Source organism: Sylvia atricapilla, chromosome 1 (assembly GCF_009819655.1).
Source record: "Sylvia atricapilla isolate bSylAtr1 chromosome 1, bSylAtr1.pri, whole genome shotgun sequence".
NCBI classification, from domain to species: Eukaryota; Metazoa; Chordata; class Aves; order Passeriformes; family Sylviidae; genus Sylvia; species Sylvia atricapilla.
In genome coordinates, this window is record NC_089140.1 from 17871383 (window position 1) to 17993278 (window position 121896).

The window sequence follows — 121896 nt, forward strand, 5'->3', positions numbered from 1 at the left end:
CATTCATCCTTGAGCCTTTGTTTTCTGCCAGCCTCAGCGTGTCTCTATTGCCTCCTTCATGTTATATTTTCATAGAGAACAGCCAGATTCTCAGGACAAAACCACAGTGCTGGTTTGTTCCCTGTGATCAGTACAAAAGAGACACACCTCCAGGTGACATTAGGCCACATGCCAGAACATGCACAGGATGTGTTTGGCACCATGCTGCAGAAACCCCTCTCTCACAGGACATGACAGAGCCCAGTGCTAGCTCAGGTAGGAAACTACAGACTCTCTGAAACCCATGCATGTGTCCCATGGGACCCAGCCTGTCCCAGTATGAATGCAGCCAGCCCACTCTGGTCACTGGTACCCATCAGTGTGGACAAATTGTGGCATAGCTTAGCGCTGTGACTTCCCCCCTGCAGCAAAGCATTTCAGTGGTGTGTGTCTTCTGTAGTGCGTGCAGCATCTTCATTGTCTGTGAAATGTGCAGGATTTACTAAGACAGAATGCCACAGCACACAAATAGAGGGGAAAGGCTCAGGAGCCTCTACTCTAACAAGGGCTGTCAGAGCTTCCAGGGTCCCTACCATGAACCTAGGAACTAGAGTCTGAAATCTGCAGGAAAAGATGTGGAAGTTGTAGGGTTTATAACCAGAGGCAGTTTACATGTGAGTGGTGTCTGGAATGGCAGAATAGGAGAGCCTGAGTAAATGCCATATTAATTAGTTCAGTATGTTCTTGGTGGTGTCTTTGCCACTGTTGTAGGGATGAATCAGACAAATGTTAACTTCAGATTTATAGAGTCCTGAAAGATCTATTTAGTCATGTAAACAGTACATTTCATTCTTTCCAGGATTTTTTTCCAGAAATTCAAGTTTATTTCAAATTTATCTGGACTTATCCAGAACTTTACTGAACAATATTTCCCACCAACTGCATATTCTGTTGTAATTCAGACAGTTCTTTCCCTTTAATTTTTTGTCTCCACAACACAAATCAGAGGTGTGGGAATGCAGCGATTCCTGTCCTACAAATGGAGAACTGCAATGAAGACACATCCATCACACAGCAAACTCTCTGTATTGAACTTCATGCTTATTTCATTTGATCCAATATCTCTAAGGTCAATGGATGGTTTCTCAGTAAATTTAGTATTCATTGAAATTGGCCCCAAGTTATCTTCTCATTTGAGAATGGTGAGAACACACTTTGTTGTTGATTATATAATGACAATGTTATCAGTGGTTTTAGTTACAATGCAAGTCTCTTTAGAAAAATAAAGTTCTATTATTCTTGTCAGATCTACTTTAATGAGCGTACACTCTCTTACCTGGATAGGTAGGTCTTTTTTAACGCAGACCATTAAAATTTTGGTTTAATTAAGAGATAAATGTGTCATTTTATACATAGGTAATATACAATTTAATAGAAATAGAATGATTTTCATGAAAAGCCAATAAATAGACTAATAAATTGACTATAGGAACATCCTTATTTTTCCTTCACTTTTTTCCTATGGCTTGTTAAAGAACCAGGCAAATTATTTTTTCCCTCGCAGCATGACTATCTGGGCAGCAGATATTCCTCTGATTTTAGTCTGCATATTGTTATAATTTCATTATACTCATTAAAAAAATATAAAAAATATGTGAGCCCTCTTGTGGCCAGAATATCTTCTATGTGTCTTATGAAATCATCAAAAACTCTGTGGCCTGGTGAAGTAACTGCCTCAAAATATCTAGAGAACACTCCATGTAAATTTTTTTAGGTAATGCTTCTAATGTCAATTCTCTTCCATTTATTTATAACAATGAAATCCATTTAATTTTTTAAATATCTTTCTTGATTCACTATTTGTAGCTAAAATGCCCGGGAACTTCTCATTTTATATCAGGGGTTTTTACTTTAAAGTCATCATTTGCATCAATTATTTCAATCATGTAGGACCAAATATGACCATCAGTCAGAACTGTCTTTATTTATTACTGATCTGGAGCTGAACTCTGAGGTGATTTTGTGGTGGAAGAGACTTTATTTCATTGCCACTCATCACTCTTCCCTCATGAATTCAAGATTAAACATGAGATAAAACAATCCAAACTACATATTCTTATTTAAGAAAAATTCTTATAACCTGATGCAACATTTTCCATATTTTTGAGGGATATTTCTCTTCCCTTCATTTAAAAGACCTGTTTCTGCAGTGTAATGCATTTCATTGAAAAGAAAGAGGAAGAATTTTACAGCTGTTCAAATTAACTCATGAACTGGGCCTTGAGAAATAAGGTAGTAATTTTCATTGATTAGATAAAATATCAGCACTCTGTAGTTAAAGTTATAGTAAATTTGAAGGCAGAAAAGGGATGGTATTATAAGTTCAAACTCTGTGTTCTACTCCACACAGATTTTTCCACTGCATAAGGTCTGTTACTGTGCTCAAATATTTTATGTAGCATAATAATGGCATTTTAATGTGTATGTGTCCCAAACATTTACTGATTATTTGTTTTAATTCTGCTGACCAATAGCATTTGCTTAGTCATTTCCCTGAGGCCTGAAAAGGAACCAGAAACAGACTCTTTGTTGTAACTGGCTATTTTAAAGTTCCACTGGAGAGTCTTGATTGCAATGTCTTCATCTTCTTCTCTATCACAGTGTTTGTGGTACTTGTGTACAATTATTTATTTATGACCTTGATATATTTATACATATGTTCAAGAAATGGAAATGTTTGTATTTTTCTCATTTATTCTGGTATTTTATTTTTGATTTCCTGTATTTTTATTTCCTTCTATCACAATCATTTTAGTTGTCTGGAATCAGATTAATACTGGAGTGTATTTTTTAATTCTTGCTCTGTTACTCAGTACCTATTTTTTTACCTAAGAAATGTAGCATCCTTGGTACAAATTCTTAAGAAACTCTTTGCCAAGAGTCACTGTAGAATAAAGAGAAATTAAGACTTCTGATACCTGATCCCCCAGAGAAATTATATACACAGGAAATATACAGGAGTCTGTAGAAAATTTGTCAGGGAAGAGGCAAAGATTAGTTAATTAAGTGAGGAGGGGGAAAAGCCAAACCTCACACTCATTAATGGTGAAATTAGGCAAGTTTCTCATTTTCAAAATTTGGAGGAATGTAAACATTAATTGGGGAGAGCTGTGGGTAATAATTCATAGATTGATTGATTTCTTTCACAAAGTGAGATTCAGCTGCAGAACTTTTTGACCAGAGCCACTTCTCATATGAGATTGGTTGAGGCTGCCCAGAACGGAGATGTCCCGTCTATGTTTAAGAGTATCTCATATTTACAGCTCCGAAGAGAATATCAATCAAATGTCCATTTCATTACAGTTACTTTGATATTTGGGAATTCCATTTCAGTATGGGTTTAATTATATATTTTAATTCTTTAAAATGACACCTAGCTGATATAGGTTACTTTAATACGAAAATGTTTTCTACCTGCATGTGGTTAAGAGTTACATTTTTCTTGAAAAAAACCTACAGCACCAGTTACTAAGCACTCAAATGTCCATGTCTCAGTGAGACAGTAAGTAAAGACAAGGCGTCTGGTTTATTTTATTTAATGTTTCTTTCTATCAAAAGAAACCTTTTTGATGCATCGAGATACAGAAGCTTGCTCATGCCATATGACAATAGAAATTATAAAACAGTAAGTCCAACAAAGGCAGACTGTCAAAGCTGGGTATAGTAAGCTGCATGCAGTAAAATATTGTGTACCTCATTTGTGTGTACAAATTGCACAGAAATTGAGCCTTGGCTGGGTAAACAAGACATCCTTCTGCATTATATGAATGAATCATAGGACCATAGAATGGTTTGGCTTGGAAGACCAAAGACCAAAGACCCATCCAATCTGGCACTGAACACTTCCAGGGACCAGGCAGCCACAGTTTCTCTGGGCAACCTAGTCCAGTACCTCATGACTTTCTGAGTAAAGAGTTTCTTCCAAATATTTAACCTTAATCTCCCCTCTTTTAGTTTAAAACAATTCCTTCCTTTTCCTGTATCTGCCTGTGTAAATCTCCCACTTTTTTAAAAGCCCCCTCTATGTACTTGAAAGGCCACAGTGAAGAAGGCTGGAGCCTTCTCCTCTCCAATCTGGACAATCCCAGCTCTCTCACCCAGTCACTGCTGAAGAGGTGCTCCAGCCCTCTGATGGTCAGTCCTCCTCTGGAGCCACTCCAGCAGGACCATGGTTTTCCTCTGCCGGGGACCAGAACCCCCCCAGGTGAGGTTTCACCGTGAACCATATGATGATAACTCTTTCAGCCACTCTCTGAACTCAGACTCAGACTTCATGGTTGCCCCTTACAGAAGGTAGGGAGATCAGGACTATGAGGTTTGGCATGTGATTCTCTCTGTTGGTTGCTCATATTTCAAGTGCTGGCACAGCAGGGGAGAGCCACCCCTAAAAAGCCACCTGTCTTTCTGTTGTGCAGGTGGGTACAGCACAGCAGGCCAGATTGAAATTAGGGCCCTGTTTTTTTCCCAGGGCTGTTAAATATAGGATAATATGTTCTCATCTAGATGCAGGATTGGCACAGTCTGCTTACTCTCAAGAGCAGGGCAGAGGAGTCCATAATGACTGAGTCCTTTGGCGTTTGATTTAAATGCTCTAGATTTCAGAAAGGTTCTTCAGTCAATCCTTTGGATGGCCATGGGTAAACACAAGTCCATATTGTCCCTGTCTCTATTCAGTTAGAAATACACTATGCCTAGCCTGGACGGATTTAACAAAATTGTTTTATCAAAACAGAATGATATTCAGTTTTAAAATAATTACTTTCATGTCCTTCATGCAGAGTTGTATGTCTTTTGTGCCCCTTGGGCTGTTTAGACATCATAGTAAGAATTTCAGGGAAAATTTGCAAGGATGGAACTTCTGAAATTGAAAACATTTTGAGTTTGCTATCACCAGCATATGAATGTCCAAGAACAGAGTTGCATTAAGTAATACGTGCCGTTCACTTTGTTCCTGATCAAAATCATATTCAAAATGTGCTAGCAAATACATTCAAATCTTAATGTAAAGGATATACAACGCAATTTAACAGTCAAGTTAAAACATATTCCCCTGATATAAGAATGTTTATACAGTGGCAATTCCATACTCAGTTAGAGTCAATAAAATGCTGCATGTTTTTGAAACCTTTTATTAATAGATATAAATAGAATTTCCCTTTCCTCTTCAATATAAATTATTACGTACGTTATTGTTTATTTTTTAAATATTGAACATATTCAAACTTTCTAAGGGTTTGGAGTTTTTTTTCAAATGCATGCAATAACAATTCTTCTTCTGTTTTAAATAAAGGTGGTTGCAACTGTAACCATCTGGATATGAACTGAAGTAGTATTGTCTCAGCAGATAGTAAGGCCAGTGTGACCCTGATTCCTCCAGTTCTAAAATAAATGGGAAGACCAAAATTATTGAATGAGAAATTAGTGAGTTCCTGATGTTACGAACACCACCTTTGGCCGAAACAGTGAGAATTGAATTTGTCTTGCCACCTCATAAACCTCAATATCAGTGGGTAGATTACCAGCGGACGGAAAATTCTATACCCAGTTTGTGAACACAGGTAGAATCTTTGTGAGAAATTCATGTCTCTCAGCTGAGATTATTGTTTGAAATTCTGCTACATAATGTGAACATAAATGCCTTTATTATATGATTATTTATTGATGCCTTGAGGGGTTAACTTGAATCTGGGTTCTAGAGGCTACCTAGGACAGAGTTAAAGGAATAAAGTAGGTATTTATTTAAAAGGCCTGCAAAGGATACACCTTGGGCAGTACAAGAGCCTGGCTGAGGCTCCATCCAAGGTGGACAACAGGTCACATGTTTTCACACTTTTATAGGTTTTGGTCCATTTACATATTTGGGAATTGTCCAATTACAGCTTCAGGTTATGAAGTCCCATCCTCGCAGTTTGCTCTCCTCAATTTGCTGTTGTTTGTACCTTTTGGGCCTGAAGCTGCAACAGTGTCCTTGGTTCTCAGCTTGTTTTGTGTGACTAAACTGTGAAGAGAACTTGCTAACCCTTTATATGAAGTCCAGAGTTATAGCCTAATGCAGTACAGAATCTGAAACATATGAAAGCTAAAACTCAAGGCATCATTATGACAGAAGATGATGGGGATCCAGGAGCCAATATAAAGCCAGAAAATTTTCAGGTGGAAAAAATTACGTTGAAGCAAAGGCTACATAAGAATAAGATATTGTTCAGGATGCCATAGGTAATTACAGAAAAGCTATCAAGGTTACAAAAATAATGAGCTTTCCATTTTAACCATCCATTTGGATAAAGTGGAAAAAGGAAAATTTTCAGTGAAAAGCACCCTGAAGTATCTCTTTTCAATTCTCTAAACAAGTCTCTGAAAATAGAAATGGATTAATTGACTTTCAGATGCTTCTCTAAGAAGAGAACATGAAAATACCTTAGCAATTCTTTAAGAAAAGGGAAATTATTTGAAAGGAATATTAGTTGCTTTAGTGCTTTAAATTATGGCTATTAATAGACTATATGGTGTGTCTGTTTCTAGCAGCAGTCTGATTCACTGTGAGTGCATGACCTGCTTTAAATTATTGAACTGAATAAAGCTGGTTCTTAGGCAAGATGGCAGAAATGTGCCGTAAAGCAAATTGTCAGTCAGAAATAAATGTAAGTATAAATATAGATTATATAGACACAGATAAAGATATAGATTACATAACTACATTTATAGATTCATATATTTATACAGAAATCCACTTTTCTGTATATACATGAAATTACAACAAGTTCTCATAATTTAGTGAAAGTATTTATGCTCATTTTAATGAGTCAGGGCCTCATTAATTAAGAATTAAGTTTTGTTTAAATACTTCTAGTGCAGGTATTTCCCAGGAGGTTTTCTTCAAGCACTCAGCAAAGTTACTAGGTTAAGCTTAGTTACTAAGCTAAACAGGAGAATTGTTTATATAAGTCTCATTTCTCTATTTTAAAGTGTTTTATTCTTTCTTTCAGAACAGTTTTAATTTCACATCTTTTTCCTGAGTTGCAGATAAACCTAACTATAACTTGGCTTTTTTTGTCATTTAGTCAACAATAGTTTCTAATCAACCTTGATAAAAAAGTATTTCTCCTCTAGCCATAGAACCACAGAATATCCAGGCTACAGAAGAACAGAATAAAAGACAAATATTAACTTCTTGGACTTCCAAATGCAAGAAAAATGGAGAGTGTCCAAAGACAGTGAATCTGAAATTTTTGATGCATAGTAACATACTCTGAAGCTGAAGTATTTCTAACTGCTTAGCATGTTAAAATCATACCATTTTGGAGTGCAAAAATAGCATGGGTATGGCTTTTTTTAAAAAGAACAGAAATGGTTATGTTCAAAAGGACTTGGTGGCGTTTGTGCTGTCAGTGACTATTTTATCTGACCTAAAATCCTAGCGAAGGAGAGATTTTAGGAAGCAAGCCAAAGAATTCTTTGATCCCACATTTTGAGTTAAAGAACAGTTGTCTCAGTGGCAAAATTCTGTTCTCTAAGACACGGGATCAGAAGGTTTGGACGTAGCCCCTCGGAGAATATTTTACTTTGTCTAGCTAAGGAGGGGTGCTTGGGATGTGTGTTTGCGACTCATTGTGAATGAAGTTTATGATACAGAAATAAAAGTCTGATCGCTTCAGTGGTTTCACACAGGTTTCCTTCACTCTACAAAGACTGTCTAATAAATGTATAAGCCTTGCAAGTACCTATTAGCACAAATTAGTCCAGTTAGACACATTTGCTAACACGTCTTGGTAATTGCTAGTGATCTGGGAATTTGAGCCAAGTGTTGTAAAATTTGTTCTCTCAGCTATATGAAAGGTCTTCCAAACTGTCTTCCTTCTTTTGCTCCCCTGTCCAACCTCTAATACATTTAGCAAGCTGCTCATCTTTTGAGACTGATCTGGATTGGGTCTTGACTGGCCATTGCTCTTTTCCTACCACCATGTCTACAGTAATTTCCATTTGAGTTTTTCTTAGATGATGACCAGAAAAGAAAGCCAGGCATAACACAACTTATGATTCTTTGGTTTTGCAAGTGCAATCTGTGATTCCATCCCATATCTAGGTGCCAAATGTCATTTAGCATTCTCCAGAGCCTTCCTTACTAAAGCCTCAAGGGAAGAGGGAAGCTATAGGGCTCCAAAAAAAGCATAGAGAAACTTTAATGCAACCGCATTTCACTATGGTCAACAATGCATGAAAAATATTGTCCATTCTCTTTTAGCAAGACAGAAGCATGTTTCAGATTACAAAATTGTAGTATGGACTTGGTTTATTTCTTTAGCCCTATCACTCTTACTAAATACTGAATATTGGCTGAATTACAAAAAACATTTGGTTTTGGGGTTGGTTGGTTTGTTTGTTTGTTTGGGTGTTTTTTAGATTCTGAAAGATTATCAGCTAGATTGCATCCAAAAGGATCTACACTTTCAGCAACAAGGGTGTCATGTTTTTCTGATGATTTGAAAGAATTATTGCTACCTTCCCTGGGGCATAAAGGAAAATAATGTGGGAATATTCTTGTTTGTGAAATACTGCAGCAGTTGCTTCCATAGCAAAATCAGCTTATCTGGTACATAGTTGTAATATGTTTTGTTTTCAGAATTTTGGAAAGGAAAAAAAATTATTAGTTAGTCAAACAAGAATATTCACTGTGTTATCAGTTTAACTGAAAGGAAAATATTCCCTTAACTAGAAAAAAAATCTTAGAAATAAATTCATTATTAATTTCCTTTAGAGCAAGCCTAACCTTGATACTTCAATATTATTGAAAGCAGTTGCAATAAATGTATCATTTCAGCTATTTGAAAGAGTGTATGGAAAACTGTGACTCAACAAGACTCCTCCAACATATAGTAATGTTTTGGCTTCTGCACAAGGCTTGATAACATTCTCATGAATAGTTGATTAGGCTGTGGAGTGCAATGTCTGCATGCATAATTGAAGCTATACAGAAATAATTGATCTAATTACCAGTGCTATGTAACGTCATTCTGGTTAGGGACCTGTCCCATCAGCTGATGTCTGCCCTGCAGTTCCCCCTCAAAGAGCATATGGAATATTCTGAAGGAATCCTTAATATTTTCAATTCCTGTTTTGCCCTGCAAAGTCTTTTCTTGACTGCTGATAAACTATGTTGAATATTCTGTAGTAACCAAACTAATCCCTGCCTCCATACCCAAGTAAATTACTGGGAGGCATCCAATCTATTTGGACATATTGATTTTCTGTTTGGTATCCCTATGCCCTCTCATCATGAATGGTGGAATGAACAAAAAATACTGGGAAAATGAATGATTTTCAAAGAAGAAGCAGTCCTCTTTCTCACCTCTTCCCAAGTTTAAATATTGACTTACCTAGCATTAATCACAAGACACACTTGCAAAATACTTTGCTTTCCCCTCTCATGGGATTATTGCCACAGGCTTTCTGTGAAGATTTTGAACATTCAGCTATCATAGTACATAGAATATGGGCAGAATTCAAGTGCTCAAAGGGGTTTCTTTTCAAAATCTCTCATTTCCACCTCTGTCAATGCTGACGTCTTGACACGTGAGCACAGTCCCAGAGTCCTTATTCAATACTGACTGCAGGAGCTTTCCCTGGAGAGTTTTGGGAATCACACACCCGATGAATGTATGCATAAGCACACACCAAAGGAAGAAGGTTATCAGGAGCTGTCTGTGATAAGTATGAGCTGATGGTGAGGAAAAGGGTTCTCAACATTTCCAGTCTCGAATTCATGGGTTTGTGTACCTATAGTAACAGAGACAACCTACCCTAAAAAGGCAGTGGTAATAAATAAGTACCAGACAGAGAACAGAGGTTATTGAAATAAGTTTTTTAAACTACTAGCACAGTATATGGTCCAAAATCAGGCAAGGATTTACTCTTCCAATAATAGGAGGAATTTGCTTCATATCATCTGATCGAATGTTCAGGGAGGAAAACTCTGAAAAATTCCAAATAGAAAATGGCATGGTCCAGCTTTCCAAATAAATATATTAGAACACTGATAGCCCAGTTTCAGAAAGGAATGGTACAAATATACTTGATTGTAAAATTATCCATTTTATGTTAAGAATTACAAGCTAGAATTTCTTTTCAAGATACCAAAGCCTTCATAGCTGATGCAAACATAAAGGAATGCTTCAGGTGTATGATTCCTATTTAAAATATCCTTGACTGATTTTATTGCAGGCTGATAGCTTATGGAAATATTACTGACATCAATTCAGAAATTTTCACTTAGTGACATCAATGTGAGTTCCCTTTCTAAAAGAGTGAAATGTATCATTTTGGTGACACTCACAAACAGTGTGAAAGTAAGAACACTTTCAGTGCTTCATGTCAAAGCACCAGTGAAATCATCTCTTGGTTGTATCCAGATAAATCCCATGGATAAATTCAGAGAATTCTGTGTACCAGTTAATTGTAGTAGAACCAACTGTAGTAAATCTCAAGTATGTTAATTGCTTTGAATTGTTTTCGGCTTGGGAAATTATTCTTAAAACAAGAAAACAACAATGTTTTAATGCATAAGGGTTTTTTCTGTGAAAAAACTTGCTGATGTTTAATGAAATAAATAGTTACTAAAGCAAAGGCATGAAAAAATAGAGGCTTAGGAATGTATGATAATACAAATCAGTTACATTTTAGGAAGTGAACTGTTTCTTTTATCTATTCTTGCAGTTCCTGAATTTAGGATTCAAATGGTGCATCACTTCCCCCAATTGTCTTCCTCCACATCCAAGTTTAATAATACAATAGGATTTATAGTAAAGATAATTGTGACTTTATTAGCTTCAATGTAGGTTCTTTATTTCCATACAAATATATTTTTATTTTAAACTTAGTATGTAGAACCTTAAACCTTTTAAAGGTGAAAGGGAAGATCATATGCTAACTGCTGGTATTTACAGGAAGCTGGGGAATTCCCTTTGGTTTTTGCCAGCTTCTGAGGATGGCTCCAAACACCACTTTTAGATGTTTCCAAGAGTGTTATTGACGGTAATATTCAATTATTAATAGCTTGGCAAAATCCATTGGACTCTGTGCTTCAGCTTCCTCAGACTTAATTTCCCCTTCATGTGGTTTGGGTTGAAGCTGAAGTTGTCCATGGATATTTTTTACTTTAGTTTCATTTTAACGTGCAAGCACAAAGGAATATCGAGAACGCACACATCACAGCACTAAAAATAAAAAATGTGCATTGAGTAACTTGGACTCGATAGCCTTGGAAATTCTGAAAATTTGCCCCTCAAAGCACCTCTGGAGAACTGAAGGAGCCTGTTCAGGGCCCAGAATCCTTCAGCCCAGAATCCTTCAATCCTTCAGATTCCGTCGTACAGGATAATCCATAAAAGTAGCTGTAAAGTCATCCCATCCAGGCCCACTACCTGCTAGTTGGATTCACAATCAGCACTGTAGCTATGGGTAGAAAACTCAAAACAGTGAACTATCTTTCATTTAAACTTACATCTGCCATTTGAAAATGATGCTGCAGAGAGATCCACTTTTAGGAATGGCAGAAGGAAGTGTGCAACACTGGAAGGTGAAGTTTTGCCACAATATTTACTCTCTTCCTTGTTTAAAGCTGATAAAACCGAACACCTACAAACATCTATGCTTTCCATTGTATAGCATCCAGTGCTGTTGATTTTTATGTACTCAGGGAGAGTTTTCTCACAGTCTGGTGTTTGCATCTATTGACTTTGTAATCTATAGACGGACTCTTAATGAGCAGAAAAGACAAGAATCTCAGATATAAAGCCTTGGAATAACAGTGGGCCTTTACAGCTTGTCAGTAGGAGAAAGCTCAAACATAAATATCTGATTTACAGAAGTAACACAACTTATTTTGATAGATTACATTGTTTCTGTTTCAAATTACTCTGTCAATCGAGAAGGAAGAGGTTAAGAGGTCATATTTTTAAAAAAATGTTTGAAAGGGCTCTTTCAAAGGATTTTTCATAAATTTCACCCCCATAATTAATTGCTTATTTGTGATATTGCAGAATGTCTACTTTGTCTGACAAACATGCTGATTTTGTGAAATGTTGCTTTACAAATCCCCTCAAACAGACAGGAACAGGACCAAACCCCCCTCGTGGACTGAAATGTAGTGATTTGCACCACACAGTAGTTCCTGACCTGTCTTCGTCACATCTTCATTTCAAGTTTGATCTTTTTTCCCGTGTTGGGTGAGACTTTGTTGCTGTTTTGACCTGTTTCCCTTGGGAATGGATCATGCCGAAAACGACGGAGGCTTTTTAAGCAGAAGCGAGGTCAAGGCTGAGAATGGTCTGTGTTGAAAAGTCTTAGACCAGTGGTGAGCCAGCAAGAGCCGGGAAAGGAGAAAGGTTAGGGTGTAAAATGTTGAAGCCAAGATACTCTTGTCTACAGTGGGGCTTAACTTCATTCTTGAGTATCAACTCCTCTACTGGAGACGGAGCCTTTTGTTTCTCCCATGTCCTTTCCGTGTCACCGCCCCCACGGTGACACCCACGGCCGGGGAGGACACCCGGCGGGACACACACAGCGCCCACGGGCGTCCTGCCGCCCCCGGGGCTGGGGTGCGCTCCGTGGGGATGGAGGACACCCGGCGGGACACACACAGCACCCACGGGCGTCCTGCCGCCCCCGGGGCTGGGGTGCGCTCCGTGGGGATGCGGAGAGGCCCCGCTGAGCCTCCGGCCGTGCCGTGCCCGCGGTGCGGCACAGGGAGGGCCCCGCGGGCAGGCCCGGGTGGACACGGGCACCTCCTGCTCCGGGCAGAGGCGTTCGTGGGTCCGTGGGCATTTTGCCCGGAGAGGAGGCTCTGGTCCCCTGTCCGCCCCGTCCAGCGCAGCGCGGGGAGGCGGCGGCGGCGCTGCCGGTGCCGCGACAAGACGACGATGAGTGGCTTTATCAGCAGCGTGTGACACGAGGAGCGTCCTCCACACGCGTGGGGCGGCGAGCCCTGCCAGGAGCGGCCGCCTGGCCCCGGAGCTGGCCCTGCCCGCTGAGCCTTCGCTTTTCCAAGGGCTCCATTCCCCGGCAGCCGGCAACAGGAATAAATTACAAAGCCGCACTTAATGTTAGTGACTCTTTAAATGGAATTTTTCATTCAAACTTTGTCATTAAAATAGAAAGGCCTTTTGGTTGTGACCATACAGGCATAATAAATTGTATATGTTTGCGATACTGAATGAATCTTGCCCATATGCTGCGCTGCAAGGCTACATGAATGAAGCATTTACCAAATCAGGCCCACCACATTAAACAGAAAAACAATCTTTATTCATGGTAACTTATCAGTTTCAATTAATCAACCTCAACAATAGAAATTCTGATGTGTTCAAGCAACTTGAAAGCAATAGGTCATCTCCAGGGCAGCCATGTTGTGTCTTTGTGCCTATGGCTTCAAACAAAGCAACATCTCCAATAAATGTACATCCCCACACACAGATGTGTGACTATATCTGTATAAACATCCAGGCGCACTGAAGGCTCTGGTGTACACGTACGGCTGTACGTAGAAATGTTTAGCTTTTTGTCATACAAAAAGTAATTGTTTTCCAGAGGTTTGGGGCTTTTTTTTTTTTTTTTTAGCTCCACAAGTTTAAACAAAAGAAAAGAAATTTCCATTGGATGACCATCCTTTCAGTTTCTCTGCTGCTATGTGAATAGCATTGTGCAAACCATTCCAATGGTATTGAAAAGGGGTAACCATTGGTTTGATTTGGTTACACGGTTTCGTAAAGAGCTCCCTCCCACTGCCTTAGGGTCTGTGAAAGGTCTGTGACCTGTTTAGAACTGCCAAGTGAAATGTCATGTCGCCCCTCCCAAATGGGAGTATCTGCATTCATTTGATCAGTATAAAAAATGATTGGGGATGGCGAGATCAGGGCTTTTGAATTGCAATTTATAGCAGTTTACAAAAATGCACATTGTTGGAAAAGAAAACATGGAAGTGTTTCTTTCTAAATTGCATTACCTGTGAAATGTCATTAGTCTTTTTAGGATATTGCGTCCTATTTTTTATGATCTCAGAGAGAGATTTAAATGAAGAAGTTGAGTGTTTCCTGGAGATACGAAGGCACAGCACACTACCTACAGCACCTGCTAAGTTTTGCCATCAGCTGCTGGAGGAAATGTCTCCCCATGGCTCTCCAGCTTGCGACCATAGTTCTGCTGTCACCACTTGGTGGTTCCGTGTATTTCATGAGATCTTGTCATTTTAGTGCAATGACACGAGGCTGCTGCTTTCTGGGAGAGTGGATTGTTCATGTCCAGGGCTCAGCATCCTCCTACCTCCCGCCGAGCGCTTTGACCACCGCCGCCTTGTCCGGAGACAGCTCCGCCGACCGCTTAATTTGTTCCTCTTGCGACTGCCCGCACCTGAAAGGAAACAAAACCAAAGCAGACAAAACATAACAGCAACGAAAAACAAGGATCGCTTGCACTGATTTAAAACTATCCCTCCTTCAATGTGTCGTCTCTCACGCCATATCCCCGGGGGCTGTGCCCTTAGTGCGCCCAGCCCGGTGGTTGGGGGCGCGGGTCTGGATGAGCGCCGTGGCCTGGGGCTGGGCACCTTCCCTTCCCCGCTCCGTGCCCGTCACAGGGCCCACAGCCTCAGCACCGCTTTGGGAACGTCAGCGCTGCTGGTCTCCGAGGGCACAGGAGGAACCAGACGGGAGGCAGTGGCGGTGCGGGACACAGAAAGGTGCGGGGGCAGAGAATAGCGGGGAGACACGGCTGTTTCAGAGGAAAAAGCGAGCGGTGAAGGGGTCCCTGTCTGCCCGGGACGGTGGGTGCCCTTGACTGTGCTCGAGCCAGGCCCCGAGGGCTGGGGCGGGCAGGGATGCTGCCCGCAGGGCTGAGAAGCAGGGCAGGGAGCCGGGGCTGCTCCTTCTCCTGCAGGTGCCGAGTCGAAGGGTGAAGTTCTCCCTCATGTCACCTTGCAGGTGCTCTGCTGCCAGCAGCGCAGGGGGTGGCGGCTTGCTGTGAAAAGAGCACCCCGCCCTCCGGCGGCCAGCGGCCCGGTCACCCTGGGACTCCTCTTCCCTCGTCCAGACCGAGCTAAAGCTGCTCGCTGAAAGATGATACCTCAGCACCACTGAGAACCTTGGAGGGGCGCCACGCTGCCGCGAGAACCCCTGGCAGGTCCTGGCGGGCACAGAGTACTGCCAGGGCAGAGTGTGTCCCTGTGCCCTCTTGGGCTGGTCCCGACCCTGGGACGAGGGGAGATGGAGTGTCCTCGCCGACGCCACGCAGAATTTGGATGTCAAGTTCCGCGCCAAGGAAGGAAGTGGTCAGGGCACCGAGCCTGCCAGAGTTCAGTAAGCGTTTGGATAATGGTCTCAGGCACGTGATGTGATTTGGGGGGTTGTCCTGTTCAGAGGCAGGAGTTGGACTTCCATGACCTTTGTGGGTCTCTTCCAGTACAGTATTTTCTATGATTCTATGACCATGTTCACTGGGTCCGGCAGAGATGCTCTTTGTAGCTGTCACCCAAGGCTGAAACGTTAAGACTGGACAAATAAATTATTAGGAGTAAAAGCCTTGAGCGGCTTAATTGGGAAAAGCAGTCCTGGTTCCAACCAATGTCCGTACAATTGCACACTGCAGTCCACCATTATTCGAGCTTCATCTACTATGCACTATATACCACCGTCTCCAAAGGATTGTTGCCCTAGAAACTTGTTTTAAATCTCCAGCTATATATCAACACCTTGTTTTAGCAGTCCTTGGCTGAATTACAGTTACACAGTTTGGCGCTTCTTTCAAATTTCCTCCCATCAGTTTGGCCAAAGAAAGGAATTTTTCTCCTTTAGAAATGAATTGGCTTAATTAGTAAGTAGATTAATGGCAATTGCTGGTGAGTTGGTTTCCAGCAGAGTTTCACCAGAGAGGGTTAATCGGAGTCAGGTCTGGAATCTTTCCCAGAACTGGCTGCCAGCCATTTCCGTCAACCAATCAACCCCGTAAACAAACGCGCCATCCGCTGAAATAGAGTTTATTTCTTACTGTCATCCCGCTGGAGTCATTTCCCTAAACAGCCGCCACCTCGCCATGGGTTTGAAATGGATCGCCCTGAACTCGGGGCTTCTAATTTTCAGTGGTTTCCTCAAATACTTTGGACCCTTCCTCTGGCGGACAAAAAAAAAAAAAAAAAAAAAAAAATTAAAAAATTGTTGGGTGCATCGGCATTCAATAAGCAAGTAACCTGCTTTCAGCAGCCTCCGGCTGAGATTTTTCCCTTCTAGAAAGCTTATAATTCGAGGCAAAACCAGTTAACGTAACAGGGTGATTCACAACTCTTTTCCAAAGCCACTGTCTCAAACGTGGGGCAAGCAAGAAAAACACCAGCATTGACTTTGACATCTTTTTCAGCCTTTCCACTTATTTTTTTTTCTATACCGATACAACGTATTCATACTTCGACTTGCAGCTGCATTAGTCTTGCAAAAAAAAAAAAAAAAAAAAAAAAAATCCCTGCTGAGAAATGCATATAATAGGAAAAACAGATCGGCTGGACAGCAGTGTAATTAATGCCAGAAAGGGCTGAGGCCGGTTTCATAGTTTGTCTTTTGAGGATATCAAGACGAGACCTGGTGAAAAATGACGCATGCTTTAACATTTCAGAAAGCTGGCAACTAGCAGCGCTCCCCCCCTCCACTCCACCCCTCCTTTTTTTTAACTTTATGCCTCTGAACAAAGGGGTCGGCAGAACTAGCTAGGTTGTAATGAGTTCTGTGTCCCTAGCACATTAAGTGCATCATGGAAACATATTGTATCGAAATAGTTTGGAGGAGAATACTGGGGATGAAAGAGAAAGGGTGCTTTGATCAGCTCCCTGGGGTCCTGAGTGCGCGCAGACCGACTTGCAAGGACTTATTCAGCTCCAGCGAGACACACTTACAACGCCATTCAAAGAAATTTGCATATCTGTAATTTATCACATTTGTCCCCAACATTTTTGCAAGGTAAATAAAAGTTGGCTGAATAAAAAATATCAATCATCACAGGGCAAGGGAGAGAGGGAGCCGGGAGCAGGGCGAAGTGTTTGTTTAACCAGACTCCGTTTGGAAAACTTTTGCTGAACGCGGAGTAAAACTCACCCCGAAGCATTTTGCAGTTTATTTCCAGGCAGTGCCCGCCCTTGTGACCGAGACCGGAGCTGCGAGCCCCGGCCCAGCCCGGCTGGGCTCGACCCGGACCGGCAGGGCCCGGAGCTCGGGCATTCCGCGCCACCACCACCCCCCGAGCGGCACCCCAGTCCCTGGGACCGCGCCTCGGCCCCGCAGGTCCCCGCAGAAAGGGCTGGCTGAGGGGACGCGGGGGAGGCAGAAATACAACGTCGGAAAGGGCCCCCGCCAGGGCCTTGTTCAGCTTCAGCCGGCGGCGACCGCACCGCCACCGGCATCTTCAACTTGACCTTGGCGAGGGGTCCGCGCCTTCGCCTCATCTGTCACCCGCGCCCGGTGACAGTGATGCATTTCACGCATTGTCGGGGCAGGGCACGGGGAGAGCCGTCGGGGACGGGACGGGCTGGCTGGGGAGCGGGTGCGGTGTGTCCGGGCCGTGTTGGGGAACAAAAGTTATAGCGAGACGTCTGTGAGGCTAATTCCGTGAAAGGCGCGGCCCGGTCCCCCCCGCGGGAAGGTCAGTGTCGCGGGCTGCGCTCCGCCCAGGGGGGGCCACAGTGCTCCGCGCATCCCCGACCCCGTCCTCCCCACGCCGGCGGGTACCATCGGTCCCGACAGGTCCCGAAAGCACCGTGTTTTTCCCTATTTCCCAAAGCTGCCATTCCGAGCCCACCGGCGGAGGACAAGGCACGAGAGAGGCTCTCCGAGCCGCGCTGAGACTACAGGGGCTCTCCCCACTCGCCCCAACGCGCCTCGAGCCGCTCCTCGCTTCGGCGGCAAGGGGCAGCTCCCCGCGGTATCGCCCGAGTGGGGGTCGGCGCCGTCGGGGGTGCCCGCCTCGCCCGGGGCCGTCCCCGCCCGCCGTCCGCTGGGGAGACGTCCGCCACGGTCCGGCCGTGGCTCTGGCCCGGGACGCCTTACTGCCCAGGGCAGGAGCGCGGGAGGCCGGGGCGGTGAGCGGCAGCTCCGAATCGGTCCCGGCCCCCGGGGAGCTCGGCGGCCTGTGCAGCCGTCGGAGCGCTCGGCGGAGGTATTTCCCAGAACGGGAAGCCGCCTTCATTCGCCCGGAGGGTGCGGAGCTTCCCCACCGCGGAGTCCCCTCCGCCCGCTCCTCTCACCGCGCCCCGGGACGGCGGAGGGATCGCTGCCCCGTCGGGGCGCGGGGCGCTGGCGGCGGATGCTCCCGCCCCTGCGACCCCGCCGCGTTGCCAGTCCTCGGGGAGAGGACAGCCTCCGCCCGGCGGGGCCGGCGCCTCGGTCCGCGCCGTTCCAACTGGAAATCCCGGGGTGGCGAGGATCAGGGGGACCGGGGCGGCCGTGGTCCGTCCGGGAGGGGCCGGGCAGGGCCGGGAAGAGCCTCTCGGCACCCCGGTGCTGTCCTGCGGGGCGCCACAGCGGGGCTGACGAGGCGGGACCGGGCCTCCCCTGCCTTCTCCAAGCCGCTCGGCGTTCCGGGTTGCGCAGAGCAGGTGCACGGGAAAAGCGGGGGTCCGCGCCGATCCGGGGCGGCAGGCGGAGGCTGGGGACGCGGGGACCGGGGCGGGCAGGGGGCGGGCGCTCCCGTGGGTCCCCCGGGTGCCGGCTCCCGGCCGCCCGGTCGGGTACCGCGCCCGCAGACGCAGAGTGGAGCGCTGCCTCCGGAGCCGGCGCCGCCGCCCCAGGGGCCGCCCGGGGGGAGCCCCGCTCCTTCCGGCGTGGCCGCCGCCAGACGCGGCCCCGCGGCGCGACGCGGCGGCTCCTCGCGGGGCACCCCCCGGGGCCGCCCCCGGCGCGGCCGCCGCACAGGGGCGGCGCCGCCCTCGCCCGCGGGGGCGCCCGGCAAGACGGGCCCCCTCTTGGAGACCTCCATGCGCAACGCGGGCCGCCGGGCGGGAGAGCCCCGCTGCCGCCGCCCGCTGCCGCTCGCCGGAGCCCCGACGGCGGCGGGTCCGCACCGGGGGCCGCGGCTGGGAGCCGCCCCCGGCCCGGGGCCGCCCCGCCCGCCCCCTCCCGGCCGCGGCGGCGGCGCGGGGAGCGGCGGGGCGCACGTGCGCCCGCGCGGGGTCCGGCCCGCGGCGAGGCGCGCGGCGGCGCGGGGCGCGGGGGCGGCGCGGGGCCGGGGCGGGCGCGCGAGGGGAGCGGCGCGGGGGGCGCGCGGCGGCGCGGGGGGCACGGACACCCCCCCGAGCCGCCGGGACCGGCCCCGGGCGCGGCGGCGGCGGCGCGCTCGTCCCCGCCGGGCGGTCTCCGGAGAGGCCAGCGGCGGCCGGGCGCGCCTCGCCTGCAGCCGGAGCCATTCATTCCCCGCCCCTTTGTTCGCCCTGAGAGTAACGCTGTGAATTAAAAGAAATGACAATATTTCGTATCTGCTCGCCCGGCCAGGAGAAGGGCCCTTGAGCCTGGCAAAAATCAGGCGGATCATTCATCGTGCCACCCCGCACCTGTGGGCTTGGCATTGAAAACCCCGCGGACCTCTTCCTATTCAACTTAATTATTCCCCTAAGGCGCACAATGGTTGAAATGGAGCAGGTTGGAGTCTGTTTATTGGTCGTAAATGTTTTTCTGAAGATCTTCTGAATCTCATTGTTAGCTCGTTGTTTGAGGCTGCCCTCTTTCTTTCAGACGAGAGTAGCCTTGGACTTTTCAATTTTCAATCGTAACATCTGCTTAATCGTACGGATCAAAATATGGAGACACAAAACATATGTAATGGTTGATTTGTTAAATCCTGGTAATGAGTTATTAACAAGGGAAAACAATAGGGCAGGATGGTGAGAGCCTTATGGTAACAGAGTCACTTTATGCAACGCCTGACGTTTCCCTTCTTGATAAATGGAACTAAGGTCTGAGCGCCAGGTGATAGCAAGAAAATCAATGTCTTTAGGGGCCGGCACCGAGACTTTTTTTCTATGTGAAAAATTAGGAGACATAAAATTTAATTGGCTGATCAGGGGAAAGCAGTGGTCTTAAGTTTAATTGCCAGTAGGCTTAGCGAGGGAGACAAAACAAGATTTGGGCCTGTTTGTTTGCTTGCATCCCAGCGCCGAGTCCAAGTGTATCGTTGAAAATGTGTTTTATTATAACACATGTCATGCTTTACAGTTCCCATATTGTGTAAAGACAATAGTTAATGGTACATTAAAGACAAGCAAACCATGCCAACACGTCTTGGACACATTGTAAGGGCCTCTCTCTTTGCTCGCTTTAGGCAGCTGCAGTCCAGGACCCAGAAGCACAAAAAGAACAAGTTTGAAATACCAGGTGCATCCGAGAGAACCACGACAGGGATTGATATGTTATAGCCCAGGACATGAACCTAGCAATAAAGATATCATTGCGATTGTTTGCGGCTTCCACGCCATGTAAAGCCGGAGGCGCCGGAGCAGGCTGCTTTCTGGCAGCGGAGGCTCTGCCTCCCCGGGCTCCCCCGGCGCCCTCCGCCAAACCCGAGCACCTGTTGGCCAGACCCCGGCCCCGTCGTGGGAATCGCCTCCCGCCCACGCTTCCAGGTCTCGGCAGCGCGGTTTGTTGTGGAGTTATTTAGGACCATTCCCACCGGCTGCGGGATGCTTTGGAAAGCGGGAGGTTTACCAGGGGACACTCAACTGGTGTTTGTTCGACCTCGCAGCTGGTATTCGGTGCCAGCGAGAGATGCGTGAATGAAAGAGGAGATGAGATCCCGGGCTCGGGAGGCTTCACGCCCCGCGCCTCGCAGGGCGCTCACCCGACTGCCGGCAGATGAGAGGCCCTGGGAACCGCGGCGGGACGGGTTCACAGTGCCCACGGCAGCCCCTGCCTGCGCACAGCTCTGCCGAGAAGTCACGCACACCTTCCCATCCCTTTGCTGGCTGTGCAGGCGGGCGGTCTGATGCTTCCCTTCCTTTGGGTGGGGAGCTTGGGTATTTGGGGTTTTTGGGAGGGTTTTGTTTGTTGTTTGGGTTTTCCGGGTTGGGTTGCTGTTGGGGTTTAAGGGTTTTGGGTTTTTAATTTTTTAATTAAATTAATTAAATTTAATTTTTAATTAAATTAATTTAATTTAATTTTTTTAATGGAGGATTGTTGGTTTCGGTAATTAAATTGTCTTTACACCTAAGGCATCCCGGGTGATGCTCGTTCCGGAAGCACAGCGTCAGCCCGCACACCTCGAATCCGCACCCCCCTCCTGTGAGACTGCGGGAAGCAAAGTGCCTGCAAGTGCCTCTGACACTCCCTCCTACCCCAAGTGGGGCTGGGGATTTCCTCCCCCCCTCTTTTTGTTCTCTTCTACCCTGCTTTCCAGCTCCCGCGGGGCTGCGGGCAGCGGCGGAGGGAGGCGGGACAGTCCCGGCGCCCGGGCCAGCCTCTCCCGCCCCCCGGGGCGCCGTCGGGGCAGTGCGGGCGCGGAGGGTTGGCCCCACGGGAGCCGGCGCGGGGTTTCGGGAGTTCAGCGGGGGCTCTGGGAGCGGGGCAGGGAGGCGGGGAGCCACTGCCCGCGGGGGACAGCGCTAGAGGGTGCAGCCCACGGCCGCGGGGAGGAGGGGGCAGGTGGCTGGGAACCGGGGCTGCGTGGCTGTCAGTCACGCCTTCCCCACGTTGCTTCGTACCGCGCCGAGCCGTGCTCCCCACCGGCAAATCCCCCAAAGCTGCCGCAAAAGCTGCGAGCCGGCGTTGCGGGAGCCGCCGGGTCCCTGTGGACCGGGGACCTGCACAGGCGGTTCCCTCCTGCCCTGTGCTGCGGATTTTGTCGCAGGAGCGCTGCGCTGGGGTGAATGGATGATGAGTCAGTCAAAAGGAGCTGTCAGTCTCTTTGAAGATTGCGTTTAAAGGGACTTGCCAAGTCAAGACGGGAGAGTGACAAGATAGAGACCCTGGTGCTTTACAGGCGAAGGCCGGCTCTTCCGCTTCATCTGCACCATACTAAAGGATGTGTTGAAGCATTGAATCACAAAAAAGTGGCACGCCAAAGAAAAGGTGCCACATAACAATGATTGTAGTGTTTTAATTGTGGAGGATCGCATCACCAAAGCCAATTGAGACGAACGAGACTATACACAGAAGGAAACGGTACAACACTTCCATAACTTATAATTAAACTGAAGTCCGACTAACATTTGACTTTCTAATGAGTGTAATGAGATTACATGCCTGATGGAAGCATTTGTGAAAAAGCGACTTTCTGTGTTTAATGAGGTCCTAATACAGGACAAGATCGAATTATAGGTCGGCTCTTTTTCTCTCAAAGAGCCCCGTTTAAGTTCAATGACACCGGTGCCGCCCGCCTCCCGCCTGCCGGACGGGGCGAGGCTTGCGGCCGGTCAGCCCCGCCGCAGCTCAGAATCGCACCAAAAGTGAGCAAAAAAATAAGCAATGACACCCCCTCTCAGCCCACTCCCCGGCCCAGCCTCGGCGTGGTTGTGTGTGAAAGTAGCTGCTCTAATTGCAATTGGAATAGATCCATGCCATCCGCGCTAGGGAACTAAATGTGTTTAACTAGGTTAATGCAATTAGCATGCATGCAACATATTGTTCCCACTTTGCGGCAGTTTTAGGAAAAAAAAAAATGGAAGGAGAGATGTACAGTATATGATGAGTTATAATTATACCTTGGCTCACCCGGGCCGTTCCCATCCGCCTGGGCACCGCGCGGGGACAGCTCTGCTCCGGCCGCGGGCCGGGCTGGGCATCTGGGACTCTGCCGGGGGCTGAGCCGTCGGGGCTGAGCTGCGGGTGCCACGGGAAAATCAGCACCTGCGGCGTCGGGCCGAGCCCCCCGCCCCAGCCCCGGGCCGCCCCCCCGCTCCCGCCGGGAGCACTCGCAGCCCCCGGCCCCACCGGCCCCTGCCGCCCCCACCCCTCGCCCCCGGGCAGGTGCAGCCCAGCCGTCCTTTCCGCAGCCGGGCACGCTGAGCTGGGGCTACCAGAGCGGTTCTACCACCAGTTGCACGATGGCTTTGCCATCCCCCTATCCTCCCCCCCGCCCTCAGCGGCAGCCCCAGGGCGAGGAGCGCGGGGGCTGTTTGCCAGGCGCGGCCGCTGGGAGAAACGCGGAAGGCTGGGGCAGCCGGCAGAGCCCCAGTCCTGTCCGGTCCCCAGCCTCGTCCTTCCCTCCCCGGAAACTTTCAGGAACAGCTTTGTGCGGCTCCGGACAACGCGCCCATTCCCATGGCGGCGGGTAGGGGGTACAAGGCGGGCGACACATAGCCAAAGTTTATGTTAGGGGGCTCGGATCTTCCAGCTGGAAACCACAAGCAGTGCTGAGACACTGAAAGGAGGGGACCTTCTAGAGATAGACAAAGACATCAGTTGGAAGCACTTCAGGAGAGGACGTCAAAAGGGGTGGAGAGAAGGCGAAAGTGTGTCGCCGCCCGTCCCCGTCCCCCCCCCCCCCCGGCGCTATAAGAGCAGCCCGAGCCTGCGATGGGGCAGAGTGGGGCCAGCATCTGGGCCGAGGGTGCCACGGGGTCCCGGGGCTCACGCCGCCTGGAGACCGGTCCAAGCGTTCATTGCAAGGCTTCCTCGGGATGTAGCGGGGCTCTCGGAAGCTGCTTCCCACAAATACACTGCTCCGCGAGGTACAATTCGGGTTTATTATTAACAAACACAAGGAGAGTCCACGTGCGGCAATAAATTATTTTCACAGGTTCTGGCATATTTCCCCCATTAAAAAAAAAAAAAAAAAGGTGCTGGTGAAATAAACCTATTGCATATCTTAAAAAATCAAGATAAATTATATAAATTATATATTCAAAACAAGACGATTCTACCTCATTATCACTACTCCATAATAAATAGATAAATAAAGTTGATTGCCCTTAGACTCTGAATCTTAAATTACATTTACAATATAGGTCTCTACATACAGCATGTACAGAGAGGGCGGGGACCACCCGCGCGGCGCCTCACGCCACGTAGTCGAAGGGGGGCTCGTTCTCTATGTCGTTGACGGAGGGTTTGTTGTTCACCTTCCGCGGGTCCTCGGGGGTCCACACTTTGGCTGTCCGGATGATGTTTTGTTCCTTGAGCTGCTTTTCATCAGTCCACGACAGCGAGTGACCGGCCAGAGGGGGGAGTCCGTAGTCGGGGTCGCTCGGGGAGGGAGATCCTGGAGGGCAGGAGGGAAAAGGAAGGCAGGGGGTTATTGCTGGGGCCGGCATTCCTGCGGAGCGCCGGGCCGGGCCGCACCGCGACGTACCGGCCCGCGCAGGCCCGCCACTTACTTGTGCCGCGGTGGCAGATGATGATTTTCTTGGGCTGGCTGGGGCTTTCGCTGCTGGCGCTGCGCAGCGGCAGGTCGGACTGCACCAGCTCGCTGAGGAAATTGATGTAGCCGATGGCCAGGCGCAACGTGTCCACCTTGGAGAGGCGCTTCTCGTAGGGCAGAGTGGGGATGTGCGAGCGCAGCCCCTCGAAGGCGTCGTTGATGGACTGCATCCGCCGCCGCTCCCGCACGTTGGCGGCCTGACGGAGCTGCTGCAGCTCCGCCTCGGAGCGCACCCGCCGCCGCCTCTTGGCCGAGCCCAGCGCCTGGAGCCGCCCCCCGGGGGACAGCAGCGCCGCGCCCGCCGCCCCGCAGCATTCGTAGGCGAAGCCGGGCGAGGCGGGAGACGGCGGGAAGGCGGCGGCCGGCGCCGGGCAGCGGTAGCCGCCCTCGGGGTCGCCGCCGTCGCGGTAGTACTCCTGCAGCTGGCGGCTGAGGAAATCCACGTCCGGCTCCAGCAGCCCGTCCGCGGCCAGCACGTCCCGCGGGGGCGGCTCGGAGAAAAAGTCCTCCTCGTCGAAGTAGGGGGGCGAGGAGAAGGAGTCCAGCCCCCCGGGGAAGTGCTCCAGCAGCACAGTCTCCATGCTGCTCTCGCTCCCGGCGCGGACGGGACGGGGCAGGGGGGCAGCCCCGCCGGGACGCGCCCGCAGCCGCTGTCGCCGGCCCGCCGGCCGAGCCGGCCCGGCGGTGGGGTGGCGGGGCCGGGCCCCCGCCCTGCCCTGCCCTGCCCTGCCCTGCCCTGCCCGCCGCGGTGTGGCGGGAGGCCGGGCCGCGCCGCCGCTCTCCGGGGAGGGGCCGGAGCCGCTGGCGCCGCGGCCGGCACGCGAGGGGTCTTATAACGACATCCCCGGGCGCGTGCCGCCGGCCGCCGCCGCCAGCCAATCAGGGCGCGCCGGGGGGGCCGGGCCGCCCGCCGGGGGACACCGCGCGCGCCCGGGGGCGGGACCCGACGGAGCCCCCGCCCGGCAGCGCGCGTCGGGCCCCGCACCGCCGGCACGGCGCGGCCGGAGCGCCGCCGCCCAAAGGCGCCGCTCGGCTTGCGCTCAGCCTCCCTCTCGGCACCGGGAAGCGTCACCCCCGTGCATCTTACCCCCGGCGCTTTTCCCGCTCCCCCGGGACCGCCAGGCCCCGTCGCCAGCAGAGCTGCTGTCAGAGAGGCCGTAAGGGGAATCGATGCCGCGGGGTTTTTTTCGTGGCGTTCGAACTGAAGGCGATTCTATCCCGACATCAAAATGCATCACGTCAACTCTTGCGCCCGGCCGTACATCGATTTTGACCTCATCGGTTCCCGTTGCGTTCTCCCTTTTCCCACTCCCATTGCCCCTCTCCGGAGGAGCTCGTTCGGCGGAGGCTCTGTTAATAATTCCCTAACAGACTCTCACTGATTAAAGCCTTAAAAATTCTCACTGGAGTGAAATGGATTACCGGCCAGATTAGGAGAGGATTATCTCTGTCATTAGCGCTGCAATAGTTTGTCCGGCAGAATCTGTCGAGGTTTATCGAAAGTGACTTTCCAGCGTGCCACCAGCGCGGCCAGAGATCAAACTCCGGTGGAAACGTACCCGGGTCTATCAGCAGAGCAGGACAGGCCAGCTCCAGGAAGGTAATAAATGACTCGACTTCAAAGCCGCTGACATCGCCGTGATAACGGCAGGGAAACGCGTGAGTCACGGGAGGGAACAAAGAGCTTTGCATGAACCACTTCTTGGAAAGTCCCGCCTGCAGACGGACCACGCGAAAAAAACGAGAAAGGAAGGCGGAGGCCTCTGCGCGAAGTCAGGAACGCGCCCACGCGTGGCCATGGGACTGCTCCCACCGTCCCGGATGGGGGATCTAAGGGAGTGTCCCGTCAGAGGGGCCATGAAACGGCAGCGGGTTCCCCGTTCACGTCCGCTCGCAGGGGCTTGGAAGAGACTGAGATGAGTGCGTCCGGACTCCTGTTTCCATTCACGGCCACCATCCCTCAATCTCTCGCCACGCACCTCTGTCAGGAGCCAGGCTTCTGGATCCTGCAGCGCTGCGGGGTGCCCCCGACACTGCCTGTACCCCAGGCTGAGCCAGCCCCGCACCACGGGAGCCTTCCCGCCCCAGGCAGCTGCTCCAGCTTCCTCTGCCTCGTCAGCCCTTCGTCCCTCACGACTGTTTTCTGCAGCAGCTGCCCCAAAACCGCCCACAAGTCTTAGATGAGGTCTCACGAGGGTCAAGTGCGGGCAATAATCTCTTCCCTCGGTCCCCTGGGCTGTGTTCGTGTTCATACCGCGCAGAGCTGCTGCTGGCACTCCATCGGCTCCTGCCCAGCTCGCTGCCCACCGGCGCCCGGTGGGGACCGCTCCGAGCGGCACTGAGCGCAGCGGCCAGGAGTCCCCTAGTCGTCGCTTGGCAGAGGCATCGCTCGCCCTGGGATCACTCTTCCGGAGCAGCCCTTTCCCGTTGAGCCGGACCTCCCTGGGAGAGCAAACACAGCTTGGGCATCGTGTGAACAAGAGATGTTTTCCCTTCCTGGCCCCGGGGCTCCCCAGGGGTCGCGCTGCTCGCTAACACTGCGAGCATCCCTGTCCGTCCTTTGCCCTCCTCAGCGCTGGGTGGGTTAAATGCTTGGCGACCCCAGGGCAGATTGGTGTGAGGCTCTGGTGGGAAGGCAGGGACCTGTGCCGGGCCCTGGAGGCTGCAGTGGCGGGTGGAGAGGCCAGGTAGTCCGGGAGAGCCCACGGCCACCCCTGCAGCCCCCACGGCCCCCAGGAGCAGCCAGCGCTTCCACAGCCGGTCCCACATCTGCTGTTCTGTCGAGATGCGGTCCCCGAGCCCCTGTTTCCTGTCGCCTCCAGCAGCCCGGGCTCCAGGCAGGTGCAGCCCGGGGAACAGGGGCTCAGCTCGCGGTCCCTCTTGTCCCGCTGGGACATACCTGAACGGGAGCCTGGTCCTTCCCCACCCTGGCCCCGCGCAACGCAGAGGAATCTCGTTTTTCAAAGCAAATGGACTTCAGTGCGGCTAGGGAACGATGGCTGCGGGTGGAGAATCACAGCCAGAAGCACAAGTATAAATCTATCACATCCCTCTCAAATCCGTGTCACACCTACCGCAAAATACACGGAAAATGAAGAAAGCTAACCTCTAGCAACACTGAGGTGATTTCGGGAGAACTTGCTGGCCACAGAGCTGGCTCTGTTCCCTCCCTTGTATACCCAAGGGGTCATCACCCATGGGGTGCCTAGTCCTTGCTGCTGCCACGTCCTGGCTGGAGCCGAGCACTTGAAAGCCGATGAGCAAACTATGTCAAGTGGCCCCTGGCACCGCTGCTCCCGTTCGAGACATACAGACCCACATACACTAATAGCCCACCTTGCAGCGTTTCCCCCAGGTCAGACAGGCTAAGTGCCGCCAGATCCTGAAGGGGAGTAACACCCCCAAACAGGCTCGTTCCCCCCCAAACCTCTGCCACCAGCCTTCTCCCAGCGCAGCATTTTGATCCCTGTTCTCGAGAGCGTGACAAGGCGCCAGGGTGAAGGTATCTCGTTAACGCAGTGGTGAAACATCTTCCTGACAGCCGTAACTGAAGGTCTTAAGGGATAAGAAAGAGGAGGAGAGGATTTCTGCTGTTGATCCAAGAACAACAAATGCCCAGAGAGGCTGGGGAGCCCAGTTCATTTGCCATGCCAGTGTTTCCCCCTTTCCCAGGGCTGCCGTGCCTGTTCGGCTCTGGCACACGATACCGCGCAGCCGGGGTGAGCCCTGCAGCATTACAATGCAAATGTCACACTGTGGAGGTGACCCGACACCACCGGGCGACAAAACTCAGGAAGGTAGTCTGGGAAGTCGGTCTGTGCGGTCTGTCTGTCCCTGAAAGGCAGCTCCGTCGAGACCGACGGGGAAGGGATCGCGTTGCAAAGGAAAGCGGAGGGATATATATTGAGAACCTACTGTTGCCAAACTGCTGGGTGCTCGGAGCTTGTCGTGAAACCTGTCAGACCTAGCAGATCATGGGAAATTTTGAGGCAGTGCCTCAGGGAGGAAAACGATGCAGGGATAACCCCAGGACAGGCACGGCTAGCGCTCTGCCTGCGCGCTGGTGTGCGCAGGCAGTGAAACATCGCTCCCCGGCTCCTCAGTGCTCAATGCGACACCCGGCAGAAGCGATTCCTTCCCTGTGCCCAACTCAGCCCTCGCCTCTGCGGCAGCGATGGGCGCAGATGAACGATTCCAATTTCGTACATTTGCCTTTGGGAAATGAGTACCGTCCCCGAAGGAACCGCCTGAGGTGCGAGACGGTTCCTCTCGGGTTGCCTTAGATATCAAAAAAGGAAATCTGCAAAAGGCAGGAACACGTATAAGCGAAACCTGGGCCGCGGCACCGCACTTGGGCCCCCACCGGCTGTGCCGCAAACCGCCTTCTTTCAATATTTGTCCAGCGTGGATGTCTCACCTGGCCCCGTTTTGCTTTGGGGAAGGACACCTCCCTGCACCACTCTCCAGCAATAAAAATGTATGAACAGCGCTTGACACTCCGTTATTTCTATTCACCGAGGGCAGTAACAAGTTAAGAGGGAAGGGGACGGGGGTTCAGCGAATGATACGCCAAAAGGGGCATCGCCTTTCCCTTAGAGTCAGTGGCACACAATTCAGTCTATCTGGCAGCCACCTTCACGAAAACCAGGACTCGGCAATGGTCCAGAGACAGGGAGGGACATGGGGCCATGCGGGACTGCCTGAGGAGTGTGGCCCACCAGCACCCACTCCCGACACTCAGCAGGAATAAGGAGAGTGTGCGAACCTTACATCGAAGGGACAGGGAGGGCGCTCGGTTCTGACTCTGCTGGGGGCTCACCCCAGTAAACTGAGCCCTCATCAGGAGTTGGGGCCCGACCCTGGCTCGAGAAGACGGTAAAGATCCCCTCCGTGGGCGGGGCCCCCCAGCACCACTGAGAGTCCGCAGAGGCTCTTCTCTAGGGCAAGAAGCGCACCTGGCCCGCCGCCACCAACCACTTCCCATTGGTAGGTAGGTTTCCCCTGGAGGTCTCTTGGGGCCGGAACTGGGAAGGGAAGCGGAGGCAGTCGCTCGCCTCGGAGGGGCTGCAAAGCGCACGGCCTCCTGCTATGCTCTGCACTTAGCGCGACAGGACGGCAGTCCCGGCTCGCTCGCTGACTCCCGCAGGCTGCCGCGCTGAGCACGTCGGGCCGGGCCCGAGGGCTGGGGTCCTGGCGGGCTTTGCACCTCCCCGGGGTCTGTCCCGATCCCCACGAACATCTCCGCACACCCATGTCCCGGCCGTGCGGGCACCCACGCAGGAACACGGCACCGGGCGGTGCTGCTCAGCCCCTCGGCGGGGGGATGAGCAGCGAGGTGAGAAGCGGCAGCGCCCGTCCTTGTGGCCTTTCCGCGCCCCCGGGGCCCCCGCGGGTGCTGCGTGAGGGGCGCGGCCCCGCTCGGACCCACGGCGGGAAGAAGCTGCCGGGGCGCCGCTGCCTCCGAGCCGCCCCAGCCCACAGGTGCCCCGGCTTCTGCCTTCTGCCAGTTTCTCTCAACAGCTGGGACCCAGAAAATGGATAACTGGTGGCGTTAAAGGGGCAGCAGGAGGTGAAGGGGAGACACAGCTGAAGGAGGGGCGAGATCCGCACCCTGCACACTGCCTTTTAGTCCAGAGTCTTCTGAAGTAGCTCCAAACTCGTGTGATATTCCAGAAAACTCGTCCTGTTAGCTAAAGCTGAGGCAAAACCCCAGGTCCCCAGAAGGGCTTAAGTGTGTTTGGTTTCCCATCCAACTCTTATTCCTATATTAATTGCATACTTTTCCTGACTTCTGTTGTTGATTCAATAGCCTTCAAGGCGGTCATACCACAGGAATGAGAAGACAGATCAGGAGAGTTCCACCTTCATGCATGCAGCCTCTACCCAATATTCTTCTCAAATCTTCATACCCACAGTGTCAGTGTTTGGTTAAACAAGAAGTCTGGAGTCCATAAAGCCTCAGTGGAGCAAATTCTGAGTATGATAATTTTTTCCTCAGAATTATAAAACTCAGCAGCTCACCTGTTAAGATTCCTTGGCGTGCTGCATGTTTGATGGAGAAAGGAAGCAGGAGTATTTGAAAAGACGGGACCAGAGTTTGCCCAGTGTCCTTGCAAATAATATTTACTAGGAAAGGTTTTGGGAGGGAAAAAAAAAGAAAAAAAAAAAAAGCCGCCCTACTGCAAACCACGATACCACGACACAAAATTGCACTTTATTGAGCAACTTCTAGGAATTTTTTACCACTGAAAGCATGATTGAAATCAAACTTTGTTCCGTGAAACCTTGGGGCATTGTGTTTTTCATGGTAATAAACTTTCACACAACTTTCCTGGTCTGAAGACGAAGGGAGGAGTCCCGCACGCCAGGCACCGGGCAGGTCTGAGCTGCCAGGTACTGGAGACGCAAAACCCCTTTGCAGAGACGTCTGCGGGAGCTCGTTTGCTTCCCGCGGGCGAGCAGAACCTCACCAGCCCACAGCATCCCCGGGCTTTGTAGCCAAAGCATCCCCGGAGGCACAGGTGCCCGGGACCCGGGCGGCTTTCCCGGAGCAGGGACTGGCCCGGGGTTGCGGAGGGAGCAGAGCACGCCGCGGCGAGCCCACTCCTTCCCCCTCCACCACGTGAGGCCCATAAATACGGCGGGGCAAAGCTCTCCCCCCTCGGCGCCGCTACCGGGGCGAGCGCGGCGCGGCGGGACGGCGGCCCCACAAAGGCGGCGGCGCGGCCCCGGGCCCTCGCCCGCCCGGCGGAGGAGGCGGCACCTGCAGCCGGGGTCGGCCCGGCGGCGCGCCCTCCCCTCCGAGCCGCTACCTGGGCGCTGGGCTCGTAATGCACCATAGCGGGCCGCCTTTCAGGCTCTTTCAAACCGAGATCGCGGAGGTCACCGTGTCTGCAAACCCCCCTCCTCCGGCCGCTCGGGCCGGGGTGCCAGTGCGGCAAGCTGGAGAGCAGGCACAGCCCATGGGAATCCCAACACTTGCGCCGCCGGCTCCCTCGGCCCGCCCTTCTCCCCCCTCCCCGTCCCGAGGAACCGCTGAATGTATCAAATGAGCTGCAATCGATCTGCGGGCACGGGGGAAAATCAAATTATATGGTGCGGCTGGGCGGCCGCGGCAGGCAAAAGGTGCGGGCGGGCGGCGGGCGGTCTGCCGGCCTCCCTGCGCCGGAGAGCGGAGGGGCTGCCAGCCCCAGCCGCGCTCGCACCGAGCGCAGCTCCGCTGCTCCTGCCGCCCAGGGCAGGGGCCTGAAAGGCGGGGGGACTGCCGGCTGCGAGGGGCTCGCCGCAGTCCCGCTAAACGCCGTTCCCCCGGCCGGTACCTCCGTGCCCCGAGCGCCCGACGGCCTCTCGGCCGCGCTGCCGGCCTGCGCGCAGGTTCCGCGGCGTGCGGAGGCGCGACCGACTGCGGCAAAGCACGTGTGGGGGAACGGGAGGCGGCGGACCGCGGCGAGGTCGTGCGTGAAAGGTCTTCCCTTCCCTTCTGGTGCCGGTTTCAGGTCTCTCCGAACTCCTCTCTCGGGCCTGGGGTGGCAAAGGCAATCAGCCCCTCCCGGCATCGCTGCCGCGGGGCCCGTCCCGCACCTGTGGATCCCGGGGCTCGCCGCCCGCGGGACGCACCGCCCCGGCCAGAAGCGAGTCGGGCACCCGCCAGCCTGGACGGGCAGCACCTGCCGAAGCCGCGGGCTGTTTGAGCAGAGCAGAGGCGTTTCAGACAGCGAGCTCGTACCTGAGCCCTTTTCTCGCCCCCCAGACGTGCGTAGGGGGACGGCTCCTCTTGGGAAAAACCCCGCGCGGGGCCGGCGGTTGTCTGCGGGTCCATGGGAATCTGGCCACTTGTGCCGGCCGCAGCCGGGAGGGGGCTGTGCTTCCTTTACAAAAAGAGACACAATTAAGCAAAATGCTCAATGAACATTATAAATGATGTGCAATCGCCTCGCAGATTGCTTAGCAAATCAAATTATATGGTTGCTCACGGATGATTTCCATGTTCTTTAAAACGCAAACAGGTACTTTCTGATTCGGGGGGGAGGAGTGTTGGTAGTTTTTTTCCTAGACAAAACAACAACAACAAAAAAGCGCAGCGCTTTAAAATTGCGGAGCAATGCCACACGCTGAAAGGCGGCTGTGTGAATATTCACGTTCTCCTTTGTTCGCCCCTGAATTTCACAATAGCCCGGGAAGGGCACGTTCACTGCGCTCTTGTAAATTTACCAATCCTTGACTAAAACCGCCAGGCACCTGCTTGGCAAAGCACAAAGCTGCCTACGTTTCCACCAACAATTTACTGTTTCATCGGCTTCTAAATTGACCCGTCAATCGGAGGGCTTAAAGTTAATATCGTTTACATCACCGGAGATGGCCGGGCTCGGGGCTCCGCCGGCTGCCGCCCGGCGCTTCCTGCGGGGGCCGTTCAGGTGCGAGCGGGGCGGCCGTGCCCGGCCTGCGGGGCCAGCGGGGGCCGCCCTGCCCGGGGCACGGGGAGGCCGCAGGAGAAGGCAGCCACGCCGCAGGGTGAGGGATGTCGGGAGGGTGCGGGGTTTGCCGGCGCGGGGACTCATTCAGTACAGCGCAGCGCAACGAGACCCCAACAAACCCAACTGGTCCCCGCAGGGAACGGACTCCTGTAAGGGGCCGTGACCGCCCCAGAAGGCGTGGGCAGGCTGGGAGCAGGGGCTGGCTCTCCGGGCTGCCCAGAGCCCCCGGTAGAACCCTCCCCGGTGCCCGCCGCCCGCGCCCTGCCCTACGGGCTGTGTGGTGTCCCTCCCGTTCCCCAGTGGGGCATGTATAAATAGAGTTACTGGAGGAAAGCAGCGTGTAAAAAGCACGTTTGATAAGGAGTCTCATATCTTCCAAGAAAGATAAACCACAAAACCACGCAAGAGAAGGGGAAATGGTTCCTTGAGGCCGGGTCCCGACGACACTGCCCTGACGCAAGATCGCTCATTTGAAACACTACACGAGACTGTCCTCACAAGTGCAAAAGGGTTCGCTGAAACACAGCAGAGCAGGGCACAGCTGATGGAACGCTAGCGACTTGCTTTATGGTGTTACACGGGCAGTGAGGCTCCCAAACACCAGCTGGCAGGAGGCGCTGTGATTTGGCTTCAGTTTTTTATTCCTGACAATCTCCAACAACTGAGAGTTCTGTTCCAATGGGTAACAGGGCACTTCTTCATTCTGTTAAGCACCTGTGTTACTTCATCTCTTCCATAAATAAAACCAGCTCTAGATTAAACAGAAACGAAGCTTTCCAGTCATTGAACCATTGTGTTGGTTAGAGGCTCCATTTATTTTCTATCCTTCCTCCCTGGTTTATGCCCATCTGGTCTGGTGTGGATGTTGGTTCCCATGAAAGATCTCAATCTCCATGGGATTTTTCCTTAGGTCTATATACATACGTTCCTTCCCAGCTCTCACTTTACCAAGTATCAAGCAAAACAAGCTCAGGATTGGACTCCCCCTTTCTCTATCACTTTTCCCTGCTCTTTTCTTCATATAAATTAATCTTCTGGGATTACCAGAACCAGAACAGCTTCCGGGAGAGCTCTCACAGCTCCTTGGAGAATGATGTCAGAATTAGCCTTGCTGCCAAAACCCCTCCCTTTGTACTGCAAGGGTGGTATTTACCTTATTCATGGCCATGTTTCTCCAGTGGCTCATGACCACTTGGTCATTAGCTACTGACTCAAGGTCTTTTTCCTCCTCTTCCTGGAAAGGACTATCAAGACACAGCTTAGCACATGTTCTTAACGCATGTCCCTAAAGTGTGACTTCTTAACACTGGATTTCTTTCCTTCTTTACCACTTTAATATTCATAGTCCTAGGCTTATTCTGATGATTTTTCAACCCCTTCCACACTGGGATGCCTTTCCTGCTCCGTGACTGACAAATATTGTTTTCAATCCATCTTTTGCTCCACAGTTCTTCCTGAAAATTTTGATGTTTTGTCCATAAGAGCAATAAGATTACTATCCTGAACCATGGCATAGATCCATGTGTCCAAGAGTTCTTGATTCATTTCCCTCTCTCTCTCTTCCATAAACTTGTCCAATGGCTTTTAAAACTAAAATACTTTTATAAAAAATAATAGGTACTATTTAGTAGAGCTGAGTTTTAAATTCATGGTTCCTGTCTTGGAAAGAGATAAAGCTTAGAGATGCAGGAAAAACCAAAGGCTTGAAAGCACTTTAAGACTCCACATTCCTCAGCAATCTCCCATCAGCTACCACCTAGCCTCAGAAGTGCCTCTCACAAGGAAATACTCTACATTGTTGATGTTTTGTCTGGTAGTCTCGGCTGTAATATAATGTTAAAGCTAGCTCCTTTTTTTAACAACTTTTGACAGGAATGGCTGACTTGCCATGGTTGTTCAGTTCCAGGAAAGGATTTCTGCTGCAGATCCCTCAACCTCCACTTCTAAATGCAGTTATGGTTTTGTCCAGCCCAGATTTAGACATTTTTTGGCTCCCTACTGAGCCCACTGGCTCTCTCCTACATTCTTTGTTGATCACCTGCCTCTCACTATACCAGGAGCCTTGGGGCTGCGTGCCCAGCACCTACAATTTAGGCATTGCAAAACCACATCTCTGCATCCATTTAGCCCTGAAGCTTTTATCTTTGTGGCAAATTATTAACTAAGTCAGGGACATGAAAAACATCTACACAAGGAGATGCTGCATTTCCTTTGGAAGTTGTCCACACATTGAAAATAGTGTTTTACTTAGCCTGGTTGCTCTTCTCCACCACTCACCTTCCAGGAGGCATGGGAGAACATTGTTCATTCCACTCTACAAAAAAATTTCTCACAACAAGGATTGTTTACTTGTCTCCTCTGAATGACCTTTTCCTGAGACTAAGCAAATCCATATCCCTTCAAGAGTGCACTTTTTAAGCATATTAATATTTTATGGTGTTCACTGCTAATTTTCCTGTAGCATTTCTTCAAGTGTAGTGTCCAAAACAAGACAGTGTACTTAGGCTAAGCCTCACCAGTGCCAAGTAGAGCAGAATAATTACCTCAGTGTTTTACCCAAAACACTGCTGTTAGTGTACCCTCAAATGACATTTGTTTTTCTGCATCTCCCAATTTGCCTAGTGCATAGTTCACAACAACCAACTGATCCATTCCTGCACTACTGCTGCCTTATCAGTTATTCTTCATTTCACAAATCATGCATTTGATCTGTGTTTTCTCCCAAGATTGCATTTTGTGCTTGTTTTATTACAGTGCAGCTTATTGATTTCAGGCAAGCTCTCCAATCTGTGATGATCAATGTGAGTCCCAATCCTGTTCTCCAAATCATCCTCTCCCAGCCGGTGCTCTCAGGAGTTGAATTAAGCTCTCTCTTTCCCCACAGCCTACTTATTGTTGAGAACATTGGAGCTGCAACAGACACCTGCAGGACTGTACTTGGCACATCCAAATTTGGCAGTGAATTGTGGATAGCACTTTTGTATGATTCAAACATTATATACTCATTCCAATCTCTTTTTTATTTAGATCTCATTAAATGGTTTTGTTTATAGGAGTAAAGGCTTTGGACACTAACAAAGTTGACACGTATTACCTCTATGTCTTGACACACTTGGCTAGTTAGTCCTTCAAATAAGGACACTGAATTAATTTGAAGTGATATGTTGTTGATTAATCCATGCCAATATGTTTCACTGCCTTCTTATCACTTATGTGCTTACAAATTGATTAATAATTGACTCTCATTATCATGGTTACGCTGATGGATTTATACTTCCCAGGACTCTCTTTGCTCTTTTTTAGGCTTGTAAACACATGCCTCTGGCATCAATGTCCTCAAGCAAGTCACTTAGGGTGTGAGTCCTCATTAACTTCATCCAGTCAAGAGCTGGACACTAATTAGGAGAGAGATTCAGTCCCTCACACAGAGCAATGAGATATATGGTCTAGTACTATGTTAAGTACTACAGTATCCAAAACTTGGGGCTTGTGGATATGACACAGGATCAACAGGAGATCTGCACCTTTCTGAGAGCTCAGCTGGAATTTGCATGCAGGTTATCCATGTGGGATACCTGAGAACATTTAGAACAGGATAGGGCATCTGCATCTACGTTAAAGTAACTGCTCTCCTAAGTACAAGGTGCTCATTAGTGGTCGAGAGGAAAAGATAGGTACAACAAACCACCTTCAGGAGGGAATTGTTTTAAGGTGGAGTCTGGTGGCCTGTGAAGACGCCACTCTTGGTTCACTGGCAACAGAAGGAACTGAAACAATTCACCTCCAAGTTAAAGGACTAATATTTAGGCAGCTACATGTTTCTCAAGGCATTCTGCCATTTAAATGATTCAAAAGCCTGAAATGAGTTTTGAAGTACTCAAGCACCTTGCACTCAGTCTGGCCCATACTTAGTCTGGCTGATTTTTCAGCACTACTGAAGATATGCCATGAAGGAAGCTAATTACTCCAAATTACTTCTAGACCATCTTTACATGCTTATAGGTCTCTAACAACTACAAAGAGAACCTACCCTGTTAAAACTTTAGCTTGGGTGTTTTTGTTGATTCAGAGGAATCCAGGGTTTTATAACTCAGCCCTACCTACTAAATGCAGCCTTTTCACTCATTCTTTGGTGAGAGCTTACAGGGTACTCTGATCTTTGGTAACAGAGCCATATGCACCCAAGGGAGCTGCATTAAGCAGTACAAACTGTGAAACTGGGAATTTGCATGAGCTGGGCTAACACCTCCCTCCAAATCTACAGACAGGACACCGGTGGCAAGACATGCCTAACATAACAATATGCAATAAATTTGGAAAATTATATATCACATAAATATCACATCAGATAACAAATTTTTAAAAAATGTTTTTGTTACAAAAACTCTCAAGACGTCTTCTGGACATAGCAAGTCCCAAAGCTGTGTGAGCACTGCAAATGCCCTGCATGCATACAGTCAGGCTCATCTGATATACAAGGTCTTTATGTTCAATTATAGCTTAATGAATGAATGAATAAATGATGTAGAATATGTGTGAGCAAGAGATAGCTTGAGAAAGCAGCTTTTCCATCATCTGTGCCTTTATTTGCAAGCTGTCAGAAACCTGTAGGAAAGGTTCCACTGCCTGTATCTTACAGGCTGTTTGATTTAATCCATGCCTCCATTGGCTTCCCAATCAACAGAGGCAGCAAGGAGTTACCAGATCCAAATGAGCTGCTGCAATTTCCCACCACCGCATGGGGACTGAACCTGAATTACCCTGGGCCACCTGTCCTCCTCACCACTGCAATGTACAGTAGAGGGATTTAGGCCTTATTTGTAATCCTTTGTCTGCAGCCTCGTTGTTTGGGTGGGGCTGCACCTGTTCATGGCGAGTGGGAATCCCTTAATTATGGCTGTGGGACCGGGCAGTGAGAGCTGGCCCTGCGCACTGGCACACAAAGGCTTAGGGCAATGTGTGTGAATTCAGTGCCCTCTTTCTGCCATGCCAGCATTCATTGCAAATCCTCCAGAGGTCTTCACGGCTCAGCTGCATTCCCAGGGCATCTGCCTGGTGTTTCACACACCAGATTGTCCTCTCCTTAGCGGGCAGAGATGCTGCCTCCCTTTATTTTGGATCCCTGGGGACTGCAATTGTTTAGGAATAACAGCCAAGAGACAATAACACATTTTAAGGTGCACTTTTGGTTATGATACTGCCAGTTCTTTACTGTTAACAGGTGCAAACAGAGTTTACCTGGTGAACATATCCCCATTTCTTTGAAGGGTCATTTACATAACAATAGCTTGAGCCTTGACACATCCAGGTTACACTCTCTAAGGAGTCCTCAGAGATGCTGTCACCCACGGTGTCAACACAGGCTGGGGATGAAGAGATCAAGAGCAGCCCTGCCTTGAAGGGCTTGGGGGTTCTGCTGGGTGAGAGGCTGGACAAGATCCAGCCACATGCACCCACAGCCCAGAAAGCCAAATGTGTCCTGGGCTGCATCAAAAGCAGCGAGGGAAGTTGGTCGACGGAGGAGATTCCGCCCCTCTATCCCACTCTGGTGAGACCCCACCTGCAGTGCTGCATCCAGCTCTGGGGTCCCCAGCACAGGTAGGACAGCTGGAGCCAGTCCGGAAGAGGCCATGAAGTTGACTAGAGGGATCTTTCCTATGAAGAAAGGCTAAGAAAATTTGGATTCTTCAGGCTGGAAAAGAGAAGGCTGACTTAATTGTCACCTTTCAGTACCTGAAGGGAGCCTACAAGAAAGATGGAGAGAGACTATTTACAGTGGTATGTAGTGCTAGGACAAGAGAGAATGGCTTTAAGTTGAGAGTACGTTTAGATTACACTTTATGAAGAAATTACTTACTGTAAAGCTAGTAAGGCACTGGAACAGGCTGCTCCTATCCTCCTGCTGCAGAGGAGTTCTGGATGCCCCATCTCTTGATGTGCACAAGGCTGAATAGGGCTCAGAGCACCCTGGTGTAGTGAAAGGTGTTCCTGCCCATGACAGGAGGGTTGTATCCTTTAGCTCCCTTCAAACCCAAACCATTCTATGATTCTATGACCCTGATCTCTTCCAGCTACCTGCTGAAACCCCTGTCCAGGCCGCCTCACTTCAGTGGGTACCTCATTCCTTTTCTCCCCTGCCCTGTGCCTGGAATCACCATCTTTTGCTCCTTCTTCTCCTTCCCTACCCGAGATTTACCCCTCTTCGTTTCAAATGTTATTGTCTCTCACCAAATGGCAGCAGAGAAGACACTGATGGCACAGCCAGCCTCCACTTTTTAATTCCAGAGGCAAATGCCACACAGAGCTCTCAGGACTGTAAGCAAGTTTGTGCCTGGATTGCACTCCGGGCTGAGAGTGTGACTGATTCAGATGGAAACTGGGATGTACCTGACTGCAAAAATGGATCAAGCTCGCGTTAAGTGTGAACACAGACACCCCCAAAACGCACAACAGAATAGTCGTTCCACCTTTTCCCAGGGCAGCTCTCCGGGTTCCCCAGGGGAGAAGCGGGCAGGAGCGGGAGCCTCGGGGCTCTGCCGCCACCTCGTGACGCCGCTCGGAGCCGGGAGCGGCGCTGGGATGGCTCCGCCGCCGGGAACACCGTGACACTGCCGAAACAGCCCTGGAAAACAGAATGATGCTTTCTCCCTAGCTCTCACTACGAGCGGCGTTCCATCTGCCGTGCGGCTGCCCCGTGAGCTGCCCGGTGTCCGCGCCCGGCGGTGCCGCTCAGCCCGCACCGGCTCCGGGAGGAGGCTGCCGCCGGCTCCGGGCACAGGGCGCCGGGTCCCGCTGAGGACGGACGACTCCCGTGAAGAGAAAGGGGCTTAGCTGGTGCTCCCTCCGTCCCGTCACAGCACCTGGACACCCCCTGCTCCCCTTGCTCCTTGGCAACGTGCAGATGAGGGAGCATCCCTCCGTACCTTCTTTGAACCTGTTGTAACAGCTACGAGGATAACTAGGGTTGAGAGCCAGCTGTTGCTAGGCTTATATGACAAATGAGAGATTCAGATGTAAGATTGATAGTAATTAGATTGCCACCTGCTATCGCTTTAATCCGCATCCCGGATTTTTAATTGTTAAGGGGGGGTGGGGGCAGTTGGCATATGAATACATGAGGACTATCTTGTAAGGCACAATGCATTAGGATTGTATCCCAGACATCACAATTAGGGCTGCCCGTTTTTTGGTTTTACCCTCCACTGTGAATTTTGGCCTAATTTTTCAACATTTTCCTCCTGAGTTTTCTAGGACTTATGTACTCTGTCCTTCCTTCCATCCATCCATTTGTTTGTTTGTTTGCTTGTAGCAAACGCAGACAACTTCATTTTCGGCTTGGATAGCACTTTCCAGTTTGGCTTCCTGACAACCTTCTGCATCAAGTGGCCTGCATTCATTGGCATTGTGTCTGATTTTCATCGTGTTCCTCTCTGAGGCCTATTCCTCCTGGCTGTTACCCAGGTGAGCAGTTCTGCTGCAGCCAGTGATAATAGCTGTCAGTAATTAGTACTTAAACAGATTTGTAGGGTTGGGGCTCACTTCTTCCCCCCAGCTTTGGATAGCATCAATCTACTTTCAAGTCATGCTTCATCAGAAAAAGAGAACACCAAGAATTTTGAAAGGTTTGCTATCAGGTTCCACAAAGGGATATGCTTGGGAGAAACACGTTGGTTTTGTTGGAGACACACACAAAATAGACTACAATTTGCATAAGGAGCTGAGAGAGAACTAAATGAGGGGTCGAGGGAAGGGGTTTCATTGACTTCAAAGAGTATTAGATCAGATTCATGCAGACCATCTGCAAGTTCTTTTGATGCACCAGCAAACTGGAGATAACAAGCCTCTCTTCTCTACATGCCCTGTGTAGGGCATTATGTGAAGAAGGACTTTGAGCCTGGCAGTGGTGCAAGCTACTCTTAGAAGACAAAGTAGGTCCATATAATATGTTTGGGGGAAGCTGTTTTTTCGAGGTGATTGACTGCTGCAGCAGGTTTGAAAGCAAACATACCCTAGATGTCACTGCAGAGCAGTCATTTGAGTTGCAATGTGTTTCAAGGGAAAATTGTCAAAACACTTTGGAATATCAGATTTATTTGAGGTGGCTCTCAGTAGTCATCGTCCGTCTCTCTCCAGAACCACCCAACCATATGCCATACCTCCACAGAACAGGATCCCAAAACTCTACCCTGATACCTTTGGCAGGCAGAATGTCACCTCCTTCATGCTACACCCCCACGCCTCATATTCCCACTTACTCCCTTTACCACATCTCACCCCGTGAGGTGTTCCTGCTGTGGAGTAGCCCAGTCTCATCATCCTGGCTGTGTCACATCTCCACAGCACACACCTTGCCATGGTTCCATCAAATGGCTTTGTTCGCCTTTCTCCATCCAGAAGAGTGGTTCTGATGGCAGATAGGGGTAGGTCCTTGCAGTGGTAGCCACAGGCTGGGAAATCCTCACAAGCACAGCTGTACACCTCTGATTAGCTGTAGTTATCTGCTGAGAGGTGCTTAAGGGACTTCATGTTAAATACTATGGTGTGGGTGCAGCAGAGGAGCTTTATTGCCTCTTTGGAGAAGTTCATCTGCTTCCTCCGTTTGGGAAACATTTATCAATTGGCAATTTCTGGCTATTCTTGAGGCAGGAGTAGAGCAAGAGGGTGAAATTTTGCAGTAAAGATATTGGCACAGGGGTAATAGAAATAAAAATAACAACAGGATCAAAATAATAAGCCATCATAAGTATTTCTACAGCCCTGTCCATCTGCGTATGTCAAACAATTTTCAAGAGCTAAAAGAATCAAGTCTCTCAGCAGTGCTCATACACCAGAAATACGCATTTTCTTTCACCTATTGCTTAACTGCTGTCACCCCTGAGTTAGGAGAGAGAAGCCGTTCATTGCTCAAGGCAATGATGCCTTGTGATTTAGGGTATGAGATGCTAACTCAAACTGTAAGACAAGGCAGCATTTAGAGAGTTGGCCAGGCCACTGCCACTGCCTTACAAAAACAGCCATGGATCTTTAACACCAAGTGGTCAGGCCCTCAGTTTGACGTCTCAGCTGATAAAACAGGAAAGGTGAAAGCAGGGGCAGAACCAATCTTTTAACAGCTGGCTATAGGAGAAGACAAATTTGTAAACTGTAAGAGGGACAAAGGAAAAACATTTACCCCCTGCTTTTAATAGAGATTCATTCATAAAACTTAAGTGAAGGCTACAAGGTCATAGAAAGTTACATGTGATCCAGTATTGGAAAATGCCCTTCTTACAGACTAAGCCCAGAGGCAGAGGCTATTTGAGCTATTGCCGAAGAGAAGTGTCATGGAGGCCCCTTTTCTCCTTCTCTGGGGGCCTAAGGAAACTCCAGCTAGACATATTGTACATGACAAGGTTTAACGATCTTTGTTCATAATGGATCCAAGCATGAATACCCAAGTGCATTCAGGAGAGGCCCAGGACTAAGAGGTAAGATGTAAAGCCTGAAATAGTGAGGGAACATTTTCTGGACTGGGATAGGGTCATTCCTGGGGCAGTGAACGTATGCGGGTTCATTCTGCACCTGGTATTCTGATTAACAGTGAGGTCAATCTCCTGAACTTCCCAACCATGAACACCTGCTTCTAGCACTGCTCATATCCTAGCCCTTCACAAAGCTTTCTCCTTCAGTAATCCCAGGAAATGCATAGGCATCCCATGTCTCTGTCAGAACTATCCCCAAGAGACTTTGATACCAGGGAGGATTGATCTCAGCTCTCTAATTTCCTAGAACTCACAGACAGTTCTTCAGCTGACATCCACCAGCTGTGTCATCATCCTTCAGTGCTGACTCCTCTGAAAAGGAGAACGCGAATTCTTGTTGCCCCTGACTCCAGCACCATCCTCTGTGTTGCCTTTGCCTCTTCCTTGGAAGTTGGGCAACAGTTGCTGTTCTTTCCTGTTCCTTTTCCTGCTATTACAAGACGTCTGGATCCATCTTTTGATCTTCCATAAATGACACCTGAGCAAAGATGACCTGGCTGTGGTCCACATTTCTACATCTCATACATTAGTAGTGCAACAGGGCAGCACAGCCTTTGTTTCCTGAATGAAGCAGGCTGTGCAAGAATTCCTCATTAATTTTTATCATCTTTTTCCGATTTCTGTGGCAACTCCTCTGCCTCTGGTGAGTTTTTCTGGAAGTCACTTTGTAAATGTTGTCAAACTCTGCGTGCAAGGCAGGCGAGCAGAATGAGCACAGAGAACATTTGCTCTGGCAGGGGGTCCAAGCTTGGAGCCTGCCGGGGATCCAAGCCCTGGAGCCTGCCGGGGATCCAAGCCCGGAGCACAGGCAGGGGGCTGCTGGCTCGGACGTGTGTTTGCTCATCTCTCGGGCACCGAGGGGTGCGAACTGAGTGTTGGCTGGGAAGGTTCAGGCACAAGGTAAGGGTGAGTGCAGTCAAGAGAGCCAGAGCCCAGGGAGGAGAAGCGAGGAAAGATACCACAGAGCAACAGAGGAAAAAAAAAAAAAAAAAAAAAAAAAAAAAAAAAAACACAACCACCCAAACAAACAAAACAAACAAACAAACAAAAAAACCCCACCACAACAAAAGAAAAGACAGTAAAAGGGAGCGCAATAATGGGCATGCATTTCTCTTTCTTCTGCCCCATGGCAAGCTGCCAATCTCTTCCACACAAATTCCTCAGTGCTGCTAAAACCAGTCCCCTTGGACACACCTGCCTTGAGACAAATTCTTTTAGTCTTGAAAAAATCTGGGCACTCCTTCAATAAAGCGCTTTGCTTTTAAACTGCTTTGCCTTTGTGAATTTTGGCAGCAGCTCACTCTCGGAAAGCTTTTGAGAATCCTTTCTGTAATCAGATTTCCCTGCTCTGCCCCGGGAGACTGTGGGAGAGTCACTTCCCACAGCTGTCCCCCAGCTTCCAATTCTGTGACGTGTGGCTCACCACTACCTCAAAGGGCTGGGGCGAGGCATCGTTTGTGCGTGAAGAGCTGTGAAATCCATGAGGGTGACGGGCACTGAGCATACAGGACATGCTGTGAGCGTTACCATCAGCTCATCACTCGGGTATGGCAGGAGGCATATGGAGCAGGCACAGGAGTATGGCTTAAAACACTTCACCACCCAGTGCAAAACGTCATTAAATGAATGAAAGAGGAGGCAGTGGAGTCATGTGAAAGGACTTATTTCTTCTACACAATTGAGCCAAGGTTGAAGACCAGAAAATACAAATAGGCTTAGGAGTACTAGCTAAATACTCAGAAAAAAAGGAAAAACTCAAGCTGAGACTTTTCCAGTTCCTTCTCATGCAGGCTGTCCCCTGAGCCACCTCATGCTGGACGTGTTTAGGGGTGGCAAAAATCCTGTATGTGCACTGACAGTAGTCTCTCTTCTTTTCCTGTACTGACCAAAATTAGACTATGCTGTCCGCAAGAATAAAAAAGGATCCGAACGATTTGCAGCATGGTGCAACAGAAAAGAGCATCACTACACTTCTGTGGATACACAGCTAAAATAGTAGGCATTATGATTTCTGCCCATTTCTGCCCATTCTGATTTTCTTCTGAGTGAAGTTTCGTTTCTAGTAATACAAGAGTAACCTGCTCCTTCTTTCTTATTTTCTATTTTTTCTATAATTTCTAACCTCATTTATTTATTTATTAATTTATTACTACACTTGCTCTGAGAAAGAGGTTAACTTTTGCTCTTTTTGAGCCAAGTTGCCTGTGTTGGCTTAGATTTGGTTTTAATACCACAGCTGGAAAACCAGTGCTAAGTTTCCCTCTTCTTTTTTGGCAATTTACATCCTTTCTCTGCTAAACAATCAATTACCAAGACAAGTTTCAAAAAAGTAGGAAGATATGGATGCTGTCACGAACCATGCAGAGTCTAATTCTGGCTTGGCTGCAAATTTAATTTGAAATCTTGAGCAAGTCAATTAAATTTTCCTCATCAAGTCTTCCCTCAGCAAAAGAGGGAATAGTTACTTACCTTGTAGAGATGCTGTAAAGACTAAGAAAGTTATTAAATAGTTTATTTAAGATGTAAAAAAATCTCTTAAGAATTATGCAGAAACCTCAACTAGGATTTATAAAAAGACTGTTTAAAAACACAATGGGATAATAAGCATCACCATTGAAACTAATTAATGAAATAACCATGGCAAAAAGTCCTCAGATATGAAAAACAGAACATAAATCTGCAGTTGCCTGGCAGAGTATATTCCACTCAGAAAAGCAACTCCTCTTTATTCACTATGGTGGAAAAAGTAATTACAGATACATGAAGAAATTCTTGTAACTTATGATACTCCTTGATAATACCTCCCATTATTATTTGTCTTTATTTTTCATGATCTTATAACACATTGGGCCTTTAGTTGGGATGTGTCCTGGTGTGGTTGGTACCACAGACACAGAAGACAATGAAGAGCACTGTCCCAAAGAGCTTTTGGTCAGAGAGCTCAAATATCCAACAGTTCACATCGCACTCTAAGGTGATGTGCCATTACTCTGATTTTATACACATGGTCAAATTTTCTCCTTTTCCCCTGTTTCATGCAGAGCAGAACAAGGCTGCTTATCTCAGTGTCTGGTCCCCCCCTCAGTGGGGGTTTTGCTGTTTGCTTGGTGACATCCCACTGTAGTGCAGGTCAGGTGCTGTTCTTGGAGCTACGGATCTGTTCATGGGATTATGTATCAGTAACACTGCACAAGCTGAACTGGGACCTTCCAGGACTCTTTCCTCAGGTCACGATGCTCTGTGAGTCAGGAGGCACCAGCTGCTGCTTCCCAAACATCCAGTTGCGTGCAAGGATCTTTGTAGGTGTGAAATAAAGGTGCTCTCTGCTCTGGCAAGCTCCCTCTGTCAGTAGTCAGTACTAACTTGCCAGTTTACTAAGGGCTGATCCCACCAGCCATCTCCATCCATCCAAGGTACTAAGAGTGTGGTTTGCACACAGGTCTGTGTGGATATTTGTTTTGTCACCTTCCGTCTGTTTTGTTTGTATGGCACTTCCATTTGTAAAAGGTGTCAGTGAGACCCAGAATCTCTGGGGACAAGAAAAAAAACACGTATTTTGCCAGTTCTGTTCTACTTTAGGCCACTTGCAAAAGTAAGGAGCATTTTCATTGGTATCCCAGCCAAAAGTCACTCTTCTAAGGCAGGTGCTGGCTTCACCCACCAGCATTCAGCTAAACGCTGGAGTACTCGTGGGAACACCTTCCCCATTTCTGAGAGAACTCACTCCTGTCAGGAAGCATGAGGAAAAAAGGCTGGCTGACTACAGAATGCCTTTAAAGTCAAAAAAACTTTTCAGTAGCTGTGCAATAGATTTTAAGACAAACAGTGAAAGAAAGTATATCAGGATAAGGGGGGACATGAATTCAGTTAGTGCAAAGACAGTGATTTCTGTACAACCTGTGAAGACTCTTGAGAGCAGAGACCTGAGCAGGCTGGACATGCACAGCCTGGTCAGAGCAGACAGAAAAACGGTGGGTGATGCAAGGGCAACCTGAGAGGCAGAGCATGATGCAGCAGCATGTTAGTGCTGTTAACAGACACCTCTGATGGCAGTGGGACTGTCACCAGCTGTGACACTACATAAAATCAGTAGTACCAAGTGTTGGCTTCACTCATGCTGCTTCAGACCTCTGCTGGGCTTTGTGCCATTCTGGTTTAGGTTGGCTGGAGTGATCTTTGTTTCTATGATGGTTTTGGATTTCTGGAGTTATGATGTCAGGGAATTGAAAAGTTCCCCGGAAGAATGCAGAGGAGATAGAAAAACCTCAGAGCTCCAAGACAGAAGGAGCAGAAGTAAATCCAGTGAAGTAGAGGTCCATTTTCTGACAACATTAAACAGCTTTAAGACTACACTAGTAAATGAACACACCCTTTTTATCACTGAGGCAACCAAAGTGGGGAGAGTGGAAACAGGCTGTCATAGGTAAAGCCAAATGAGATGTTGCCTAGTAACTCTCAGCAGGGAAGCATTTAAACCCGGCCAGTTTAGTGAAGCTGATGTTCTGAGTCAGAGATTATTTTCTCTGGAAAAAATTTTGAAGGAAGGCTCAATTTAACAGACATAGGATTTATTTTGCTGTTAGGGCAAACCATAATGACAACACTTGGGAGAATGCCAAAGTGTTTACAAACTTGTATAAGGAAGAACAGACAAAGCATCAAAAGCAACACTTTACTGAGCCTGGTTTTTGATGCTGATTTATTTCCCCCAAATACAGTAAATTCCATATTAATTTTTATTTTTGGATTCTGAAATACAAAAGTGATAACAGAAGTCTGAAAAATATTACACGTATCATTACATTATTATCATATAATTGCTGTAAGAGAAATTTCTGGAGCAGATCCTATTTCAACTGTGCTATTGGACACAGAATCAAAATAATTGATTTAAAAGAAGAAAGACTCCATGTCTCCACTGGTTCCATTGCCTGAAATAGTTTTAATTAGGTGCTCATTCAGGACTTTGCTTTTATGGGTTCACAGAAAAGTCACTTGGCTCAGCTAAAGGTCTCTCACATCAGGGGGAAAAAACTGCCTCAGACCTTATTTGAAGATTCATGTTATTTTTGCTTCCCTTTAGAAGGATATGATGATTTTACAGAAGTATGAGCTTTGCCATGATCAGCCATGTACATCTGTGTTCCCGAGTGCCACAACTACTTCTCAGAATAGGCAGTCAGGTTCAGGAGAGCACCTCATTTCAGCAGCTTCAATACAGTTAATGATGGTAGCTGTGAACGTGAACTATTGCACAGATTTTTTTTTTTTTAATTAAAAAACACAATAAGCAGATCGACACACCACAGTAACCACAAAAAGACAGACTGCCAAAGAGTTACAGCAAAAATATGTATTTTATCAATGATAACAGCCAGAAAACAAAGCTACAACACCATGGATACTAAAATTTGAGTGATATATTAAAAGCATGAGAATTTTTCACAAGCATAATGTATGAGCAGAAAAAGAATTTCTGCAAGCCAGAGCGAGCCACTTCTCACTGACCAGGGCCTGGTTTGAAGTTTAATGAAACGCTGTTGATACAGAACCTCTGCCCAGAAGGTGTGGGTCCATCATCAAACACGTGCCCTAGGTGGGCTTCACACTGCAACAGAAATTATTACTGGTTTATTATTGTATTGCTACAGAATGACAGAATAATTTAGGTTGGAAAAGACCTCTCATTCACGGAGCCCATCTTTGATCACTAGCATGGTGCTAATTGCCATGTCCAGTTGTTTCTTGAACACCTCCAGTTGACTTCACCATTGCCCTGGTATCCATTCCAATGCTTAACAACCGTTTTCATGAGGAAATTTCTGTTGATGTTTAGTCTGGACCTCCCTGGTACAGACTGAGGTCATGTCCTCTGGTCCTGTCTCCAGACATCTGCGAGAAGAGGCCAACCCCACCTGGCTGCACCCTCCTTTCAGGCAGTTACAGAGATCAATAAAAACACCCCGACCTCCTTTTCTCTAGGCTAAACACCCCCTGCTCCCTCAGCTGCTCCTCAATAGACTTGTGCTCCAGACCCTTCCCCAGCTGCATTGCCCTTCTCTGGACTCTCTCCAGCACCACAATGTCCTCCCTGAACTGAGGGGCCCAGAACTGAACTCAGGATTTGAGGTGTGGCCTCAGCAGTGCCCAGTGCAGGGGATGGTCACTGCCCTGCTCCTGCTGGCCACTCTGTTGCTGATCCAGGCCAGGATGCCATTGGCCTCTTGGCCACCTGGGCACACCCTGGCTCACGTTCAGCTGCTGTTGTCCAGCACTCCCAGGACCTTTTCCAACTTGCATCTTTCCAGCCACTCTGCCCCAGGCTGTAGCACTGCAGGGGTTGTTGTGACCCAAGGGCAGGAGCAGGCACAGGCACTTGGCCTTGGTGAACCTCAGAGCTCTGGCCTCTCCCCATCAATGCAGCCTGTCCAGATGCCCCTGCAGAGCCTTCCTGCCCTCCAGCACATCAGCACTCCCAGCCACCTCAGTGTGTGTCTGCAGACTGACTGAGGGGGCCCTGGATCCCCTCATGAGGATCATGGATAAAGATATTAAACAGAACTGGTGCCAGCACTGAGCACTGGGGAACACTGATGGTGACTAGAAACCGTTGTCATTGCATTATTACCACTGGAATTATGGACCAACATTATGCTGGTACTTACTGTGCTATCCTGAATTAAAAAACTTACATGATTAAATCACTGTTGAGTTGTGTGAGGGGGAGAGCTCTGGGGAGTGACAAGGAATCACATCTTGTCAGTGGGCAGGTATCTGCCCCCAAAGAAGCAGACCCCAGAAGAGAAAGACAAAAGGTATTCATGCCAGAAAGTATAGGAAATAAATGAGAGGATCTAGACATCTCAATATATCATGAAAAATTCAAGGTAATTAATAAGTCATTGTAGATCATTCTGACAGATCAACTCAGGATTCCCCTCTCAATTTATGGAGGTGAAAAAATTAGACACGAGATAGCTACAGGTGACATTACAAAATTGGGAGGTCTTCAGCTGGGGTTCTTGAAGGCTCTTGCTGCGTATGCTGCAAATGTGAACTCTTCCAAGCTAATGGACTGCAGCAAATTCTTGTTACATTTGCAGATGTACCTAAGCCTGCTGCAAGTACACTGGAGGACATAATTAACAACAGTTTACAAAAACAGACACACACAGACACAAAAAACCAACCAAATCTAAGATGCAATTAGTGAAATTCAATTGCATATTTTCATACCTTAACAAAAGTAAGAGACAGGTTCAGGGTTGGGAAGAAATGGTTAAGGGTGGCAGTTCTTTAGAAAAAGAACCTGGATTTGGGACAGTAGGTCCCAAATAAATGTGTGTCTGTGTAATATGGTCTGTGGAAAGGTAAAGGTGTGAGGAGAGGAATATCATTTCTAACACACCTGAACAGCCTCTAACCCCTGCTGCAGGCTGGGCCCAGCTGCAGTGCTAACTCCAACCTGGCACTGTACTACAAGAAGGAAAATAGTCAACTGAGAAGAATGCAAAATAGAGCAACAGGATGATGGGCACACCAAAAAGCACTGCATAAAAAGGAACTGTTGAAGGAACTGGACCTTTCTAGTCCAGAAAAGAGATGACCGAGGGAGACAAAACAGCTAGAAAAAATAAATGAGTGGCTTCTGTGAAACAAGAGAATCCACAGAAAATAGCTGTGGAGACACAGGGCACAGCCACCACCCTGCAGGCCAAATAGTAATGGCTGCAAATGGCTTCAATGGCTGGTGTCTCAACCTCTGCATATTTTAAGAATATCTACAGCAAATATTTAACAAGACTGAATGAGGAAGATCTGTCCCTGTGATGGGCCAAATGCATGGACCCCATCTCAGGGTCTCTTCTACCATCTCTTGTCACAACTTGCAGCACACATTGAGTAAATTTTCTGTCTAAACTCCAGCCTTTGGCTATACATACACAATTGCTTTCCCCAGTCACATACTTCCCTTCACCTCAGACTGAGAAAGAATGGCTCCAGCGATACTGTAATTCTTGCTGCTGTATTTAGGTAGATTAACTCATAGGCAAAAAGAAAACTTACCTGCTAAGTTTTGTGGTTTTGTGTATCATCTCCCAAATAAACATACCTGTTTGCAGACGACTTCAGTCCTAGTTAACCCCAGTGAGTTATCTGGTCGTCTCATGATATTTGTATTACTTTCATCTCTGCCACAAGTTCCATAAGCCTCAGAAAAAGATGGCCATCCAGTCCCAGAATTGTACTTCTTCTCTGAGCTACAGTGGAAACCAGATCTCCTTGTTAATTAATAACAGAAATATTACAAAAGAGTCTGCTTCTATTAAGAACATTGGCTTTCCCCCTCATTCCTCTGTTGTACCAATATTAATTATATTTGGCACAGTAGAAGTTTTCTCATTGGCATCAAACTGTACTGGAAACTCTCTTCCAAAGGGAATTTTCAGTCAGCTCACAACAGGAGAATTTACCTCACTGTTTTTATTTCAATGACAGGTTAGTATTTTATATAGCTTAGAAAAGGTTTTTTCTGACAACTATGCAATACTAACATTATGCTATAGTGTTAAGCTGAATTGCACCTACAGAGTTGCACTTTGAAGCCTGACCCTATCCAGCAATCTCAGAGAAGAGAGTTTACAAGAAGAAACGAAGAACAGACAACGGCTGGGCTGGCCCTCCAGACCTGACTCATGACTGAGGGTGATAGAGGCTTTGTCTTGCAGTCAGCCCTCAAGCTGGTTTGGAACATCAAACAGAGCCTTGCTCAAACCATCAGTGAACCAATGACAAATCCTCACAGCACAAAGATCTACTTTTCCAAAGAGATTATTGCAGCCGTAAGAAACAGCACAACAGACTGTGGGTGCCTCCTGTTAACATCCAGGGGGACCAACACTGTGTAGCTGCATCTTAAAACCTAGGGCATATTGACAAATATGATCAAAAGATATTTTAGGGGGTTGGTACAGAAATGAGATAATCCCTCCTGTTAAAAATGGTGCAAGCTTTGACAGCAATTCTCTTATCAAAGAGGGACCTAGCATGAGTTAGAACAAGAAATGAATAGGTCCACACACTTTTCAAATAAGTGGTCTGGAGAGTCACCACAACCATTTCCTCACGATTTCTCGTAGGTTTTTCCCAGTTTCACAAACCCAATGCTCTTACTGGCATCTAGTGGTGAATGGAGACATCAGCACCACTAGCAGCTCTTGATCAAGGGGGTTGAAATAGTTAGGACAGAATTTAAAACGAAGTATGTATATATATATATGTCATGCATATTTTGGTGGGTTATTCACATGGTGAAGAAAAATCTGAAAATATTGATTACAGTGTATTTTAGAAAGATAAGGCAAAAAAACTGTACAAAAAGCTTAAAAAAATCCAACCCAAAGAACAGTGCATGACTCAGCATTTTTATAACCATCTGTCCGGGGTTGTCATTGAGTAATGCAGCTGTGGAAATAAAAGATTTGCCAGCACAGAATCACCAGAGGGTAGTTTTTGTGTGGGCTGTTGCTCAGTCATTAACATCAATGCAGAAATAGCCATGAGAAATTCTCTCCTTCCCCTCCTCTCCATAAAACTGGAGAGAAATAGGACACAGCACAGGAGCAGCCTGCTCCAAAGCAAATGCAGTTTGCAGACTCTGTGTTTGTACATCAAGGTCCTTAGGGCTCCAGGCCTGTTTCTTTCCAGACAAAGGAGGCTCCCTGCTTTCCCTGCCACAAAACCAGATGAACACACTCCCTACCAGCCACAGAGTCCCCAAGAATGACCTGGGGGACACATATCCATACAGGACTTCTGAGCTTCCCTGACATCCATCTCTTCTGTTTCTTTTTTATCAAAACTTGATTTTTTGACACAGGAATCCTTATGTTTATTCACACATAGATACAAAGATCCTCTTTGAAAACCCACAGAGTCTTTAGGAAGGTCTTTAGCACTGTGTGGGTTTTGCATCTGACCCTGACTGACTCTGTCCCTTACATGCTGCTCACAAGACTTAAGTTTATTGTAGATGTTTTCCACTGCTAAAGGAACAATCTTTTGAGCTGTTAAACTAGCTCTCAACAGAAATGGTCTCTGTGTGGTTTTATTAACAGTAATGTCACTTAGATTCTCTAACAGAAACATTTTCGTACCCAAAAATATTGTTGTTCAAGATCATATTTGTCCTTTGAAGTATTTCACCACTTAATTTATGGATAAATGGACTTTCCCTAAACATATGAATTAGATTAGACCTCAACACACCATTCCTCCAGCACATGTCATTTACTTTGATCCCTATTTCAGTCGTCCTGGATGGAATCCAGATAATTCTAAAAAGTGCTTTTTGCTGTATGAATCTCAGCTGTAGGTTTATGATTTGATGAAGGTTTGAGATTTCATGAAAGCATCACAATTTGCTGTCTATAAAGGTTAGGGGCTTGTTCCATGTATTTCCAACTCTTTCAAAAGTGTATTTGGTAGTAGAAGGTAATAAATTCTGGTATAAATGTATACACACATGTTCCAAAGAAAGGAAGAAATACTTCATGTTTACCTGTAGCTAATGAGCTAATGCATTTGGAAAAAAAATAAATTAACGAACTAGGAAATAAATAGGATGAATGAATCTCTTATTCATTAAGAGCTTTCCATTTCGCCCCCTCATTGCTTGTGTTCTCCAAAGTGCAATATCTCCATAGAAAATATATTTTCAGATTATTTTTTCACATTTAGTAGTTTCCAATTTTCTTACAAGGCTTTTTTTTTTTTTTCTCTTGAAAGTTTGGCCTTTTTTGTCTGTGAGGCTTAACATTATCTTGTGCTGCAAAGAAAAGTGCTTATATTCTCTGAAAGCTGGATAGTGCAAAGGGCAGCCTGACTGTTTGGTTATCTTGTTGTTTTGTTACTAGTTTAACAACAGAAGCAATTCCCTCCTGTGTTTGTCTCTCTTCACGCTGGCCTGTCAATATCAATTGCCTAATACAAAAGATGCCAAAACCGAAGGAAAATCTGAAGGAATGGAAGGAACTCTTTCACAGCTTAGTGATTTACAGTTTCTCTAATTTATCTGAATTTTCCAGAAGTGTTTTTAGGTTTTATATTTATCTCCAGAATATTTTGTAATACTGAGCTAACATCAGAAATTAATTTATTTAGAAGTGTTCATTAGCAAACCTCTAGAGAAGAATTATACATTTAAGCAAATGCATGTTTGCATAACAATAGTTTTCTGCACTTGGCCAAAGGATAATTAATTGTACACAATTATCATTTAATTGATTAGTTTAGGTTTATTTTCAATACATCCATTACATTTCCCTCTCCTTTCTTATTATCCAAATCTCTTGATCCTTAGCATCCCATTTGAAGTTCTGATCTCTATTTCATCCTTTAAATCAGTCACATTTCATTCAATTTTCAATTGGGAATAAATAAGGACTATTTTCTAGACCAAAAATATGAGAAACTGTGTTTCCTGGTTCAGTTACAGAGAACAGAACACCCCCTGCACATCCTACTCCAAGGCACTCTATTTCCTTTTACTTAGATGTTAATGAAGTTGCAAAATATGTAGTATTGTAAAGAGCACAGAGGTTAACTGTGCAATCATTTGCAGCTAGGCTTTAAAAAGTAGATGTAACCAAAAAGGCAAGAATAGTAGAATTTAATTTAGGGAACAAGGAGGAGGTGGTGGTGAAGAGAAAGTCTCAGCTGCAGCATGGGGGACCCAGCAATAAGAACATCACAACAGCAGACAAAGGCAGAGCAAAGTGTCTCCAGCCCAGCAGCACGAGTGGCAGAAGATGAGTATGGGGGAGCACAAGAACAGAGTAAACACACAGTGATACTCATGCATAAATACATGCATATGCAGCAGCTTGTGGCTTAAGGGCCTCTTAAACAGAGAATTATTACAAAAAAAAAATAAAAGGAGTGTGTCGGAAGAAACAGGCAGATCACAGTGTGACAGCTGTGCGCTGACCACTGGCAATCCTCATCAGCTCGGGGAAAAGGCAAACCATGTGTCTGTGTCACCACAGGCATCCTGGAATTCTTACACACAGCACCTGGGCACCAAGGGATTGTTCTTCTGACCAACACTTTCCATGCCATTCATGAAAAGACATTGCCCTTCCTGCCACAATTAGTGTTAAAGATGCTGTGAAATCCAGAGGATGTTACCTGAAGAGGGGGGCATTGCAGCACACACAGCAGTATATTCCTGCTTCTGTGTTATTCAGATAGATCCCACTGAATGGCTTTTAAAATAGGAAGGAAAAAAGAGAAGTTAATAATGCTGGTCTTTAAAAGCTCACCATCTGGAAGAAGCATGTAGGAATCAGATTCAAAACAGGAGAAAAACCATAAAAAGAAGGCTTTGCAGGGGGGCTTTGAAGAACAAACATTAGCAGCCCGGAGAAATGAAGGGGAGGATGCCTTTGGATTAGTAGTGAAGACTACCCCCTACCCCCACAATCTTTGAGACCAGTCAGATGCATAAATCATCCAGGTACCAAGGATGGAGTCGTGACCTCCAAGAAACTGGTGAAATGTGCAGGATCCCAAAGGCCAGGGCTCTGCTATGGACTGCCACAACTTAAAACTGGCTTTAAAAAGGACTTTCCTTTTTAAGGACTTTCCAGTCGGATACCAGGATTCTTATTTTACAGATATGGATTTGGGCACAGTTCACATGGTACATGCTCCACATGTGCAGAAATCTGGGCTAGGGACAACCAGCACCCCACCCACAACACTACATGGCTTCCTTCACAGGAGGAGGAATCATGGGGACATGTGGCTGGGTGATCTGGCACCTGAGGGAGAACCCATCTCCTGAAGGGAGCACTGTTTTCAAGATTTTCATGGCTAATGTACATATGGTCATAAAAAGGAGACTGCAGGATAAAAATATAATCTCCCTGTCTTCTGGAGGGACCTCTACTCCCACCACACAAACAGTTGATCTGGCAGCAAAGCATCCCAGAAAAAAAAAAAAAAAACAACCCAATAAAATATGAAAAGAATGCAGAATGTTTTTTCATCTGCAAAACAGTCTGGGTCAGAACAAAATCCACCCTGTTCCGTATGTTGAGTCTAACTTTCATCCACAGGAAAAAGGGGGAAATCCTGTAAAGAAACTGAGTGGTGACAGTTCCCCAGGGCAGGTTTATTCTGTGCCCAGCAGGAAGAGGAGATGGCTCACCCTTGGACAGCATTAGCTCTTTTGCTTACCGGCTCAGTTCCTCTTTCACGTGTAACATAGAATTGCTCTGGAGTCAATTTTTTTTTCCAGTCTGTAGCAGCAGCTGCTTCAGCTTGTTTAGTGAGGCGGCCTGTGTCTTCAATTAGATATAGAAAGATAATTCAGTAAGATAGCTTAGATTCCATTGATGCTTTTCATCATCATCTCAGTTCTCCCAAAGTTTCTATGAGCCCAGACCAAGCACAGAGGACAGTTCAGGGACATGAGCAGGGGCAAGTGCAGGACTTTGCATCTGCTTTCCATTTGGTGTGCTACATCCGGAGAGCAGCTCCAGCAAAGCACTTGGGAAGGCTTGTAAAGGAAATGGGCACCTATGAGCCAAGGTACCACCTACTCTCCCAGCGCAGCCCTCTCCCCTGGCTCGGGATAACTGCTGGGCTGCTGCTGCTCCTTCTTCATCCCTGGGTATCACTAAGAGGTTTGGCAAACCTCTTGGAAACCCTCAGAAACCAGAAGTGATGTTCATCTGTGGGCTGTGGAACAGTGGTAACTTCCACAGGCCCCAGTGAAAAGTGGTGCTAAGAGGGAGGAGTAAGAAAGCAACACCTACAGCCCAAGATAAATGGGGCCATAGTTAAGTGAGGGGACACACAACAGCAGAGCAGGAGTCACCCATCATGGTGCAACCCTCCAGCAACAGATCATGTGAGGCTGTACACGCCATGAACACCCATGGTGGTACAGGATTGGCAAGGAATTAATAGACTGGCTGAAAAACAGCGAGTAAGATAGTTTAATGCCTTCCTAATCAAAAAGTCTGAGGTGGGGAACTATCTCCCATCAGCACGGGATCCTTGAAAAACAATCAGCTCCTGAGGAATGACTTGCCTGCATTCAACTCCTGCAAGGTAGAGTTGCGACTGAGGGGGGAGGGCAGGGGGAAATGAATTTGAAAATGATAGTTTAACAAAAAAGCCCTTAGAGCTCAGCCTGCCAGTTCAAGACAAAAACCTACAGCACGCTAACACAGCCCTCCCTAAGCGGCCAGAAGCCGGCGAGCAGGGGGATGCCCGTTCCCCTCCCATGCCGCAGAGGGTACCTGAGGCTCCGTGCGCGGCGCGGGCGGCGCTCGGCAGCGGGCGGCGGAGCAGGAGCGGGAGCAGCAGGCGGCGGCTCCCGAGCATCCTCCCCAGCCCCCCGGCAGCCATAGCGGCGGGCCGGCACCGGGGAAGGCCCTGTGTAATCCCTGCCTTCCACCTACAGAATCAGACATCATAAAAGCGATGAGTAAAGCACCCGCTTAAATGCCGATGCAGCATTTGCAGGTAAAGGTTTCGATCGCTTCTTACCGAGAGGCAAAGGGACCAGCTTAAAAAAGGACATTCGCTGCAGCCGGAAACGTAACAAAATCCTGCTGAGACATTTGCTTGCAGCTATTCTAGGTTGTTTCCAAGGAGAACAGGTCTGGTACTTGCATGCAAAAGCGCTCTTGCTGTCCTGGATGAGGATTACAGGCACTGGGTACTTGCATGCAAAAGCGCTCTTGCTGTCCTGGATGAGGATTACAGGCACTGCTCTCAGCGCTGTTGAAGGAGGAATGGCGAAGGGGCTGTGCCAGCTGAAGGTTTCCTGTTTTCGCGGGGTGATTTGCAGTCGCAGCTGCCTTGGCTTGGCCTATAAATATACCTGTAATAGGACACCAGTGTCAGTTTGGCAGCCCGACCTTAAAGGTAGACCTAAACACGAGTTAGTGTTCCAGGTTAAGCCTTAATGCTACTGTCTGCTTTTCTTCCAGCAGTTACATTTCTGATTTGGAATTATTTCATCATTTCAGACGGCTGTGGAAAGACGTGTTTTGATTACGTTGGATAACAAAGCTAATAATGATGTTTAATACAAATTCACTTTCTTTTAGTCTAATTCTTCTAGCTTAATTCTAAAATCATAGCTTTAAAAAAACGTCTTGTGTGATCAGCCCTGTATATACAGGTTTGTATTGAACTGTCCTTGTGCCTCAGACAGTGAGTTCCATGGCAGCTGAGGACATCCAACACAGCATCTGAGCAGTTCTACGGCTGTAATCACTGCCTCTGCTCGGATCCACAGAGCATTGCACCAAAGGATGGGGCTCAGCAAGGCTCCTTCTACGTGGTTCTGTCTGCACTGTCTGCAGTGGCAGGGGGGAGCAGGGCACACAGCTGATCTATGGCTTTGTCCTGTGTAGTAAGACATGGTGGAGCAAAGCCAGAGTACCTGGATAAAAATCCTGGAGTGTGATGCCTGTGTGAGTTCACAGGACTGTGATTCAGGATATTAGGAGAGCAGTGCTGCTGGCAGGGAGGAGAGGGCTTTGCCACCCCACTTTGGTGCTGGCAGAAGGCAGCATCCGTGCTATAGGCAAAGAGACAACATTTTTCTATGTTCAGCCATTTTGGAAGTGATGGTCCTGTGATCTTTCCCAACACTTTCTGGCTTACCCCTATGGGATCTTATATCAGTTATTTAGCCATGGTTTAGGAGGGAGTTGGAATATGTTAGGAAGCTCTTGGTGAGGAGAGACCAAATTGACACTTCCCCAGTTCTGGCAAGTGGTTTAGGGCTAGAAAGTGGTAGCAGGTGATGGTGTTACTTCTGGCTTCTGTCTCCAGATCAACTGTAGAAAAGAGGCATTTACCTCACATTTCTGGTCTTAATCTCGCTCAGATGGTGTTTGCTCCTGAGGAGAACAGGTAATCAATAGAGTTCTCCCTGAATTATCTGAGAAATGAAGTAGGGTGAGAGAAAGTGGTTAGTCCTGAAACTTGCATGTTTTCATGTAATTGACATCGATTTAACTGGTGTTTTTTTAAAAAGACAAAATTAAATAAAAATGAACTGTCAGTATCTTTCTTGCAGGTCTCTGTTACTGGTACTATCCCAAAATGCAGCAGTTTTGAGGTACTGGGAATTAAACCAACACAAGTCTGCTGCTATATCATTTTCTTCCGGTTCTGGAGGAGGGAAGTGGGTGCCTGGGGGGCAGTGGGAGCAGAAGGAGCACAAGGCATCAGGCTCACCAGCCGAAGCCTCATCATTCTCTCAGTTACCCAGTTCACTACTAGCCACTCCTTGATTAAAATAAGGAGGGTGGTGGAAGAGACAGATCCCATTCATCCCAACAGCTGTGATCCATATTTGAGGTGGTACATGGCAGAGCAGGAGAAAATTCTCCATTTTCCCTCCAACAGAAGCCTGACCTGCAGCCATGCAAACCAACATGATAGGTCTTCCTCAAGTGGAAAACAACCTCCCCAGCTGGAGGTAATTAATTTTTCAGATCTTCAGTGCTGAAAAACCGAATCATTGTCCTGTCATGTCTGTAATGTTGCCTCCCATGGTTACAGCACACACCAAGCCGTGTAGCTAGGCAGACATCCGGCCTGCCTTCCTCCCCACAGACTGTTCTGAAAGCCAATTAAGCTGTTACTTAATTTTCCTCCTATTTTTCTTCCTTCCTTATGCACAAGGGAAAACACTTAAAAATCCCCCTAGCTACATTATGTAAATTTTCAAGTAAATTCTCCGTGAGTTGTAATTCAGCAGATTTATTGTTAAAAACATCACCTGTGTCCAGCATGTACACAAGCTACAGCCAGGGAAAGGTCACCCATCCAAAGCACAGTGTCCCCTTAGACACGTGTAGATGGGGAGAAGCTCCTCAGCTCCTCCTGTTGTGTGGCTCTGTGCCGAGGCAGCAGCAGCATCACGTGTGTAGGCGAGAGCAGGAGGGAATAGGGAAGCAGTCACAACCCAGACTATCCTGCTAATATTTATTCAGGCTCCAGCCATTTCCCAGCTCAGGCTCTGTCTTGACTGACGGCTGTGGGGAGAAGCAGAGCATCACGTACTGCCTACGCTGGTAGATACTGAGCAGTCAGCCAGGAAGCAATGAGGTGCAGAAATGAAAAAAGCTCTGTTCAAATTCAAACCTCTGCTTATGCAGCTTTTGTTAATAAAGCCCCTTGACATTACCACATACAGAAAAAAACACTGAAATTGTGCTGGTTTTATTTTGTATGCATTTGCATGCAATCGGTTTTCCTCTGCTCATTGTCAGACCTAATGCATGTCCCCTCCTATGGTGTGGGTCCACTGAAACACGTGGGAGCTCACTATGCAACAATTTGCCTTGGGCCTGCCATATGTAGGAGTGCTGTGTGCCCAGGTGCCTGGGGAGTGAAGAACAGGAGTCTGGCATCAGCCCTTCAGTGGTGGGTTGTATCTGTGGGGGGTTCTGTTTCCTCCAAGGAAACCCTCAATGCTTTTGTAGGAGATACTGCAGACCTCCACATCCTTCCTCAGCAGTCTTCTCTCTCCTTAACAGACTTGATACAGGTCCACAGCCAGCCTCTAGCCACTCAGGTGTGATGCAACTATGAACTCTTGGTATATGGAGATACTGTTTCCACATGGAAACATTATCTAAAGATATGTGGCAGTGCTCTGGTGCTGAATTCCAGTGATGGAAAGGGATTTTGGCAAAATTTATGCAAAGCAGAAATGTCAAAGTACCTTGGAAAAGGGTACTCCTGGTTTCCAGAGACACACAGAGACTGAATGCAAACTGAACCTCCCTGAAGCTGATCTGTGGAGTCTGCTTAGATTCATTCATGGATCAGCCCGATGTGATTCAGGTCAAAGAGATCATCAGAAATATTGAACACACAACTTCTTGTTTTGTTTGTTTTATGTTTTAATCTCTTTTTGCTAATCATAAGCTATAGGATACCTGATTATTCAAACCTTTGTCTTTGGAAAGTGATAGGTCATATTTGTGGACTAGCTTAAGTGGGGGACTTCTCTTGGAGTCTAAGGGTGGAATTTGCACAGAGCAGGATAGAGTAGAACAGAATAGTTCCAATTGGAAGAGGTCTATGGATTTGGTCCACTGTGATAAATGCTTTGAGTTGGATTAGACCAAATGCCTCCATAGTCCTGTCCAGTATAAATTATTCTAGGATTCTAAATGCTTTGAGAAATTTCTTGCATAACAAGTGGAAGCATGAATTCGAAGTTAAATGGATAGTTTGCAATCACTCCTTGACAGAAAACTCAACTCTGCAATTGAGCCACTGGTTCAGCTAAAAGTAGACATGCAGTCTGGTATGGAGTATGTGTATCCTCAGGGACAGCTATTGGGAAGGAACAAATCCAGGCTATTTCCCTGCATTGCCCTGTGCATCCCCCATATCATACCATCCAAGCTCCTTGAGCCATATAGACATTCCACAAATTTGTGTGTGATTTTTTATCCCTTTTATCCCAAAGTAGTGAAGAACTGAGATGGTTCTTTCACACAGTACCCAAAGCCTGAACAGAAAATTGAATGAACACTTATTTGGCAGCAACTGCTGTAGCAACAACTTTCTGTAGGTTATCTTAATGGATTTATCACCCTGAACTAAGCCCTGACCATCTGTTCTATTCTCTCATTACAAATACAGAAAAAGCTAATTCATGATCGCATCATAAAAAAGTAAAATATAAATGATTTAGGAGTAGGGCATGCTTCACACTCTGATTGGGAAATGGCTCTCTTCCATAGAGTGACTTCCTTGATAACAGAGTTTGCTTTTTCCCAGCAAATGGGAATTACTGAGGAATGGGCCTCGCTAGAACAAGTTTTATTCCCACTCATTAATCTTAGGTGTATTTTTAAATTTGGGATTCATGTAAGTGAAGGTATGAATCTTCTTTCCTTCTCTCTTAGATGAGCCCCCAAAGATTTATTTTTGTTGGAAAAACTAGCATTCTGTTCTCAAGGCATGAACTAGTTTTTCATTTCATGAAAATGAAGTGCTGGGTGGCATTCTGGCCCAGCACACCCTGCTCTCACTGGAACAGGAGGTGGGGTTTATTTTCCAGGACATATCTGAGCAACTCTGAGCGGAGCAAAAAGTTCTCCAGCTTCATGTGACATCAAATCTGGCCAGATCTGTAGGGACAACCTACTTATGTGAAAACCTTAGGTGAGGAGCTTTTTAATAGGTAGAGTGTACTGAGTCAGTGCTGCTGTGGTAAATGGTTTTGTCTATATCTGCTATGTAGAGAAGGTTGAAAGGATCAGAGCAGGCTCTAGGTTTCATGTGGACCTCTTATTTCTACACCGTACTGCCATTCATCTAGCAAGAAAAAATACTGGTAAGCCAGGTACTGTTAGCCCATTTGGTAGTGAATTGCTTTAATTTCTGAGTGCCAAGCAAAGATACTTTCCCATCATATCTAATGTTCAGCAGAATTTCAGTATCAAAACTGAGCATGGACCTGACTGAAACCTGTGCTACTCTTTACAACTGAATTTCTGTTGTCACCAAATACACAGCAAGTGACAGCAAATGCACTGAATCAGTGGCAGCCCCTGGATGAGGCACTGGAACAGATTCCCCTGAGAAGCTGTGGATGTCCCATGCCTGGAAGTGTTCAAGCTCAGGCTGGATGGGACTTGGGACAACTTGGTCTAATGGAAGGTGCCCCTTCCCACTGTGGGGATTGGAATGAGATGATCTTTATGAGCCTTCCCAACTCAAACCATTCTACGATTCTGTGACTCCCATCCCTCCTCTATCCCACAGTAACAAATGCTACAGACTAACCCCTGTGTAAATAACTCCAGATGTCTGACCAGAGGTTTGCTCTGAAGAAGGTGCCCTGACCATTGGACCAGTGTGATCCTTGGCGCATGGAACACTGCATCCTGAGCTCACCTTGCATTTCATGTTGTGTTCTAGACTTGTTTTAGACTTTAGACATGCCACACAGCTCTTGGCTTGTGGAAACTGCAGCTAGATACTTAGACTCAACATTAAATTTGGCCCAGTGCTGCAAAGTCCAAGTCCCTATCAGTTCCTGATATTGTCTTGTCATTGGGAGTTCTTGAAGAAGTTTAGTACCTGAATACCCCAATATTTGGGCTTACAGTGCCTGGCTTTTTTGCACATATTTATACCTAGGAGCCAGCATTTAGTCATCTAGTTCTCTATTTGGGAATGCAGCTCTCATTAATAGCAGGTGGATCTAGGATTAAACCCACTTACATTAGCAGCCTGCAGAAAAAATAGTGTAATGAAAAGAAACTGGCACTCATAGCATGTGATTCTTCTGTATGATCTACCACAGATTAACTGTGTCTTAAGAGCGCCCATTTGTCAGAGAATTCTCCAACTTTGGAAATTAGGTATCATTACCAACATCTGTTATATCTTGGGACACTGAGAAGACCTCCAGTCTTTCATAATATGTTCCCTAATGCCAATTAAAACTAATGACTTGACATTTTGAAAAGCCTTTTGACTCTTTAATATCTTTTTGACACCTGGCCTTTAAGGAATCTTCTTTCAGACTGTGTCACTAAAAGCACCTTGTTCAGAGAAGCTCATACTAAAAATGAATTAAAAACATGCTATGGTGTGGGGGGTTTTGTTCAAATCCTTCTTGTAACTAGGAAGCACTGCTGATCTGTAGAAAAAGGTGTGCTGATTTTGAATGGGATAGAGTCGATTTACTTCACAGTAGCTGGTATGGGGCTGTGTTTTGGTTTTGTGCTGGAAACGTTGTTGATAACACCAGGACGTGTTTGTTACTGCTGAGCAGCTCTTACACAGCACTAAGGCCTTTTCTGCTCCTTATTCCACCTGTGGGTGGACTGGCGTTGCAAAAGAACCTATGAGGGGACAGAGCCAGGATGCTGACCCCAAGTGCCCAGAGGGATATTCCATAACATATAGCATCATGCTCCATATATAAAACTGGGAGGAGAAGAAGGGGGAGGACATTCTGAGTGATGTCCTTTATGATGTTTGTGGAGGTCCAGTCCATGTAAGAGTTTAGAAAAGACTGGACATATCTTTGTCTAACTGACTTGGAGGTGTCTGGTCAAAGGTTGGACTCAGTGATCTCAGAGGTCTTTTCCAATCCAGTTGGTTCTGTGGTTCTGTGATTCTGTTTGTCTTACCGAGTGAGTCACTGTTAACACATGACGGAGCCCTGTTCTCCTGGGGATGCCTGAATACTTGCCTGGCCATGGAAAAGTGGTGAGTGAACTCCTGATGTCACTTTGCTTGCATGTGCAGCTTTTATTTTAGCTATTAAACTGCATTTTCTGATTCTCTCCCTCCATTTACAGGAGGAGGAGTGCATGAGAGGCTGTGTGGGGCTGATGGCTGATGTTAAACCACAACAGGATGTAGATGAGAAAACACAAGAGATGAATATCAGACGCAGTAAGAACACCTAGCAATGCCTCTTGGAAACAGCTAGAGAGAGCAATGAAGAAATGGGGAACAGTGAGACTGCAAGCTGTGGGACCAGCAGGCACTGAGGTCTCTGTTGGGTAGTTAGCTCGATCTTTTCTTGCAACAAAAAGAATGAAGTGACTTTGGAGCAGTTTCTGCTTCACAAGGACTTGGCACCATGTTTTACAGCAAACCTGCACAACACCGGCACCACAAAAAGGTTACACACTATGGAACCTAGGGAGAGTTTTGTTACTTCTTTGCAGCACAGATAAGGGAGTGAAAACCAGCAATGAACAGCTCTTGCTGAAGAGCTTTCTTTGTCTCTTATTTGAAAATAAGCAAAGATCCCGCGGAGCCCAAGCATTTGGTCTGCTGGAATACAGGGTCTGCTGTGCTCACTTGCAAAGTAGGATCAGCATGAGGAGAGTTGATTGTGGACAGCATTTGAGTAGGTGGATGTAGCCTGGACAAAGGGCAGCATGAGCAACAGGATCTGCTGCCTACTTTGATACAATCATTCTTCTCATCTTGCTGTATTTCCCACAACATTCATCCAACTTCAAGTAAGAACTGGCTTCAATTATGCTTTGTACAAGGTTTCCATAGATGGCATCTTAGCATATTAGTGAAACATCAATGAGCTGGAAGAACTAGCTGGTTCATTACCATGCAAATAAGCTCACTCTTCATGAAAGAAAGGCTTTTACTAGCTCCTTATAGTCTCCTATATTCCAGTTTCTTCCCTGTCCTACAAATATAATTTTTATAGGTCAAAGACATATATGTGTGTATATATGTGTATGTTTCTCCCCCACTGTATTTTGCTCATTCCTGTGCATACTCTACCTGTATGTGAATTCTAAATTCTGCCTGGTGACAGTGGACAAGGAAGTGGACTGGGTGACAGTGGACAAGGATGGCCAGATAAAGTTATTCTACTATTTCTGATATCTTTCAGTGTCAGAGAGAGTGTTTGTATAATAGAAAAATAATAAGCTCATTAAGAGGGCTAAAGAGCTGTTAATTTATCTGCAAAGATCTGTTGTAGTAGCAGTTCCGGTGAACTGAAATATAATGTCCCATACACATAGTTGTTCTAGCCAGTGCTAGAACAGGGTCCTTTGGTTTTTTGCCTTTGTGCCATTTGGGAAGAGGTACAGATGCCTGGGAGGACAGGAGGTACAGTGGCACAGCTGTAGAGTTAGAAGGTTTGTGCATTGGATGTGCCAGTGGGTGGCTGTACAGCCATATCTGTGCTATGTGTTTTTATCTCTGTGTAAATGGGTTGTTAAATCCCTAGACACACAAAAATCTCCTCCGTGCGAAGTTCTGAACCTAGCAGAATACTCTGGAAATGTAGAAATGTATTTGAGCCATTCTCTTTTATTTTTCTATACTGACCATTGTGGGAGATGGGTTACTTCCTTGGATAGATTCCTGGCTTGAGCCTCTCTGTCCATTCTTATGCTTTCTTCTACTTTGTTGCAGTGTTTTTGGACTTTTATTTACATGGGGATATTTTTTCTATTTTTTCAGTCTTCTGAAGGAAAATAGGTAGTGCCAAAGAGTTGTTGGGAGGAAGACCCTTGTATAAACCAGTAAGGGGGTTATGAATACAATAAATGTTTCAGTGCACTCTTCTATCTTCACTAAGTTGACACACTGGCCAGTAAATGACTACTGCCTCTGTAGTTTCCATTCTGACACTCTGTGTCAACAATGAGCTGGATTTACAAACAAATGAATCATGTAGTAGAAGAGGTGCTGATCCACGCAAAGAAGCTGGAGTTGAAATAATATGTCACCATTCAAAACCCGTGTTTACCAATAAAAGACTCATTTTCCCCTGAAGACAAGTTTAGTGAGAAAAGTAACAGAAAAAAGTACCTCTTGGACCTGAGAATAAATACTTTTTTTTTTTTTTCTGAGACCTCTGGATTCTTCTCAGGATCCAGAGTTAATCAGCAACAGAGAATTCCTGGAGGAAGAGTTCATTTCAATTTCTACATGCACAGGAGTGCACGGTTTAAAGAGTGATGTCCCACTTTAAATCTTTAAATCTTTAGTTTAGCAGTGGGTAATCAGAAACTATTTGAAATGTCCCAAATCTATAAATTACACTGCAGTTGTTCCCTGCTAGCATAAAGATAAAACCAGTGTAAGTTAACCTCAGTGTTTCTGCTCAGGGATCAAGGGCAATAGGAGAGAAGCATGGAAGAGCTGGTACTCTTCCATGCCGAACTCTGTACTGCTTTGGCACCTGCTGGGGGGAGAAGAGTCCAATTCTGCAGTGAGGGGTTTACCAGAAGCACCCCTCAAAAATAGGTCTCAGCCAAAAACTCATCTGCAGAGCCTAGAATTACTTTCTTAGTCACAACGGTCCCAGACACACAGAAAAAGCAGAGATTTGCAGGGCCAAAGCATTAGACTCTCTCATGCCAAAACCTCTACTGGAACTTGCAATCCCATTGATACCACCATCAGTTTGGTCTGCTGCTTTACCAACTCACATTCATCAGACAGGTAGGAATCATACCTGACGTTTTATCAACACAGTCCAGATTTGTATTTCTTGATATGCAGATATGCTGTATGTTATCACTGTGCTTTTTAATGCCAAATCAAAACCAAAATTTTTTTTACGAGTAGTGAGGGCAGCAGGATGTGTATGTATGTGCATGTTGGTGTGCCACTTCCAGATGCCTTGGAAGAGACCATGCAGGAAGCTGAGCAGGGCACTTCATCATTTCTGCACAATCCATACTAAGTTGGGCAGTTTCCATGAACAGGAGGAAAGAGTTTTCAGCTTCTCTCAGAAGCACAGGTACCACAGTGAGGATGACTTGGGAGTGCCTGGTTCAAATCAGGATCTTCAGTCCCCATCACTGTCCTGGGATAACCATCTATACGCCCTCTCTTTCAAGAAGCTGAGCATATCTCATTTGATTTTCATTCTGCACAAGCTGCTGGCCATGAGGCCCATTTTTGTGTTGCTGCCTGGTGGTTACAGCTGTGGAGGAATGAACCTTGTCTCAGTTCTTATCTTGGCTGAAGACAGTTTTCACCTTGCAGGAAAGCACCTAATTATGATGATCTTGTTCTAGGTAGGGTACACTTTCCACATTTTATGGTAGAAATTTACATATCTAGGCAGTAAAATATAAGAACATTCTGGAAGTGGGTACTGGAGACCCAGACCACTTTTTCCCAAAGGAAAAGCCTAACTGCTACTCCCAAATATTAAACTGAAGAGGTTGCTCAACTTTTCTGTTTCTGTGGTCTATTAATTCTGCACTCTTTTCTACATGACAGCAGATCTTCAAAAAGGGATGCAGAGTGCTTAGTGGCCAGAATAGATTCTGCAATGAGGTGGCTGCAGACCATTTTGTTTGTGCTTAGGAAGGCATCAAGCCTGACTCCTTCTGTGTGACTGATCTGCCCAGTGAACTATTATGTAAAAGGAAATATGAGCCCTTCCCCATCTGCTCCTTAAATGAAGGTAAGCAATCAATTCCCTCAGGCACAGCCCAAGCCAAATAGTGTGTGCTGGGCACGTCCTGGGAATATTCACCCAGCTGAGCCCTGTAGAAATGTTTAAACATTTTGTTTTCTGATTCAGTTCTGGAATGAGTGTGAGCTGAGCTGCTTTTATCAAGGGTGGGGAAATTCTTCACCAGGCCACGGATACAACTACAGGTCCCTGATTAACATCAGATAAAAAAGTGTGGCATCTCTTGATCTATTTGACAAATAAAGTGCAGTTTTCAAGGTAACAATTTTAGATTGAAATGTTTATATTCTACCTAGACTTTAATTCTGACATCCAAGTGCATTACAATTTTGAAGTGACAGAACTCAGACAGTACAAAGTTCAAAACTGTGAAAGACATAAAACATTTTTGGGTCCTACATTTCTGGATCAGCAAATTCTTCATTATACAATGAAGACTTACAATACTTGGTTTTATTTTTTTAGATAATTATTTTATGTAAAGTGAGCTCATACATCTAGAGATTTTCCAATTTTTATTTTGAAAAACTGCATTTTGTCTATTTCTTATATCGATTTTTATTAGAAACAACAGAAATTACTTTTTTTCCAAGACCTCCTCAAACACACTGTGTCATACTTTAACGTTATGGTTTCAATACAAAATAATGAAATTCCAATGTAAGAAAACTCTACAAAATGATAGCTAGCAGGAAATTAATTCTTATTTTACGTCAATTTACTGGACTTTCAAAGTTCTGGGTTTCTATACCAAATCATACCTGCCAGTGAGAGCATATGACTTTCCATCAGTCTCCTACCTGCTACATAGAAATGATAAGAAACACATCCTCACCCTTCTCTCAGTTCTGCCATCACATCCTGCATTTTGTTTCCAGATTTCTTTTCCATTCTGATGTCTAGAGGACTGCTGAACATAAGGTTAAAAAAAATGAACACAAGGCCATATAAGCGAATTTACAACATAAAGATAAAATGTTCCCCTAAGGGCTACCAGGAAATCATACTGCATGTCAAAGGAGGAAGGAGAGGGAGTGGTGGGATCATGCTCATGAGCAGTAATGGATACAACAGATACAAACCTCCTCCTCAACCCAAAGCAGTCAAGGCAGGTGACTGTGCTATACAAACATTAAATTGCTAAAAGAACACAGACCCCAAATTTTTTAATCACATTTTTGGTAGGCAGGAAGTAAATGCCTTGTAGGTGTTCTGGTCTTCTGAAATTCAGTTCTGTACAACGTTGCCTGCACTGGCCTAACTGCTGTACAGTACATTCTCACAGTTTTCCACAGTAAACTCAATTGATAGTGGTGCTCTCTGAAATACTCCAGTACATTCCTGACAGTTTCACCAGGAAGTGTTTACCAGAGTGTTCTAGCCAGTATTTTACCTCTCTTAAAAGCACCGCCACTCTTCAGCAACACCACGTTACCCAATGCTGCAAGAAATACAAACTCCCTGACTAAAACCACTGCCTTCTCAGAGTCCATTTTATCTTCAAGTCAAAAATAAAGAACTTACACAGATCACAAGCATTAACTTATCAATCATCTGTCTTTCCTGTGCCAGGACAAACAGTATTTACTTTCATCCAGAGTATTCTATTATCTGTAAATATTAACTCTGCCAAGTTCTACGAAATATAAATGAGATTTTCTACAGAGGCTGAAAGTATACTGTTATTGTAGTTCTAGTTCTCAGTTCTTGGGTTATTTCACACAAAAATTATTCAGTTGTTTTTAGGTGTCTTGTTATTTCATCAGATGTCACATTTTCTTGCTTTATGGACATGAAATTTCTACAAATGTGCATGGGATTTGAAGGAAAATTAGAAAAAAAGGAATATGCTGCATCGGAATTTAACCTATTTAATAAGGATTTTAATGTTAGCACATACCAAATATTATTGATTGCCAAATTTTAATCTGTAGTTTTGCAATTTAGTCTTAAAATAGTACAAAAAGTACTTTTTAGTCTAAAAAGTACTTTTAGTCCTAGTCTTACAATTTAGTCTTAAAATAGTACAAAAAATTAACAAAATTTCTAAGCACTGAAGCTAGATACTAAAACCACACTTAATTAAACCTTTAAGACAACATACTAAGACAACAACATCAGATACTCTCCCTTTTGATAGTTGGATACTAACCCCCTTACTTATGTTTCATAAATACAGCACTGCAAACATATTTAAAATATTTATTTTAGTAAAATTCATCAAGATTATTAAACACGTTTGTATTGATCAGCCTTTGCAGTTCCTTGTTTTAGCAAACAGCCTGGTTCAAACATTAGCTCTACAACATACTCTTGAGGAGGAAGCAGAAGCCCTTTGGGAGAGTATTCAACCAATTTAACTTCATTCCAAGCTCTGTTATACTTGCCACGAACTAAACTACAGCCAATGCCAATTCTGTCTGCTAGCACCTAAAAAAGAAAGAAAAAGTAGTTAACTGCAGTCCATTCAAGTGGCTTATGTGATATACAGCAAGGCCTCTTGATGCTTAAAAACAAAAACAAAAAAAAAAAACCATCTGAAAGGCTTAGAGCTTTCTTAATACAGACTTCATAAATTTCTCAAGTGTTCCAAACTTCAAACTTTTACTGTCAGTTTTGTGTAGAAAATGTAGGCTTTTAAATGTTATTTCTCACATATCCTATGCATAACATGAAAAACATTAATTTTAACTCTTTTCAAACACTGATACATTTGTTTATCAACCAGTCCTTCAGATCTCAAATTAAGTGCAACACCCACAGTACCCAGAGATGGTTTTTTTCTGCTTGGAAGACTAACTTCTGAATAACATTTTGAAGTCTATTCAAGCAATGAGGTGTAGGCACATTGCACACATATAGCTAGTATGAAATACTAAATGCAAAAAATGTAACATTTTTATCAGTGTAAGTTTAGGACTGTTGCTTCACTCTGAAGCACACTCCTTGCTTTTCAGCCCTGGAAACGTGGGAAGCAATGAAATGTGAGACAAGTGTCTGCTAGATGAAACACCTGCCTTTCCTCTGGGCTGCACTATCACAGACAGACCTATAATGGTTTCCAGCTTCCAAACTGCTTTTCCAACACACATCTGCTTTGAAGGAATGAAATCCTGCAAGATTTTTAACGTGTTACAAATGGACACAGATATCTATTGCTTAGAGTGCTGTGGCTTTAGGAGAGAAGACCTCTCCTACAAAAGTTTCTTAGGACAGTGGAGCATAATTAAGTCATGCCCTCAGGATGTCATAAAGTAAGTTGGAAACTTTCTCTCCCTATGCATGCTATAAATTTAGGGTCGTACTCTTCCCTAGGTCCTTTGTGCTTAATGTGAGCTAGGCCCTTGTTTCTCTGTTGGTTTCCATTCAAGAAAGGGTCAAATCCAGCCAAGTAAAAAGGATGGGACAGGTAACCAGGCTGCACCAGTACATCTTCATATGAAGAAAGAAGAAATAAAACTTCCCAGTTTCTTCTAAGAAACTGGAACGCAGAGGCTTTTATATGCTATCAGAGAATACTGGATAGATACCAAATAAAAATTGTCTCAACAAGTTCACATTTGCAGCATGAAAAAAGAAGGAAGCTGCATAATTCAATATTTTGCACTTTACAGAAAATGTAAAATGTTTTGACTCCAAATCAAATACTTTGGCTTCTTGCCATTTATCAAGTATTCTGCTGATATCAGTTAAGACAATTTAATGACAACAAGAATGTTTACAGAAAGAAGTGACGCTGGCTTTCATTCACTGGGAAATCAACTTTGCTATTGAAAAATTATGAAACTATACAAAAGATTTTACAGGGATATAAATACTGTATTATACTGATGCAAATATACTTTAGTTTAGATTATCCATTTAACAACAATATGTTATGTTGCAAAATAAATTATAATTTACCTTGAAAAGTAAAGCTCTGTGATAGAATGTCCCTCTTTTGATTTTCCCGATAGGCACAATGTTGCTTTTCAGTTCAAATTCTATTGCACTCATCTCAAGTTCCCAGCAGAAGTTATGTAGTTGTTCTCTTTCAACAGTGCCACCCATCTTGTCTGCAACAAACCTGTTCCAAATGCATATCAGGATCAATTATATCTATAATTCCTCTTGTATTTAGGGCAAAAAATGTAGCACAATGAAATGTATACAAGCAAGAAGTGAATGACCTTTAAGACTGTAATACTTTTTCTATGTTTATTTAATTAAATTGTTTAATTCAGTAATTGATATTTTAAATATGTTTACTGATAAAAACAGATAACCATAACTCAAATCATTCATATTTGTCACAGATCTAAACCAAGCTGCAAAAGCAGAGAGGTGTAGTATAGGCACAAAGTCCTCAGAAAAAAATCATCAATAATTACAGCCCCCAGATCTATCATTTGTTTGAAATAGTAATAAAGGCATGAGAATATGTATGACAAAAATAAAGCCATAGGTAATGATGCCAACAATGTATTCACTGAAGGTGCTTATCTTCTACATGTGCTTTCTTATACTGAAGCCAGTATTTTGGGGGTGAGCAGTATTTATCCATTAAAACACATGGTTCAGAAACAGAAACAGATCAGAACGCACCATCACTGCACGCTCTGCTAAAAGCATTTTTTTGGGGGACTGTGCACACATAGGACCAAACCCTGGTTTGTAAGTCTGCCCATATACACATCTGCCCATGTCCCCTGTGCAGGGGAGCTGTATGTAAAGACTTTGTTCCCCTCAGTGTCTCACCCACGAGCACAAGGGTTATTGAGGTCTCTCACTCTGGACATGTTGCAAGCTGACTTGAAAATCACAAGCCATTGCTTCAGACCGGGAACTAAAATCTGCATCCCCTCCTCTGCAGAAGCAGTGAACGTGTTCCTCTGCTCAGCACAAGCAAAGCAACCTCTGAGACTGACTTTTCAAAGTTTAGAGTTGAGGAAGCCTTGGTAGCAATGGCATGGGCACAGGGAGCTATCACTAAGCATGTCAGATAGAGTACCTTGAAGCTGGGAATTACTGGGTGAAGCTAAGGAAGTGTGGGACTCAAGGCAGTCCCTTGTGCTGTGTGTGCCCATGGCCAGCCCTCATTAAAAGAGCAATGCTGCCTCAGCCAACGTGCTCACCACCATACAAAGGTGTGCTGTTTGTTCCAAAGGAGACATCCATGATGTCCCCTCCTCTAGCCTGACCCTCATCCCAGTGAGCACAAGAGGAACTCTAGCCAGGGTGCCAGGCTGCTGAGGGATGCTGCAGCTGCCTTCTCCCTCACTCCCTATTCAACACATGATGTTCAGGCAGCCACCTGAAATGGAATACAGACAAATCCCCACAGAAAACATTCTACTTAAATTTCCCATTATTGTTTCACTGGGTTGTATGTCTGCAAGTATTTTACTGGTGTGTTAGAAGAGCGGATTTAAGAGAGGATTTTATGGATTCCACCTTGAGGAAGGCAGTATGATTTATACACAGCTGGATAGTTAAGGATGAATATCTGTCCTGTCAAATACTGCAATCAGTGGAAAATTCATTCCTCATATCACATTAGAAGACTTCATTAAAAATGAGAGTTAGTAAAAGTAACAAATTTTGTCAGAGCAAGTGGGATCTGACACTAAACTCTCCAGATTCAGGAGGCAGCCTGGAAACTGCTAAGATATAAAGGTTTAACTATGGAGAAGATGCAAACAGACACACTCCTTGAAGGTGACAGTGATTGGTGCCCAGGCTGAGTAGTCAGTGTAACTAATGAATCACACATTGATACCAACAGTCTGTACTTGCACTATTGCAATATTCTGGCACTGTTAAATCATCAGGATATTAATTACAAGAGCACTTAAAAGCTGTGTTAGAAAATTCGTCTCATGCTTTTGGCTCTGTAGAAAACAAAGTACAATAGAGTTGCTGTCCCAAGGGGTTCCAAAACCAAGAAGACAGGAAAGATGGTAGGAGAAAGAACAGACATGATACATGTAACTTGCAACCATTTTGGCATTTAGATTTTGGTTCTAATGATCCTTTTAGGCTTTGCAAAACCTGGGTCTCTGGGGCTCCTTGATTATGTAGATGCTATATGCAGCTGATGTGGTCACTGGAAAGAATCAGTACAGATGTATAAATGTGAAAAAGAACCTGAAATTGTCCATAAGAATATTTTCTAAATGAGAAACTGATACTCTTTTGTTGCAAGGGATACTTTATTTTAAAATATATTAAAATAATTGTAAGAAAATTAGAAACAAGAAACTTAAAATCTAAATATGCCAACATTCTGGGCCAAAGCTGATTTCAATTCCACTTAAGCATGGGAAAAATAACTATTTTGAAAAAAATTGACCTTGGATAAGAAAACAGTTATTTTACCAATTCAGCTTATGGAAATACGATGGTACTCACTGTGCAAGAGCCACAACCTGTTCCCGGGTAGTAGTTAGTGGTAGAATAGTTTTGGAAACATCATTAATGTAATCCATTAAAATGAAGTCAGGTGGTGGTACCCAAAGGGAGTTTTCTAGAGTAATTTCCTCCAGGACTGTAGGTGCAACTTGAATAACTTCTTTTGGCTTTTCCTCCTCTTTTTTCCCCTTCCCTTTTCTTACATAGAAAAAAAAATTATACATTTATATAGAATACTGTAATCTTTAAAGTTCAAAGTCAAATACATTAGTTCTCCAACAGGACATTTAGACAAATTGACCAGAGAGAGGTGGAAGGTAGGAGACTTCTTTTTTCTTGATAACAAATATCCAAAATCTACAAAGCTGTAGAAAACACTTGTGGAACATGCCCTCAGGACGTGTTTAGGAAGAAATGCCACTAGCTCCATATTAATATTGTTGTCAATTCTCATTTTAGTTTTAGTTACTGGCTCTGATATGCCTTCCCTAAGTACAGACTACATAGAGGAGGAGACACTTACTATATACATATAGGGCATATTTTTAGTTACGGTTTAGTTCTGTGTGGATATGAACTAAAAATCATGCACTCCAATGAGTTTTTACTTGATAAAAATCTGGTCTTCAAGTAAAGGGAAAAAAGATATCAAAAGCACAGCTGAAATCTTGACAGGACATTCCAAAAGACAGCCTCAGTACTTGCAAATTCAGGTGCTTCAAGCATTATGCAAACTACAGCATAGTTTGTCAGAAAAAGATTTCACAACAAGTCTGTGTTTTTGCTGACTTTTTTTGTTGCACATGCTTCATATTTTACTAATGCTCAGGATCTGAAAAATTACTATGGTCCTAAACAGGCATCCTAAGCACCCAGCAGAAGTATAAATGAAATTACTGTTCTGCTTAAATTAAATACAGTGCACTTCACAAGTTATGCAGCAACTATAACATCAGTATCTTACCAGAGGTATAATTAAGGTCTATACAATAAGACACTTTAGGATCTTTCATTTGTGGGAACACGTGAAACTAGTGTTTTGTAAGCATTATGTCTTTTTTCAGTATAGGTCCTGAAAATTTTTACTGTAAAATACAACAAAACTTATTTCCTTTGTTTAACACTTGTGGCTTTTTTAAAAAAATCTATAATACTTCTGGTGATCTTGGAAGGAAAAAGAAAAAAAAGAAATAAAGGATCACTAGAGTACATGGCTCCAGGACACACTATCATTATTGCATGCACTTCAAATTATTCTTAAAAATTATACTATGAAAGCACTCTTAAGATGGAAGGCATTGAACAAAGCAAAAGGGCATACACCATTATCAGTAGTTGAATTCAAGCAATTTGTCTTCAGAATACTTTGCAAACTTTTTTTTAGCCTATTGAGATTTACCATATTCACAAAAAGCCCTTTTCATAGGTGTCACAAAGCACATTATTTTAGAAGGATAACCAATTAAGATTTAATCTTAAAATTATAGAAAATTCACCACCCTCTAGAATAAACTGTTCTGGTTATTAATTATACTTACACCTGGAAAAAAGCAGACAAACAGTTTTCTTTATCTAACGTGACTCTATCTAACTATAGCCAGAGAACCTTATAATCCTAGATTAAATAGCTATCTACTTATCCATTTATCCATTATGGTTAAAAATACCGTGTTTAAAAAATCCTGAATTATTCCCATTATCTCTCTGGTGTACAGTTTAGGAAGCTTTCAAAAGAAAAACATTTACAAGTGCTATAATTCTTGTTTCTTCACCATTTGCTCTTTTTCTGCTTCTTCCCTTCTATCCTCCCAGTACTTTCTTTTCTCTGTGAGAAGTGCACCATTAAATTACAGTGCTATAGGAGAATTTGTTTCCAGTTCCTGTCTATTCAAATTACTCTAGAATCACACTTATTCTCCTCCTTTCAGGAACCTCTCCTCCTCCATTTTCAGGAACAAAACACCTGAGAGAAATGGGTTTGAACAGTGATTTGTTTGGGTGTTTTTGCTGCTGCTTATTTCTCTCAGGTAACACTATGTTCTGTTCCTTGGTGAACAGCTGATTAAACGTTGTCTTCCACGCTTGTCTCTACCTTACTCCTCAACTCTTCAGTTCATTATATCTGTCTAATCCTAGTCTCATAAGGAACTGTGGAGCTGCTGTTTTACAGCTCAATGCTAGAAAATAACTGGTAACCACTACAGGAGGCTTCTACTGCCCTTTCCCCCCCCCTTCTTTTTTTTAATCCCCATTTTCTTGCCAGCAGGAATTGTAACATCAGAAAAAAATCATTCTCATTTCTCAGAGCTGTCTTCCTAGTCATGAGACTACTCGCTGTGAAAGTAGAGGAATATTGCAAAGGAGAGCTCATGGCACTTTAATAGTCTCCAAGATGTTTCTGATTCTTTGCAACTTCAGTACAAGAGTCCAACAGGTCACCAGAGCATCAGCCAGAGGAAGAAGGCAGCCAGTACAATATTCTACCATCAAAAAGCAGCCAGGACACCTATTTGCCTTCCCATTTTGCATTGCTTAATGTCCTGGTTCTCTTTTGAAAAAGAACAAATGAACATTGGGAAGTATTTCCTTAAATGCAGTACTGAAAGATAGGGTGGAATAAGTACACATTTGTTAGTCTACATTAAATACAATCTTTTAGCCCAGTCAATGTGTATATCAGATATGAAACTGCTTGATTAAAAATGTTGCCGTCAATGAAAATATATGTCAAACGATCAACTAGGCACTTCCTCACATCTAATTCAAACATTTCCAGCAGACAATTACAACTGCCCTTCCTCTTGGCTTTCAACTATGGTTTATATAAGTAGTATCACTTTTTCAAAACAGTGGCTTTAAACAGTGTTCAGTAGTACTTCACAAAATAATGACGAACAGAAACATACGATCAAAGGACAAAATATGTAGGAAAAAGTCTAAGCAGGTTTGAGACTTGGAGTCAGCTACTGACCTTCAAGTAACTCTCATATATCTCACAAATTAATAATAATAATGATGTATGAATTATGGATTCAAAATGAATGACAATGGGGTTATAAATCATACAACTTGATCATGACATTCAAAAGCAATTATTTCATACTTGAAGAAAGGAGTCCTTGTATCCCTGCAAGGTTTACTACGCAAAATTGAGGCAGGTATTTGTTTTTTCCTAAAGAAATTTTTCTGCTTTTCAAAAGAGTTATGGTTGCAAACAGAGCTGTCATTTACACTGATATAATTGATGTAAATTACATTTAAAAGCAACTATCCAAGTATATCCTCATCACACACTGTAATAAAAAAATATATTATCTTGTCAGAACAGGTCTCCCAGCTCCTGAGTCTATACAAAATGGCCTATGACTCTAGAGCAGCTTCCAAGGTGAAGGAACTCCCCACTGGAGCAGAGAAAACATGACTGGGGCTCAGTACCTCCCCTTGCCTCTGCTCCCTTTGAGTAAACTGGCACAGGCACAGTGGGTCATGAGCAGAGCACATGGGGCACCAGGAGGACCTGCAAGGGAGCAGAAGCTGGGACAGGCTCCTAAGGCACTCAAGCTGCTGTATCTACTCTGGTGCATCCTGAAACCTTCCACAATCCAATTCATACAACCCATTTCGGGTATCTACTATAAAATTATTTAAACTGAACTTTAGAAGTGCTTGCAGTCCAAATAACTAGTCAAATGGGAATGTCCTGTAAGTCATTAACTTTTGGATAGACTAGTCTGACAATCTGGGTCCAGATTTAAGTCAAAACCTCAAACATTCACAGTCAGTAGCTATTACCTGTCAATAATTTGCATGTCTGTTCTAAACAAGTTGATATAATTCAAACATATTCAAATATAACTTAAATAAAATACTCTAAGCCTTTTTCTCTCATGCCGCTTTTGCTGAGTGAACACCATTGTCCAGGTAACTTCTGTTTTTCCTCTATTGGAGATACCCTTGAACTCTTGAGATCAAAAGCAGGTTTGAGTTTTGTCTGGATTTTCTTATTGCACATTTAATTTCCCAAGTGCAGATGCAAATGTACACAGAAATATACAAGCAGAGTCAGAAATCAGCCATTCTCTCTGTCAATAAGACACCTGTACAGACAATAGGGTATCATAGTTCATGAATGAACTCCAAAATGAAAATTGGAAACACAGTACATCAGCTCCTACAACAGACACACCATTTCTCCTTTTTTTCCAACCCTGCAGCACTGAGCATTTCGTAATGTCTATCACTGACCAGAACTCACAGCCCTTAGCCATTGCCAAAGTTCCCTTTACCATAAAGAAAGGAAAATCAGGAAGTCAGGACTGGAACCCACAGAAGTCAGCATGATAAATGGTCAGCTCACTAAGTTAGCAAACGGAAAAGCCAAGGACAATTGTAGGTTGTATCACACTCCTATCAAGGACTAGAGACCATTCCATTGATGGCAAGGAGGCTCTATCTGGACTGCTTTTGGACTCCCCTGGAACCAGGCATGTACACATGCCTTCTCCAGAAGGCACCACTGTGGTCGTGATCGTGCTGCTGTTTCACAGGAAAGACAGTGAAATGGCTCAATTTCCTTCCACAGGAACAAACAAGAGATTAAGTATTTTATATTAGACAAGGACTAGAAGCCTGGTCTTGGTGAGAGTAAGGGGAGCTAAGTACCTGAACAGCTCAAGTAAAAAGCCCTGTTCATTATACCTCATTGCTAGTGATCAGCTACAACAAACCACAAAGAGACTGCTAAATCCCAAATACCTTGTGGTCAGCTGTCTGCAGGTGTGAGGGACAGACTCAAATCCTCTTTTTGTGAAAGAAAGAAATTAACTTTCCACTACAAGAGTAGAGGTTCTGATCTACTTGGTACGAAGAGACTGCAGCACTGTACCCATCGTATCATATGAATCAGGACAAGTGCTGCAAGAGTGAAACATTTTTAGGCTAGTGGACTAAAAATAAGGACAGCTCTGAGCACACCTTTCTCAGCTTTTAGTATCTGTCAACTGCATGGAAGAGATTTAATCTAGAAATAAAAAGGCATGTAAGCAGTGTAGGAACATTTTATAGGTTTAGATTCTAAACTGAGAAAGAACTTCTACTGTAATTTCCCTGTGTCTTGGTTGTGAAGTTGTAAAATAACAGCATTTCACTGCTTCCAAGGGATAATGAAGGAAAAAAAAGAGCAAATAAGTGTGAGCTGTTCAAATATAGCAGGAGAAGAGAGGACAAATAATCACCAAGATAGACAAAGTAATATTACTGCAAATAGGAGGTGAAAGAAAGACTCCAAAAAAAACCTTTAACATTGTGTTTAGGTATTTGTACTCCATTCAGAAACTCTGTCATTATTTTCAGTCAGATTTCTATTTCTAGTGTTAGAACAATAACAGAACATCAACAACTAGTCAATCTGAGAACCATACCTTAGTTTTTCTTTGCTGCCTTTTCTTGAAACAGGTGGTGATGCATCTTGTACCTTCTCTACTACAACACTGAAACAGAATAAGATATTTTTGCATGTTATTTGCAGAGTTAATATTTGCATTTGAAGCTATGAAAATGGAGCTTGGATTTTAAAGGACAATAAATATATTCATAGGTGGTATGTAAGTGAAAAAAATAATGTAACTACTAATAAACCAGACACTAACTCAGTGATCAAAAATGAAGTATGGAATCACAGAATGACAGAATATGCTGAGTTGGAAGGGATCCATCAAGATCATCATATCCAGCTTCTGGCTCTGCACTGTCCCCAAGAACTGTCCCCAAGAGTCATATCTCTGTTCACCAGAGAGAAGAGATCTGTGCCTGACCCTCTTATTCCCCTCATGACGAAATTGTAGATTGCCATGAGGTCTCCTCTCAGTCTCCTCTCCTTCAGGCGGAACAGACCAAGTGATCTCAGTCACTCCTCACACAGTGGCCCCTCAAGGCCCTTCTCCATCCTCATGACCCTCTTTTGGACACTCTGTAATAGTTTAATATTTTTCTTACATTGCAGCACCCAGACCTGCCCCCAGCACTCGAGGTGAGGCTGCCCCAGTGCAGAGCAGATCAGGACAGTCCCCTCCCTTGCCCGGCTGGTGATGCTGTGCCTGATGTCCCCAGGACAGGGCTGCCCCTCCCGGCTGCCAGGGCACTGCTGGCTCATGCTCAACTTGCCAGGACCCCCAGGTCCCTTTCCACAGTGCTGCTCTCCAGCCTCTTATTCCCCAGTCTGTCTGTACATCCAGGTCTGCCCCAGCCCAGGTGCAGAATCCAGCACTTTCCCTTGTTGAACTTCATGTGGTTGGTGATTGCCCAGCCCTCTGACTTGTTGAGGTGTCTCTGCAGGGCCTTTCTGCCTTTGAGAGAGTGAACAGCTCCTACCAGTTTTTATCATCTGAGAACTTGCTTAATGTCCCTTCTAGTCCTGGGTCCAAGTCATTTATAAAGATGTTGAAAACCACAGGGCCAAGGATTGAGCCCTGTGGAACCCCGCTAGTGACAGGTCACCAGTCTGAGGTCACCCCAGTCACTATAACTGTGCCCAATCCATGAGCCAGTTGCTCACCCATCACATGATGTGTTTATCCAGCTGTGAGCTGGACATCTTGTGCAGAAGGACACTGAGAAAGACAGCATTGAAAGCTTTACTGACATCCAAAATGCTCATTTTATCAACTGGCTCCCCTTGATCAATCCCATGGGTTACTTTGTTACAAAAGGAAATCAAGTTTGATAAGCAGGACTTTCCTGTCATGAGGCCAAGCTGGCTGTGACCATGATTGCATTGTCTTCCAGATGTTTTTCAATACCTCCCAGAACAATCTTCTCCATAACTTTACCAGGCACTGGTGAAATGAAATTAACAGGCCTGTAGTTTCTGCGATCCTTCTTCATACACTGCTTGAAAATCAGGACATTGACTAGCTTCCAGTCAGCTGGGACTTCTCCATATTCCAAAGATTGCTCAAAAATCATTGAGAGAGGTTGTGCAATAACATTATCCAGCTCTTTGAAGATTCCTGAATGAATCCCACCAGGCCCCATAGATTTGTAGGGATCCAGCTGGAGCAGCAGATCTGGCACAATTTCAGGGTTGACTGGGAGTTGATCATTCCTACAGTCATGGTCCTCCAGCTCAGGGCACCCCTGGTCCATCATCCTTGTTAAAGACAGAGGCAAGAATGTGTTTAACACCTCTGCCTTGTCTCTGTCCCTGTGAGGAGAGATCATCTTCAGCCTGTAATGGGACAACATTGTTTTTACACTGCCTGTTGCCACAAATATATTTGAAAAAACTCTTTTATTGTCCCTCACAGTTCTGGCTGGCTTCAGCTCCAGCTGATCTTTGGCCACACAAATTTTCTCCCTACAGTGGCCAGCAGTAGCTCTGTTTTTCACATGTCACCTGACCTTGCTTCCACTGGGCATACACCTTCCTTTTTTGCCTTATTTTTAAAAGAAGATTCCTGTTCAACTAAGATGGGATTCTGTCTCACCTGCTTGACTTCTGACATTTGGCAATTCCCTGCTCTTGTGCCCTTAGGAGGTAATGTTTAAAAAGTGACCAGCACCGATGGACCACACCACCTGCAAAAACGTTTTCCATGGGGATCTTACTAATTCCCTGAGCAGTCTGAGGTGTGGTCTCCTCAGGTCCAGAGCTGAGGTTTTTGCACTCTTCCTTCTGTTAACAGAGATTTTGAACTTGATTGCTTTGTGGTCACTGTGGCCAAGACAGCTACCAATCTCCACTTGCTCACAAGACCCACCTTGTTGACAAGGAGTAGAGTAAGAAGGGCATCTTTCCAAGCGTGTTCCATAAAGTTGTTATTCAGGTTTTTAGGAATACTCTGGCCTGGGTAGTACCATCTGTGTGATGTTCCCAGTTAATTTCTGGCAAGTTGAAGTCTTCCATAAGGACAAGGACAGTTGACTTGGAAGAGTCCCTTAGTTCTTCAAAGAATAATTCATCATTGTCCAGGCCAGGAGGTCTATAGTGGACTCCCACGATGGCAGCTGCATTATTTGTTTGTCCCTTGATTCTTATCCAGAGGCTCTCAACTGTGCCATTGCCAGCTGTGAGCTCCATGCATTCCACCCTTTCTGTTCCATACAGTGCCACCCCTCCACCTCTCCTGCCCTGCCTGTCCCTCCTGAAGAGCCTGTACCCACCCAACAGGGCACTCCTGGCACAGGATCCATCCCACCAGGTTTCACTGATGCAAATGATGTCAAATCTCTGGGATTGGGCCAAAGCCTGGATTCTCCTTGTTTGTCCCTCATGCTGGGTGCCTTAATGCAGAGACATTTCAGGTGTGGTACATTGTAGCCAGCACTTCCTGAGGCAGATTGAATGATCCCATTAGTGCTCCTTTCCTCAAGGCTTGACACACCATCCCATCACTAATCACTGGCCAGCCTGACTTTGTCCCTTTCCCCGTTCCAGGCTGGTTTAAAGCTCTGCCAAGGAGTCCCACCAGCTCCTGTGCTGGAGCTCTTTTTTTTCCTTCTGAGACTGGTGAATGACCAATGATGCACAAAAGTAACTGGGGAGTAAGGCTGCTGCCAACATGCAAAAGTAAGGAGCTGTATCAAAGTCAAAGAATGAAGACCTGATAGTTAAAGACAGCTCTAGGGATCAACAAAGAGCATGGAAGTCTAATTTATCATAGATATTCCCAGACATCTTTATGGTGTCATATACAAGCTTAAAAGGGAAGCTAATGATACTGTAACCCAAATATGTGATGTGTTGACAGAGAAGAAATTTTTGGACTTGCAAAATATTGGTAGAGCGATCTTTGATCTGTGAGACTGTTTACAGGAAATGGTTTCCAGTTAAACAAGCCCAATACCAACTTCCTGCATTCAATCTAAGAAGATTTGTTAGGCTGGCTTCAACTTAAACAGAGAAGAAATGGACACAGGTTCTTTATCAAGCCTGAGAGCTTAATGCTTGGCTTTGTCCCACCCCTTGGAATGATGTGCTTAAAATTCCATGCATTTGTCTGTACAAGAGGACCATCAAAATCATAGGTTCCATTGTCGAATGTTGACATTCAGCTCAGATGACATAATTATTACAGCAGATGACAAGCTTTGTTATAACTAATAAAACACTGGGTGTCTCATCATCAGGAATCAAAGAGTGTTAAATGAATGAGTCTTCAAGGCTAAGATAAATAAAGCAACTCAACTGAACAAGCTATGTTCCAAATTCTTATTTTATAAAATACAAGTGTTTTGCCTTCTAGGACATAAAAGCACTGTGCTGGGAATAGAATAGATGTCTCTATTTATATATGTGTGTTGTGGATAGATAGACAGACAGACAGATAGATACATAGATAGATAGATACATAGATAGATAGACAGACAGATAGAATGAAGTTTGTACTGGAAACAGTGAATACCATTAAAAAGGTGAGCTATAACAAAAAACGCTAGTAGAGCTAACATGACTCACTTTTCTTGGGGTTTAGCATTAATGAAGATTATTGCCCGACGGTCAGTAAGCTCTTGCTTGCTTAGTTCTTCCAAAGACAAAAACTTCTTTCCATGTTTTATCTACAAGAAAATTAGCATTAAACATAAGATGTTCTGTTGAGTTAAAGATGCAGAGAAAAAAAAATTGAAAAGATACCTAAACAGTATTTTAAATTCCTAATCTTAAACCAAAGACTGTGTAAGAACTTATAAAGCCATTCAAAATATCTGAAATTATTTTCTTCTTAATTTGCATTTTCTTAATAGATTTTTCTTAGAAAAGATTGTTTATAAATATTTTAGCTTGTAGTTATTGGTTTGAAGCATTCCAGACAGTTCCAGAATAAGGAAATGTTCCTTCCTCTGAAGCCTTTACAACACAGGATAGAATTTTCAAAAGCAATCAAGTGTTTTAGGAGCAGGTATTTCACCGATTGTCAGTAAGACTGGCGTTTCTAATTCTTCTGAGTATTTTGAAAAGTCATTCTCTGATTTAAATCGAGCACAGCACTAATAAGTGATACTGGAGTCAGTCTTTATATACAAATACTTCTTTTGTGAGAGGAAGGGTCATGACCGAGGTGAAAATAGGAACTCTTTGCTTCCTTATGTAAAAATAAACAAACAAAACGTCCATAGGTCATACAATGTTAAGTTAGCATTAAGTATAGTGCAGGGAAAGAGACTATAAGAACCAAGGGTTGACAAAGGATCTGGAAAAGCCTCAACAGGTCGGATAGGATTGGGAAGATCACAACTAGAGAATAACAAGAAGATGATTTCATCCATTAAGATAATCAAAATATATCTGTATAACAGTCGTGAAATTTCAGGATAAGAAAACAAAGCATTTTCTACAGCTGGATTTTGGCTGCTGCTACAGTACTTTTTCTAAATTAAGAGGAAATTTTTACTCTTTCTAAAGAGAGGAATTTGTTTAGAATAGCTTACCTGACCACAATCATAGAATCCATTAGTAATGATATTACTTGATGATAAATATCCCATTCGACTGTACTTTTGGGGAAGATTGTTATCAAGTAGCTTTTCCAGAGCAGCTTCACTAAACTTATTTCTACGCTTTCTTGACAGATTAATTTCTTCTAGGATATCTAAAGTACTGATAAACAAAATACAAAGGCTAATTAATCATTAAACACTAATTAAATGTCATTATATAGCTCAGAGTTAGTTTTCAGCATTACCAAGGCCAAGATAGATTCACTTCCAAGTGTTGATCCTGTGCCCTCTGGGCCAGGAAGGGGTGGCTGTGTTGCACAGAATTCCTTCTCTAGGAAAGGAAAACACTATGCAGTGCTCAAAAGCAAAAGCAATTCCTTTAGGTAGTTTAATGCTACCTAAAGAAATGCCACTTTTATCTGGAAGGATGTTATGCACCATAGAGAACCCAGGAGAAAAAAAAAGATGTAAAAGGAATAATGATCAGAGCTGACCATATCATACAGTCCAGGCAGCCTGCCTCTCTCTCTCTCTCTTTTCATCTGCAAGGCAATTTGCAGATCCAGTTGTGGCTTATGCAATGTGTGAATCCCTCTGGTCTAAGACTGTTACTGTGTTTGGGGGAGCACAGCTGGCAGATATTTGCTAAACATGAACAAGTAGGGAAACACAAGGAGTTGTATCAGAATGGTAGGATTTTTGCAGCATTGAGATAGAGACAAATAGTAAAGTGGGGACAAGGGAGGACAGGAATTATTTTCCTAAGCTTCTTCTTGTGCTGAAACACAGAAACTGACAGCTTTTGATGTGAAAAACTTAGGAAAACTAAGAAAATAAAGAAAACTGAATCAGGAGAACATTGTATACTGCAGTTTTAAGACTCTTCAGAAATGAAAAAGAAACCCAAGAAAAAAGATGATATCTTCATATGTGTAAGAGTACATACTCAAATTTCTATCCGTGTGTGTGTGATTAGGCACACATACAGATATTCTTCATGTCCTAAGGAATCAATTTTATATATACACTATATATATATGTATATATGTTTCCATGAACTACACAAGCAGCCTCAGCTGTGGACATCTACAGTAGACTTCTGAAGGGATGAATTCAGATGAATTCCAGAGAACAAGTTTTTCAGGCAAGGCACATTACATCCTTTTCTTACAGAAGAGAGCAGTGGGAGAAGATAGTGGAGAATCAGTTCAGGCTGTATGTCTACAGCATATTGCAGATATCAGCAAGAATCAGCAAGTAACATAGGGAACAATTTTAAAGGCAAAAATGAATAAAGAAAGGCTAAGGTGTACAGCAGGGTCTAAATCAAATGACATTACAGGCACAATGGCACATTGCCCTCATATGGAAGAAAGATAAGCTCAAACCAGACAACACAGACACACCAAAAATTCCACTAAGAGAAAAAAGCCAGGAATCAAACAGAAATGGAAACACTGATACTTCCAACAGAATAGAAAAATAAAAAAAAAAAGTAAGAGAAAAACCTGAAGGATGCACAGGCAGAGTGAGACCCAACTATTCAGGGACTGAAACAAAAAGAAATGCTTCATATGCTACAAGTCAGAGAGGAAAATGTAGGTCTCTTACTCAATGTGGGAAGAAAACTCATAACAGATGGCACAGAAAAGACGGAACTGTCTGATGCCTTTTTTGCTTCAGTTTTTATAGAAAGGTTTCAAGCAGATGCCTGGCAGTAATATTAACGAGGAGGTAGAAACAGTAGTCTTAAAATGTCTAGGATAAGTTTGAGGAGACAAGGTTAGCAGTCCCTGAGGACATTTACCTCACATACTCTATGAATTTGCAAAAGCAACATTGGAATATTTATAATTGTATTGGAAAATTCTAGGCTAGATGCCTGGAGAGTGGTGAAGGGTGAAGATACTATTTAGTTTTGAAGAAACTATGAACAAGGAAATTATAATAGAGATCATTCAGCCAAATTTCAGTGTCCAAAAGAACACCATATCAAATTATTAAACCATCAGTTGGCAAGCAAAAAGACCTGAGAAATAGCCACTATGTATTTGTCAAGAATCAATCAGGAAAATTCAATCTAATCCTTGCTGCAATAGGGTAATTGACTTAACACAGAGGCAGAAGATGTGAGATATGAGCTGAATTTGAGATTTGTTTTGACTTTTATAAACCTTTTCACTTATTCCTACTTGGATACTCATGAGAAAGTCAGGGAAATATGATCTACATGAAAATAACATGAAGTAGTGCCTGACTAGTTGAAAAACTATGCTTAATGTATTATTATCAATAATATGCTGTCAAACTTGAAGGACACATGAATTAGAGTCCTGCTTTGGTACTGTCACAAAAAGGGATTAAATAAAAACAGTGCCATATACAAGATGGAGAAAATAATTACTGAGCTTTATGTGATGATGGTATGACCTCACCTGAAGTACCTCATCCAGGCTGCGAGATGGTACTTCAAAATGGCATAAAAAATTAAAGAAATTCAGAGATGCGTGATGAAATGATACAAACAAAATTTGTCTAACATTTTTACTTTGTTATGAAAAAGAAACAGAGAGGGACATGAAAAATCAGAAAATTCAGAGAGTTAAACTCAAATTGCTATAAAAAGTGGTTATTCAATCTCACTCAAAGGACAATATGATTTGTATTAAGAGATATGTAAAACTGATAACCCCCTTCTAAGTGTAAGGATATTCCAGCACTGTAACAGGTTATGTCAGAAAGTTGTGAAACTCCCTCAGGATCAGTATTTACCCAAGCCAAAATATGTCACACCTTATTCAGTCTTACACTAGGATAGATGGCTAATATCACTTTTGAGGTCCCCTCCAGATCTGAATTTCTGAGAGTCTCAGAAATTCCCTCCCAGATGAATTTAAAGTATTTGTGCAGTCACCAGAGAAGTGCCCAGTAGAGGGAGCAGGTCAATTACATATATTTTAATTTAACAGTAACAAAAAGAGTTGCTGTGTCTGAGGAGTCCCATGTCGTAATTCTTATAACCTAAGCCAGCTTTTGTAATTCAGATATCAATATATGGAACTGGGAGTTCCTAAGAAAAAGTAAAACAGAGCCACTTTTCCATGACACTTCAGCACACCTGCAGTTAACCAGAGCTTGTAAATCAAATCTAGCCTGTGTGTAGTAAGTACAATTTACTGTATATTAAACTTAGTCTAAAAGCTTTATTTCAGTTTCAAATGTATGGGCCACTGTAGTTCCCGATATTGACTGATACAAGTTTTCTTCAATATAAAGCCTAATTCAGTCACAGAAACAATAAATGTTTTACAATTCTAGACAGCTCTCTCTACAGGCTCGTATTTTGTCAGAAGATTCTGTTCCTTAAAATCAATATCACTTCATCTGTAACATCTGTGGAGCAAAAAGTAGTTTTGGCTTATCAGAAAGCTTTGTTATTCCACTATAAATATGTAAAGATTGACTTAAATTGAGTTCACTCATCAAAAATTTTCTTTTGACTTTTGATATTATTTCTACTCACCCTAGCCTGCACAGTTCAACAGCAGTTAGTTCATCACTTCCACAGACCATAACAGCCCAACAGGCATTTCTTCTGACTTCTTCATTCTTAGAATGCAGCAATTCAACGAGTGGTCCCAGCCCACCTACATTTCTTAACTATTAAAAAAGTGAAAACATCGCCACTTATCCCAGCAAGAACAGCTTGTGAAATTCACCTCTCGAAACATTCAAGCTTTGTAGAAAAGCCACACTGGGCTGAAAAAAAACATAATTTATGGAGATTCTGTGTTTCTGTGAACTCTGCATATGCTGGAGCTTTAGAGTGGTACAAGGCAGATATCCCTTCTGGCTCTGCCCTGCTTTTCAGTTATTAGGCTGCGGTGAAGAACTCGAAGAGACTATGCAACCCAAGACTGCCACAGAGAGTTACACAGCTTTTTCTGTGTTCTGGTGCCTCCTAGCAACTAATTTACATCACAATACATTTGAATTTGTATTGTATGTATGACAATCTTATTAACATCCTATTCTCTTGTGGCTACAGTATCTTTCCTATACATGCTGGAGGAAATATTGCTCATTTGGATTTTTGAAGAGAAAGACATTTTAAGGACACTGAAAGAGGTAGATTAATTATCTATGCCCCTTATTCATGTCCTAATTAATAGCCTTGACCCATGAGAAAACCCTAGCTTATGATTTATGAATGCACATAGCATCATTCTTATTTATGAGAAGAAAATACTATGACCAATTCATAAACAGCAAAGAGTTCAACTTCCTGGATGTCACTGATCAAAGGATTAATTATATTTGGAGTTTTGTCTGAAATACATTTACTCCATGCACATCCAGTATCTCATTAATCAAGGTCAGACATTGCCGTTCAGGCCTTGAAAATGGGCAACAGAACACTGAGGGAGAGTAAAGAGGACTGAACTTCTCATCTGCAAAATTCAGCCAACAGTTGCAGCTGAAAGAAACCTTGATGTTTAATGCTCCTAAATATACAGATCAAGATATAGCCCTGTTAAAGCTTATTGAAGTCACTGAAAAGCTGCAAAACATTAATTTGGTGCAAGCAAACGTAGTCGTGAAAATTCAAGTTAAAGAAAACCCTTTCCAAAAAAACTAAGCTAAATTCAGCAGAACAAGTATCACAAAAATAAGTAACCACCTAGAAAGCTCAGTACTTCTAGGTCAGACACAAGAGATTCCTGGTTAATATAACCCTCACCTCAGATCTAGAAGCATTATCAATAAACACACCCTCAAAGAGTAGTTTTACCTCAGTGCGTGCATCAGCATCACAACCAAAGGCAGCCACAGCAAAAGCTGCTTTGCTCTGCACTTGGCTGTTGGTTGAGCGCAGCGGCCCCACAAGGGCACTCATGATACCATGGCTCTGGATTCTGACACGGTATGGCTCTTGCAGGGACAGATTGCTTAGTACTGCAATGGCATTGGAAATGGCACCATCTCTCTGGGCATTCAAGGTGTTCATTAATGGCTCAATTCCACCAGCCTCAGCAACAACACTAGCAAAAAGAAAAAGGGAGGAAAAATTTGTTATTTTAGGATCATTTTTTTCTTCTTAGTATGCTGGTTTTTACCAACTAAATTAGAATTACAATTCAAGGTTTACATACATACATGTGTAGGCATCTGTACATATAAATCTGTGTGTGCATGATTTCTATGTGACTCACAGTAAGAAATTTAAGAGGCACAACCTCAGCACACAAACCAAGTCACAAACTTCTGGATTCTTTAACTTACAAGGACATAATTTCTCTCTGAGGTATTGAATAAGTCAAAATTCAATACTGAACTCTGCATCTTTTCAAAGATGCACAATTTCTGTATCTTTAGTTCCAGGCAAATGCTTCTGCAGCCTCTTATCACATCTCCCCATAAACATTCTAGCTCTACTAATGAGGATTACAGTGAACAGAGTGTCCAGATCAACTAGCCTATGGACAGCAGATCCAGTTTACATATTTGTTCTGTTAGCAGATGATATTGCATCCATGGCTGAAGGGTGCTGCCCTTCAGCAATGTTGGAGCAAATGCTCATGTGGCCAAGTCCTAAGATAGATGTGCAAAATAATCTATTATTCTATTGTTATTTCAATATATGTTAATGTTATTTCAGATAACATTGGGGAAGATGGTTGGGATTTCTTTTCTACGGAGACTCTCATAGATTTAGGTTAAAAAACAATCAAGGAAATAAAACAGCTGAAGGAGCATTACTAATGAAACAGCAACTTAGCACAAGACAGCAGAAGGTCTAAGGACCTGCACTACTAGAGGATATATAATTTTATTTAAAGCTCATCTGTTTGTTAAACAAAAGTTGGCAATATTGTTAGCAATGGAATGCACAGATGGCAAGTTGAATTTTCTTTGCAACTGCTTTTTATACCCCCTATTAATACATGTTTTCTACATCAAAACCATAAAAAAAACTCTTCAAAAAGTGTTTACACTTTTTATAAGTTTTGCTAGATTTCTGTGAACACAGTAATAAAAGAGATCTGTATGTGAAAATATTTTACTGTAACAGTACCTTACCAAAATTTGACTAATATTTGGATAACTTCCGCAGCTACAAAATAAACCAAGCTTAGAAGTATCACATACAAAAGAGATCACTATACTACCAAGGACTGTTGGTATTGATAACAAGCAAAAAAACCCATGAGGAACCCAGTCTTTTATGCAAACAGAACAGAAAGTAGAATACATGCCAACCTGTGCCACTAATAATGAAACAATTATTAAAATAATCCCAATACATGGGCAACATGATGTAGGTCTTCTGTGAACTCATCTTAGTTCAAGTATCTCCGCATGGTCAGAGAGGCGGATACAGATGCTCCTGAGCAACCTGGAATGAATGAGCAGAGCCCAACAGAGTTTGTTACTCTCATCTCTGCCTCAGGTGCAAGGCAGTGGCAGCTCTCACGCAGTGCTGGAGCATTGATCTAACAGTATCTGGCAGGCAGACAACAGTTACTTGTTTGGGAAACCAGGGAAAAAGCAGCAATCCAGGGACTGAAGGTGCAACATACAGGGTCAGTTTGGTGCTGCCTAATTAACCCTCCTGGAGCAGCAGTAACTTTAATGCAAGCACTTCAGTCTCTATTCAGAAAGTAAATCCCATGTTTTTAGATGTTCCACACTCCATCCCTCTGTCTTCCTTCAAGTAGTTGGATTTCCCTTCATGTGTCCTCCTTCCCCTTTCCTACTGGACCAGATGAAGAAGAGCTGAAAATGTTTTATTTGTTGGGTGGCTTTTATTCTTGTAGTTGTTTTGGGATTTTTAATTAGGTAAGGCCACTATACTTATTTGGTTACCACTGTCTTATTTTGCCCACGAAATTTTTATCCAAATTTTCAGCTTCAGTACTATCTAGGCTCCTGTATGTGAAGAAATTCTGGACATGCTGATTGCACGTGTAAGAATGAGCTGTACACCACATGTATCACAGGCTTGCTGGAAAACATCACATTAACAGCACATGTAACAACACCATGAGGTACCTGCTGGCACAGCTCGGGTGAGACTCACCATACACACACAGCTGCACACAGCAAGGCATGTCCATGAGCTATCTGATTTACTCCATCATGTGTGCATACACACACACTTCACCCAGGAAGGAAAAAAAACAAAACCAAAATCAAGCAGTTTCTCCTTTACAATGGATACACAGAAAATCCAGGATTTATGGGACAGATTCACTACTCATAAAATGTACCACTGCATCTCACTGGTGTAATATATCCAATATTTCTGCAGTAAGTAGAGGACTTATTATTCCTATACTACACCCAAGAATACACATATTCTCTCACAGGAGCTCCCAGTAAACATACAGTCCCTAACAGACTGGCTACAGAACAATACTCAGCACTGAATGACGTAGCCAATCACATCACAAGCAGATTTACTCTAATTTCCATAAAACCAGCAAGTAAAGAAGCACTTAATGAAAGAGCAAGGTGACGGCTCCTCATGTGCTGACCTCAGCAAGGTACAGAGCACAGCCAATTTTCTCAAGTGCCACTCAACTTCAAAAAGGTTGAGAACCACTGATTTAGAAGATCATATGTATTTACTTCTATCCTGCATTCTACTTCTGTGCAGACTCGTTCTGAATCACAGTTTCATGCATATAGTTTAATCAAGTAGCACAACTGTGACAATGACAAGTGACAGTAGCTTGTAACAAGAGTTGGAGGTAACCAATACCTTTCAGAATAAGCTTTTAAGAGGGTGTGAACATCTGGGGCCAGTGCTGTGTCCCGGTAACAGAGATGCACACAAAAGAAGGAGGAATGGGGAACCCATACTTCAACTCACTCCTACTCCACAGGCCTCTGGACAACACAGAAATAACACTGTCACCCTGGGCCACAGAAGCTGACCTCAGAAGGGAGCTGAGAGAATGAATGGGGTAAAGTTTAAGGTGCTGAAATTCCACAACACTAAGTATGGAAGTCCTTGCTCCCTTTTATCTAGGGCAGAGATATGCACTGTGTAGTTTTTTTATTATGAGGCATCAAAAGTCAGAGAATGGTTTTACCAGCTCCATCTTTGTTTAATGCGAATCAGCTCCAGACTCTCCCTGCCTCCAAAACACTCTCTTTCAGACACATCCTGCTGAGACTGTGCAATTTATCAGTGCTTCTGCTACAGAACTATATCCTCAAGGAAGAAGTGAGCCTTGGTTTAGCTGAAAAGAAATATACACTTTTTGATGTGGAAAAGGAGTATATTAAATAAATTCACAAGTTTTTTCCTCCATGTTTTGTATATATTCAAAATTCACACTTTCATAAACAAGGAATTAAAAGGTTAGGGAAAAGGAAAGGAGACAACAGCAAGAGAAGAAGAAAAAAAGGATATTGCATTGGTCACATCACCGTTTTTTCCTCAAAAGTAGAAGATATCTGAATTACAAACAGGAAAAAAAAGAAGACAAGACAGGTGTGGCAATTGCAGAGCTTAAATTAAGCTTAAAATAATTTAAATGCTAAGAATTTTAAACACATATTATGATCCCTGGAATGCCTAACCTAACAGGGTTAGGCATTTACCTTAACCAAGGTATACACAGTTCAGATACCCAAAGGACCCTAAGCATGCTCTTTAGTGAAACAGTAAAATTCTGATTATAATTGGATTCAAATTACTGTATTCAAGAATAGCTAAATTTTTTTCAGCTGTCATTGGGAAGACAAATATTAAAGGATCATAAAATAAATATTTAATTTATTCATTTTAAATATACATTGTAGTGTTAAGACATTTTCCTGAAAATTCTCTAAAAGACAATTCAAGACTCAAAGAATAAATGCTGAGAAACTGAGGAAAAACAAACATTTTCTTTACTGCTTTTCCTGCAAAAATAAATTAAAAGTTCACAATAAAATCATTACAAAAAGCTTCACGATACAAACTTTTTTTATAGACATTTTGGAAATGTGTATGAATGTCACTGAAGTGAGTATTTTGTTGCTTTAGTTGTCTGGGGTGCGATAGGAAAGCTCAGATATTGGAAGTGTGTCGTGAAAACAATCAGCAGTAAAAAACTGATGAAAATCCCGTGGGTTTTTATACTTTATTTTATTTTTAGTGCTATAAGCACTCCGCGGCAAAAACCACCTTTTTGTTGGCATCACAGGAGCATAAAAGCTCTGGTCTGTGACCAAACCTTCTAGCCATGGCAAGGAAAATAACGGATTATTTACTTAAAGCATCAGGAATGGTCCGGCTAGCTTTTCTTCCTGAAGAGAAAGTCTAGCCTAAGGGAGAAAGCAACTAAGAGTGTTCAAAGAGCTGCCAGAAAACACTGAGATTGCTCCTCAAACCCTCAACCTAAACAACCTCCGGGGGAGGGGAGATAGAGGAGAAGAGCAGTGGTACAGCTTGACACCACTGTTTACTCAGGATTGTACTAAATTTACACTAGTGAGATTGACACTTCATAAAAATGGTAAAGTAAGTTTGGTTTTGTTTCCTCTGCCATGACTGAACATAAAATGGTTTATATTCAATTATATTTTTATTCACTTCTATGCTGTTTACTCCCCCCCCTCCTGACTGAGGATTTAACACAATTTCTGCTCAGGAAAAAAATTCAAATTTTTCCTCCTCACTGGACTTCATTTTCTTCAAATGTGTTTGCAACAGCATGTTTAATTTCTGTGCAAAATTACTGTGATTGTGTGTGAGGTGCTTAGCTAGCCATTTATGCCTGTGCATAGCTCATTTTCATACATAATTGCATGTAAATTATGCATAAGAATTATGCATCTAATTACACACATTTTTTAAAATCAACTCTATCTGTGTTAAATCGCATGACTTCTTTTTCAGACAAGGCATTTTTGATCCTGCTCTCTTATGCAATTTCTGTCTGAAAAAGAATATCATAACCAGAAGTTTGAAAAAGCCTCAAGAAATAGCTTCCTTTTTATTCCTTAAATGTATCAGTATTCTTCATTAGCCTTGTTATGCCATCAGAATAATCACATTCAATAAATGTCTTCTGCACTTACCAAAAATTTCACTTTGTGATTTAATTATTTTCAAAAGCAATTGACTGTTGTAAATAGTCACTCGTATTTTATTTAAAGACTAATATTACTTCCATTTTCTTCACTATACAAGGGAAATTAATGTCAGTATGTTTATTTTGAGTAAGGGAATCTAGCACAAGAGACTCTTATCTACAATCTGGGGGCCCTTTGTGCTCCAATAAAAATATTGATGATATCAACAAACCGTATTAACTTTTCATTTCAGGAACTGAACCCCATATTCCTATTTTCTAATGATGAGTGCCTTGTTAAAACTGCAACACATCCAAAACTCAATAAACCTCACAGTCTGGACGTAATAAAACCTTAAACTGTCTGGGTTAGCAGAGACTGTAATACCAGACTCTCACTTAGCAATTCAGAGAGATCTAATGTCTATCATTGAACTCATCTGACAAAGTAACACAGATCTCAGTTCTAAAACTGTAGTATACCTAACTTAAAATATTACAGGAGCATTGGTAATGAACAAACTGCTCATGATGCCTGAGACTTTCAGTTATAATACTATTTGCAACCTTTGTAAGGATTTTCTGATATTTCTACTGTTATGTGGAAGGCATGAAATTCAACAAGAGAAACCCTTTTTTGGTCCTGAAATATCCCATGTCCCTTCTGCCAGGATAAGCTCATTAAAACAACACAATCCCCCTCTCTCCTTTTTCTGATCCAAGAAGTAGTGTATGCAAAAATCAGTAACTAGGCACAAATATTCAGTCTGGAATCCACACTGTTACAAAAGCAAAGTAAGAGGGAACATGCATGTGCTGTCAGAGCAGCCTTCATGGAGGTGGAGGTAAAGAAAAAGTCAAATCAGGGTCCTCACAATTCCTCTGGAAGCAAGGAGACCATGGTTCTCCTTCACCTTTGGAAGCACCAGCTGAGGAAGGATAAAAGAGCTGAGCCAAGTCAGCCTCTACACACAGTACTTTGGATTGTGAACTTGAGTTTTCACTTCTGGGTAACTCTTTTGTGGACAATTTGTCTTGCTACAAACTCAAGATCTTAAAATGATTTAGAGTGCTGAAATTTATGCTTTTAGCTTTCTTCCTTTAAATTACATCTCTAAGAAAATACACACAAACTACTATGTTATGATAAAATTGCTAAGGTTGTATGTCAAAATGTTAATGTTACTTGTGAAAGCTTATTTTTAGCAGATGACAGTCCAAGTGAACAACATGCTATCGTCAGTGCACAGGTTAACTTCACAGCAGGGCAGAATTAAGTTTGCATGGTCAGTCATAACCCTGAAATTTCCTTACAACACTTCAAATAAACAACTTCACACTATACTCAAATACCATGCACTTAACTAATTTAGTTTAGAAATCTACTGCAAAGAAAATGCATGTGCAAAAGCACCAATACATTTGTTTGAAATAGTTACTCATATGTAAAATAACCCTTGCCACTTTTAATTAATAAAAAGCATAATTTATCTCAGTGCATATGACTGAATGACATTGCAAAGACACACACTCAGGAGTAATCATGGTACTTGTGCCTCTACACAAAAGAAAGTTTTCTCTCCCAGGCTTAGAAGTCTCCATCCCGGAAGATAAAGTTTTCACCTGATCCCACAGAAATCTATCACAGCAAGTTACAGGTGACAACAAACATGCTCTGAGTGAAATTATCTTAACCATCCACAGCTAAGGTAAACAGTGATCATACCACAAGGCTTTGAAAGTAGGAGTGTACAAACAGGCCAAAAGATTCTGCCATATCTACAAGGAGTAAAATTTCTATGTACTAAATGTTCTGTCTGAAACTATTTTGGACCTACTTAGGTTTCCATGCACTTTAGGATGTGGTGACATGAGACTGTGTTACATAGAGATAAATGCTCTGTACTGGTCTTTGTCTTGAATATAACCCCAAAGGTAAAAAACAACAACCAAAAAAAAAAAAAAAACAACCAAAAAAAAAAAACCCCAAGAGAATGCAAACCTTTTTTTTTTTTTTTTTTTTTTTTTTAATACAGTACCTCCGATAATATGGTCACACAGTAAGAGAAAGGAAAAAGAAGAACCTGTTTGTGGCCTGAGATAATTGTATTTTACAGGGTGTAGACGTGGATGCTAATGTAAAAAAGTAACAGCACGACCCTCAAAACTCAAAAACATCCCTTTACCTTGCAGGACATTAGCTCAAAAATATAATTCTGTCACTAGGGGTCAGTATTAAAACATATTACATCTACACAATACAGCTGGCATTCTATTGTTGATTTCCTCCTTCAGAAAAACAAACTTATGTCACAAATAACTGTTAAACCACAAAAAAGACATAACCTACACTGGATCATCACCTTTTTATTCTATTTAATATAGCTCTTATTTTAGAAATTTGTGTTCCTGTTCTCATAAATTAACACATATATTCATGCAAATGTATTATCTTACATAGTATTGACACTTCAATATTTATGTGAATTAGGTTCCATCTACAGTCTTGAAAGAGAAAAGCTATTACTAAGTTTCCCATTTTCTAATAGAGAAGATTACTACCTAATGGTAGTAATCACTACTTCCTAATAATAACAGTATTTGGAATGTAAGAAAAACTGGATGTTTTTCAAATTTAGTCATTGACATCCACACTTGTCTTATAAACAACAAAAAAAATCTGTTATGTACTGAAAATCTCAGTTGAAAAAGGTGAGACACTCTCACAGGTGAAACAGATTGAGGATGTATTTTGAGTCATTAGATCCATGTATGAATTTCAGTTTGGAATAATAGATATAACACCCACTAAAGTCAAGGGAACAACTCACTTTCTCCTCACTAGGTACTGTCTATAACCAGTGAGTCTCCAGCCTGTCCTCCTACCCCAAACTACTCTCAAATCTTGACAATCTTGATACATTTGAGAAAGCATACATTCAGATCCTGCACTAATGCCTGGAACTGCCTATGTGGACATAACCTTTGCAAATTCAAATTCACAGATTCTCTGATTGATATGAAGGATTTAAGAATTAGAAAATTAAATAACATAAAGCTTGCTGACTTTGTAAATTTTGGGATTATAACTTTACTCTCTTGAATCCAGATATAAAACAGAATTTTGTCACATGACACTTATTATAAACCCCAGGAGATATATTCTGTCATAAGTTTGTCACGTACCACAATTTCCTGCAGCCCTTGGTACAGATGAAGAAAAAACATCCTTTTCCTTCTTCCCCCAGACCAAATTCTAACCGAATGCTATAAATTTTGCACTTAAAATAAACTATTTAGGACAAATATTTTTGAGGCTATTAATTAGTTTTCATGTCCAATACAAAGTTCTAAATTCCCAAGCATATGTTTTCCTTTAGTGGCAAATCCATTAGGTGCCCAGAATTCAGACATTGCCAGATTTATGAAAGCAGCTATTAGAAATGGCATTTGTGCTGAAGAAAAGAGCTGGTCAAATTAATGTCTGATTAACTGGTGTATGTGAGAGCTTATTTCTGTGTGCTACTTCTAATATCATAGTTACATTTAACATGATTATCTTATCCTAAATACATGAAAAGCAAAAATAATTTATTATACTTTAAATGAGAAAAAATAGGCAGAGGCTGAGGTAAGCCATTTGTTCCAGGATTAGATGTGTGGCACAGATCACTTATTTTCCTGCCCAACAGATGACGCTGCTGTTTCTTTGTTCATGTGCAATTGTTCCATTTGTGCATCACATCCATTATTGAAGTGACTGCCCCCACACTGCCCAACGCCTGGACACAGCAAAACTGGAGAGCTTCAGAGATTCTTTAAATGGCATTTTGCTGTCCAAATAACTGTATACACTTTCCAATAAAGCAAGTTATTGCTCTAGATTAAAAAAGGGCATAGAAAAGATGGATGCAAATACCCAGCTGAACATAATTCTCTTTTTTCCAGAAGCAGACCACAGAAACAAATTCTGACATATATATATCAGGGATGCCCTCAGAGCTATGTACATGGGATATTAAACTGCAATGGACTTCACAATTTTATTTTTACTGACTCTAATTATTAACAAGTTTACAAGGATTTATCATCAAGATTGATTAGCATTAAAACTCTGTCCTTATGGTAGAGTTCTTATAAAAGCATATTCTGAGGGTGTCAGCCTGTAAACTAATGAGGCATTTGACCACTGTATTTTTTCCTATGGGCTATTGAAGTGAGATACAGCATCAGCTCTGCAGCAAAAACTTAAATGCTGAAATATTTTAGAAGTTATTTATATTAATTGCTATGTGTTCTGGTAGAGATCCTATTGAAAATCCACGTTCTTCAGTAAACCTGAAAACTCAAACCACTTGTATGAGACTCATGTCCTCTACTGCTCTAGATTTTTGGTTAAAAGACTACGGGAAGCAGAGTAATTAATAAATTTATTTATTTTTGTCAAACCGAGGCTGCTTGAGGACCTGTGTCAAATGACAAGCTGGTCTCTGTCCCGTTCATTGTGAACAGGTGTTCTAATTACCAAACCCCCACCATATTTGACACCTTTATTAGCTCTCTCAGTTGAGAAACAAAGGATTGATTGGTAGGGGTATAGAACTACCCTTTCATTGCTATGTGGAAGTACCTAAAGGTCAAGGTTAATATACATTAGTGGAGGGCAGTATTGCCTATTGCCTATGCTGTTCTTGTGCTATTTATCAGTGGAAGACTTTATCTTTATGAGCTACCTATGGCAGGAGCTTTAATTACACAATTCCTTTAATTTGTTTTTTTTTTTTTTTTTCCATATTATATGAAAAGCTAGCAGCGCTTTTTGACATTCCTAACAAGAACAAGGAATCTCCAGCAAAAATAGCAACATTTTATATCCTCAAATATATACTGTACCAAATAAAAAGGAAAGGTACACATCCTTCAATCAATATAACATTAGAAAAATGTTCACGAAATTAAATACAGCAGAACACATGCATATGAGTACAACAAGGCTGAATATTTAACTGGCCAGTAAAAAGTGAAAGCACTTACAGCAAATAGTCTTCCCCACCACTCAACCCATTTTGCTCTTGCCACATAAGTTAAGGTCCACCTGCCGCTACTACCTTTCTGATTTTATATTCTTGGAGGGTTTATAACACGAATCTAATACATAACTGATAAAAGGGCACTAGTGTCATCAGTTTCATTTGACATCAGAATATTGTCAACATAATCACACGGAGAAGTTACATTATTATAAAAGTGCATCAGCATCTTCATTATTTATACACTTATTTTCAATGTCTACAGGACATACAAATGAAACATTCTAGTATGAAATACGATTATGGTAACTCAATCTGGAATTAATTTTCTCCAAACTATTTTTTTCCCTATTATGTGAATGTAAAATAAATATGGGCCTGATAGTCAGTCAGTGAGCTGGAACTATACCAATTTGTATCAGCTAAGGGTTCAACACTATGTATTCATTTATAGATCCTAGTCACACTCAGACCCTTCTATGACTTATTAATGGTTTTGATTTAGAAATGAAGCTTTGAAGTAATTATATAGTCACATGGAATTCATCCAATATACATATTTAATGTAAATTATTGCTTCCTGATTTTCACAGAAGACCTCTGATTAGATTATCTGGTGCTTCCATATTGTACTTGAAGCTGGATTGTGAGGAGAGAGAAGTATATGTAAGCCACCTTTACAATTTCCTGACTCTGCCCAGCAAGAAACAAATACGGACTTCATTATAATGCAGAGGAACAGAGACAGCTATTTCCCTGCCTGAGGTCTCAGAGAATTGTTCCAGCAGTTGAGCTAAACAATGTCCTGACTATCTCCTTAGCAAAAAGAAATGGAATGAGTTGGCATAAGCTGCTATACCAACTCAAAACTCTCCAGAGATTCCCCTTTTCACAATGTGAAACCTCAAAGGGCTGCACTACGAAAACCAGCTGTAGTGGAGCTGAAAGTTTGACCTCTGGACTCCAGCACTGTGCTCGTTTTATGTGTGTGTGACTCCCACTGACACCAACTGAAGAGCCCAGTACATGAGGAGAGCAGAATATCAGACAAAAAAACCTGTACTATGTGAATCTGAGAACAGAGTATTATTCTCTTGTGTAAAATTATTGCTCTATCTGGTAACATAAAGTGAATACTAGTGACTATTAGAGCTGAATCAATAAATTGAAACAATTTATTTTGTGAGTTATTTTATTTTTTCACTTCAAAGAATTCCTGTGACTTGATTACAACTTTAAAGTATATTCCAGGAAACTTTTAAGGATTTTTGTTTGTTTGTTTGTAAGTTACATGTGACTGCTCATATACATCACACTACTCTGTTACTTTTTCCTGAACAGACTTTTTCCTGAATAGAGGCATAGAAGAATGCTGCAACTGACAGTAGAATTTAGTTGATACAATTGTTTCAGAACATATAGTGAGCTAACCACTGTTACCTTTGTTAGTAATTTTGGATTCTGAAGGTACACTTCTTTTCTTTCAGAGAATGCACTATAAGCATTCTCTATTACTTGGGAAATTATTTTTAAAAAAAGGAAGAGCACAACAATGCCATTTGGGAGATCTATTTCCCTCAAAAAATGGATTTAGATCAGTCAAAAAGGTTGTATGAACCATTAAGTTTTAAAATACATCAATGATTTTGGATTTAAAAAAAGAACTCCACATCAAATGCTTTAGATTATAAGGCATATTTTGCTCATATGTTCTCTTCAAAACATGATTTATATCTCTGCTTTCATTACATCTGCTTCATACCTTTCCTCAATGAAGCAAATGTTAGCAGAGACAGCAGAACTCTCGTAACACTGATGAGAACCAAGCTATTACAGGTGACTCAAGCACCAAAAAGCACCTTATAGTCAAATTCAAACAGACCTGCCTTGTAGGATAGGAACAAGATGAAGCATTCTTTAAAAATCAAAATAATATCACTTCAGATTAGTGTTTTAAATAATAAATTAATTATTGCACACTCACCTTGCATTTCTAGGACTGGCTGTTGTCAAATTAGTTAATGCTGTCACTACAGCTTCTTTTACCTCTTCATTGTCACTGCTTAGCAACTGTACTAGCTGGGGAATCCCTTTGAAAGAAATAATTGTATGTATGAATATTTAAATAAAGGACGGCAGTCTCCAAATTGTAGTATTCTTCTTATAAATAGAAAAAACACAAATTCACATTTCATCCTTTCCCACCTTACTTACCCTGGAGTCCAAGGACACATTTACTGTCTAGATTTTCACACATGGCAGAAATGGCTTGGGAAGCAGCAACTTTAACTTCATCATTGTTAGTATCCAAAAGGCTTAGGAGAAATTTCTCAACCTCTTCCCAATGAAAGATTTTTCGTATTTCAGCTTTAAATGAGAAATAATAATGGCATTAATCTGCATGTTTTCCATGACATGAATTTGATTTCATTTTATTGTTGGAAATATTTGGTAACAGAGACACTAGCCACTTAGAAATGTGGACAAAGGACCTGAGCCAAATCCCATCATAGAGCATCCTGACTTGGAAGGGAGCCGCAAAGATCATCCAAATCCAACTCCTGGATTAGGCCTCATTGAACTCTGAACCAAGACCAATTAATGACTATTAAACACAGTATAAACATAAATACCTCAACAGAATGCAAAGTTTGTTCTGTGCAAGACTTTAAAACCACAGAATGCATACAAGCTTGATGGAAATAGCTTTGCCAATCCAACAGATCATACTTACTCAGGATTGTGCTGAACTTTAGTTTATACTAACAAAGTCTAAATGCATAAAATTCAAGCATATACCAGTAAAAGTACAATTGAACTTGGTGAAATACCAACCACTGTATAAAAATAGCCCAAAAAAGACAAGGAACATTACAAAGAAAATTATAATTTCCGCACAGCTTGTAGTTCTTCATTAACTCCCACTTTGCAGAGAATTTGAATTTTGTTGTCTAGCACAGTGTTCAGTGCTGACCCTACACTGCACTGACCGGCAGCAGTTGCAGAAGGACAGAGAGGTTCCTTCCTCTGCAAAAGTAGCAACAGACACCACCAAAATATCCACAGACATCTGTATGAAGATACCAATAAACTGATAAACTCCCTCAGCCCCAAACTAGTGAGATCAGAAATGCAAGTGTTTCTTAGAAAGATCTCTGAAAGAAACTTTCTCCTGCAGAAAGGCATTAGACAGCATGGAAACTCTACAATGATGAGGCAATAAACATTATGAATAATTTAAACCAGACTAATTACATGCTGCAACTTGTGTCTATATAGTAGAATTTTGGAATGTACTAAAGAATTTCAGGAACTGAAAAGTCAGTAGGACTTCAAAATATTTAGAAATTTTACCAGTGCTTTCTACTGTTCTGAGGGATCATTCCCTTCTTTGGGCTGATGTCCTCCAAATAAATAAAAAATTAAAAGAAAAAAAATCATAAGTATTCTTTTAGATAAATCTGAATGTGTAGTGAATAAAAGTAAACAAATACAAGTCTGCAAAGTCAATGAAAAACAAGTTTGATCAAAAATGTAATTAGAGCAGAAATGACTCAAAACAAAAAGGTGAGACAGGTGCAGTCAATTTCTCCTCTTCAGTTTTAAACTTTTTTAGAATCCTCAGATACGCAAATGAAATCACAAAACAAAGATGCAACAACGATGCAACAAATAAAACAGAGGATTTTAAGTGTCAGCAGAACTTTGGCCACAGCCTTGATGCATGTCAGCCAGCTCTCAAGAGAATGCCTCAGTTGGGATGAGTGACTATTTTGACAAGTTATCAAGTATGTTGCTGGCCTGTTGTGCCAAGGTAGTCATAATCCCTAATAACGTTCTCTAGAGGTTCTTCATGCCTCAGTAATTTGTTTATTGTACAGCAAGTTATATATTTGTTTACAGATTTTCTCAAAAAATATTCTTGCTTTTCAAAGCAGCTATGATGGTGGGTTAGAATTTATTTTAAAGACAATTTATGCTCATATGAAATGATAATATGAATAAATAATTTGAATTAGTGAAAATAGTAATTTAAAATACTGTTTAAAAACAGACAAAATGAATTTATAATAATGTGGAAAAACAGATCTTGAATTTGAACTTATGATATGAAAGTATATTTAGGTAGTTAGATCAATGAAAATTATTAATATTTCAATATCTAGGTGCCAATTCTATTTAAGAGATGAACATTTTCTGCTGATCTCTCTGTGTGTATGAGGTGTTTCTTTTGTGTCCCTTACTACAGACTAGAAAAGCACAACTGAAAAGCATCATTTATACTGAAGTACTTCATATGTCAGTGCTACACCATTTTTGCACTGATTAATTTCCTGACCCCTAAGTAATTTGAATACATTATTTTAACATGAAGGAAAATCAAGCCCACTACCAAAAGAGTTTGGAGTATCAACCAGTTCTGTCCAGATTTTTAAGCATTGACCCCATAGTAAGACACCCTTTATTTTTCTATATATTTTCCTATTTCTCCTTCTTAACCAAAAATTATGATCTGAGTTCTACTGATTACTATTCAGGTCACTGTCATCACCTTATGGAATTATTTACACCAATTTCAAATGAAAAAAGTTAATGTTAAATACACTGATCTTGAGTTGGGATAAGGCAGATAAACAAAGATCTCTATTATGAAATGCATTTGTTAATCAGGCTGCAGAGCATGTTCTGTGTGCTTCCCTTTGAGCATGGGATGCATTGAGATACACAGAAAGAACGTGGAGAGCTTCAAACCAGAAATCTGGCAGAGCAAGTGTGATCATCACTTTCTCCATAAACACTCCACAGCATTTTGTTGTTGCTGGTGTGTCTGGCATTGTCAAGGGAAAATCAGGCTCTCCTTAATCAACAGTCCAGATAATCCACTCACAGACATTCAATAATTTATAGCATTAGATTATATTTAGCATTCTGAAATGACTGCATTATTTGTTGGGCAAGGCAGGAATCACAGTATAATTCACCACTGTAATTCTGAGCATACAAAACAAAATCATCAATAAATTAATATATTAAATTCAAAATTATGTTACAGAACAAAAAAGAAAATTCAGGGACAAAGGCATAATGATTACATATAGAAATATGATCCATTTTAATGTACTTAAACAGAGCAGCATCCTAGAGATGCTATTTAGAGTTGAATATTATGTTTATACCATGTAATTTATTCTGATACTGAGAGTAACTCTTAAGGGATAAATATATCTTATAACAACAACACTAAGTTACAGGAGTCCCTTTCCAAAGGGTTGAAAGGGACATAAAACAAAACTGCTTGCTATGATCACATCTATCAGGAAAAAAAAACCCAATCCAAAACCAAATTCCATCTGTCAACAATAATAATTTCAAAACCAGATACTGCAGTATACTCAACTGCCAGGATTAAAAAAACAGCTAGATACATGTTCTGTCATAGCAGAAGTAGGTTTTTCATTCCAATGATAAGCAGTATTTTTTTTCCCAAGGATACAGGAAATGTTAGTAAATTGCAACCATGATTATCAAACCTGAAAAATGTGGGTATAGCTACGGCAAATTTAATTAAAAAGTCACTACAGAACTAAGAACTGTGTTGCATTATACTGGATTCACATCAAGGCAAGTACTAAGGCACTGATGTATAGTATACATTAGTGCTGCATTTTGGATAGGCTGTTTAGTATGCTTAGAACCAAAATCCAATCAAACAAACAAAAAATTAAAATATTTCTGTTTTATTTTTGCACTTGGGCTATTCCTTATAATGGCCTTTTCTTTACACTGCAAGGCTGACTTTATTCCAGTATCTCTATGTAGCTGAAAAATTCAGTGCTTTTACACTGAGTAGCAAGTTTACCGGACTGTGTTTTCCACTGCAACAGGACAACAAGTTTCCTTTTGTCTAGCTGAGTGTCACCAAAATTCTACAGCTTGAAAGCAAATATTTTAGATCTTATTTTGATGTATTTTCCCAGCTTGCTGCATCCATACTAACTGTCATAGGCTGAAGAAGAGAGCAAACCTTTATAATGAAACCTCATTGACTCCATTTGTAAAGAAGCATGACAAGAAGATGCATCTTCACTGACGGTAACATCCCATGATATAAGATCATAGGCAGTACTGTAATATATTATGCGTGGTTCTTGCAACTGTGCTTTAAAAATGTGCTCAGACATGCTTCTACTAACAGCTGCTAAAATATTAGGCCACAAAAACTGAAAAAAAAAAAGTGTGAAAGAGGACAAGAAGGCTATGCTTATTTGAAAATAAATATGATAAAGGAGTAAGATGCAGCAGAAAGCAGTAGGAGCAAATATAAATCTGCTTAGCATACAACTTACAAGCCTGTCACAGGACTATAAAAATGATACTGACAGTCCTAAGTAGCATAATAAAATAACAACACAGGAAAATACACAAAGAAAATACTGACATAAGAAGGTTCCTTCCTATCTTTGATACCTGAACATTAATGGAAACAATTTTCAGTGACTTGCCAAGCTTCCAACAGATAATGACAAAAGCACAGAAAAACCCACAGAATACTCGGACACTCTTTCTGTGTATCATTTTCAATCCAAATAATTACAAATATTCAGGATATCAAACTAAGCAAGGTGAGAAACGAATCAGAGAGATAACACAGGGAGAGATGAAAGGAGGTCTAAAATATGGCAGAAAGGAGATATTATTTTATCCATGTATTAAATTAAATGCATATTTTTTAAATACACATAAAGCCACGATTCAACCACAAGGTGCTAGAATTATGAATGAAATATTTAAATTCTACTGTCATAAAAATCCCTTGAGAGAAGCAAAATCTATAGTCAGAAGTATGCTATTTGTTACATTGCATTTTGCTCCACAACATTACTTGGCACATGTTGCAACTCAGTAGCCAATGTATGGAAGGAATTTCAAATGTAGTTTGATTAAAAGAGCATCCTTGTGGTCACAAATGATGAGTATGTTCTGCCTAATTCAGAATTCCTTGGTGAATTAAAGAAAAGTATATAAAAAAGAACTATAGGATGAATAATTATGAAAAGATTACAATGAAACTATTTAACTCCTCTGGGAATATTAATCTGCAAGCCATTTGAAAGGTTTCCTTTCATGCCTCTGTTAAAGGAATTTGTATTTGAAATTGCCTGACATTTAGACGAGCAGTTGAATGCAAAAGGAAGTCAGCTTGCAATGAAGTCTTAACAGATAGAGGCAGAAACAGTGCCAGCAAAGGTGGCTTAAGATGGCAGTCAGCTGGCATCACTAAACAAAAGACAAGGATCATGTTTTCAGAGCTCCATTTTCCTTTAAGGACAGCATTTTATAAGAATATACTAAAATAAAATAATAAAAACAAATAAAAAATAAATTGAGGCAAAACCATAACATTTTCAAATATATCTATAGAAATATATATAATCTCCTAGCATCCAATTGCTGCTCTGATTGGCAAGACTCATCACTGTAATTAATTCTTGCCAGTGCTTTCCTCAGCACAAGTACTACCCTTAACCAGAGAAGATGGCCTCATTCTGGATAAAAATTTATTTCATAAACCATTTCATGTCCATGGATTATAGAAGACACATACAGTCATAAGCTGCCTTGGTAACTGCCTTTGCTGCATTCTTCTGAATATCAGGAACAGTAGAGACTTCTAAAAATGAAAGTAGTTTTTTAAGGCCTCCTGTCAGCTGAATCTGTTGCAGAATATGTGCATCTTCGAGGCAATTTCCCAACACAGCAAGAGTTTCAATATGTAGATCGCTGAATTCCTAATAAAAAATTTAAAAAAGCCAAAAAATCAAACAACCTTGAAATCAGAACTAAAATATCGTAAGCCTTTAAGTTTGTAGGGTAATTGTAACTTTCTTTTGGGCAGTACATTCATATTGCAAAGTACATATTTAGAAATTCACCTTTTCATATAATTTATTTAATGATGACTTAGGATTAAACACAATTTATTAAAAATAGTAAAACCTACAGAAGTTTTTCATTTACATCAAAGTGGGTTAGACAGGTACTCAGAATGGGCCTGTGATCTTAAAAAACTTCACTAATATCTCTATGCATTATTTTTCCCTTTGTGACATCTGAACTCAAGAAGCACTAAACTGAGTCTCATAATAATATAAAGAACGATAGGAAATTGTGTCTAAAGCCATTATATAAAGTAAACTCAATTCAAAAACCGAATAATAAATGCTTTGGGAAATGTCTTTGCTCCTTTTCTTAGTAAGCTAGATATTCTAGCTTATCCTATTTCTATCATAGTTCCCTCCAAATAAGTAACTCTTTGTTCTTATATCACTCTCATGTAAAATAAGTAATATTTCTCATTAGTCATATAAACATCAGCATCATGAACAAAAAATTTTTAAGGCAAGTAAAGCGTACATTGTTTTCCAGTATATTCAGAAGGCAATCTAATCCCTTATTTTCTCCCAGTAATATCCTGGTTTCTCTGTCTTTGCTAATTACTTCTAAGGTTTGAAGGGCCAACAACTGAATGTCCGGATATTCAGATTCCAGTAGTCCCAGCAAGGGTGGAATTACATTCAGTTCACGAACTGCAGCACGGTTCTGAAAATCCTGCAGTAAAATATTCCAACAAAGAATGTTAATGATAGAGAATATAACAATACATCAATTTCCCACTTTACAGAATGAACACCAAAAATCTGATTTCAGACATTAAAAATGAGCGAATACTCCAGAGCTTTCAGTTCTGTAGATTTCTTTCTTTTAAGCTAAGAATCAAATTGGATATAATCAAGCCCCACAAACCTTAAATTCTAGGGTTTTTTTTGCATGAGTGAAGTACACACTAAAAAATCTAGTCCTGTATAAAAAAGCCTATTCACTCTTGATTTTACCATGTTTGCCTCAATATAAATGTTTCTTTGAGAAAGTTTTTTTAAATTTAGTTTCACCATTTTTATTTACCTCAGTGGGAAGAAAACAGTTTTTTGCATTCTGCTGTGGTTGCCTGGTTATATCTTCTTTTGTTTTTGTAATTATAAAATGACAATTTAAAATTTCGACTTTAAACAGTGAATGTGCAGCTTAATAAAAAAGACAGTAGTTGATTATATTAAAAAAGAAAATAAATAAATAAATAACAATTTGCTTTTAAATAGCTTATTGCACATGTGCGGCATGCAATTATCCTTATCAATATAAGCAAGCACCAGGTGCAGTTATCCAGATATACCCTGCAACAAAGACAGCGAGATAGTAAAAAAGGAGAAAGAGTAAAATGTGATTCTGAATAGACATGCTCTGATGCCCCAAAAGAGATAGAGTTATAAACTAAATTCATTACTGAATTGATTCGCTTAAGCCATGGGAGAGAACTGCCACACAAATGCACCATTCTTCTGCTAAGCAGCATATGGATGACATTAGTGAAAGTAGCCAATAACAAATCTATTCCTCACAGTATGGAAAGGAGCTGTTGACAGCATTCACCTATCATTAAAAAGATGTTCAAAATTGTGTTATGGGCTTGCTAGTCAAAACAAGAAACAATGCAATTGGTAGTTCTTTAATTTACAGGATAATTCTAACCTTTTGGATAGACAGATTACAACTCTCATTACTAAAATTAACATTTTTCAACTAAGAAGGCAAATTATTATTTAGTTTTAAAAATCTGAACCTCATACTGATCGTACTTTTACTGCAGTACAGCACGGACAACCACATTAAGTTCAACAGAATTAAAAACAGCTATATTCACAACTAATTTAACATTCAGGGACTCAGGTGCAAGGACTCAATATTTCAAAAATATTGATGTACACTATAGAGTAAAGGAAACACATATTTTAAAATTATTAACCCCACACAGAATGTCAGGAGTGGGGGTGCAAATGCTTATCTGCCTCTGTAATTTAAGGCAACAAACAAGAGCAAACTTTACCTGTACCAAAAGGTAGATACACTCAAGTGAGTTCTTCTTAACATCAGGATCAGGGCTACCTAGCAGTCTGATAAGTGGTTCTAACCCACCTTGCTCAAATATTTTTACTTTGGTAGTATATTCAACAGCCATATGTGCTAGACAAAGAGTAGCAAACTCATGGATAACTACATCTTCTGTGGAGAAAAAAAAAGAAACATTTTGATCAACTTTTATCCAGCACAGAATATTTTTCACTAATCCAACAGTTTAAAGCAATATTTGAAGTCAATAAATAATAGCTGTTAACCATACCCGATGTGTCCATAAACATCTTTTTCCATCTGTATGACATAAAACACTACTCAATGAGCTACAGAGCTGCTCCTATAAAAGCATTTATCTATTTAACATGCACTAGGAAAAATCACAAGTTACAGAGTAGATTTTATTAAATTGTCTGATAAAATGGCAATCATAAATTATTTCTGACTGTACTTTTGCACAAGGATTAAATACTGTAAGGTACCTTCTGGCTCTAGCTGTGATATAAGTGAATTTGTGACATCCAGTTCCCTCAGTAACTTCTTGACATCATCTACAACGAAGTAAATACAAATACGAAGTCTTTTGTTAGGCAATGTTGGCTGAGCAAAGAAATAGAAATAGCTCCATGCAAAATGTACTTATGGTTACACCCTGAGTGACAAAAAGATCTGAATGGGAAAGACACACAACTGAAGTTAGACCAAGATCATAAGGGGCCCAGAAAAAAAAAAAAAAAAAAACACCAAAAAACCTGAGACTTTCAAGTAGCAGATGACATTATTTGACATTTAATACATATAAAGTTCCTCTATATTTCTATATTTTAATATTTCATTGAAACTTTCTGCAAAATACTTGCATCTAGCAGGTTCTGATTAAATATTGAATGATTTTAGTTGCCAAAGAAGTCATACCCCAATAGGCAAAAATTATTTGTGGTTAAAATTATCAAATTAAAAGCAATCCTTCTGTTATTTAATTTTCAAGCCAGCATTTTGCAATTTTATGCTAACGCCAGCCCACACAGCAAATGGAAAACATGAATTACATAGATCTTACTAAAATCACAGTAAAGACTTTCAGATTGCACTTCTAATGTTGTCAATGGCAAACTAGCAGAACCTCAACCCTTGGACAGAAAAAATAAGTAATATTCTTTGGGACCAACTTCATGGGTTTCTACAGGGCTGTGTTGTTATTATCAACATATTCAACATGTTGAAATGTAAGAAAAAAAGGTATGAGTTCAATCTAATTTCAAATAAAAATACAATTAAGATGTGACTATAAACGGGAGATATTTGTTCATTCAAATCCATGTTTGTGCAGCACAAATATGCTAAAGCTGAATTAAAAGTAACCTAAAAGGGTAAGGTCCAGTGCAGCATGACAAGCAGGTAGAAATTGATGAAAAGACTTAGAATGTAGTTGGGATATCCTCATGGAAGGTAACTGGGTAAAACATTCACCAAATTAGGACCTGTTTAATTACATTAATCAGATATAGGTCAGTAAAGCACTATAAAAATAACAGCCACTGAAACTCAACCTTACATCACTTACTCTTTATTCTGGGCCATTAACATAGGACTTTTTTTACATGCTCAACCTCTTGTTTTGAGGAACACACACTGAGAAATAGTAAAACCTTGAGACTCTTACGATTAGAAGCCATGATGCCAAACACCATGACGGCATTTCTGCGTACAAGTGGATCTTCATGTGAGAGGAGTTTATACAGATGTTCCACTGCTCCAAGACCAAGAAGTGTCACTTTGTTTTCATCACCTGAAAAGAAACTGGGTTAAAAGCCAAAGAAAAAGGCCAGCAACCTCTTCATTCTAATGAATCAAGATAAAACCAGTACCAATCTTTTATTGGACAGTAGAATCAAAGAACAGAGGCCTGACAGGTCCTTTGGAGATCATCTAATTACACCCCAAATAAATATGTGTCAAATAGTTTCAAGGATTAATAGTATCTCAGATTAATTCACATTTTTAGAGCAAAGGATGCTTCTGTCTATTGGACACACCACTCATTTGTTAGAGAGTGGAATGGAAGTACAAAGGGGAGCTTTCAATTTAGCAAAGTACAGGTGAACAGTATTAGGCGAATGCATTTTATTTTCCTCTTTTCTTGCCTCCCAATTTCGTTTTCCTCCAAGTAACAGTTCACTTACTCTGTGGACCTTTACTATCACTCAAGGAAAGCAACTACCAGGATTTGGATCATTAATTCCTACCTGAGATTTCTACCACCTGATAATGAAGTGCTTTGTAGCTGAATAGGTGCTGGACATGCAAAGAAGAGAGGAGTTTAGTGTGACTACAGCCTTCTGTTCCCACTCACACAAAACACACACAAACCCCAAGAAACAAAATCCCAATCCTACTCCAATTCTCAGTTCCCACAACAGCTTTATAATTTATTTTCTACTGAACCATGCCTTCCCTTCCTGGCTACAAGTGAGCAGTGTGAGAGGAAACTGGAACTCTATGCTCATTCTTAGGCCAAGACATTATTAAATTTAGGAAGTATTTTTGATTGAGGGATGGGACTTAATTTACTAGCAACCTTCTAAAGAAATAGATTAACTGCAATTAATTAACTGAAAACAACTTTTTCTCTTGTGCCACACAACCCTTCTCTTGTGCAAAGCTACAGTCTAGTCTTCTGGAAGATTACAGGGACATCTGCATTAATAATTTAAAGGAGTTCCTTTTAGTGTAAACATAAAAGACATAAACATCTATTTTCCTGCAGTGGGACATATTTTACTGTGGACAAGAGGGAAGGAGCCAGCAAGAGTTTACGGTTCATAGCTGTCTCCCAACAGTCCACGTTCTCTCTTCACATATTCAGAATTTGATCTCATGCCCTCAGCCAAGCATGCCATATTGAGCAGAACCTAAACATCTTTCAGAACCCAGTGACCCCTAGCCACCTGTCAAAGCCTTCAGCTCTTCTCTCAAGACTTCAGCAGTGTTGGTAATTTACATCAGTATAATAATCAGCCTATAAATGCATAATTTTTAAAGAAAACATAAATTAAATGGAAATTAAAATTAAACCAAATTAATCAGAACAAGAATATTACCAGTGTATACCAATTTGATTTACTAACATCAAATAACATGGAATAAGTAGGAGACAACTTAGGAAATTATGTGCTACATACATTTGAGCCTTCGTTATACAGTTGTTTGTCTCCTGAGTACCTTGAACATGGTGTTTAGCTATAGATCATACAGGGACTTTTGGAAGATTTGGAATCTTGGAGACTTGTTAGATTCCCGACTCATACAGAAATAAGCTTGATAAAGGAGGCTGAGTAGTCTCCAATGAATCATCTGCACAGAAATACTGACACAACAGCTTTGTGTAAAAATAATAGAAAAAAAGCTAAGAAGTTCTTTCTGTTGAAAACTGAAGCTTCACATTTCTACAGTGGTACAGAAGTTTCAAACTGTAACATAAAAAATTAATTCTTTCCCAACTGCAGATCTGTTGCTCATAAAAAACTCTCTATGTCATATTTATGAATCTATGCCATATTTAAAACAAGCTCTATTAAACAGTGATTATAAAATTCTCCAACAAAATTATAAAAGTTTCCTTCATGCACACGACAAGATTTTTTTATTACTGCAAGTACAAGTTTAAAAAAAAAACCCAAAACTTCAATAGACACCTTTGAGGGGAAAGTAAGATTTCAATGCTAGGAAACTAAACAATTGTGAACTACTATCAAAGTCTAAGCAGTGCAAAACAAAGCTCATTGCAAAAAGACTAACCTTTTGATGCAAATTTATATAGAGCATCACATGCTTTGGCCAAAACTTCATTTTCAGGAGAACTAAGCATTAGCACAACTGTTGCTGGTGTTTTGCTTTCAATCAATAAAGGATCAAACTAAAACAAAACAAAAAAGAAGGGAAAGAAAAGTTTGATTTATACTGAGTCTTCCTGTATGCTGCAGTAGGCTCTTACATTACATTAAAAATAAAACAAAATCTTGTTTGATACCTACACTGAATTAGAAATATTAATGAGTTGTTCTTTCCTTGGAAAAGTCTGACTTTTCTAATAACAATTAGAGACATTGTTGAAAAATTAGAAAGAATAATTGACTTCCAAATAACCACGATTTCACCATGTATGAAGATTTTGGAAAAACCTTCATGCTTCCCTGCAAATCTAGAAAGTTTTGAAGGTAAAAAATTATGTAGTTGCTATAATGTAAGAGTATTCTGAGTCTTCAGAACCAGACGTGAGAAGTTTCTTTTGAGCAGCTGTACACAGAGCCCATGGATTCAGAGGGTGTAAAAGGAAGAGGATTTGGTTACCCTGTAGCAATATCACTTTGTGGCTGCTTAAAAAATAAAAGAATGCTTTCTCTGCCTTTGTCAACTCAGTTCACCGGCTCACCATGATCCTGTACTAGATGAAGTATTTCCAAGATATAATTCCTGCTCACCCAACTAGAAATGATACAAAGGTTTCATTTCCATTTCTGAGCTCTTTCATGCAGAAAAAAAGATCTTCCAACAAATCAGACAATTTTCACCCTCTTAATAGACTCCTTAGGACTAACATCCCTTGAGCAAGGGAATCTTCTAAAAAAGCATTTTGTTTCTTAAGAAGGCTCAAGGAATTCTGAAAATTCTACTCTTTATTAAAAAGTTTCAAGCTTCCTTGGATTTAAAGTAATTGGTTAATGTGGAAAAACTGTCTTCTATCCTCACACTTCAGGTCTATACTGTATCTGTATTACATACAGAAACTACTAGATACTGGAGTCATGCAGTTTCTCAAAAACAACATATTTATCTTTAGAATATAGCAGATTATAAGATATCAATGTAAATTAATTTAAAATATTATTACAGTATATACACATATATATTTACAAATGTCAATTATTTGTTTTACTTTGTTAAGAAAACTTCTAATGGCTACATCAGAGGCACATGTTGAACAATCAAGGTATGAAAATACATACAAATCAGTTGTCAACGAAGGAAATTATGGGGGCAAATCTTATAAAACACTCTGAGTGTGCTAGAAGAAAAATGAATGCAGAGAAGGGTTTTTTCTTCTCCCTTTCCTGACTTGCTCAAAAATAAGGCAAAATATGATACTAGTACCAAGACTTTTAAATTCATGTTTTTGACCAGTTTTCAAATCCAAATGACCTTCCATGAGACAGATCACACAATTTAGTAGGCAGCAAGGTCAACGTGCAAGTTCCATTAAGAGGTGGCCTGCCTAATGTGCTTAACTGGTCTACCTAGCTTCAATCAGGTCTAAAATCTGAAGAAACTGTCCAATTTCATGCTTGCTGGGACAAGCTGGAGGCGCGGGCCAAGTCATGCAACAAAGCCCCTTTCTAAAACAAATATAATCACCCTACTGTACCATAAGTCATTCTGCCTAATAATGACCCTGCAATGGGAAATAAATAAAATAATAGCATAGAGGTGCAAATTACATTTTAAGGATGTCCCTAAAAGGATGGAATTATTTATGGGAATTTTCTTTTTGGATTGTAATGAGGCAAAACAATTCAGCTTATCACAGCTCATTCTGTGTATGGGAGAATTTAGAGGTGACTGCAAATGCCTTTAGCTTCTTCATATTTCTCTACTTCTATACATTTGAGTCTTTGCATGGACAGAACATGATCCTCAGGTAAGTGCTATTATTTAAACACAGACATAGCTCCTGAGTTTGGTCAGATACTGGTGATGGGATAAAACTCCTAGTTTTAGAAAAGGCTAGTAGTTCTTCAGAGAAAAATAAACACCAATACTGATCTCAGATGAAGTTCAATAAGAAATGAAAGATGAATTAAGAGTTTTAAATCTCATTTATTTATACATTGATCTAACACCAAAGACACAGTTGCACTGTTCCATTTTCTCATTTTAACAAGAAATTGTATAAACCCCAACTCAATGAAAATTTCTAGGATTTAATGACAGGTTGACACATGAGCAGAGTGTCTCCACCCATTTGATTAGATATTAGATTTGCTATTACTCTATGAAATATTCAATAGTCCTTTCCTATTAAAAGGACTTATGTGCCTAAAACACAGTAAAAACAGTCACTTAAATCAATGTATCTTTAAGAATCAGAGGCCTGAGCAAGTGAGTGATCGAGGAAGAATTTCTTTCCTGTGTGGTGATTGTGTACTGGAGCAGGCTGTGGAGTATCCTTCACTGCAAATACCCAAGAACCATCTGGATGCAATCCTGTGCAGCGATAACCCTGCTTGAGCAGGGAGGTTGGGTCAGATGATCACTGTGGTGCCTTCCAACCTGACTGACCCATTCTGTGATTCTGTGACTTCTGGCAGTTAATGCTGTTCATGAAAATGATCATAGCACTGGTTATGACTTCTCCTTATCATAATGTCAGCATAGCTAATGTTCACCCCTTTTTTTTTTTTTTTTTAAATCCAAGGCTTGCATATAAATCTTCATTACATCATTGCAGACTCTTCCTGTATTGGCACACACAGAACATTATGTGCTAGAATAATGTGCTTGAAGTTACAAACGTGGAAATATGCTTGAATTAAATGTAGAAATTTAACTAATTTACAAACAACATTTCCATCATTCCGTTTGTTTTAAGAAAATAGCAAATTAAATGAAGAAGAAAGCTATAATGTGACTTTGATCTTGACTTTTGTGTACATTTGACCTCAAAGGCATTAGAAACTGAAGAGTATTTGGGGTTTGGTTTTGGTTTGGGGTGTTTTTGAGGTCTGTTTTCTTGGGGGTTTTTTGTTGGGTTTTTTTGGGGGGGCTGGGGTTTTTTGTTTGTTTCTGTTAGGGGGGTTTTTGGGGGGGGGTGTTTTGGTTTTGGTGCTTTGTTTTTTGGGTTTGGTGGGGTTTTTTGGGTTTTTTTGCTTCCATCAACTTAATTTAGTTGAAATTGAATGCAACGTAAAATATGTTTCCAGTTAGACCAAAGACCCACCTAGCCCAGTATCCTGTCTCTGACAGGGGCTGAGTAACAGGTGTGGGCATGTAGACTATTAAATTTTAATTATGTTCCCTCAGATACCAGCTCTGCAACCTAGAGAACTGGAGAGCTTAGTGATCTTATCTGTGTTCAAAAAGTCCAAGAAAAATTTGCTACCAATTTGAAGCCATCTGTATTTTAACATCCCTAATATTCTGAGAAACAAAAAGAGTCATAAAATATAACTGTGCCTCTTCTTTGTTTTAAAGATACCACCTGATAATTTTATTTATCCTCCACAGTTCATTCACTATAAGAAAAAGTTAAATAAATTACACTCATCTGCCTTCCCTATACATCCATAATTTTTTAAGTTTTTATGGTATTCCTCTTCACAGTGATTCCTTCTGGGAATGAAGAGATCTTTCACCCTTCGATCTTTCCTAAAGCAGAGGATCATCCTGTCTGTTCTTGCTGTCTTTCTTAGTTCACTCTTTGTTCATTCTGTTGTCTTTCTATAGTTCAGCTGTACCTTTTTGAGATGGAAACAGCAGAATTGTTAATGGCATTCGTGTGCATGTATAAGGCATTTCCTAGTAACACGATGTTTTGTCTTCTATTTCTGGAATTTGAAATTCTGCACTTATTCACTTTCTCCTACTTAGGAATTGGATGCCATTTTCATGAAAATAGCCACATTAATTCTGATACTCTGGATGATGAAGCTGCAGAATAAAAACCCCATGACTGGCAACTTCTGTCCATTATGAAATTTGACCAATAACTTGTTTTCTCACATTTGCTTCCTATTTTATAACCAGACATTATTGCTAAGAGAGGAATTCCTTTTTACCTGTCCATGTTTATGTGAGTAAAAAGACCGGTTTGAAAACTTTTGAAAAAGCTAAGTGACTGTATCAATCAGAACACCATTATCTACTTGCTCGTTGACTCCTCCAAAGAACTCAAGTAGATTTCATATCTCAAACTCTCATCTATACAAGCACTATTGATTCTTCCCAATTACTATCATATTTATCCATGGGTTTGGTTTTTTTCAAGTAGTATTTCTACCAATTAGCACAGAAGATAAATTCATGTAATTTTTGCTATATTTCCTTTCAAAAATGAAGTTTTCTACCATTCATCCTTCTAATACCACATTTTCAGATGTTAGCTATTTTTCATTTAGCACAAGATCTGGTTGAACACTATTTATTCCTACTTGGGCAACCTTATCACATGTATTTTGGTGATTACCACATTGCTTTGTCTTTTAACACAAGCATAATTAATTTTGCTTATCTTTCATGACTGAAATCACCTAACAGTGTCTCCCCTAAGAACTTTCTTGCATCTAGTCAGTTTGAAAAACTTGTATGGCTAGGGGTTTTTTATCTTTGCTAGTTGTCTCCCAAAATATTGTGATGCAGTGCAGATTGACACAGTGCTTTTATTTCTCATTTAGGAGTGGAAGAATTTTTTTATTTTCCCATTTGGATGAAAATCCCACTTTTTGGAGGATGAATTTATCTGCTATTATTCTATTGTTTAATCATGCTGGTTGTTGGGGGGGGTTTCCCTAACCCCTTAAATTTCATTTAAGATCAGTTTTAACCTTTTACCTCTCATAGAATCTTCAGAAGTACTACAGTTTTACATCTTTGCTATTCTTAATCCTTTTTCCTTTACCTAGATTTAGTAGGTACCTGGACATGCTAATTATTTCAGTTCTGTGAGTGTCTGATCTCCTGTACTAACAATAAAACCCAAGATATTCCACTGAATCACAAATAGTTCATGTTAGAAGGCACCTCTGAAGACGGTCTGGTCCAGCTGTTCAGAGCAGGGTGAGCTAGAACTCAGGGCTAGTGCAGTGTGATTTTAAGGATCCCCAAGGATGGAGACTCCACAAGCTCCCTGGACAATCTATGCCATGCTCCATCACTGGCATGGTAAAAGAGAATTTTTTTTTCTTATGCTTAAATGGAAACCTCCTGCATTTCCATTTGCGCCTACTGCCTCTCATCTTTTCATGGTGCACCACTGAGAAGAGCCTGGCCTGATTTCTTTACTTGTTCCCATCAGCAATTTTTACACTGATAACACCCCTCCAACCCTTCTTTCAAGATTGAGCAGTCTCAGCTGTCAGTCTCTCCTCCTATGACAAATGCTCCAAGACTTTGTTCCAGTAAGGCCTTGTCTCTCTTGTACCAGAGAACCCAGAACAGGACACATCACTCCAGGTGTGGTCCCACTCACCAACACTGAGTGAAAGACAAGAAGAGCCCCTTCTCTCAAGTTGCTGGCAACACTCTGCCTAATGCCCAGGATTTTGTTAGCTTTCTTTGTCCCAAGTTCACATTGCTGGTGTATGTCCACCAGAACCACCAGGTTCTTTCCTGTAAAGCTGCTTTCCAGCTGGTCATCACCCAGTCTCTACCGGATATTCTTCCCCCAGGTGCAGGACTTCGCCATTTCCCTTTATTGAACTTAATTAAATTCCCAATTTCCTATTTCTCTAGGAAATTGTGGAGGTCCTCCTGAATAGCTGCACAATCATCTGGTCTGTGAATCACTCCTCCTAATTTCATTATCTTCTGCAAACTTGCTGGGGGTGCACTCTGTCCCATCATTCAGTTCACTAAGGAAGAGGTTGAACAGTATCTGCTCCAGGATCAACCCCTGGAGCAAACACAACACAAGTGCCTGACCTCTAACAGGATCTCAGGCTGCTGATCACAACCCTCTGAGACTGTCAGTTCATTTACACTGTCTGTTTATCTTGTCTGTACTTCAGCAGTTTACCTATGAGGATGTTACAAGAGGCAGTATTGACAGTCTCACTTAAGTCAAGTCAAATTAATATTTAGGCATTTATCAAAACAAAGTGGAGACAATTTCAGGAGCTGACAGTGCCAATTCACACATTCCACATTTTTTTAGCATCAGTCTTGTGAATGAAGCCATTTTCAAAAATACTCAGGTATCTATAGCTTTCTTTAAGTGACAACATCTCAGTATTTTCTCTAGGGATAATCTTAGGCTCCCCTTTCAATGCCCATGACCTAGCTGATGATCAAATAATAATATTGTCTAGGTCAAACTTAATGTAGGTATCATGTGAAAAGTTCCTATCAATCTATGTCAAAGCTAGCATATCTTATGTGCCTGAATTACTGTCTTAAGTCATTCATATAGAGATAGAGGCTCAAAGCAATGTTTTTCCTCTTGGAGACCAAATCTCACAACAGAGAATAGTAAAAGTATACAGAGAATAGTAAAATAGTAAAATCATGAAAGACAGCAAAAACAGAGTCCTCAGGAATACTTTCTGAAACATAAGCAGTGGCTAGGCTAAGAGATGTGTTTCCCACCTGTTCATAGAAATCTATAAAAAATTGGCAGTCATCTGCAGTACCATGTATTCTCAGAGCATTCCACATGCACAAAGGCCTTCTTTTATAAGCCCGTGTACATTATCTCAAGGCTTCTTTTTGTGGACTTGACATTTTCATAAACAGATTATCAATCACAAGATAATAGCTAATACATCTTTTATTTTGTCTGCATCTCATTTCCTGCCATCTGAAATACCCAGGTGAAATTTAAAATTTTCAGATCAGATTTTATAAAATCATTATTAACAAAATTCTCATTATGGTAATATTTTCTTCATTAATAGTAAATAGATCTATTTTCATGTTTAATACTGTCCTGATATGCAGCATTTCTCCTGCTAGGACTGTCAGAATAGATATGCTAGGTATGCTAGATAAGGGTGAAAACTAAGCCAAAAGCTGTGGATTCCATGTGGAATTCACTCATTTCAGTTTGTTCCTTTTGATAGTTTTACTGACTTTTTCTGTGTATTCACAGGTTATTGTAGTACCTTGTACACTGTACCACTGTTTTCTCTAGAAAATCTAATTGTGTCTTTTGGATATAGAATTGTGGTGCTGCACCTACCCATTTTCTAGCTATTTACTGAAGAAGTCAACTTTTATTACTTCAGCTCATCTGTATGACTTAAATGTCATGCCTTTCAAACATTTTCTCAGGCTGCAAAGATACTTACTTCTAACTCTTCAGGCCTGTTTTAATTAGACTTATCCACATACATCTTCTTTGTGACTCCTGGTTTTCTAGGTTATTTTATACAGATAGAAGTTTTGTTGAGATTTTATGTAATTTTCTTTCATAAGGATTTATTATTGATTGAAGGTTATCAATTAAGTTTGTAATATTCACCTTTCTACAGATTTGGGTAAACCTGATGTCAACTGCTATGCCTCAGTGACATCATGGCTATTGGATATTCCTGTCTTAGTCAGAACTATTTAAACTTACTTACTATTGAAATTGCAATGTAGACTTTGCTGACTACATTTTCTGTGGCCTTTGAGAAAGCTCTTGCAGTACTACAACTCGTTACACAAAAATCCACTGGTTTTTTTTAGAACGCTGTACTGAACTTTGCATTTAGTAGGAATAATTGAGAGAGTGGGACTCCCTCTGTGGGACTCATTGAGATCCCTATTTTCATTAATTTGGTTGTTATTTGACACAGAATTTATACTGTACTCTTTTCAATGTTTCTGTATTTCCTCTACTTCTTCCTCTACTTCTTTCTGAAGAAAACAAACCTCAAAAAATAGTTACATTTTGAACGATTATCTTCTTGGAGGCCTCTTCATACCTTGTGAATTTGTAGAAACTCTTGAAAAGTGTGCTAGTGTCAGACCCTTAACTTCCACCTTTTGAAAAAAAGTCTTACTATCACCATTATTCTATATTTGGCTTCAGCTCTTGTGCTTTTCACTGTACTTCCAGTTACAACAGAAAAACCTAAACTGCCTCTTAAGACTGTACATATTTGCAAAAGAGACAGAGTAGGTAGTATTATTCAAAATATTTGTCAAATTTTATATTCAATAAAAAACTGCATATCCATCTAAGCTTTTAATACTTTCATCCTTAAAGAAAGAGAATGTCTTCACAATTGAAAAGACAGGCACATTTCAGGTTGCTCTTCTCCTTTCTCCTTTGGTTTTCATGAAGAGAAAGCTAACACTGTTCTTCAAATAAAAAGAAGCCTGGATTGTTTCATACATAACTGTTTGCAATGCCTGCCAAAGACAATAATCTCTACAAAGAACTACACATGCCCAGTCACTCTGGTTTGTATGCTGTCCAAGAAAAGCAGAAACAGAATCATCTTTAAAACCCATTTTTAGAATAATGTGGGTAAACTAGGAGAATAAGGAACTATGTAAGGATGGCAGAGCTCGGCCTGTAATTGTGCAGTGTTTATTTTATAGCACATAACAGTTTATAAACTTACCACATCCTTGGGTGGAGACTGTTCCTTCTTTACTTTTTTACCCATTCTAAAAACAAACAAACAAACAAAAATAAAAGCAGGCAAACAAACTCCCTTCTGTGTTTTAGGAACCAGTTTACCAGTGATTTAGGGAAGGTTTTAATACAGACATTCTTATTCATTTGACCCAGAGAATCAGTCTGAAAATTTCTTTGACATGATAACTTCTATACAGAAAGTAGTCTCTCTTTCTAACATTTGTACCTGTTTAGTAAAATACATCTGTCAACAACATACA

General features: G+C 42.6%; 3 protein-coding genes across 4 annotated transcripts; all 3 read right to left on the reverse strand.

The window, feature by feature from the left end:
- Positions 1-23818: 23818 nt before the first annotated feature.
- PTF1A (pancreas associated transcription factor 1a) lies at positions 23819-25046 on the reverse strand. The gene is made up of 2 exons (XM_066323079.1): positions 24368-25046; positions 23819-24252 (listed from the first exon to the last, which is right to left on the reverse strand). Exons 1-2 carry the CDS (start codon positions 24990-24992, stop codon positions 24050-24052), a joined length of 828 nt encoding a protein of 275 aa, XP_066179176.1. The 5' UTR covers positions 24993-25046; the 3' UTR covers positions 23819-24049.
- Positions 25047-46953: 21907 nt separating this feature from the next.
- MSRB2 (methionine sulfoxide reductase B2) lies at positions 46954-56842 on the reverse strand. The gene is made up of 5 exons (XM_066323194.1): positions 56719-56842; positions 55649-55755; positions 54596-54672; positions 50520-50667; positions 46954-48014 (listed from the first exon to the last, which is right to left on the reverse strand). Exons 1-5 carry the CDS (start codon positions 56825-56827, stop codon positions 47907-47909), a joined length of 549 nt encoding a protein of 182 aa, XP_066179291.1. The 5' UTR covers positions 56828-56842; the 3' UTR covers positions 46954-47906.
- Positions 56843-69535: 12693 nt separating this feature from the next.
- ARMC3 (armadillo repeat containing 3) lies at positions 69536-121664 on the reverse strand. 2 transcript variants are annotated; one of them, XM_066323298.1, is made up of 18 exons: positions 121620-121664; positions 113095-113212; positions 110960-111085; positions 109779-109847; positions 109271-109446; positions 107743-107937; positions 106934-107117; positions 101542-101694; positions 101312-101417; positions 89020-89269; positions 87751-87887; positions 84219-84387; positions 83248-83348; positions 79214-79282; positions 77663-77752; positions 73794-73991; positions 71307-71469; positions 69536-69833 (listed from the first exon to the last, which is right to left on the reverse strand). In XM_066323298.1, exons 1-18 carry the CDS (start codon positions 121662-121664, stop codon positions 69633-69635), a joined length of 2550 nt encoding a protein of 849 aa, XP_066179395.1. In that variant the 3' UTR covers positions 69536-69632. The 2 variants fall into 2 exon arrangements, with proteins under 2 accessions (XP_066179395.1, XP_066179454.1); XM_066323357.1 differs by lacking the exon at positions 77663-77752.
- Positions 121665-121896: the final 232 nt, after the last annotated feature.

Coding starts and splice junctions, on each gene's coding strand:
- PTF1A (XM_066323079.1), bottom strand. CDS start 24,992: ATGGAGACTGTGCTGCTGGAGCACTTCCCCGGGGGGCTGGACTCCTTC. Junction 24,253..24,367: donor CATCTGCCACCGCGGCACAA/GTAAGTGGCGGG, acceptor CCTGCCCTCCAG/GATCTCCCTCCCCGAGCGAC.
- MSRB2 (XM_066323194.1), bottom strand. CDS start 56,827: ATGGCTGCCGGGGGGCTGGGGAGGATGCTCGGGAGCCGCCGCCTGCTG. Junction 54,673..55,648: donor GTGAAAGAGGAACTGAGCCG/GTAAGCAAAAGA, acceptor CTATTTTAAAAG/CCATTCAGTGGGATCTATCT. Junction 50,668..54,595: donor TGCAATGCCCCCCTCTTCAG/GTAACATCCTCT, acceptor TTTCCACTGTAG/CTCAGAGAAGAAGTACAATT.
- ARMC3 (XM_066323298.1), bottom strand. CDS start 121,664: ATGGGTAAAAAAGTAAAGAAGGAACAGTCTCCACCCAAGGATGTG. Junction 79,283..83,247: donor AATGCTAAACCCCAAGAAAA/GTGAGTCATGTT, acceptor ATTCTGTTTCAG/TGTTGTAGTAGAGAAGGTAC. Junction 71,470..73,793: donor CAGGTTGTGGCTCTTGCACA/GTGAGTACCATC, acceptor CATTTGGAACAG/GTTTGTTGCAGACAAGATGG.